We start from the raw sequence: 144,179 nt of genomic DNA, 5'->3' as shown, positions 1-144,179 counted from the left end.
ATGTGACTCACTTTTATAATTCAACGTCTTTACAAGTAAAGTATATGAAATTTATTTGATATGTTTATTAAATTAAAAGGTATGTATAAAGTTTGGCCACATTCATATTAATAGTGCCCTTTCCACCACCTAATGCAACAGGAGTAGTTGATATCTTAAAATCCTACAATGGAAAGTTTGCCCCATCAAATAGGGACCCTATCCACATAGTTGATAGATTGAGGGAATGATTTCTTTTTGGCCGTTATTTTAAGAACATGATAATAAATAGTTAAATTCGATAAATAGTAAAGTAAAAGAAAGAATAATGTAGAAGAGAACTTTATCTGCATTATTTCATCTCTTATTTTACTTTATCTCCACTTTAACTATTTATTACTGTATTATTTTTCTCAAATATGTGCTTAAAAACAGTCAATCATTTGATGAGAGTACAAAATATACTCATACCAGCTCTTAATATTATGGCTAGTACCTATTTTGTCACATATCATTTAATTAATAATCAATTATCTCTGCCTCGTATAATATATTGTAGGATCTTACATCATATCAAACGAAATAATATAAAGTGCAAAACTGTGCCTCAAATAATATATTGCAGGCTCCTACATAGTTTGAGGCATCTTTCTCATTATAGATAAACCATTATTTCCTACTTAAACTTATAACTAGAGAGTATATACAAAAGTAATTTTTGAGATCTTGTTCAATATGTATGGATCACATGTATATGAACAAAACCAAATAAGACAAGTACAAATTTTCAGCCTTGAATTAACTCTGCTACTTTGATTTTCTGCTTTGGCGCAATACAACATTGTTTTAACTCTCAACCTCATGCAGAAAGTGTCAATGGAACCCCTATCTTCAATATCTCCAACAAAGAAAAATACACAAATTGCTTACTCAGTTTGCTACTATTTGACTGCATCTCCAAGCTACAGCACTATATCATGTTTATCACAGTGATCACGACGACAACGACAACGACGACAACGTCAAATTGTTGACTACTATTTGATATAATTGCAACATCCACAATTTTTTGAAAAATAACATTAATTGATAGTAGTATGTGGATTTTCCTAGATATACTCCATTTATAATTTGCCAGTAATTTTTTTAAGTTACTTAATTTTAAGAAGGAAAAAAACACTAGAATTAACAATGTTAAATCTATTCCACAAGTGATGGCCTAAAAGAAACCATCATTTTCCATAATTTTAGTTTTCATTTACAAAAAGATGGGATCAAAAATCAAAATAGCTTCTGAGTTAACGAGAACTGAACTTTCCAAAGCGACAATTCAAGATGTAGTAGAAAATGAAGAAAATAAAATGATACTATTATGATTTATGATATGACTGTTTAATACCTAACTTAATATGGCCTGTGATACAAATAGTAAAGATTTATCTAAAATTGATAATGACCTTTGCCTTAGTGAAATGGAAATTCCAATTTCAACATATATAAACACGTCTAAAGAATAAGATAAGGAGTTAAGTTGAAATTACTCTTAGTTAATTTCTATGGAAAAAAGTTGAGTTACATATGCATGATATATAAAATTTTATTCCACTCGAATATACCTTTTCTAACATGTGTAAGTACCGCCCTAATATATACATAGTTTAGCTGGTAAATAATTTTTCTTTAATCAATAAATCAGATTTGAGTAAGTCATCATGGAAAAAAAATTCGCTAGTCCGGACATACCAAATGGCATAATGAGGTGGTATATCCAACAAATAGATATTTGACAAGTGGAAATCTAAATATGTTATCTACCAACTATACGTAACTCTACATAGAAACTAATGAATATAAATCATAAATTCAATTAGTACTTTAAATTATGTAAATCTATCCCAAAATTTGGACATTCCTCATATACATGTTCCCAATTATATATTGTATTTAATGGGAAAGTTATGACTTTTACATGTTATAAAAAAAGTACAAAAAAAATAGAAATAATTAATAATAATATAATACTACATCAACAAAATTTAAATTAATAGCCAAACTTTATTATTTATGTAGAATTTACGTAGTACAAAAAAAACTAGAAATAATTACTTTTACATGTTATAAAAAAGTACAAAAAAAACTAGAAATAATTAATAATAATATAATATAATACTACATCAACAAAATTTAAATTAATAGCCAAACTTTATTATTTATGTAGAATATACGTAGTACAAATAAAACTAGAAATAATTAATAATAGTATAATACTACTACATCAACAAAATTTAAATTAATAGCCAAACTTTATTATTTATGTAGAATATACGTTTTTATATATAATATCATGTGTATATGTATAGGAACTTCCTTCTACGCATTGTTTCATGTCAACACAAAAAAATTCATCCTATTTCATGTCACTAAATTGGAATTTCATGATATACCTATTTTTTTTATTAAGTTACTATATATATTTAAACGTAAATTATATAGTAAATAAATGTAAATTATAGTAGTATATAAATAAAGAAGTGTGGCCATTAACTTAAATTTTGTTAATATGATTAATTAATTTTAAACTTCTATATTTTTAGCATATAAATATTCAAAAAATATAAAAAGAAAATAGCATAGGCTTGTATAATGTACGTATATATTATTCCTATAAGATTCAATATCCACTTGCCAGTATGTAAGGAAGGTTCAAAATTTATTGAGAAATTTCCATATTTTAAATTAATGAATGAGTTTAGGATTTATATACATTAGTTTCCATATATAATTATATATACTTGGAATATGACTTTTTTTAGATTTCCATTTGTCAAATAACTATTTGATCATGTGATAAATGAGGAACTAGTATTAGTATTCTTTTTTTTATTTTAATTTTTAGTGTAACTAAAGTGAGTGTTAATTCCATATCAATGGGCTTAAACTGAGGCCCAGTCCAGCCTATCCTCATTGACTATCATATAGCTGGGCTAACTTTAAAGCCCAAAATGAAATCCCAATTTGAGATTCCAAATAAAAAAAAATACTTTCTTGGAGTATAGTATAAGACTAATTTTAGTGGAGGGATGAAAAGGAAAAATATATTTTTTTGGAACGACTTCAATCGCCTAGATCTACTTGTAATCCACGACCTTATTTTTTAAGCCCATTTCTTTATACTAATTGTATCATAAGTTATTTAAGAAATCGAATGTAGCACACATATAAACGAGATAAACAAATATACACACGGCCACTTGAAAAGGCATGCATCATGCCTTGCCCAACAGATTTGCCTTCAATATTTAGACTTGTTCAATTTCATTAGGTTCCCTTTTATTTTAAAACTATATTTTTAAATTTTATATTTTACTGTAATATATTTGCTGTCATTATTTTTTTCAAATATTGACACACATCTCTCTGACCTTTGCCCTAACCTCTCTCTCCTCTTTAATTGATTTTTCTCTTTTTATTCCATCTTTCAAGTAGGAAGATGAGAATTAATAGAGAGAAAAAAAAAACTAAAGAGGAGAAAGACGTAGAAAAAAGAAATGGACAAAAGTAAATTAAAATAGCCTTTAACGGTTGAAAGACATTTTAGACAAAAAACCAAGAAATTTAAAAGTCATTAGTTCCAACTATAGTATTATCAAAATTCAGATATGTGTCGATATTTTTAAAGAATGAAGGCAACAAAAGATACTATAGCAGAGTATAAGGACTACAATCTTAATTCTCTTAAATATATTTGAATGTTATTTATATAAACAATTTGAAGTATAAAATATTAATTCTATGATCAATTTGAAAATAAAAAATATATATCAGGCTACCAAGATCAATATTCCACTGTGATTAAATAAATAAGTCAACCCCTTTACCCCCACCTCAAATGTCGTTAAACAAATAATTGCAATCAGATAACCATTTGGGACTCAACATGTCATGTGTATAATTTAATTTTATATAAGTACATAAAAAGAAAATAGTACTATCACAATAAATTAACCTATGAGATAAAGTGAGTGAGTACAAGATCGAAAGATAACGAGTTTAAATTTTACTATAACATGGCATGTATATTCAATACACATAAAAAAAAAATGTTGGATATTTTAGTGTAATTGGATTAACTTGATTGATCAACGTGATTATAATGAGACATCAAATAAGTTGGAAGTGCGGAGTGCACACTTATTTGAATTCGTTATGATTAGACGGGGGTTCGGGAGCAGCGCCCCCAAGCAGCGGGGTCCAAGGGGCGGCAGCCCCTGGCTGGGGTCGAGCTGTACAGAAAATTTTTATTTCCATTAAAGTTGCAGTACAGAAAATTCATCCGGAAACGTAATTTCCGAAAGTTGAAGGACTATTTTGCAATTTCCTTTTCCCGCCAAAAGCTGTTAAAAACAGTTAAGAAACGAAGAGACACGACTCTTCGTTTTCAGCCTCTTCTTATGATCAATTTATGGGTTCAAAGAGACATGACAGAATCTACATACGAATATCTTCGAAACCTGAATTATATCCGATCAAATATTGGTAGAACCGCCAAATTGATTTGATCTGAAAGTGTTGTTCACGCCTTTCAGTATATCCGATTGTTCATATTTCAGTAAATCTTCCTAACAAAAAATCCAAATTTCAACTATACAAAAAATCTAAAAAACAGCCATAATTTTGCATCCCTTTGACTTAGAACATACACTTAATAATAAAAATCTGAAGTAAACTGGAGGAGGGTGATAGTACAATGTACAGCTTCATATTTCGTTAGTACACTTCACACATCAATAAATAGATTCCAATGCAACACTATTGTTGCAAGTCAAGAACTCTTGAATAAGTGAAAACTAATCATCTATGGCTTTCCGATTCATCGTATTTTTGGCTTGCTTTGTTGCCGTGGTCACGGCCCATGAAGGCCATGACCACGCCATGTCACCGGGCATGTCTATGACACCGGATATGTCGCATACACCAAGCGCTGCCACCTTCACTTCTTTACCATCTGTGGCGGTAGCAACGTTGGCCGTCGTCATTTCTTTCATGGCAATCATGGAGAGGAAGGTTTGAGATTTTTTTTTTACTTTTTACAGTTTCACTCCAGTTTCTGTATTTACTTGATCATGTTTTTATGCCTTTTTTTTTCAATTTCTGCGACGTGTGTATAATATTTCAAGTGGGAAGAGTTCATGACTTTCGAGTTTTTGAGTCTTCATCACTAAAATAAATACTCTCTCCTTTGTATTCTTGTTTTTCAACATCTTATTATTTCTAAAGAGTGTAATTTTTAAAGATTTTTGCAATTGTTATGATTGGCATAAGTATTAACAAAAATAAAACTTCCCCACACACTGAAATAATGAAACAAAATGCAATAAATACGAGGTCAAGTTTTGAGAGGGTGAAATCATGTCTCCGGCCGTACAGTTGAAGGCAAAAATGTGAAACCAATGCCTCACACAAGCTCAGACGACGACATCGATCCGTTCGAACTCGATCAGCGACAGGTTGTTGCTCTCATCCACAGAGAAGCTGGCAGCCTCCACAACTTCAGCACGACCAGTACGGTCCACGGCCAGCCTCATCGATCCCTTGAACATGTCGACCTTTGCATTCGAGAGGACGAGAGTGTTGCCCTCTTTTGCCATATCCACTAACACAAACCAATGCATCAATGTAAGAACAAGAATAGAAGAATTAATCAGTGTCCAAATTAAAAATTAAAATTTTAAAAAAATGTTTAAAGTGAAATGCATAATAAAAACACAGTAGCATTCAAGTTAGAATTTCATTAGCAAACACAAGAATAACGCACAAGAACAAAACATCGTGTGATGTCAACTCAAAATTTCATTAGCATTCTTAGAGGGCGGAAAGATTAGGGCTCAACATCAATGAATACGAGCAGAATCCCTGGTGGACCTTATAATGATCATTAACACACATTTGCTACGAGAAAAGCACTGTCGAACAAGGTTGAGAGTGGTGAATATAAATCTGCATCCCAGCCACGACAATGTTTCTTGCATATGCATATATCTACTCATAAATGCAGCATTAAATTTACCCCTAAAGCCAAGATAGCACGTGTTTATAACATTAGGCGATTAACGAGCAATGCATTGCTAAAACCTAGACTTCAAATTAATGCAATTGGTACATGCTCCACTACTACAAAATCATGTCAAGAGAGAGCACTGTCTGCTTCCCAAATTCTGATTTCAGACCCACAAAGTTTACAGCCAAATCAAGAAAATGGGGAAAAGGTAATGGTTGCATTTCAAAGAAAACCTCATTTTTTGTAGAACATAATATGAATGCAAAGTCTAGGGCATTTTAAACTATACCTCACCCCTAATCTATGGCATTTTGAACAACATACTCTGCAAATCCACAACTTAAGATAGTGAAAGAGATGTTCACCTTGATCATTTCTCGCAGAAAAAATTATGATTCCTGATTCATCCCCTACCAAGCACTCGGAAAAACGCCCTTGAGACCGACCTCTCTGTGCTATCATCTTTGCACTGATAACCTTTATGGTAAGATTGAGGCCAGTATCCAACGGGCGCAGCTGGTTGACCTTGGTGAATTGCTTCTTCTGATCGGCCATTTCAAATTCTGTTCTTATAATTTCTTGATATTTTACTCTGAACAATATTCAATCAAGCTCACAATGAAACTTTCAACAAAACTCTATCCAAAGATGATCTAAAATAACAACAGATTTCAAGATAACAAATAAAAAACTAACAAGATTCGATTCCTCTGCAAAGAGGTAAAAGATCTCCAATTTCACTTAACAAAAACGTAAAACAACATAAAAATCCAGATTTAATTTATCTCGACCTAATTCCTAAAATCATCTGAATCTCTCCAATTTCACTTCACAAATTCAAAACATCATAAAAGTCCAGAATTAATTCATCTCGACCTAATTCCTAAAATCTCTGAATCACAAATCCTCAATAACTGACAGTTCATGCAGATAAACATCAGATTAAAATGGCGCAACCATAAACTTCAGAGATGAAATCTAATGAACGAAATAAACAAGTTAAGACGCACGAGCCTCCACAAAACCCGATCTTTGGCCTAAATTCAGTAAGACGGAAAACAGCTAGCAAATCTATGCACAAAACAAGTGATCCAATTCACTCAGATGAAGACATTAAACCTTAAGAAATCGCGGAAATTTGAAAATCAAAGTGCGGAAAACCTGAATTCAGGCAGATTTTGAGTTGGGGAGGAATCAGTTGGAGGACCGTGTGTTTAACTTCTAAATTAGTCTTCAAGCTGCGCCGTTAATGCCTAGTTAATTCTTCACTGTAATCCGTCTCCTTTTCCGATCTCAAATTATTTGTTTAATTTTTACTTTTATTCATTAAACTTTTAATTTTTTATGATTATAATTTATATCACGAACTTAAATTGAAGAATTACAATCTCATCCATTCTATTAGGTTGAATATTATGTCCTACATAGCTGGTCGAAATTCGATTTCTATTAGGTGTATTTTAAAAACAACTCCCTCGTTGCATAGTAGCAGAGTCATTTTGTCATTTTGGTACGTTCCATAATAGTGGAGTTATTTTCCTTTTTAGTAAAAGTAAACACATTTCTTTTCACTTATTTTTTTCTCTCTCTTAGTACTTTCTTCTCTCTACTTTTTCCTCTCTTATACTTTATTTTTATTTAATACATTACACATTTTTTTCTTAATCCCTATATGATAAGAAATGCCTCCACTACTATGAAATGGAGGGAATATGTGTTAGGGCTTATAAATGTACTACTTGCTTTTAATACTAATAGAAATGTCGACGTTTACTTCTAGGGTATTTCTTTCAAATAAATCGATTGCTCTATTTTTGTCCTCAAGGGTTGTTTTGCCAAAATCTGAGAGATAGGCTTCATGGAGGCACCTCATTCAGGCTCTTCGGGAACATCAGATGAAATTGGAACGATACAGATAAGATTAGTATGACCCATGCGCAAGGATGACATGCATAAATCGATGTGCCTCATTCACTGTTTTACCAAGGTCAGCGGTTTTCGACACGATACAAAATTAATGGATTTATGTAAAGCTTGGGTGTCCTTATCAGACCGATCCAATGCGGATACAATAATTTCAGATTAGATTCGGGTGAGATCCGGGTAACTCGTCAGTAATTATTATTTCAATTACTATTTTAAATATTTTGAATCTTTATTTTTTTATTACTTTATTAGTGTTAAATTAGGTTATCATTTTCTCACTTTTCATATATCGCATTAGATCGTCGTGTCGGTATCATGTTTGTTATCATGTTGTTATTGTTTCGTGCAAACATGAATTAGATCGTGTCACTAACAAATTCATGATGTGTGATAGGTTCTTGACCTATCGAGCCTGAGCACCACGGATTGAACGAACAAATAGAAAAGATAAACCCTAGTTGAGGTGCTAGGGGGTAATTTCTGCCAGAACCGGGAATGAGAATAAGTTTGTACTACTTTATTTCTCAAAGAATTAAAATACTATAGAATTCTACTCCCTCCGTCCCTAATGAAAATGCACTTTGGGTTCGGCACGGGTTTTAGTTTTTTTGGGATGGACTAAAAAGAAAAGAGTGCATATTCTTGTGGGACAAATAGAGTATTATTTATAGAATTCTAACCCTTAAACGTATCTTGCTAATCAAGCAAGGTAATTAAATAACAAAACACTGTTTGGTAGCTATGTTACAGCTAGATAATAGTATGACTTATCCGGGTTTAGCTGTATGTTTGGTAGCTATGTTACAAATCTGCATGATCCGATTTTTGTATTCGGTCCAAACAAAGCCCACTTAAAAGCCTATGTTTCAAGCAACAGTGTAACTATCCATTTACCTAAGTTACATATCTAGTCTACCTAGTTACTTTTAGGAAAATACAATTTTACCCACCAATTTTATCTATAGCCATATTTATATATACATTATGGGTCTGTTCACTTTAAAAAAATTCCAATTCTAAAATTTCTAAGATTAAAATCTTTCAAGAATTGAGGCATAATTAGACACATATATAATTATATGCTCCATTGTTTAGTATACAAGATTTGAATTTAGATAAGAGCCAAATAGTAACCCAAAATGTTGACTTTTTTTGGGTGCTAAAGAGGGTTGTAGCCCTTTAAATTAAATTACGATTGTCTAACAAATCTTGAAAAAGAAACACCAATAACATCTGCTAAAAGCAGTTTAACTATCTCTCTAGGTGGAAATTGAAATAAAAGAAAATCTTCATGCAAGCTAAGACTATCTTTAGCAAACCAGTCAGCTACCTAATTCTTTTCCATTGGTATTTATTTGATGTTGCATTCCCAGTCTAATTGCATCATCCGATGTATCACATGAATTAAGTCTCTCAGAGGATGTTGCGCATTAACTCCCTTTCTAATCATATCAGCTGAAGACATGGGGTTCGACTCAAGCTCCAAGTGGATTATGGATTGACAAATTTATCCCTCCAAGTGGAAAGGTGGAAAGGTGGGACAAATGTGTAAAACCAAGTCCATTTCTTGGTGCATTTTTCAATGCACAAACAAATCTTACCTACAAGGCAGGATTTCAATTCTTCCTCAATTGACATGAATAGTGCGGACCCCACCACAATTGTAGGACCCCCAACAATTAATTAGTGGAAGGTGAACAACCATAATTCTTCCAATTGGACCAAGAATTGCCCAATTCTTACATAGTGAGCAATCCCTATATTTTATACACACATATACTTTTAATTATATTTCAATATAACAAATAATAATTAATGTAATTAATCATTTGCAATAATATAATAAATCAAGAATTAAACTATATAATTATTCTTATAATTATGTACGATGAGAAATGCCAAGTTATGGTATGCTTGTGTATTTTTAATATACATAAAATATGTAATAAAAATAAAAGTAACAAATATAGTTATGATCATATTTATTTTATTTCTCATTTTTATCATTTTTATATAATAAGAAATGGTATGTTTGGATATTTTTCATATAAATAAATATATAATTAAAAATAAATTTAACAAATTTAAGTTATGATTAATTTATTATGTACTCCATTTGTAGCATTTTATATAATAAAAAATGGTATGCTTTGATATTTTTTATCGTCAACAAATTGCCAAACCCACCCAAAATTAAGGCAACATGAGGATAGTTTAATCATTAAGTTAATTAATGAGGATAATTTTGACAATCCTAATTTTTATCTTTAGTTATAACTTGTTGCACCAAACATCTAAATAGGATAACTCACAATTATCCTTAGCTACCAAACACTAGATAAATTAACTAATCGAAACTATGATAACTATCACTATTTGTATCATGTCTAGTAGAAACATAACATAGCTACCAAACAATGCCTAAGCATACAAAAGATATGGAAAATAAATAAAGATAACTAACTAAAATAAAAGATACTCCCACCGTCCCAAGATAAGCGAGTCGTATTCCTTTTTGGAATGTCCCATTATAAGTGAGCCAATTCCATTTTAACACAAAATCATCTCTTACTTTATTCCCCGCCTACTTTATTCTCTCTTCATTCCTCTACTTTTTCCTCTCTCATACTTTACTCTCTCCACTTTAACTTATTTAAATACCAATTCCTTAAATATCATGCCCAAAAGAAGTGTTTTGCTTATCTTGGGACGGAGGAAGTATAATATTGGAGATGGTCTTAGGCGAGATTTGCTAAATCGAGTACCCTATCAACTCCTATACTGTTGATCCTCAAGATGGAAGGCAAAATAAGAATAGCCGAACTCGGATCCTGTCATCGGTGCCAATACTTGTAGTTCCGCCCTATTCTTCTCCTTGTACCATTTTCTGCACAGACTGGGGAAGACTTCCTTCTCTGACCTATCTACGCCTGCAACACGAGGGAAAGAAGAGCTTCCATGAAACGACAGGGACATCACACCATATGTGGCGCCAGGTTCCGTCTGGTTCTATAGTAGAATTGGCGTCAGAGAGATCGACAACAGGGAAAAGAGCGGCATACATGGCATCTTCAGAAATCTTGTTAGGTTTAGCTTGAATGAATTCGACCCCCTCAAAAGCTCCTGGATCAAATATGTGAATTGGCACACAATTGACGAGATGCACAACTCCACTCAGCATCTTCACAATATGTAAGCAAGGAATGATCATGTTGTGCAGTAGCCGGGCTTTCTGGCAAGGTAGTGGTTTTTCTGTCCAGCGTAGCAGTGGTCTTGCTGTCTGGCAACTTCATGGCCTTGCTGTCATAAACAATAGCATGTGGTTAGGGTTAGACCTCCTTGCTGGAACTGGCGGCAGGTGGTTTGGGTTGGACCTCCGTGTTGGAACTGACGGCTAGCAATGTTGCTACTGGTTGAACAACAACGGGCGACAACATGGGTGGACCCAAGTGTATTGGGGGAGGGACTTAAGCCCTCAATGATTTTTTAAAAACTTTTTTCTATTAATTATTTTTAAAATTATTTGAATTTAGTGTAAATTATAATGTAAAAGCCCCTATAAATTATCTAAATTACTCATAAATCTACTTTAAAACAAAATTTAGAAATCTCAGCCCCCATAGATAAATATTTATACGAACACATTATCTTGGGCGCAACTGATCAGCGCACCAGCTACTGTCTCGTCCTTGGGAGTAGGGGGCGGTTAGTGTGGGACTCGACATGTGAAGCAACGAACTGCATCCTCCGAAAATTGGTCTACACCATCCTCATAGAAATCTAGTTCAAAATGATGACGAAGGGCCAATAGAAACTCCTGGCAAGATGCCTCCATGTTGTTCTTTTGAAAGAAAGAGAACCATTCGGATGCTGGAGAATCGATTAACAGAGGTACCAATTCCAGGCGATTCGATTTTGTAGTTAAGGATAAAAATGAGGTGCCACAACGCCAAACAATAAGCACTGACGATCAATGGCCTCGCTCAACTGCCTCCTCAGGATGTCGAGTTCTTGCAGGATAAACTCATGTACGTTGTCGGGCAAATCCTTCGCATGTGGGGTTGATAGTCATGTTGAACAATAGAGAAGTTGAACAATAGTCATGTTGAACAATGGAGAAGTTGAAAGCTTAATTCTTCGAGAGGAAGAATAGAAACCGCCTTGAACTGGTATAAAGGAAAGAATAATTCTTCAAAGGGGAGAATAGAGAGATGGGCGTGGGATTTTATATAGAAAAAATGAGAAAAATATTGGCTTGAGGTTTTGAGAATTTTGAGAGAATGATTGAGATGGAAGAAGAGTAAATCAATGGAATCACCAGTTGATAGTTTCTTGACCTATCGAGCCTGAGCACCACGGATTGAACGAATAATGAAAAGATAAATCCTAGTTGAGGCTACAGGGTGATTTCCACCATAACCGGAAATGAAAACAAGTTTATACTTTATTTCTCAATGAATCAAAATATTATAGAATTCTATTGTTTATAGAATTCTAAACCCAAAAACCTATCTTGCTAATCAATCAAGATAATTAAATAAAAATCATACAAAAAATATGGAAAATAAATAAAGATAACTAACTAAAATAAATGATACGTATGTCATTAGAGATGATCTTCAGCGAGATTTGCTAAATCGAGGACCCTATCAGTGTGCATAGGTCATGTTCAGGTTTGAATGTAGTATATCGGTTTGTGTTCGTAATCTAGACACAATTTCCTGATAAATTCATGTGTTTTCTAGTATGGAGTAATAAATAAAGGACACACATGACACATTTGATGTTCTTGATTAACATCACATTTTTTTTCAGGTTTAAATATACTCCTTCTGTCCGTGAATAGCAGTCCTGTTTTTCTATTTTGGTCTGTCCACACTCGGTTCTTTTTTACTTTAAGTGGTAATAGGATCTCACATTCCACTAACCCATTTCACTCACATTTTATACAAGTGACCCATAATCCACCAACTTTTTTCCACCCACTTTTTCTCAACATTTCTTAAAATTCATTCCGCCAAGAAATTAGAATCTTAATAGTTGCCGGAGGGAGGAGTAGCGTTCTAGTTTGTGTTTGTGTTTGTGTTTGTGTTAGTGTTAATCGAGACACGATTTTTGATGAAATCATATGTGATATTTAGTAGGAGTAAAGGATAAAATTGGTCCTGAATATATGACCATTTTATGATTTTGGTCTCAGCCATTAAGTTTTGAATTTTTGCATCCCAAAAATTTCAACTCGGATCACAATCAGTCCAAAACTGACAATACTGTCAAATTGTAACAGTCAACGTCTTTAAATTGGATTTTGACTAAATAAGCATTTTGATTATATTTTTTTTATTATTCCTCAAAAAATAATTATATTTAGTCAAACTAATTATTTTAAAAATATTATATATTATAATTTATTCAATTAAAGTGAAACAAATTCGGTCAGACTATCTCCTTACTTGAAGCAATTTAGAAATCTTCCACCGTCGTTCCACGCCTGAGAACTCCAGCTCCACCACCACCAATAATTCCAGCAGCACCACCACCCCAACCCGGACGACAACAACCCCTAACCCTAAAGCGCGACTGTGACGAGAGCTACGGTGGCGACGGGAGAGGAGGGCGCCCTCGTCGCCTCCGGCCCCGTCGTCATCATGGCCGCCTCCTTCTGCCACGCCTCCTACGAGCGCCTCCCCCTCGAGGAAGAAGAAGTGTCGCGCCCAGATGATGAGCTATCCTAATGCGGTGGAAAACCAACTTTTCCGATGACGAGCGTCGAGGCGGGCGCCGACCACCATGCCCCTCCATCAACTACCACCTGCCAAATCTCTTCAACTTTCTAAACCAAAACCAATTGAAATTTTCAATTAGGGGGTGTTCCTTTCAGTGAGAGAGAAGTAAAAATTCCATAGTCTATCTATACTAAGTTGGCATAGTGAGTTAGTGTACCTCACTAATAACTCATTGACAAATGAAAGTAAAAAATGGTCCACATGCCACTTCACATGAATATCAATTCAATAAATCTAATTGCACAAAATAGACATGTATTATTCATGGAAAGTGGCATTATATTACTACTATTAAATTGGAAAATATCATCATAAAATAGGCGTACAATATAATTACAATATATATGTATATTGACATATTAATGTAAATACTTAATATTTTAAACATAAAAAGTAATCACATTACATTATTTTTCATGCCACGAAAAATATTACAACTCTCTGATAGTAGTTCTATTTTGATGTAACCAAACTTTTCGGTAATCATAATAATATTTTCCAGTTTGATTTTTTATTTTCTTATTTTAAAAATTTCTTGATATTTTGTACATGATAATAAGAAAATATTGAAAATTATAATTGATTTATTAATATACTACCAAATTATAAGTTATAGTCATAATTTTTATTTGTGTAAAGTTTTTGTTTATATATAAATACAAAACAAGAAAAAAGGTCTTATTCATAAAATCTCAAAATAGTACTAACAAGGAGTTTTAATATAATTTTTTTTTTACACGAAAAGTAATGTAATGCAGTATAATCAAATTTTTATGTGTAAAATATTAAGTATTACTACATTAAAAGGGATCTATTAATGTAGTAATACTTAATATTTACACATAAAAATTTGATTATACTGCATTACATTACTTTTCATGCAAAAGAAAAAAAATTATATTAAAACTCTTTTTAGTACTATTTTGAGATTTTATGAATAAGACCTTTTTTTTTCTTGTTTTGTATTTATATATAAACAAAAACTTTACACAAATAAATTGACTGTAACTTATAATTTGGTAGTATATTAATAAATCAATTATAATTTTCAATATTTTCTTATTATCATGTAAAAAAATTCAAGAAATTTTTAAAATAAGAAAATAAAAAATCAAACTGGAAAATATTATTATGATTACCGAAAAGTTTGGTTACATCAAAATAGAACTACTATCAGAGAGTTGTAATATTTTCCAATTTAATAGTAGTAATATAATGCCAGTTTCCATGAATAATATTCCTTCCGTTCCATGGAAGATGACTCATTCCTTGAGTGTCACGAAGTTTTATACAGTTTTATTTTGTGTGTTAAGTGGAGAGAGTAAAGTAAGAGAGAGAGAATCAAATAGAGATAGATGTGTTTCCATTTATAGTAATGGGTCATCTTGGATGAGACAAACCAAAAAGAGAAGTGGGTCATCTTTAGTGGGACGGAGGGAGTACATGTCCATTTTGTGCAATTAGATTTATTGAATTGATATTCATGTGATGTGGCATGTGGCCCTTTTTTACTTCCATTTGTCAATGAGTTATTGGTGAGGTACACCAACTCACTATGCCAACTTGGTATGGATGTACCATGTAATTTTTACTCGTAAAGAGAGAATCAATTGAGGAAGAAATGGGAGAGAGAAGAGAGAATACGATTTAAATGATAAAATACTTATAATAATTAAGGATATAATTTGGGAGTAAATAATCACATTTAAAGATTGTAATTAGGTCAAAATCCAATTTAAAGACGTTGACTGTTACAATTTGACGGAACCGTTAATTTTTGACCGATTATGATCCGAGTTAAAATGTTTGGGATGCAACAATTCAAAACCTAATGTTGGGACAAAAATCATAAAATGACCATATGTTCAGAACCAATTTTGACTTTTACTATATTTAGTAGTAATATTAAAAAGAGGGGCACATATTAGATGTTCTTTATTTTCATCACAGATTTCTCTTTATATTAATTTTGAGGATCTAGTTAAATAATTGTATTTAAATCTATAAATATATAAAGGGAATGTTTAAGACAAATGCAGAAATGCCATTACGAATGTTATGATAAAATAAAATAATTTTTTTTATAAGAATAGAATTAACGTTTCACTTAGTCTTCTCTTTTATTCTAAAATCAATGCTAATTATCACAAGAATATTAAAAATTAATTGAATTTAAGATACTCTTAAAATTTATAGAGGAATAAGAAGGATCTCTTGAAATGAAAGACTCTTAAAAAAAATCTTTGTAAAAACAAACAATAAAAAAAATCCTCCAAACAAACAATGAATCAACGCACCAAATATTGTTTGAAATTGGTGAGTATTTTCTGAATTTTCACTCCACTCAGTTTAACTCCTTTGCTGTCAATTATCCTAATTTTATCTCCAGAATTGCTAATGGAAAGAAGAAAGTGCATGATCCACAAAGTAATTGGTAGGAGGAAATCCGACTGACTGTTCATCAGAATGTTATGAAATTTGGATTGTAACAATATGTAATAGTATTTGATGGAGTTTGTGAAATGCTTTTGTTTAATAATTTGAGATTTCATTTTGCATAATAATTTGAGATTCCATCTCGAATATAGCTAGAGAAAATCTATGGTGTTGGGTGCAGAAGTGTAACAAATTAGAATTCTGGGTTAAAATTGATTTTTCTTTGTTTTGCTCCTGTTTCTGGTCTATTGAGGTAGATGAGCACTTTTTTGTTTTGTTCCTTCTCATGAATTGTTAATAATATGGGTAATTTTTTGTTTTGTTCCTGCTGTTGAAATGTTCTGAAAATGAAAGGGATGAGAATTGAGGTCATCGTTCCAAAGAGATGAGGTAGAACAAATTGATGAAATATTAACAATAAATAAAGGGTAAAAATGTAATTTAGTGTCACTATTAAACAATCCATCACGTTTTTTTTGAGTGAACTGCATGAAATATCCCTAATTGCACTTGTTGCACCCGTGATCCCTAATAAAAAAAATTAGCGCCCGATGATCCAAACAAAATATATAATCACGAATGAGGTTTTTCAGCCACTTTTCGGACGAAAATATCCAAATGGCTTGAAGGACAATATTGTCTAATAACCGCCTACCTGCTCACCTACTCTACATTCATACGCAGAGTTTTGTCAAATCATGCAGGTGTAAGGGTCATATATCCTATGATGTGCATTTGAAGAGTTAATTTATCTCTCTCTCTAAAAATGTAATGCGTTCAAATTTAAATTTTCATTTAGGGAATGTACAAAATTTTGAATGAGATTTCAAGTTAGTACTACTCCCTCCGTCCCACATAATTCGTCCCAATTTTCCATTTCGGTTTGTCCCACATAATTTGTCCCACTTCAAATTATCCATTTATGACAAAAAATTATACCCTTCCTAATTACAATCGCCTACCCAAAACACACAATTAATTCATTCAAGGCCCCAATTTACTCCTCCCAGACGTCTCCCCCATTCAATTCGACTCTCATTCCAATTCGCCTTCCCTCCCCCTGAAAACCCTAGATCTATACTCATTCCTCCACAATTCCCACCGCCTCCACACAACTCGACTCCCCTTCCACTCCTAGTACTCCCTCTGAAAACCCTAGATCTACACCGATTCCTCCACCATTTCCACCACCTCCGCACAAATCGACTCCCCTTCCACTATATCTACCGCCTCGAGAGCTCCTACTGCGATGGATGTTTATCCCGACTCTCCTACTGGTTTTTTTATCGGTCGATCTGGACGATCTCGCCGTCCCAGACACGCCGGAGCATCTATGGGATTCTGACTCCGCCTTTGACGCCGGATCCCCAATTGACATCGTTGTCCCCAAAACCCCACTTGATTTCGTCATAACCGTAGATGTGTGGCCTTCTCACTCCGCCATCAAGTACGATGACTGTGGTTGCCCCTACTATGGGCCACCACCACCAGCCACCCCCTACAACGAGCCACCACCACCAGCCACCCCCTACAACGGGCAACTAGCCTCCCCACGGTTCCAGCTCAAGCCGCCCCATCGTGTATTCTGACTTCGAGGCAGATTCTTGCTATTTTGCTGCATGGGATTTTAGATTTAATCTAAGTACGTTGTCCCTCAATTTGGTTGTTTTCTTAATTGGGTAGTAGGCTGTGGTTTTTACTTAGGTTGGAGGCTGTGGTTTTTTGTTGGGTTGGAGGCTATGGTTGTTGGTGTGTTTCTTTGGGTTGGAGGCTGTTATTTGGTGTGTGGGGTGGAGTATGTGGTTGTTGGTGGGTGTGTTTGGGTTGGAGGCTGTTATTTTTTATGGGTGTTGGAGGCTGTGGCTATTGGTGTGTTTGTGTGGAGTTGGGGCTGTGGTTGTTTATGTGGGGTGGAGTCTGTGGTTGTTGGTGTGTTTGTGGGGATTGGAGGCTGGGGGGATGGAGTCTGTGGTTGTTGGAGTGTTTGTGTGGGATTGGAGGTTGTGGTTCCTTGTGATGTGTTGTATGCTGATATTGAGATGATGCTAATTGTGTTGCTTATAACTGATCTGTTCCATGTACACTCCATAGCCCTGTGATGATTTGTTGTTTGTTGCTATTACTGATAGTGGTTGATTATTAAGCCACCCCTCTTATTAGGTTAGGATGCTCAGTTGTGAGTTGATATAAACACCAATATCTGAAGGAAAATGTTTCAAAAACACCATACACTGACATTACAAAATCCACCCCTTTACATGGTTATGAGGCTGTTTTGTTAGTAAGGCAGCCTTAGAAGCCACCCCTTACACATGTATGGTTTGGAGGCTGCCCTATGATGACAGTTTTCTGAGGGATTAGGATTTTAGAAGCCACCCCTACACATGTAGGTTTGGAGGCTTTATAAAAGATGTCAAAAACAGTTGATAGCATAAGCCACACCTAATCTTGAGGCTTCCACTCCCAACTGTCAAAAAATGCTTCCTACTTACTGAAATTAGAAGCCTACAGCTCTACAGATAGCTGAGATGTCATATGATGTGACGGCATCATTTTCTGTCTGTTTGAGGTATGCCACTGCAGCCTTGACATCATGGTCTTCAACCTCCAATGTGTGTGGAATTATCCCCAGCCTTGACAACCTGTCTTTGTTTATGTGTGGAGTTTTGTAGCCATTTCCCCCTTCCACTTTCAAAATATCTATTAAGCAAGCTTGAAGAGTCAGAAAAACTTTGTTGAGTGTTTGTGCACTAAGTTCTTCAAAAGAGCTTTGCACATTACTCAACAAGTCATCCACTCCCCTAGCCAGTTTGTCATCTTGTATAGACTGGATTGCTCTGAAAAAACCTAAATCCAACACATTACAATCTGGGGAATTCGCTGGTTGGCAAATGATATGGAATTTGAACCCATCTGTGTTTGCAACTGACTGAAATTCTGCATCATCATGCTTTATGTGGGGTCTTGCATTATCTTGTTGTATGAATATCTCCTTTCTTATGTTATCTGGCCATTTAGCCTTGATTGTTGGTATGATCTGCATAAGTGTTGCTTATGTGAAGTCTGGATTATGATTTGTTATATTTGGATAAAAAAAGGAACAAAAAACAGTGTACCTTTTGAATAAGGCAATATCTCATGACTGCATTGTTCACTGATGGAATTGGCTTTGTCTCCAAGGTGCCTTTTGCTCTGTTCTTGGATTTTCTCTGTGCTTGTTCTTTTGTTGTGAATGAAAAGATGCTTATTTTTCCATCAAATATGACATCTCCATCTTCTCCAAAGTATGGTCTGCACACAACACACATAAACATCACCTTTGTGATAAACCGCTTTGACTTACATGACCTATATGGTTCTTCCTCATCTGGCAGCAGGTAGTATCTATCCGTAGTCTTAGTGATGAAAAACCATTTTTCATCAATGTGCACTACATTGTGCATTGTGTGGTATTTGAGCATACCATTGTGCACCACATGCTGCACATGAATGAGACCCCATTTCATTCTTGCTAACTTGTTTGCGGTTGTAAGTAGGGGATTCATAGCATTTATGTGTGGCCTCAGTTCCCCTGCTTTCACCTTCCTGCCCACTGCACTTTTACTTAAATCTAGTTTGACAGTCAGCTTGCGGATGGTAGATCTTTCAAGGAATGAAAGAGCTCTTACATTGTTTGAATCAAGTTGAACTCTATCTTTGCGCTTGAATCCTTTAACACGATCTTTTATGCTCACAGGTACTCCACGCTGGATTTGGTTGCTGGCCTCTGCCCAGATTCTATGCACTGTCTTCCTACTCACTCCAAAGTCATTTGCTGTCTTTGTAAAAAAATCATGGATTAAAATATGCCCGGTCAATGGATTTTGACCAAATAATAAATGTGAGGAGACATTTAATTTTGTGAAATTAAATGACATATCGTCGATCTACATTTTACGTGGATAAATGTAGTATATTCACTTTCTCAAATCCGATTTCCGGTGAGTGAGAAATAGTGGATTAAAGTTGGGCATAATTAGCTTTTAATTAAAGCTTGGAGTTGGAGCTTAGGGAATAATTAACTAGTGTTAATTATCCCACATTGGAGGATTAACACATCTTTTAATGTGTATAAATTAAGTGACTTTATGTTACTTAATAATTATAGTGGACCAAGATGGGTGAAAGAGCCCACACGCGCGCACACGTGCGCGCCGCTGCCGCCGCCCGCCCCAGCCTGAGCCCATGCCCGTGCTCGTGCTCGTGGTCGTGGTCGCGTTCGCGGGCCTCGGGCCTCGAGCCCGGGCCCGATCTTGATCTTGATCTTGGACTTGGACTTGGACTTGGACTTGGATCTTGGCAATTGGTCTTTGGGTGGTCTTTGGGCTTGGTGCTTGGCCCAAACTATTCTTTTTAGACCACCGCCGAGTCAGCAATCCAAGTGGCTTGACACGTCGTCAAGCGAGGCACAGTCACGGCTGCCACGTGAGAAATCCACACGCTCCACACACGGATGGCACACTCCTGCCACACGCTCGTAACCGTCGGCGGTTACGGATCTTCCATGATGAGTCTTCATGGCTTGGTTGACCCTGCATGGTGGCTCGGCCTATAAATAGGCTAGCCATTCCACTGCATTAGCTACTACATCATTCACAAGCATTACAACATAAGCTCTCTCCCTCTCTGCATTGTCTTTCTGTTGAAGCTCTGCCCTCTCCTCCATCCAGTTCGCCGGAGCTCTGCTGATTACGGTGCTGCAACAATAGAGACGTATCCGTTTTACCTTTGGGGACGACACGCCAAACCGAAGAGCACTACCGGGGCGTATCTCGTCGTGCGGGAAAAGGCCTCCTCGACTCGGCTTAAACATTATTCACGGTTACGGTTTCGTTTTTGCATTTGTAATCTCATTCTAGTTCAGTTTCCTCTTTTGTATTCCTTCTTTTGGGTTGTATTACGCCCGGCTTTTATCTCTTGTAATCCCCAGAAACCAACAATCGCAAGACGAGATAACTTGCCTTGAAGGGATTTGGACCTTTTAAACTGAACTTAATAATTTCGAAACTTAAAACACCTTTGCTGGAGATGTCGACGGAATCTAACACCACTGCTGTCGCCACCACCGCCGCCATTCCTTCCACCATGGCGACCACTGGACCGGTTAATACGTCGTCAATTCCGACGATGATGCCCACTCCTGGGCGCTATCCCTCTTCATCAACAACCCCTTGGGAGTTCGTTAACCCCTTGGTTCCACTTTTAGTGGTTCCTTCGGATCCTTTAATGGATCGAGTGTTGGGGCCTTCGGGCCTCACACGAATGCTGGGGCCTTCGGGTCTCATGCGAGTGCTAGTCCCTTCGGGGATAGTACGTTTATGGTGGGCTCTATGCCTAACATGAATGGTGGGGGCCCTATGCCCAACCATGTTGTTGGCTCCTTCGGGGGCAACGGAATTGGTTCCTTCCAAGGACCAACTGCGGCACCTTTGGCACCAAGAATGATGCTACCTGCCGAGAAACCACCCAAGTTTGGAGGATCAGACTTCAAGAGGTGGTATCAAAAGATGTTGTTCTACTTGACAACATTGGGCGTCGCCAACTTTCTCACTGAAAACGAGCCGCCCGCACCAAGCGACCAAGAGACTAGGCTCGAAGTCATGGCAGATTATGAAGCTTGGAGGAAAGGAGATTACCTTTGTAAAAATTTCATTCTAAGTGCTTTAGATGATAGTTTGTACAATGTATACTCCAATGTAACCACATCTAAACAAATGTGGGAAAGCCTAGAAAAGAAATATAGCATAGATAATGCTGCAGGGACTGAACAGGTTGTAGCGTCCAAGTTTATGGACTAAAAGATGGTCGACTCTCGACCCATCATGGAGCAAGTCCAAGAGCTCCAAATGATCATCCACTGCTTAGTGGCTGAAGGGATGACCTTGCCCGATAAATTCCTAAGGTGCACGATCATTGACAAGCTCCCTCCAAGTTGGAAGGACTTCAAGAGTTATCTCAAGCACAAGCGAAAGCAGATGACCCTTGAAGACTTGATCGTGAAGTTGCGCATTGAGGCAGATATGCGCAAGAGCGATCAAAAGGCTAAGGGATTCACCCCAAATGAAGCCAAAGCCAATCTGTTGGAGCGGGGCGGTCCCTCCAACAAACGCCCTCGCCCAAACCGTCCAAGTGACAAAGGGAAGGGAAAGCAGCCTTCAAAGAAGTTTGAAGGCGACTGCTACAAATGTGGCAAACAAGGCCACTTTGCAAAAGACTGTCGCAGCAAGAAGAAGAAGCCGGCTGCCCACGTCGTTGAGAAGGAGTTCAAGGACTGGGATGAAAACGACCTCATTGCTGTGGTCACTGAAGAGGTCAACCTTGTTAACAACAACAAGGGTGGCTGGTATATTGATACCGGCGCTACTGCACATGTTTGCGCAGATAGGAGTATGTTCTCCACCTACAACAACGTTGAAGGGAGAAAGATAAACATGGGGAATCAAGCCTCGTCTGAAGTCCTCGGAGTTGGTGATGTAATCCTCAAGATGACGTCTGGCGTCTCAATCACCTTGAAGGATGCGCTGCACGTTCCGGACATCCGGAAGAACCTAGTTTCAGGATCAATACTAGTGAATAAGGGTTTTAAACTTGTATTTGAATCCGATAGGTTTGCATTGTATAAGTTTGGGAAGTCCCTCGGAAAAGGTTATGTAACCGACGGACTTTTCAAGCTTAGTGTAGCAACACTGCGTGTTCCAAAGCCATTGGCTAATAATAATAAAGCATCTACTTCCTCTTATTTGACCGAGTCTTCAAATTTGTGGCATTGTAGATTGGGACATGTAAATTCAAAAGCCATTAAAAGATTAGTGAATTTAGATTTACTAAAGGCTAATGAAGTAGATAATCAAGATAAATGTGAAATTTGTCTTGAAGCAAAAATGTCTAAGTTGCCGTTTCATTCGGTTGAACGAAGCACAAAACCCCTTGAATTAATTCACACGGATGTATGTGATTTAAAGATGGTGCAAACTAGAGGTGGTAAAAAGTACTTTATCACTTTCATAGATGATTGCACAAGGTATTGCTACATTTATCTTTTAAGAAGTAAAGATGAAGCAATAGAAGCGTTCAAAAATTATAAGAACGAGGTTGAGAATCAACTTGGTTGTAAAATCAAAATGATTCGAAGCGATAGAGGAGGCGAATATGTAGCCCCGTTTGAGGAGTTATGCAACGCAAGTGGTATAATTCATCAAACAACTGCTCCATATTCACCACAATCTAATGGTGTTGCAGAACGCAAAAATCGAACTCTAAAAGAGATGATGAATGCACTGCTTCTGACTTCAGGATTACCACATAACATGTGGGGGGAAGCTGTTTTGACAGCCAACTATATCTTGAATAAGATCCTCTCAAAGGAAAGGATGTTACTCCTTATGAGTTGTGGAAGGGAAGGAAACCATCCTACAAATACCTCAAGGGGTGGGGGTGTTTGGCGAAGGTGATGGTTCCTCTGCCCAAAGAAGTTACAATCGGACCTAAGACGGTTGATTGCATCTTCATTGGATATGCACTTAATAGTAGTGCATATCGATTTGTTGTTCACAAGTCCGAAATATCGACTATAACAGTAGGGACAACAACTGAGTCAAGGAATGCCGTATTTCTCGAAAATACATTTCCTTGCAAAGACAAAGAAAAGGTCGTAACCAATTCTGAGACAAGAATTGAAGAAGAAGCCACTAGTTCTAAACCAGTGGAAGAAGAAGCCATTAGTTCTAAATCAGCGGATACGGAACCTGAATCGCACAAGCGTGCAAGGCCCGATCCAAAAGATACAGTACTAAGACGTGGTAATAGAGTCAAAACACCAAAAACTTTTGGTCCTGACTACATTGCTTTCATGTTGGATGAAGAACCAACATCGATAAAAGTAGCCTTTTCTGGCCCAGACGGGCTGCATTGGAGAGAAGCTGTTCAAAGCGAAATTGATTCAATTTTGCTAAACCACACTTGGGTGTTGGTAGATCTACCTGAAGGTGCGAAACCTCTAGGTTGCAAATGGGTACTTAAAAGGAAATTTAAGGCCGATGGAACAGTGGATAAATTTAAAGCCCGACTAGTAGTAAAGGGTTTTAAACAAAAGGAAGGACATGACTTCTTCGATACCTATTCACCTGTAACAAGGATTACATCTATACGAGTGCTTCTCGCTATTGCTGCATTGCACAATCTTGAGATTCATCAAATGGATGTAAAGACCGCGTTTCTAAATGGTGAATTAGAAGATGAAATATATATGGAGCAACCCGAAGGGTTTGTAGTACCTGGACAAGAGAAAAAGGTATGCAAGCTCGTAAAGTCCTTATATGGATTAAAACAAGCGCCATTGCAATGGCACTTGAAGTTTGATAATGTAATGTTATCAAACGGGTTTAAAATCAACGAGTGCGACAAATGTGTCTACATCAAGAGCACTAATAACGGTCATGTTATAGTGTGTCTATACGTTGATGATATGTTAATCTTGGGTAGCAACACTCAAGTAATTAACGGTACAAAGGCCATGTTAAAGAGAAACTTTGACATGAAAGACATGGGTCTAGCCGATGTAATTCTTGGAATGAAGATTCTAAGGACGACTGATGGAATCATCTTAACACAATCACATTATGTTGAGAAGATATTGAATAAATTCAAAGCCTATGATGGCGCGCCGGTTAAGACTCCAATTGAACTCGACGTTCACTTGAGCAAAAACAAAGGCGAGCCCGTTGCACAAGAAGAGTATGCACGGGTCATCGGGTGCATTATGTATTTAACTAATTGCACTCGACCCGACATTGCTTGTGCCGTGAACAAGTTGAGTCGTTACACGAGCAATCCAAGCAAAGAGCATTGGAGAGCTCTTGTGAGGGTTTTGAGATATTTAAAACATACTCAAAATCTTGGGCTACACTTCTCGAGATACCCCCGGTACTTGAAGGGTACTGTGATGCCAATTGGATATCCGATAATAGAGACTCACTTTCAACAAGTGGATACGTCTTTACTATTGGGGGTGGTGCTGTATCGTGGAAATCCACAAAACAGACATGTATAGCCCGATCAACAATGGAATCAGAGTTCATTGCCTTAGATAAGGCGGGTGAGGAAGCCGAGTGGCTTAAGAACTTCCTTGAAGATATTCCATGTTGGTCTAAGCCAGTGCCACCAGTGCTAATCCACTGCGATAGCCAAGCGGCTATTGGAAGGGCAAACAATGGTTTCTATAACGGTAAGTCTCGACATATACGTCGAAGACATAACACCGTGAGACATTTGATCACAACTGGCGTGATTACAATTGACTATGTGAAGTCAATAGATAATCTAGCTGATCCGCTAACCAAAGGGTTAAACCGTGATCAAATGAATAAGTTGCTAGAGGGAATGGGTTTGAAATCCACAAACTAAAGAATTATCATAGTGGTAACCCAACCATGATGACTGGAGATCCCAAGAACTTGGTTCAAAGGGACAACTAAGCTATGAGAGTTCATGAGAAACACTCAACTATATCTATTCTCTAGAGAGCAATAGAGTGTTGGAGAACTTGCCTAGTGGTAAAGGCCAAGTCTCTGACTTCTAATGGTTCTTAAGAATCTCAAAGAGATGGAGTTCTCAAAGAGACCAAGTATGGCAAGGTACTTGAGTAAGAGTCACCTATATAAGTGCGAAGTGTGGTCGCTTCATAAAACGCACTTATGAATCCAAAGTGGTGTCCAAGACCGCAATGGACACAAAACATGAGAACGGATGAGGTTGAGGTGTTTAAGCGTTAACACCATTGTCTCGGTGCATGCCGTGGGGGATTAGTTCAAAGCATCGCGCTACTAAGCCGCCTGTGTATCCGATGGTGTCGACTATGGAGGGTTCAAAGCCAACGACTACCTATCCTTATGCTTATATACCTCGTGAGGGTTGAGCTTGTGTCTGCATGCATATGCATTCGGCTATTTTCACTCATGTGGGGGATTGTAAAAAAAATCATGGATTAACATATGCCCGGTCAATGGATTTTGACCAAATAATAAATGTGACGAGACATTTAATTTTGTGAAATTAAATGACATATCGTCGATCTACATTTTACGTAGATAAATGTAGTAATTCACTTTCTCAAATCCGATTTCCGGTGACTGAGAAATAGTGGATTAAAGTTGGGCATAATTAGCTTTTAATTAAAGCTTGGAGTTGGAGCTTAGGGAATAATTAACTAGTGTTAATTATCCCACATTGGAGGATTAACACATCTTTTAATGTGTATAAATTAAGTGACTTTATGTTACTTAATAATTATAGTGGACCAAGATGGGTGAAAGAGCCCACACGCGCGCACACGCGCGCCGCCGCCGCCCGCCCGAGCCCGAGCCCGTGCTCGTGCTCGTGGTCATGGTCGCGGTCGCTGGCCGCGGGCCTCGGGCCTTGGGCCCGGGCCCGATCTTGATCTTGATCTTGGACTTGGACTTGGATCTTGGCAATTGGTCTTTGGGTGGTCTTTGGGCTTGGTGCTTGGCCCAAACTATTCTTTTTAGACCACCGCTCCACACACGGATGGCACACTTCTGCCACACGCTCGTAACCGTCGGCGGTTACGGATCTGCCATGATGAGCCTTCATGGCTTGGTTGACCCTGCATGGTGGCTCGGCCTATAAATAGGCTAACCATTCCACTGTATTAGCTACTACATCATTCACAAGCATTACACCATAAGCTCTCTCCCTCTCTGCATTGTCTTTCTGTCGAAGCTCTGCCCTCTCCTCCATCCAGTTCGCCGGAGCTCTGCTGATTGCGGTGCTGCATCAATAGAGACGTAGCCGTTTTACCTTTGGGGACCACACGCCAAACCGAAGAGCACTAACGGGGCGTATCTCGTCTTGCGGGAAGAGGCCTCCTCGACTCGGCTTAAACATTATTCACGGTTACTGTTTCGTTTTTCCATTTGTAATCTCATTCTAGTTCAGTTTCCTCTTTTGTATTCCTTCTTTTGGGTTGTATTACGCCCGACTTTTATCTCTTGTTATCCCCAGAAACCAACAGTCTTCACAAAACCTCCATATGCTACTTTACCTTCATGGCTCAATTATAGCAGCCTTTGAGCTATCAGATTTTTGGTGTCCACTCCTACGATGCGCGAGTCTTTGTCGCCGGCGATATCTCCGACACTGTCTCCAGCAGCAGAATCCATAGCCATATGATGAAAATTTTCTGAGGGCAATACTTCTACAAATCCCCTTTTGTTGAGTAGGTAGGCCTTTTTAGGTAGTGGTAGTTGGCCATTCCCTACTGTTGGAGTAAGTTCCCTCCAAAAAAATTGGTTTAAGTTTAGTGGGATTTGGGATTTCCCTCCCAGAAATCCCCAACTGTAAATTGATTATACTCTCATTGAGAATTTGTAGTGTGTGGAGTTGTATGGAAGAGGCATTTCGGTTTAAAAAATCTGTGCATGTGTGTAATCTGGAGCTGCCGAATTGAGCACCTGGGATTTAATTTTATGCACATTAAAACACTAATTACAATTAGGGGTTTAATTTTGTGCACAGTAAAACACAAATTACAATTAAACAATTGAACATTCTAATTTTAATTATCATCAAATCATCACTAATGCAAGATTTCCATAAAAATAGAAGAAAAAGAAACAAAGTGGGACCCCTTTTTCACCACCTACATTCATTTAAATCAAAGTCAAACAACATTTCTTAAAATCCGTGTCAGGTCAAACTGACCCGAATTATGTGGGACCAAGGGAGTATTATTTAATAGTCTTTCTGAAATATATATTTATATTGTACCATATTTTAAATTAGTAGGTACGTATTAATTAGATTTTTGTTACCCGTATGAATTCATGTGCTAGCTTCATTATTTATTTTCACAATATTTTCAATTATTTACAAAAAAAAATTGATAAGTCTATTTGTAATAATATATTAAATGTTTTATTTTCTTTAGATAAATTGGTCGACTATTTATCTACTAATTTGATTTGAGTTTAAGATGTTAAAATTTAGAATTGAGAATTTTTTGGATATTCAAATATTAACTACTTTAAAAAAATTACAAAATGGTAATTTTTTGATTCATGTATGTGAATAAAATATTTATTTATTTTTGTAGTATCTTCTTGATTATTTGATACAAGTATTAATTTGCTGCATTGTACACCAAATGAGGAAAAAAGCAGATTTAAGTCAAATCCCTAGTAGTTGTGTGAGGAACAGAAATTGCAGCAGGTTGCATGCAGGCCGGCGGTGTATCATTGAGGGGGATTTGACAAGAATGCCCTTTAAGGGCCTCTGGGTGTTATCGTCTAAAAAAACCTCATTTGTGATTGTATATTTTGTTAGGATCCTTTGGTACTATTTTTTTTGTTATGGTCACAGGTGCAACAAGTGCAAAATTTAGGGATATTTCATGCAGTTCACTCTTTTTTTTTGTAATAAAAGCGGCAAATGCCGGTAAACAAAACAAACTAACGAGGGTATGAAATATCTAATCTATCATGAAGCAATCAATTATTGAGACCTAAAGGTTGCGTCTCAAGAACATGAACACCTCTATGAAAACTATAAGCAAAATGTGATAAAAAAATCGGCAACAAAATTCCTTTCTCCATGCACATGATGAATTGTTACTGCATCAAACTCTTGGAATAACCCACAAATCTTCTGCACTACATGCTTTATCTTTTGTAACAAATCTTTTGTAACCCACAAGTCGTGGTTCATTTTGGTATGCGAGAGAGGTAGAAATGTGAGAGATGAGCGAAATGAGAGAGGCGAGATGTTCGTATGAACAAGTGAATGGGAAACGAGGTAAATAGACAAAATTCAGAAAAAAAAAAAAAAAAATGTGTCATCGTCCGCCTAGCCCACAATGGGGCGCCCGATGGTGCAGACGATAGGCCATCGTCCGCGCTTCTTCCGCGGACGATGTATCGGGCGTGGGCGTAGGGCGCAGACGATGGCGGGCACTCACAATGGAGGCATCGTCCGCGCCCGAGGACGATGGCCGCCTTCGGGTGCCCCATTGTGTGTGCCCTTAGTAAGAAAATTGTTTCTGCCCATGTCCGGTCAATATTCTTGATTTTGCTATTTATATGCCTATGAACATCTTAATTATGGATAAGATGTATAAGATTGTATTAAAATGATAATTATATTTAAAATGACAACATGTCATCAATGGGGATTTTCAGATATAGGAGCAGATTCAATCTTAGCCTGTTACGTGGCAGACTTGCTTGCTTATGTATAGTAATTTGTTTGATTATCTCTAATTTTGTATCACAGATTTCTTAGAACCATATGTCGAGTTGTTTGCATATGTATCACAGATTGCTTGCCTATGTATAGCAGATTGTTTGCCTAGATTGTCATTTTAATTATGGTGTCACCATAGTCCTCTGATTTCGTATTGCAGATTGTTGGGAACCATATACTGAGTTGTTTGCCTATGTATCGAAGATTGCATGCTACGTTGTGTGTCACTTTAAAACCGGTGTCACAATACCCCTGGATGTATATACACATATATAAGGAGTTTTGGAAGACATAACATGAACTCATTATATTACATCCTTTCCACAATTGGAGTTATATTTAGTGTGGGCACGGATTTTAAAAATATAGAAAATAGGGGTAGAAAAGTTAGTGGAATATTGAGCCAATTTTTTTATATTAATTTTATAATAAAATGTGAGTGGAGTGAGTTAGTGGAATGTGAGACCTACTTACTATTTATGTAAAAAGTGAAATGTGACTCTTATGCAGGATGGACCGAAATGGCATAATGTGATTTATTGTGGAACGAAGGGAGTAATAATTTTAAAATTATGCCAAAAATTTTGTTTCGATTTTTTATGCATAAAGTTAAAAAAAATCAATTTATCTCATCTTAATCATAAATTAGATGTACATATAAAATTCTAATAAATGTTAGGTATAACGATATGTATAAAGTATAAGCAGATATTGTTTCACTTATGATTGAAAATCTAAGTCATTTTAGAATTCATTAATTATACTATTAATTATTATGTTAAATGCATGTATAAGGTTATTTGTTGAAATAAACTAACTTTCATCTTAATTAATACTTATTATGTCCCATTATAATTGATGTGTATTTTTTTAGATCATCCCATTATAAGTGAGAAATTTTCTTTTATGGAAAAAAAATACTCTATCTCTCTCTTGCTTTATCTTCTCTCTTACTTTTTCTCTCTACTTTTATTTCACTCCTAATAACTTGCGCCCAAAAAAATGTTTCACATGTAATAGGACGAAGGGATTAAAAGTTAAATGCACATATAAGTTTCTATGAATAAAATATAAATAATTAATTTGAATTGTGATAATATTTATTAAAAATATAAATATGTACATTGAAATTAAACTTTCTATAGCTATAATTTTTGTTCTATTTTTATGCACATTTATTAATATTATCCTTATATGATAAAATTATTTTATCTCAAACTTTTTACACAAATTATACTAAACTCATAATTTTGTATATCACACCTCTGTTTTAATAAAATTAACTACTTTTATCAAATGAATTATTGTACACGTTTATTATTAAATATGTTTATAATTTTAGACCAATATAATGATATTGTAAATTGTTCTAAATAAATCATAATTTGATATAAATAAAATGATTCAGGCATAGCACGGATGTGATACTAGTTCTTTCTAAAATGAAGTAAAACAATATAAAAATAAGCTAAAATAATCTAAAAATATTCTAAAATAAACTAAAACAAACTACATATGAAGGGTTCGACAATCGCTATAAATTAGTTCTACATTGATTATAATTCTATATATATTACACCAATTTCATGATTTTACACTCTAATTTACATAAAATTATTTATTATATCTTAATTGAAATAAAATACATATAGGTTTATATAATATCACTAATTAGAGTACTAGACCACGCCAAATCTAAGAATCCAACTAAATAGAAAAAAATTAGATATTAACTTCAAAAGACATTATTTATGACTAAATATGTTGCAAGTCAATTGTGTCATCCAAGATTATATCACTCATTTTCATGATTTTAATTACAATTTATGTAAAAAAATATTACAACTTGATTTGAATAAACAATATATAGTTGTCTATATTTACTATTCAACTTGATATATTTGTATAGGGGTTTAATGAAAGAGGTATTGGTGTTGTTTCAAGGCGATGATCGAGGAGAGTGGAAAGGAATTTGCATGTGTGGACCGAAATCATCTCGACACACCAGTCACGTGGGCTTTCTCCCATACCACCTCCATGATAGGACCTGATGTATTGCAAATCAATTAAACAAAATTAGAATCGATATTGTTATATTAAATATGTAAATAAAAAATATAGTACTATTTAATAATAATGAACAAAGATGAGTAACAAAATTTTAGTTAATATGAGAGTTAAAAATATATACAAATCAACAGTGAAACATCGTGAAACATCTCAAACGTTAAATATTGGAGAGAACATAAAACCTATTACAATAAAGAATTAAACAATGCTGTGATTACTCCTAATTATTAAAAAACCTCTTTATACACTACATTATCTTAAAATAAAAAATCCATCAATTTCATCATTATAAACTAAAACTTTCAATTCTTCACCACTTGTCACTCTCCAACAAAATTCAAGGTAAAATAACTCGTTTGCCTTGTGTAAAGTTATTCGTCTCACCTAAAACTACAATAAAAATATGTCTTAACATAACTTTAAAAAGGAACAAAATTAATTTGCAAATATGAAATCAATAATTAATATTTAGAATAAAATACTTAAACAATAATCATAGCTATCAAAGGTGATCAAATTTAGTTTCTTACTCCATTTGTTATCGTAAAATATTAATTTAATTCTCAAATAAACATATTGGAATAATTAAAAATACTATAATCAATCGAAACTAAAAATCTCTTGCAGTACTACATTTTCAAAATCCTATAGTACTAGATTAAATTACTTATATTTTGTTATTGCATGTGACTTTGCTCACGATATACTCGTCAACTTTGACAGCATTCTCCCACCGTTAAAGCCACAATCCAGATTTCAAATTATTAACCTTTAGAATTAAATACAATCCAAAAAACAAAAATTAGAAGTCAATAGTACTATTAATCTAAAGAAAACCATGGGCTCAAGATCAATTAATATTGGGTCGAATCTATCATCGACTGACTCTCCAAACTCAAAAGGACCTAATTATATTGGCTTCAAAAATAAGGTATTAGTGTTTTATAGCTTATGGGCAATAAAAGGAAGTCAACTTTATGTCTAAACCACCTAATAAAATTGGGAAACATGACATTTCTAATATGAAACCATATATTCTCTTGCAAAGTTTGATTGTGGAAAGTGAAAAGCAAATAGGCGTACATGTATCAATCCAACAACGGTTACATCAAGTTCAATTCATTTTATTTTATTATATTTGTTTTCAGTTGTTTATTACAGATAAGACTTATTTCATGCATCGGTTTAAAGGGTAAAAAGTATGCTACTTGATCAGTTTCACGCGGAAGGCGAGTGTTAATTGTGCAGAAATGCCGCTTGACCAAGGGCAGCAAGGCCAAACTGATCAAGCTGGCGCAAACGGCGAAAAAGGCCAAAACCGTGTGGGTTGATCAAGGTGGTGATCAAGCAGTTAGGCGGGGGACCACTACATTCCAGAAGGAGGACACGTATGGCCGATGAGCTGGAAGACGATCCTCAATCAGTTATCAAGGACAACAGCTGTGAAACAGAAAAGGGGACATGTATCGATGGATAAGACGCGTAAGGACGAAGGCGAATCCTCACTCGGTTATCGAAGGACCACTACATTCTAGAAGGATGACACGTATCAACGGATGAGGCTCGCAATCCCAGCAAGGACGAATATTCGTTGCCAAAGTTGTTATCATAGCTGGAGGTTGTTGTGAAGAGCATATAGATAGAGGACGCAACACCATAGGAGTGAGCTTCTTCTTCCTTCAGTTCCTTTTCCGCCTGTTCCTGGTTCCGAGTCCTTTTCTACCAGTTCCAAAATAGCTTAGATTAGAGAGTAGTAATGGTTAGCTAGAAGGAGAGCGACCAAAGGGAGCGCGACAGAGAAATCCAGATCTGTTCGACGCCGTCTCAAGTTTCCAACCGAGGATCTCTCGGCTTTATTCGCTTTCTTACACTCTAGATCTAGTTGACTAGTTTGATTTCGTGTTTGTTGCGTAGTTAAAGAATCGTTTCTTGTTTTGTATTCCGCATCTTCAAAATTCTGTTTTGAGTTAAAAATCAAAGTTATTTGTTTTCGGAATTTTCGTCTACTGTTCTATCTTTAAAAAAATCCCAGATCCAGAGTTGAACTTCCATTATGTTGAATGGCAAAGTGTTTCATAGATTCGTAGCATGTTTAGGTAGTTAAATCTTTTATTCCAGTTTGTCGCTTACTTGATCGGTTCGCTATTCTCCAGCATGATGAGTCACTTGATCCAGTAGTTAGCTTGCATTCCGCCTAGTTTAATCCAATAGTCTAAAACTCCCAACTTAAAGCGTGGCAGCAGCCGAACCCTGTTCACTAAACACACACTCAACGCACCAGTTTCTCTGTGGGATCGACCCCGTACTTGCCGTTTGCTGTTTAAAGTATTATGCATGTTAGGGAGTTATAAATATTTTTGTGAGAAAGAGAAGCGCATTGATCAAGTCGCAACGACATTTGCAAACTGATCCACTCGGTCGATTATTTTTCCAAATAACTTGATCACGCGTAATCTCCCATCCACCAATTACAGAGAATTTATGTTTTCTTTGACAACAAAAATGTACTCCCTATGTAGTTGAGTCGTATTCCTTTTTGGGTTGTCCTACTGTAGTTGAGTCGTTTCCTTTTTTGACAAAAAGCAATAACTTTTCTTCTCTTTTACTTTACTCTCTCTTACTTTATTCTCTCTTCATCTCTCTACCTTTTTTCCTTTTGTACTTTATTATTTATTTACTTAATTTGCTTAACACAACATTTCTTAAATCCCGTGCAGAAAAGAAATGTCTATACTACAGAGGGACGAAGGGAGTACTACTTATGTATGCAGATAAAATTACATCTATAAATATACTTATATAAAAGAGAAGTTTTGGAAAATTAACAAGATCCCTGTGAAATCGTAGTTGTAAAAGCACATCCCCTGGAATTCCTTCTCTCATATATTCATTTATGTGATTTTATTGCATCTGTTTATTTGTTTTCTTTATTTTTATAAATTTTATTTTTCAAAACCCAAAAAACCTTTGTTTTTCCAAATAGTAAGTAGAAGATAGACAGTCTGTGATAGTTTTCCCCGTGATCGTATCTGGTACTAGCCTTTAGCTATACTATGTATACTCTGTATACTTGCAGGTTTATTTAGTGCTAATAAAAAGTGTCTTCTCCTCCCCTTCCACCCGGTAAAAAAGCATTGAAATCTGATATTTTTGTTAAAACATCACAAAAAGGTCCTAGTGGTAGTTCCAAGTCATGATGATCCTCTTTCTCGAAAAGAGACTATCACGCCCGTATTTTCTAAGGATAGAAAACACGGTCGATCGCGACTAGGGGAGGATTAAAGAAGCGGGGAAGAAAGGGGAAAACAACACAACTTGACCATAGCTCGAAACAAATGGGAATAGCTCGAATAAAATCAGAGTATCTCAACAATCAACAACTCAAAAATGAATATTATCTCAGCGATACAAGAACTCAAAAGAAGGACAACTACTCAGCGGAAGCATTTGAGAGAAGGAATATGCCACGTGTGAAGACATGACACATTCTACACACTCAAATTTCTTCAACGGTCTTGCTCAACATCCACCGCACCCGTCACGCTCAACCTGCACATTTTTTAAAAGAAGAAATGCAGGGCTGAGTACTTGATGCACTTAGTGGACTCATGCCGAAAACATTTTATAAAAAGTATTTATCAGCCACCATTGAGTGACCTCGGGGTTTTAACTTTGAAAATACTCGAGACACTAAAATCATTTCCATCGTAAAATTCAGTTGATCAACCATTTTCCCATAGATGTCTACCATATCTGATCCATTGATGACAAAGAATGTGGCCACATTCCAAGTCACTAGACCGGCCAACTCGAAAGATGGCGCACGATCTTCATAGGTGTACACTAGCCTGAATAGGGACTCACTCCCTAGTCAGACCCGAATTCGATTATCCATTGATGGCAAAAGTCACATCAGATAGGTTCCATAGAATAAAACAAAGCACGACATGACAAATATTCACATCATTTTCACATAAAAATATACTTAGGGCATGGCCCTTTTAAAAAGAAAGCCCACGTCGTTCGTTTAAAACCTTAATTTGTCTTGTTGTTCCATTCTCGAATAGAGTGCGTGAAAAGCCTTCGTCACCGTGAGTGTTCCACTTAGCCCATCTCTTTTTAATTTGTAATCTGGCCCATGAATTCATAAATTCTAACCCATAAATCCTTATTAATTTGTTGACCCAAAGCTTTAACTAAAGACAAGGCCCAACAATTTAAAAAACACACCGCACTTATTCTCACCTCCCCATCATGTTTCTCCCTCACGTACTTCATCTCTGCCAGAGAACTTTAACATTTAGTTTCTTCTCTCCCCATCTTTTATTTTTCCTCTTCCACGATTCATTCTCGGAGACCTATGCCTGCTTTCCTCACCGTTGTTGCTTTCCTCCCGCCGTGGCTGTTCGTGATCCAGCCCAGAGCCGAGGTCGCGTCGCCGCTGCTGCTCGGTCGTGATGCAAGACTGAAGCCGCCGCCGTCGTCGCGGTCAGCCCCTGCTCCTCGCCCTCCCTGCCACTGATGTCGCCAACTTGCGAACTCCGCTGTCACTACAGTCCAGCGACGGTGAGCTCGCCGTCGAGTAGCTCCTTCAAACGGGCTGCTGCCACCGTTGTCCTTGCCGGAACTCGGCCGCCTGAACCCTCATTCAAACTCTCTCCGTCTTCCTCATCCGTTGTATCGCGCTCCACCTCGAGCCCTCCCTCTTTGATCCGCCAACCCCTCGCTGCGACACCGCCGCCACAGCTGCCTCCACGGAGTTTCGTCAGCGCGCTGCTACTGTCCGTTGGTTGCGAGGCTATTGATCGGAGTAGGAGTCGTCGCCGTCCAGCCCCATTGTTTTGCCCATAGCCACTGCTGCCTTACTCCACTCGAAACCATGCCGTCGTCCTCGCTACTGGAGTTTGCGCAACTTTCTTCTCAACATAGCACCACTGCCGCCCCCTTCTCTATTTTCCAACTCTCTCCGTTTTATTTGGTATTCAAATTATGGAATCGATGGGATATATATCTCCATGTGAAAAGATTTGACTAATTATATTCCTCTTTTTCAGGGTGGTGAAGAGATTTGAGATAACTACTGTGGATTGAAAATTGAAGAGTGATAGATATCCTTAGATTAAAACAATAAGAGGACTAATTTTGGGCTCAAAGAAGGAAGAATTAAAAAGGTTTTGGGCTCATAACAAGCGGATTCCTAATTGATAGTAAAAGAATAATTGTTTGGCCCAAAAAGTGAAAATACTTCTCTCGACAAATAAATAAAGGCGAAAAATTTTCAGATGCACAAACGATGTCACTACGAGAACAAATAAAAAGGTTAGAAAAAGTCGGGGTGTTACAGAGACTTCGGCGTTTTATGCATATTGTAACTATTGTGTCAAAGTCTACCAATTTGCGATTGGTGGGAGATATGGCACTCTCCATCATCATTTGAAGACAAAGCATCCAGTCGAATATGACCAAACCTCTACCCAAACTCAACTAAACTTCCCTCCTGGTGGCTCAGGTTCGTCTCGATCAGGTGCGCCTCTTTTTAAATATGATCCTAAAAATGTGACTGAAACTATGACTAGATGAGCTACAATGAAGCATTTTCCTTTTAATACTTTTGATGACAAAAAAATATGAGGTATGCAAAGTGCTTTTAATGTTTCTGCACAAAAAAAATAGTAGATTTATCGCTCAACAATGTTCGGAGAAAAAAGTTGAATTATCACGTTATTTACTCAACTTATGACATAAAGTGAACAATTGTTATGATTTATGGACTGATTATTTATATAAACATTCATACATTGACATTACGTTTCATTTTGTGGACAATAGTTGGACTTTGAACAAACGTTTAATTGGTTTTAGAGCACCACACACTGCACCCGGAATTGTTTATTTAATTATTCAAGTTTTGAATGAATTTCAATTATGCAATAAGATATTATCTGTTGGTTTTCATAATGTAATTGCTAACACTGCAAGTATTAGTGACTTGATTGTGGCTTGTTATCCGGTTATAGATGGTAAGTATTTTCATCAAAGATGCATATGTCATATTTTGAATTTATATGTAATAGATGCGTTTGAATTATGACAAAAGCATGTTAGTGTTATTAGAACTGCCTTTAGACTGATCCATCAAAAGCCACCTATTGGCATAGCTTGGAAAAAATATTGCCATCAAAAGAAGGTAAAATACACAAATTTTATTATGGATGTGTCTTATAGATAGAACTCGACATATGATTGTCTGGATTCTACTTTGGGGCATAAAGAGATTATTTGTGTGATTTTTTTTTGAATGGGTTTATTTAAATTGTTCAAAATTTTCAAAAATGAAACCATCGAATTATTAGGTGTTTATTATTGCACATTTGTTCATGTTTTAGAGCATTGCATGTATATATCACGCTTTTAAGACATCGATGAAAAATGTTTCATCTTCTCCTGAATTAATGTGTGTTTTATATTACTACAATATATGATTGGCAAATGGCTTAAGTATTTCAGTGAGATTTCAGGGTGTTTTTTATTGCAAAGGTCTTGGATCCGAAATGGAAATTAGTCTGGTACCTCCATTTTAGATTTTTATTATAATAATTTGAGTACTATTAATCTTGGTCCACTTCGAGCATTGCAAACGGAAACCAATGACGAATTAGGAGTAAACCTATCCGAAACATTTAAATAAACCTCCTGAACCAGTCAAGTGTCCAACACACCTTCGAGTATAAATTGAATGCTCTCTATACCAAATATGAAACCAAGTATAACAATACCCACCAAGTCATATCTAGACCTACCTCTCAACAATTATGTCTCAAACTTTATTTTTACTTTATATTTCTAGAATCCAATAATTAACATGGTATAAATATTGAGCAGGAAGATATCTAATAAAGTGACGACTTAATTTTATGGAAGATCAAATACAATTAGGTAATTAATTAGACAGTAAATTAGGTTAGACGAAGTAAGTAGTACCCAGTCATTTTCTAAACTATCTATCTAAACACCATGAAGATGCATAGAAAGGTTCTATTGAGATAATACACTAATGTTCCCTACCAGGCGCAATATACTAAAAATAACAAATGGATAAAAATTTAGCAGTTATTAGTTACTTTAATTGATTTGTAAAACCAAATAAAAAGGAAAAAAATAATGAAATAAAATTAAATAATTGTAACTATTCCCAATCAGTGGCACCATTATAATTTCATGCTCTTCAAAACTGTAAAATCAAACTACGAATCCGAGTTACTACTATATTACTACTATTTCAGAGCACGATTGGATATCTCTAACACATATACATGGATAAATAGTAGCAAAACTAAGATAGATATATATATAGCTATATATCCACACGAAATTGCAGAAAAGTCTACAATCTGCTTTGATTTATTTGTATGGGGCAAAACACACATACTTGATTTATTTGGCTCATGGAAGTACAGCTCTCAACTCTTTCCTGTCTGCTCCAAATGCCTGCAAACACACACGCGCGCAGAGTTATGATCATAGCCTAGATCGGGCCGACAAAGGGGATGAACAAGATTGTGCAATTCACAAGATTTCATGAGTTTGAAAGCAATCATACCTCGACTCCCAAGCCTTTCACGTATACATTAGTAAACAGCTCGGAAGGATCGGGTGAGGGCATCTCCTGCAAAAACAAAGTGCACGATAATTCAAAGTTCGATTTATTATATTGTAGATTCATCTGAAACCAAGATATCATGCTGAAAAAGTTCTAACCTTAGCTTTTGCAATGGCTTCATCCACCTCCTTCCTAACTTCTTTCTCAGTGTCCTAAGATGGAGAACGAAAACAATCATCACATGATCGAATTCTCGAGCAGAAAATGAAAAACAACACATTGTTCACCATATTTAATACCTTCATTTCCTTCTCGGTTGCTAGATCATGAGCTAGTATAAGCTTTCTGACTCTTTCAACAGGATCACGCTCCTGCAACACAACACTCAAATTGGATATCCGAACAAGAAATACCAACTTCACAACAAAGAGGGAACATTCGACCATATTCACCTGTCTGATGCCAGAAATCTCATCACGTGTGCGATAGGTGCTTCCAGGATCAGACATGGAGTGCCCGTGGTACCTATAGGTGTCCATTTCAAGAATCTGGATATACATACAAGCAAGCCGGACTAATCAATGTCGAAAACCAGCATAAAAGCATCACATTTTTTGCAAGGAAATACTCAAATGTTTACTCACAATAGGTCCATTCTTTAGAGCATGCTCCTTTGCAAATTTGCAAGCTTGTTTAACTGCAAGAGCATCCATCCCATCAACCTATTTTCATGAAAAAAAAATAAACAATCAACACCACATGACATAGACACAGACGCTTGGGGAATCAAAGGTAGCTCTCATCTCAAACACTCCCTCTACCAAACAATTGTTCCTACCAATGATACTACTTCCTCCGTTCCATGTTAATAAGCAAGTTTCATTTTCTGCACTCGTTTTGGAAAAATAATAAATAGTTAAAGTGGAGAAAAAGTAAAGTTTGAGAGAGAATAATGCAAAGACCACTCTCTCTTACTTTACTTTTTCTACATTTTAAGTAGTATTATTTTTCCAAAACGAGTACAGAAAATGAAATGTCTCTATTAAGGCAGAACGGAGGGAGTACTAAATAAGTTCTCACCTTCAATCCCGGAACATAATCTCCTCTCTTGAAGTAAGCTGGACTCTTCGCCGCCCTCCATTCTGCTGTGCCCATTCCATCTATGCATCATCCAAAATGATCAAATCAAATGTCTTGTGTATAATCACTAACAAATCCAACAGTTCAGCAACACAGACTCAAAACACAAAAAATTTTAAAAATAATATCCAAGTTTACAATTGATCAATAACAAGCTTAATTTTGTGAACAAGTATAGTTAAGCTTAATTTTGTGAACAAGTATAGTTAATTAATTTAAAAAAACATACAGTGATTGTTCTCGCAAACCAAAATCGCAGGCAGATCCCAAAGCGCGGCCATATTTAGGGCTTCAAACAATTGGCCCTGATTAGCGGCGCCGTCGCCGTACATCATGAAGGAGACACTGTCATCCTTGCTATACTTCTGCGCAAAGGCCAATCCACAGCCTAAGGGGATCTGAGCGCCGACGATTCCATGGCCGCCGTAGAAACCGGCGTCCTTCTTATAGAAGTGCATCGATCCGCCTTTCCCCTTGGAGCAGCCGCCGTTGCGGCCCATGAGCTCGGCGAAGGCCTCGACGAGGGTTCCGCCGCGGCCGAGGTAGAGGCAGTGGTCGCGGTAGGCGGTGATGATGCAGTCCTTGCGGGTGATGGCGGCCTCCATGCCGATGGCGACGGCCTCCTGGCCGTCGTAGAGGTGGCAGAAGCCGCGGATGAGCTTGGCCTTGTACAGAGAGTCGGAGGCGATCTCCATCCGGCGCATGAGAACCATGTCGCGGAAGAAGGAAAGGAGCTCGTGCGGGGAGGTCTGGACGGAGCGGGAGGGGGGGTCGATGTTGTGGGCGGTGAAGGGGAGAGAGGTCTCGATCGAGATCGGTGAGGTGGAGGCGGTGGTGAGGAGGCGCGCGGAGAAGATTGGGCGGATGAGGTGGAGGTGGAGGCTACGCCGGGTTAGCGCCATGGCTACTCTGACTCACTTCAATCGGAAACACACACACACACACACACACAACAAACTGATTCAATACGTATTACAGTACAAAACACCCAATGTTATGGAGTACCACTTCCTATAGTTTCCTAACTTTTTATATTTACTCTTTTCATCTTCTCTTTTAACATTATACTAGTCTACATATGAAAACAATTTAACTAATTACACAATTTTAATAAAACAATTTTAATAAAGTGAATTTCGCAATCTATTAATATTACTAATTTACTAATTTCACATTGAAACTCTATTCTATGGTACAAGTTTATTTATATTTTAAGGATTGATGGAGTATTACATATAAATATAGTACTTCACCTTTTAATTTTTTTCTCCTTTTCTTTTACTTTTTGTCGTTTCAATCTATTTTACTTTATCAATTTTTCATTAAAACGCAGGTCATCCAATAATGGGTTTATTTTTCACAAACAAAGGGAGTATGTTTTTCTTTTGAATAACAACTAAATCTTACATATATGGTAATAAAAATATGTGAAATTGAAAGTAGGAAATAGGTAGAAAAAGAGAGAAAAGACCTGAAAAAAATATTTTAAAAATGGTTAATTTTTATAGATGGGCCAAAATAGGAAAAAAAGATTATTTTTATGGGAGGAAAATAGTATTCCTCTGTTCCATGGTAGTGGACTGGAAACGTTTATTTTTTAAGCGCGATTTAATAAAAATTGTGTACATTGAATTATGGAAAATAAGAATAAAGTAATAAATGAAAAAGGTTGAGAGACGAAGAAAGAATAAAATAAGAACAAAGTAAGAAAGAGAAAAGCAAGAAAAAATAAATATATTAACTTTTGCTATAAACAAATAAATTCACTATTATAAAACGTACTGAAATGGCAAAATGATTTCATTAACACAGATCGAAGGGATTAGTACATGACAAATCTTTATATACATTAAACAATGAATATGTATACTTTGTATTGCAGGTTTTGTATAAAACAAATATGTATATATCCAAAATATGCGTTATGTATACAAAATACATGATTTACTGTTTACTTTAAAAAATAAGAAATAATTTTTTATTGGACAGATCAAGCCAGTAACAAAACCAAGAGAGCCAAGAGGTGGGTAAGATTTAGATAGACAGTTGAAAGTAACCTTGTAGAAAGAGAGAGAAACAAAATTGACAAGGCACTGGAAATGTGGGATGAAAAAAGTGCCTTATATAAGACCATTTGTGTCAGCTTGAATGTAAGAATACTACAACATGTAAATATCTACAAACATATCCAAGTCCTCCCTTCCATCAACACCAAGCACGGTGCTCGTCATGTGACAGTTGAAACGAGATTCAGCCGCCGCCTCAGCTCACTTTTAGCACTTAATTGTTATCAGTTACCGCATTATGATTTTGTCGATGAGTCTAACCTTCAATTACTGATGCAGAAAAGCTTTTGCTATTCAACCAACCATCAATCTGCCGCTTCTTCTAACTCTTTGAGAACAACCATTGGAAGCGCTACTGCTCGAACGGCTGTGAAACTGAGTTTTCCTCCTTTTGCTCAGGCGATACAAGAAGTCTTCCGAATTTATAACATAAGAAGCCTATGGCATACAAAACCATATAAATTTAGTATAATGTTAATGCCTAAGGGTATTTAGGTTTCCTAAATCAGCTTTTCTCATCATCGTCATACCTTCAGTGTATTGGAAGCAACCTTGATTTCAAGACCATTATGAGTTACAAGTTGTTCCGTGGCTTTGGAGGTGTCGGAGATCTTGTCTTGAGTCTGAAATTTTCTTTTGTTTCTGCAGATGTTTTTCAGATCAACATATATACAAAAAAAAGTGTAGATGTTCGATGGAAATTTCTTGTGTGTTTTAGTTTAGCATTACCTCTTCAAGAATATCTTATGTTTTCCTTTCCGTTCCGGAGAAACTGCTAGTAGTTCATCATTCAAATAAGCTGCAAACGCAGGGTCCATGTAGATAGCTGTCTCTTCAGGTTTGTCCTGCTCGTTTTTCATGAGCTGAACCGTTAAACATGTTGGGGAAGGCACCTGCAGCAGAAGATCATGCTCAGTAAGGGGTGTAACCTGAAAGATATACGAACGTTCTGGATAAAAACGAGAATAAATCAGGACACGTACACATTCTATACGATACAAGTTGTCTTCGGGGAGAAGAAAACGTGCATTTTCATGATAAATAGCATCAGTAAATTTTCGAGGACTTCTTGATCTTTCGTATGAATATAGCTGAATGAGTTTGTTCTCCATCTCCTCACTTGCAATTGTTTGCAGCTGTAGAATATCAGGGGTAAACCATTGAATCACAAACAGCAGAAATGGTGGAAACATGTTGCTACAGCTGTAAACCATTGAATCACAAACAGCAGAAATGGTGGAAACATGTTGTATGTAAATGTTTGAAATAAATCCCAAGTTGTCACCTGTTTGACGAGTTTATGTATCAGTTTGTCTAGTGAAAAGAGGATGTAGGATTGAGCACCAATAATAGTTCGACAATCATCTTCGAACTTTGCATTATCAGATGATCCATCCAGCAAACTGTGTAGTGCATCCTTAAATCTGCTTACGTGCAACAAGTGCAACTTTATTAGTAGAGCTTCTTAGCTTTATCCCAAGAAAATGATAACTGAAAAATCAAGAAAGATACCTGGCATATGAATCCGCTGTATTAGAATCGTTCAAGATCCTCCATTTATTTTCTGGTGATGACGAATGTAACTTAGCACTATGCATTCTTTCATATAAAATCTGTAGAAGCAAGAAAAGGGATATTATTGTGATGGGCAAAGCAAAACAGTTTGTGAGATGTATGATAAAAACTATAAATATTAGTAATAAATATAGATGAACTTTACTTGATGAAGCCTGAAAAGCAAATAGAAGGAATCGTTTCCGTAGAAAATCTCTGAGTTCCTCTCTTTCACAGGTAAGGCAGCAGGCAATGTCGTCGTAAGAGGCTTCACAGTGTGTAGAACATGACCCGAAAATGCCACCATTCCCTCATTCTCATGGATGTCTGCCACGCCTTCCGCCTCAGGTTCACTCGCATCCTTGTTGTCATTCTCATCATGGTCCTCGTCTTCATCATGATCTCCGGGAGAGCGCTCTTCTCTGTCGGCTGAATCAGTTGCTGAAACTTCAGCAATTTTATAGCCATTCTCGCTGTCTGAGGAGCCCTTGGCACTTTCCTCACCTTCATCGTCAGCGTTAACATCATTTTCTCTGCCCACCTCCACAACACAAAGTTCTTCTCCTCCAGTCTGTCTACTATTACAAGAACCGTACGCAACTTCTCCAAATGCACCCAAAATGCCGCCTTCAGGATTCTTACTAGGGGATAACTCACCTTCTTCTCGTTCATCTTTATCGAAACCTATAATTTCATTCTGACATCTCTGAGCTTGGATCCCCTCAACTGAAGAGGAAGTAACTTTCATATAAAGACCACCCTGCAACAACAGTCCTAAATTAACTCTTTTCTGGCTAACTAGTTTTACCAAAAATCAGGACCATATCTGAAAGCATGACAATTTTTGACCCGTTCTTCCATTTCATTGCGATGTCTTGTTTATATACTTTCTATAAGATTCTCAATATACCCAATGACTCTAGTATACCTGTGGTTTGTTGTTCAGCACTACAGTAGTCCCATGATCACCAATAGCACTGCTTGATCCTGCAGAGTAGCATGTAACAATTTCTTTAAAAGTTAGCCATAGAAGTAGATATTAACTAATGACAGATTGTAGATTAAATATGCACCATTTTCCAGATTTATGTTCTTTTCTCCTGTAGAGTTTGGAGTAACTTGCTCAAAGAAACCAGCTTGTTTGCTGGTCCCTGAAATTGCAGGCATGATGCTGGAATCTGTGCGCATTACTCCATTTTGGGTTGCATTGCGTGATATATCAATCTCACACGCAGCATTATCTGCATTAGGAGAACCACAATTCTTGACCCCATTATCACCATGTCCCATTAGTATCCCGCTGCAGCGGGGTTCTTCAGTTGGAATATTATCACCTCCAGTTTTGGACATATTTGAAGCAGCCTCACCAACAGGGATGCCATTCCCTTCACCCAAATTGGCCAATGTTTTAGCCGAATCATTGTTTACAGTTTCTTTCATGTCCTCCACACTAAGACGGGAAGGAATGCTGAACACTGGTTCAATGAATGTTGTCCAAATCTTCATGACTTTGTCATGCTGTTCAGGTGTACACACTTCTCCACAAGCATATTTCATGAGCTGATATAGATCTTCTTGAATGTCGGGATCAGGATATTCAAATTTCATATGAGGTTTGATGGGTTGTTTATATCCACCACTGATCGAAAGAATCTTCTCATCTTCATTCTGATCCTTTTCACTCATTTCTCTGATTTCAGCTAAAAATGCTGATGGAGAGAAACCATCAACCAAATTATATTGTCAGTATATAGAGGATGAGAAGAAAGCATAACATCAGATATTGTAGTAAGGAACCTAGTCAATACAGTGCAAATCCGAATCACCTTTAGCACTCAAGTTCTTTGTATCTTGTTGCTTAAAATAGAAGCTCCGATGATCGAGTGACTTGTGGTAGTTTTTAGCATAAATTTCAGCCCAAATCTTATTGAAATCGGAGCGGCACCTTTCCCATTCTTCCTGCTTCTGCTTCAGCCTGGTTAAAATAACTGGCAGTGCAAGGGGCGCGTTCTTCCTAAGCACATCCCTTACGTCAAGCCCATGATCACCATATAAACGCTCAATACACCGAAGGTTAACAGCTGAAAAACAGATTGAAGTGGACTTTCAAGTAAACTATCAACAGCATAAATTTGTTCAAAAGAGAAATTAGGTAATCATTGGTGCATACCTGTCAGATGATCACCTATATGAGATGAACTCCCAATCTTGTCAGTATGATAGTTCATACTATCTAACAATTCTTCAACACGCTTTGTTGTTGCATTCACAGATTCCAACAGCATGTCAAGTTCAAACCTGGAATCATAATAGATACAGAAATTCACATCTTCTAGCAGACAAGATGGCAGGTTTATTACACCACGAGTTCAAGGAATCTCCGGAAAGAACTCTCACCTATCGTCCTCACAACGGAACAGGCTTTCTTCATATTGGTTTTTGCGCATATGTTTGAATGAATAGTCCTCACTTCCTGAAGTGACAGACACCCAATGATCATTCAGCACTTCAGAACCAATCTTGGTTCTACAGCTCACTGATGGAATCGGATACTGCATTGGGGAACACTGAAGGATGAGCAAAAAGATACAGAAAATTTGGATATGTATTACAAAACTATATACTAACATTGTCAGGAAGAAGTCGGTAACTTGGAGTGCAGCTTTCGCAGTTAGAGAGATCAAGTTCATGGATGGGTTTCGCCATAAACTTCTCCCTTGTAATGGACAGTTTCTGTCCTTGGACATCTTTGCTAAAAGCAAGAGCCTTGTCGGATCTATCCCTTTCAGTATTGTCATGATCTATATTTTTATCACTGTCTTCCTTATTATTCACATCTGCTTCACGGTCATCTACCTTTAGAGATCTGAAATGTTGTTTGCTGCCTAGAAAATATGTAAAACATCCAGTTCAGAGCAACTTAACAAATACATATAGTTTCCACAAAACACGTAAAAAGCATCAATGTTTTCTCACCTGTCTTCTCAACATAAATTATGAAATCTTCGCACTGTTCCCTGAGGTCTGGATGTGAACCCAGTATACTAGCTACCTGATACAGCATACAGTTTATCTTGAATAACAAAATCCTACCAGAGATACAAGAGTGAAATATATGACATGTTGCCAGCAATTCTCTTTTCTAGTAAATAAAATGTTAAATGGTTGATATCTATATTTTCAGGCTTTATCATCACTTCATCAATTCAATTAACTTGAGATGTATTAGCATGATAGGAGGATGTAGCTTGCTATTTTTTCATTACTAAAAATGGCATGATATACAGAGAAGGGTATATAGAGAAACTTTGGGGCAGTATACAATTTTAGCTAAAACTGCTTTTGTCTATGCCATAATTCAACATTACTAGAGGACAGATGTAAATTGGAGCTAACTGGAAGGATAAGTATCGCAGGGAAAAAATTACCAGCTTTTGAAATTGAGGCAGTGTGACAAACTTGCTGCTATAGGAACGAACACAGTCCAAAAACTTCTTGTAGCTTTCGGAATCATTCAATCTTTCCTTCACTTTTCCGCAGAAAATTGATACTGGGTTATCTGTTCATGAGAAAATGAATTGATTATACTAGATACAAGCGAACACTCCAACTGAATGCAGATAGATACACAAAAAGTTTGGCAATGATTCTCAACATAAAAATTGCAATAACAAAATCAATAATATTCTGTAACAAAATGCTAAAATATAAATCTCATGATCACAGATACAATAGTGTTACTGCATGCTCAAAAAATTGGATGTACACTGGGAATCAAGAGTGGTTATAACACTGAACTCATATTACAATTTAATGAGATTAATTTGATGAAACACAATCTGATTCTTACTGTACCAACCTTTATGTAACTGGTCGTTAGCAGAATCATCTCCGCCGGCAAATTTTCTTACACTGTCCAAGTTATCGTCATAATGAAGCTCAGTTTTGCTATCTTCTTTACTAACTTTCCATTGCTCTGAATCAGGGCAAATAACAAATGAATTGCCTGCAGCAGGCTTCTGGAACAAATGTTCCAAGAGAGATGTTTATTCATTTTGTATTACAGAGTCAACCACAAAACAATAATTCACAAAAGTGAAATTGACCTGCTCAATGGACCGAATCATTGTCATGGGAGAGCCTCCACTGTTCTGCAGCGAGATATGATTTTTATTGGGTTGAGCACGGTGGACGGGGGCGGCAGCAGTAGTATAAGGTAAAAAATGAGTAAACTCTACAAGGAGGTCAGCATGATCCTGAAAAAGACCTGAAACCTGCAAACATAAATCAAGAAATCACTACTCAAGAACATTATATCTGTTTTTATCACACATATTAATAACATGGATTCTGAGTGGAGTACCTCCTGATAGACTTCTGTTATTGACATATTATTTTTTCTGTATATATTCAAGATGTCAAGAAATGCATTGTATACATGATGATCACCCTGAAATCTGGTCTGCGATTAATTTGAAATTGGTCAGACCACAAATTCTAATGGAGAAACAGGAAACAGAAGACTATAGGCGCACCTTTATTTTGTTTACAAAACCAATTGCTTCTTCAAAATCTACGGGCTTCTTTTTTAGAAGTGGTTCATCATCCTCGGCTGGGAGGGTAATTTCATATCCCTTTGGTAAAAAGGCATTGAAACCCAGAATTAGGTCCCGTTCCCCTCTAAATAGTTCCTTCACTTTTACTATAACACCAGATGTATCAATCCTACATCCAGACCAGCAAAACACATATAAACACATTAGCATAATGAAATCCGGACTAAATCCCAAAATAGGAAAAGCACAGGTATACCTTTGAGCCTTGAACTCTTTCATGACATCAAGAAACTCATTATACAAGTCCCCTTTGTCCTGAAACTTTTCCTTCACAACTTTGAGATATGACAAGGCATCAGTCGTCTGGAGCTTCTGCGCACTCCTTGCCGTTGACACCTGGGCTTTTCCAGAACTTCATCGTCCCCCAAATATGCAAATTTGAAACCCTTATCAACACACACTTTCATAATAAAAGAAGGCAACCTTCCTTGCATTGAATGAGAAATTTTCATATCAACAACGGTGCACACGACATGACCATTATACTGTCTTCCGAACAAAGGAGCAGACGAAAGACAATCTTCTGAAGCATACATATCAGCACAAAGTTTCCCCAAACAACTCATAAAAACATCACTTTCCAAGACAATCAAACACCTACGCAACCATTCGAGATTCAGTTCACCGAGCACAATCCGCAACACGAAATACAACAAAAGCTCAAAAATTTGACATAAATTGCAAACACAATACACAACAGCAAAAAAACTGGAGCACCTCAACAGCAAGATCAATCTCACGGCTAAAAATCAAAACTAATCAATCACAAAAACCTCAACCAACTCATCCCCAAACAGCAAAAAAAATCAACGCTTAAAAAGGGAAAAACTCACGGCTCAGTTGGAGAAGGAATGGCAGTCGCAAAAACATCATCTCTAGACCTCTTCATGGCTTTGTATCGAAAAATCAGAGATTATAAATAGCACGTTGTATTTAGTTGGAGTAGAGAAAATCCTGATCCAGAGAGAAATTAGGAAACAATTAAGTTTGCAGCAATTGAAAGGATTAGAATTAGATCCAAAAATCGAAGAGTAATCGTGCATACCTGGAGGAAGATCGCCTATCATGGAAGAGGAGAAGACAATTGGAATTACTTGAGATATAGGGAAAGGATAATCGAAGAAATGGCATTAAAAAGGTTGGAGCTTTTTGCAGCAATGGATCTTAATGAGGGAGCAAGAAATACTTCGTTTTAGCAGCAATGGTGTGAGCGTGTGGTGGTATATATATATACAGAGTTTGTCTACGAAAATATATAAATTTAACGCTGCATAAATATTTATATATTCACAATTTATTAATACTCCTATAAAGATTTGGAATTGGAGCACCTATCCTAGTAGAATTAGGGATGACAATCCGAATTTACGAAGTGTTATTTCGACATGAACTTATACTCACTCCGTTGCATTTAAATAAATATATTTCATAGTACTTAAATGTATGAGATTTCATATCTTTCATAGTGTATGAGATTTTATATATTTTTCATAAATTAAGTATAAGGATCTTGTTAGATTTGAAAATTACCTTAAAATTAATAACTGACAATTATATTAACAACTTACATTATAGGTGTCAACAAGAAGACATTTATATGACACTAAATGCACAACGCTGTTGACATGGTTGTCAGTTACCAGTTAAAGATAGTTATCAACTGATCATATTATTTAAATATAAAGTATAGGAAAAAGTAATTTTTCAATTTTTCAAGATGTGATAAAGTATAGAGAACAATTATGTTGCTTCGAGGTAGATGTCACATTTGAATAATGACACGTAATTTTAGAAAATATTCTTTTGCTTATTAAGTGGAAAAATAAAATAGTATTTTCATATATTAATTTAAGAGAAAAAAAATAAACATGGATATGATATATTTTGTAGGGTAAATTAAAATAGAAAGGGTAACTTGTACTATGACATGGGAGGAGTAATAACTAAGTACCACTAGTAGTTATAAGAATTGGACACATGTTTTTTTCTTAAAAGAATTTAACTTCATGAGATTTAGCATTGAAGGTTGAAGTTCAAGTATATAGAAATGAGATAAAGAGTGCATATTTAATGAAGAGTAAAAACACATTATATAAGCATTTCAAAAAAAAAATCAAAGTGAGGGACTAGTATAAAACCTCAGGTAAATATAGGCACATCCCCTTTTAACTTTTAAACTCTATCATTCGCTAAAAATCAAAACACAGACAAGTTTTTATTTTAAGCCGAAAATAGAGATAAGTATTATTGCAATAAAAGTTAGAGTGAACTACGCAAATGGTATCTAAATTATGCGTTTTACACGGCAATGGTCCCTAAACTTTAAAAATATTATGGGTAGTCATAGACTAAGGTGTAATACGTTTTTGGTACTTTTTCACTATTCATCACAATTTTGTACCTTAAATACCCCTAAGGCATGCACTGGATATGATATTTTCTATATCTCTTTCTAGTATTGAATATGATATTTTCTTATAATTTAAGTGTATGAAATCATATTTTTATCTTTACTTTTTCAATCACTTTATGTCAAATCCTTTTTATCTTAAACTAATATAAAGTAAAAAATTATAACAAAAAAGTACAATGAAATTCTGAAATATATCATTATAAAAATTAAAATTACAAATTTAATTATCAAAATAATTTTTAGCTAAATTTAATTTTGATTGTGATTTGAGTATTTATTAATATTAAAAATTAAAATTTTATAAATTAATCATAAATTTTTAATTATAAATATTAAAAATAATTGAATCGCAATCATAATTAAACTTATAATTCTAATTTCATAATTAATATATTTAAGAATTTCATATTTATTTTTAATTTTAATTTTTTACTTTCTAAAGTTTTAGAGAAAGAGAGAGAAAGAGGACGGTGATTTAAAAAGTGTAGTGAAAAATATCATTTTAGGCACTCAAACTATGAGAAAGTATCATATCCAAAATAATAGAGAGAGAGAGTAGCATATCCAGTATTTATATATGAAAGACCAAAAATGCCCTCCATACCTTGGGAACATTTTTGGCACAAAATTGTGATGAATAGTGAAAAAGTACTAAAAATGTGATTACACCTTAGTCTAAGGACCACCCATTATAATTTTTAAGTTTAGGATCAATAGCGTACAAATAACATAGTTTGGATACCATTTGCGTAGTTCACTCTAAAATTTAAATATCTGTTTTCAATATAAAAAAATCCATATATGCGACATTTACTTTTAGAGTGAACTACCGCAAAAGTCCATAACTTTTCGGGTTGTGACACCACAGGTCCCTAACAAAAAAAATTAGCGTCAGAGGACCCTAATGTCAAATATAATCACGAATCATGTTTTTTCGGACCAAAACACCCTCAGGCCCTAAAGGGGCATTTTTGTCACTCCATTATATTGTTGACACGTGATTTCTGCCACATTTTTGTCAACAACTTCTTATATAATTTTCTAATAAGTTCTGGTACTTCATACGTAATTAAAATTTTGTCATTATTTACACTTTCTAATTTTTTTACAATATACTTCATATTTATCATTATCTGCATTAATTAATTTGAAAATAATAAAATGAGACCTTTCTTCCTTATAAAAATCATTTTCTGGTATTTTTTATGTTTTCTATTTTCCTTAATTTTTATTTTTTTTACCTTGAAGTATCCCACTTTTGCAGTATTAATTTATAAATTTACATTGTCTTAATTTCAGATACTATTATTAATTAAAAAAATTTCCATGAATTAAATAGCTAATGTCACATGCTTGAATATTTTCAAATTATTACTCATGTTTCAATTTTATCATGAATGACAAGAAACTATGTAAATTTATATATAAAGATTGAATATTCATATGATGTTAAAAATTTTAGTTTGAGCTAAATTAAAATTCTTAATAAAATGTCAATAAATATAAAATCTTATTAAAGTGAGGCTTAGATTAACAAATTAGTTCGATGATATATAATGAAATAATATTTTAAATGTCAGTGTTTTCAAGAAAATAATTAGTGTATCATTTAATTAAAAATAAAATATATTTTTATTCTATGTATTATTGATTCAGATTTTATTCCATAAATAACTTCACTTTTTCATATTTTTTGTTGTTTCTCAATGAATTTTCTACATGATAGTATATTGTTACACTAACTAGAAATATATGAATATAAGAAGTTTTTTTTGTGTACAAATATTGACAAAACATTAATTATGTATGAAGTACCAGAACTTATTAGGATATCACATAAGAAGTTGCTGACAGAAATGTGACAAAATATGTTAGCGAATTTAGGGATTGCCAATAATACCTTCAAGCCATTTGGGCATTTTCGTCCGAAAAGTGACTAAAAAAACATGATTTGTAATTATGTTTAACGTTAGGATCATCTGACAATATTTTTTTTGTTAGAGACCGGTGGTATCACAACCCAATAAGTTAAGGACTTTTATGGCAGTTCACTCTTACTTTTATTACTTCTGTCTCATAAAAATAACATAATTTAAGTATCTCCATGTTTCACAGTCATCTTTTTAGTTATGGTTAGTCAATAAAATTAGTTCATTTTATTATTTAGTGGTAAGTTTTTATTTTTGCTAAGGTCGACCTTGTTACTAATAATAATTTAATTAACTTTTTCTCCCCATATCCTTTATCAATTCTATTAAAATTTGTATCATTACCGAAGGTTTACAAAGGTTTTATTTTTATGAAAAAAAGTATATATCAAACTAAATATTTAACTAGGGCTGGGAAAAATATCGAAATGTCGAAATATCGGCCTTATCATATCAAAAAAATACCGAAAATACTGATTTTTTGGTATACCGTGATTTTCGGTACGGTATGATACCTTACTGAAATATTTCGGTAAGGTAAAGGTATGAATTTTTATATACCGCGGCATACCGAAATTCGGTATATACCGTAATTTAAGGTATATACCGTAAAATATGAATATAATAATATATAAAGTATTTTATATATTTTTAAATTATAAAGTTTATTGTGAAATATGATATAATATGAATAAAATATACTAGTATTTAATACCCCGTATATTATTTAAATTACTATAAAATATAAATAGTATTCTAAAAACTCAAATATTCAATTTTCATTGATATTGAAAGTAAGGTATACCACAAAAATATGGTATACCGAACTTTGATACGGCATACCGAAAATAAGGTACGATATCGGTATGAAAATTCTCTATACCGAAAATAAGGTATACCGAAAATTTTGGTAAGATAAATGTATGATTTTTTCGCATACCGAATTTACGGTAAGATATACGGTATGGTGGTTTCAGTAAGGTATACCGTACCTACCCACCCCTAATTTTAACTACATAAATCATCAGATTGAACTTCAAATTTAATATGGGTGACAAATTGTGCGGGTTGGGTCCTTATCAGGTCAACTTAATAACAACCCAATTCAATAAAGTCTAATCCGGATCGTTAAGAAAATTCTCAATCCGAACACGAACTTGACATGCTACCTTCAAATCTAAACACAGCAAGAATATGTTAATGACATGGTCTAATATTGGTAACAACTGAACCTTATTTACACGAGTAAAACATGCTATTGTATGATTAAACCTGATTTAAACGATTTAAACTTGATTTACACGAACTTAGAGAATAAAACTAAATTATAATTGTTTTATAAAATAATTAAAGAAATAATATTATTCCTTACGGCCGCCATTAAGAGTCTCATTTGAGTTTGATACGTGTTTTAAGAAACATAGGAAAGTGGATGGAGAAATGTAATGGAATGTGTGACTCATATTTATATATTATTTTTATGATAAAATGTGAGCAGAATAAGTTAGTGGAATGAGTGGTCTAACTAACTATTATAGTAAAAGTGAACCTGAACTCCTAATGATAGACAAACAGACTAAAACGGTAAATTGAGACTCCTAATAGCAAACGGAACACAGAGGAAGTAATTTTTAATGGGTTACTCGAACCTAGTCCATAATTAAATACAAATGCAAAGTGTATTTTTTATAAATTAAATTTAAAGTACACTCTATAGTAAATAAGAATACAAAATTTTATCTAGTTTAGTGGAAAAAATGTAGTACTAGTATACTGATATTACCTACTTCGTTTGATTAAGTTGGTAAGGAAACATATTAGTGCAACCAGCTCAATGGATCAGAATCACTTTAGAATGTGTCAAGTAGGAGGTGTCATGTTTGACCATATATCAAATTTTATCTTCAAGAAAAGGTGGACGGAAGACTAAGAATCGATCATATGATACTAATATAACAATAACACTTTATTCATCTACTATTTTTGATACAGAGAAATTCAAACGAAAGAATGAGTTATTATAACGTGATGATTGAAATTAGAATTAAGACGAGTTATTGAAATGTATATAATGACCGTGACTGAATTTTCGAAATATAACACTCCTGTCTCATACAAATAGCATAATTTTAAACAATATACAAATTTTATTGAGCAATTTGTAAATAAAACAGAGAAGGAAAAAAGATAATGAAAGTTATATATACATAAATGCATGGTGGGGTCTATTTAAATTATTCTTATTTTAAAGAAAAGACTAAAATGATAAAATTGAAAATTTTTTATTGAAAGGATAGAGTATATTGTCTAGGGGTGGCGAAACGGGTCACCCGCGGATACATGCACCCGACAAGTCGGGTATCCGTATATGATTTTAGCCAAATTTGTTGTCTTAATACCCGCCTGGCAACATATCAGGATTACCTCATATCCCGTACCCGACAATGCATGTACCCGTAGACGATCCGAAGCCCTGATAGAATATTTGAAAACCCTAATAACCGACAATGTTCTTAATTGTAATACCCGCTTATCTTATTATCTTTTTCCGTTGATGTTTAATGTCGAACTAGAGAATTTTTCGCTCTCTTGATTCGTGTTTTGAATGAAATTCATTACCTCTCTATTGATGTTCAATGTTGTAAGTTCCCAAAAACAAAAGTTAAAGTATTAATCGAACAAACTAAAACAATCTAACGTATAGTTATGGAATACAATGAACGTCGTACAAGGAGTTAAAGTCGTTCTTCTCGAACTAAAGTGTTCGTATATATCTCAAATAATACATTAACCTATATGATCATCTCATGTGTGATTTATGAACGGAAAGAAAAGAAACTATACTTTTACAAAATATTCATGAATGAGCCACGAAGACTAAGAAACTAAAAAGAAACTATACTTTTACAAAATATTCATGAATGAGCCAAGAAGACTAAGAAACTAAAAGTTCCTATTATCTACACTTTGGGCTTCTTTTCCCAAGCCTAAATCTCACCCCACCACGGCCCATATCCGAGCAGCCGTCGGGCCCGGGCTAGCAGGCCCATGTCTCGGGTAGCCAGGAGGCAGCTGAGCCTTTCCCAACCTGCAAGATACAAACAAGAATTTATGAGTAAAGACACAAGAAATTAAGAAAAAAAGTCTAAACTAAGAGGAGGACAAACCCCTTTAGTAAAAGAGGACCAAGAACTTACCCAAAAAGGGCAAGTCAATGCCTGCAAATCCACCCCTCAAGGCAGCCCCTGCATCCTCTCCTTGTACAGCAAGACCAAAAAAAGCAAATTAATACAAGGATACTTGGGCCCAGGCAAAAAATCAAAAGTTCTTAATTAAAAGTGGTGAGAATCAAGGAGAAATTGATATGCTGCAGCAAATGAAAACAAAACTGCTGCAAGAGCCATTTAATCCTCTTAAGTACACTACAATGTGCCTATAAGAACCCCTCCTTAGGGCACCCGCAACGCGTGCCGCCGGCGTTCCGCGTGCCGTTCCGCCGGAACGGTTTCGCCGCGGAACGCGTTGCGGCGCACCATTCCGCTCCCATTCCGTTCCCATTCCGTGCCGGGTGCCGACGGCACGGAACGCGGCACGGCTTGTGCCGCCACGCGCTGGGGCGACGTGGCGCTCCCCGCTTCGTGCGTGCTTCCCACTCGCCGGCCCGCGAGTGGGACACGTCAGCGATGACGCAATAATTAATATTTTTTTAAAAAAAATTGATTTAAAATTTTTTTTTAACGGTAATATTATCGTTTTTTAACTTTTTTTAATTTTTTAAATTTTTATTTTTATTTTCTTATTCTATAAATACACCTAATTTATTACATTTCACACACAACTACACATCTACTCTTCTTAAACCAACATCAATTCCTCTCCAATTTTCTATTTCAATCTCCTTCACAAAATGTCCGGCGACGGGAATTACGGCGGTGGCGGCTCGGGTGGGTGGGATCTCAACGCGTTCGGCGATTGGGAGACGGAGGGTTGCAGGTTGGAAATAAAAAAAAATATGTTTATTTAAATTGAATTGGGTTGGAAATAAAAAAAAAATGAAATTGAATGAATAGTAATTTAAGGAACGGTTAAGGAACGGAGGGTTGCGGAGAGACCGCCGTCGTGCATGCCCGGCGGTAGCGGCGCTGCGGGTTGTCGGAGTAGAGGGAGGAGGGCGGTCACAGGGGCAGCGGCCCAGAGTTTTGGCCGAGAGGAAGAAAGGGGTAGAGGATCTCAGATGACGCGAGACGCCGAGGAGGGAACGCCGGCGACGCGAGGTCGCTGCCCGGAGTGATGCGCCGGACGGAGGAGAGGAGGGGAGCGGCGATTTTCTTTTAGGGATTTGATTTTCCCCCAATTTTGGAATGTTGAAATGAGGGAGAAGACCGATGGAGTTTATGAGTAAAATTGGGCCGCTTAATTTCTTTTAATTGGGCCAGTCCTTTTGGGTCAAGGACATAATTTGTTGGGCTAATGTTTTACTTAAAATGGAAGCTTGAGCCTGAAAATATTAAATGAAGGAATGGATTAATTGCTTTAAGTTGGGCCTGCTGTGTCAAATTAATTCGCGGGATCTCCTAATGTTTTTCCTAATCAAATAATTGATGGTCCGCTAATTAATCCCGCGATGATGAATTTAATTCCCGGACTTTAGTTTAATGCTCGAATAATTGATGTAGGAAATGGTACGCTAATTAATTCCGCAATGATTAATAGACCTCAGATTTATTTTAGTGCAAGAATAAGTTGCGTTGAAGATAACACTCTCTTTGTTAAACGAATAATTGATAGACCTCCGCATAAAATTAAATAGCACGATTTAATTAACGCTCAAAGACTTTTCTATAAAATAAGGAAAGAGAATAAAATGATCGTGCACTTAGGATGCATTCACGTAAAGTTTATTTGGTTTCTTAAGTCTAATTAAGTATTATCTTTATTTTCTAAAGGGACGTCTTCTGATGTGTAATTTTAGAGCTTAGATATTATATGCGAGATCAATCAAGTTTAATTAATTAACTCTAATATTACAGCAATACTGCAAGGATACAATGTCGATTGTAATACTTCGAGTGTCGATCCACAGGGAAGGAATTGATTATTTAATTCTAAAACAAAGAAAAGACATACAAAAAGATGATTTGTTTTGAAGATTTTGATTTCCAAAAGTTGAAGACAAAAAACAATTACAAGTTAACTAGGAAAACTTTTCAAATAGGAAAAAGACGTCACTCCAAGTTGCTCACGAGGCTTGTATTATTCTACACCTTTAACAATGAAACATACGAAGGGATTAAAACATCAACCTAATCACGTACACTGAACATGTTTGTGACGTATAATTCACAGTCAGCTGAACACTTGTTCCATGAATTAATTTTCAAAGATATTAAATTCCTGCGGAAGCGCGGGAATATAAGATCCTCTACTATAATCTCCTACTTAATCCACTATCAAATTATCCTCTGAACAATTCTAATTCGATAGCAATCCAACAATTAATCATTCCTAAACTATGTTAAAGAGACAATAGCATAAGAAATAACATCACTATATTATTAGCCAAAGACATAGTGAATAGATATTGAGCACATTGTTGGACACAAACATATGAAATCAATGGTGTAAAAACATCCATACAAGCCTAGATTACAACTTGGAGCAACATAGGGAGCTTAGCCTAAACACATGGTAATATTTGCAATAAAAACCATAGGAAGCATGCTCTCGTTGAGTGGAATTGGAGTATGGAGACGGATCGTCGGAATGTTGGACGGAGTTTCTTTGAATTCGTCGCCACCAAAAGTCCACCTTTTCGTCTCCTTTCTACTCTCTATTTTCTTTTCAATAATTAATGCTCTCCACCCTTCACGTCACCTTTCTACTCTCTCTCCCCACCTTTTTTCTTTTTCTAATCCTCCTGCCAACCTTCTGACACCCCTTTTTTCCTTTCCCTGACACCTCTTTTCTCCTTTTTCCTTTTTTCCTCGACAAAACTGCCGAAAAACTGCTATTCAGCAGTTGAGACACGAAACGCCCGACCGGGCGAAAATCAAAGGGTATAAACGCCCGACCGGGCGAAGTGCTACTGGAGGTATCGTGGGAAACGCCCGACCGGGCGTTTTTGTGATGTCATAACGCCCGACCGGGCGAACTTTCTGGACTCCTCATGCATCAAACATTTCACCCGACCGGGTGTTTCTTCTGCCTGCTATTCTGACGCATTTCCAGCTTCCAACACCCAAAACTACACTCAAAACACACTTTGGTGAGTTACAATTAACATAGAAATGTTTAGTCTACGGGGGGAAAGTATAGGAAATATGCTTCGCATCAAATACCCCCAAACTTAAGCTCTTGCTCGCCCCGAGCAAGATACATTTTAAGCACAAAAACTCAACCAAGTCTAACCCGCAAAGAGATTTTCATCAAAAAGAATCATGTAGGGACGTGAGTGACAAGATCTAAACCCCCGACATTTCCAATCGAGATTTCCCACTCTCAAGAACAATCACTCATCCCCCTAGAACTTCAAGTCAAGATGCACTTCAAAGTAAGTCCGAGCATACGATCAAACAACTCAAACCGTCATCATTGACTCATCAAGCACTACTAATCACATAGACTCGCAGATTTCAAACCGAACTTCTTTAACTCTACCAAGCTATTTACACACATCCACAAACATCAACGATTAGGTCCAAGGTCTTATTTCAAGGTTGTAATGGTGCTAGGGACGAGGTAGGATAAGTATGGATAGTGAGCTCAAAGGCTACACATTTGAGTGCCAAAATCTTCCCTCCTACAACATCCTTCCAAAGATCGAACAACCAAAATTTTACAACCCAACTCACACTCCCCCAAACTTGAGATCTATTCTAGACAAGATTACATCAAACAATTGTCGAAGCTCTATCTTTATTTCATCAACTTATTATTTCTTTTTCTTTTTCTGTTTTTGTAAAGACCTCGACTTTTGCGAATTTGGAGGTCGTCTTTTTTTTTCTTTTTTTTTCTAAGAACTTCATTCTTTTCACGTTACATCAAGTCTAGAGAAGTCTACTCTTTACAGTCCACCACCCCCACACTCACAACTCAAAACACCAAGCTCAACTTGTATTTAGCACCCAAATAGTAGCAAGGTCTATTGATGAGGCTAACATTAGGCTTTTTTCAGTGGCTAAGGCTAAGTGTTTACACAAAGAATAAGGAAGTAAGCTCAAGGTGGCTTCTAGGGGATCATGTGATGGACTAGGCATGTGATCATTTGGCCATAGAGTTCATCCTAGTGCCTTATCCTCCCAAATCGTTAACACAAACGAACGCAAGCACTTCACTCGATAAAGCAAATCAATCCAGAATAATTTCCACAAGTCATGCGATTTTCATACTCTCCTCAACTCAAGAAATCGGATGTAATCACGACATGCTTTTCAAATAGATTCATGCACCCATTCCATTCATCTTAGGCTTCAAAGTTCAAGTAAAATTAAGCAAAATTTCCCAACCAGAAAGCCGAAGATCTAACATGCACCCGTCAAATACATAGATTCAAAACATTTTAGCATATAATACACCTAAAAAAACATGCATCATGCATCACAAATCATTCACAACCCCCCCAAACTTGAATGCTTCATTGTCCTCAATGCATGCAAAGAAGACATAAAGATTAAAGGGTAAGAAGACTCCCCCAAAATTGGCATGAAATCTATAGTGCATTCGGGTGGGCGGGTGGGTGTAAAAAAAAATCCTTTGCAAGTTTGCTTTCTCCTAAGCTCCAATCTATCTCCATGATGCTCCTACAAAAAGAACCAAAAACTACAAAAAGAAACACTCAATTCAAAATAAATGTTAGAGGAAAGAATTGAGCAAACAAAACCTCCAACATACGAAAACAAAAATAAAAGGAGAATAAAAAAAAAACCTGGGGTTGCCTCCCAATCAGCGCCTTTGTTTATAGTCGTTGGCTCGACCTTCTTCATTCTTGATCTACACTCTTGAGTCCACTAGTGTAGTCACTTCCTCTGTCTCCATGCCTCCTTCAACTCCAACATAGGCCTTCAAACGTTGGCCATTCACCTTCCAAATGCTACCATTCTTCTGATCCCGAACATCCACAGCACCATAGGGGTATACCTTGTGCACCACATAAGGATCCCACCATCTAGACTTGAGCTTGCCCGGAAACAGTTTAAGCCGAGAGTTGTACAAAAGGACCAGTTGTCCCTCATGGAATTGACGAGGCTTAATGGCTGCATCGTGAATCTTCTTAGCCCGCTCCTTATAGAGGTCAACGCTCTCATATGCACGGAGCCTAAACTCATCCATCTCGTTCATGTCGCACATCCTCTTCTCGGCTGCAGCATCATAATCCAAATTGAGCTTTTGCAAAGCCCAAAAAGCTTTATGCTCAAGCTCTACCGGCAAATGGCAAGCCTTCCCAAAGACCAATTTGTATGGCGAAGTTCCAATCGGGGTCTTGTACGCCGTTCGATATGCCCACAAAGCATCATCTAACTTTTGAGCCCAATCCTTCCGAGACGGCCTTACAACTTTCTCAAGCACCCGCTTTATCTCACGATTGGAGACTTCAACTTGACCACTCGTTTGGGGATGATAAGGGGTAGCAACCTTGTGTTGGACACCATACTTTCCTAGGAGGTTTTCAAACAATTTGTTGCAAAAATGAGTTCCTCCATCACTGATAATGGCTCGTGGTGTCCCAAAGCGGTTAAAGATGTGATTCTTGATAAATTTCAACACCACTTTGGCATCATTGGTTGCCGAGGCCACTGCCTCTACCCACTTAGATACGTAGTCGACAGCAACGAGAATGTATTGCTGCCCATTAGACTTGGGAAACGGTCCCATGAAGTCTATTCCCCAAACATCGAAAAGTTCTACCTCGTGAATATTATTCATCGGCATTTCATTCCTCCACGAGATATTGCCGGCTCTTTGGGAACTGTCACATCGTTCTACATAGGCTTTTGCATCCTTGAAGATCGATGGCCAAAAGAATCCGGACTGAAGCACTTTAAAAGCAGTTCGTCGTGCTCCAAAGTGGCCGCCATACAACGAATCATGGCATGCAGACAAAATCTGAAGGTGCTCATGCTCTCCAACGCACCTTCGAATCACTCCATCACTACAAATCCGAAAGAGAAACGGATCTTCCCAAACATATGTGCGGGTGTCACTCAAAAACTTCTTCTTTTGGTTAGATGACAACCCTTCTGGTATAATGCCCGTAACAAGGTAGTTTGCCAAATTGGCAAACCACGACACATATGTTTCCCGAGCCTCCACTTGCAACACTTGCTCGTCGGGAAATTTCTCATTTATCCTTTTCTTTCTTTCATCTTCCGTCTCTTCCAATCCCTCTAGTCTAGAGAGATGATCAGCTACCAAGTTCTCGGTCCCCTTTTTGTCTTTAATCTCCACATCAAACTCTTGTAGTAAGAGGATCCACCTTACCAACCGAGGCTTTGCATCTTTCTTATTCATCAAATATTTGATAGCTGAATGGTCCGTGAACACTACCACTTTCGTGCCAAGTAAGTAAGCACGAAACTTCTCGAAAGCATACACAACTGCTAACATTTCCTTCTATGTCGTGGTGTAATTCAGTTGAGCTTCATTGAGTACTTTGCTAGCATAGTAGACGGCGTGTAGGACCTTGTCTCTCCTTTGGCCTAGAACGGCCCCCACAGCATAGTCTGAAGCATCACACATCAACTCAAACGGCTTTGACCAATCGGGTGTGATAATAATAGGAGCTTCGACTAGCTTTTTCTTCAACAATTCAAATGCCTCAAGGCATTTCCCATCAAAGACGAACTTGGCATCCTTTTCAAGCAAGTTGCAAAGTGGCTTTGCAATCTTTGAAAAATCTTTTATAAACCGTCGGTAGAATCCTGCATGACCAAGGAAACTACGGATGCCCTTCACATTCGTTGGGGGAGGTAACTTCGAGATCACATCAATCTTCGCCTTATCCATCTCCAACCCCAACTCCGACACCTTGTGTCCCAACACTATGCCCTCTTTGACCATAAATTGACACTTTTCCCAATTTAGCACGAGATTTGACTCCTCACATCTTTGTAGGACCCGTCTCAAGTTTTCTAAGCAAAAGTCAAATGAGGATCCAAAGACGGAGAAATCATCCATGAAGATCTCCATGATATCTTCATTCATATCGGAAAAAATTGCCATCATGCAACGTTGGAATGTAGCCGGTGCATTACACAAACCAAAAGGCATCCGGCGGAAGGCATAAGTTCCAATAGGACATGTGAATGTCGTCTTTTCCTGATCTTCAGGGGCAATTGCAATCTGATTGTACCCCGAATATCCATCTAGAAAACAATAATGGGAATAACCCGCGATCCTATCGAGCAACTGATCCAGAAATGGCAACGGGAAGTGATCTTTTCTCGTCGCCGTGTTCAACTTTCTATAATCCATGCACACTCTCCATGAGTTCACCAATCGAGTTGCCAAAACTTCATTCTTCTCATTGACAGTCACGGTTATTCCCCCTTTCTTTGGTACACATTGCACCGGGCTAACCCACTCACTATCGGAAATGGGATAGATCATCCCATATTTCAACAATTTCTTCACTTCTTTTTCAACCACTTCTTGCATAAGTGGGTTCAACCTCCTTTGTCTCTCTCTTACCGGCTTAGCTCAATCTTCCATCAAGATTTTATGCATGCATATTGCGGGGCTAATTCCTTTGATGTCGGCAATGGACCAACCTAGAGCTTTCTTGTGTGACTTCAGTAGCTCTATCAACTTCAATTCTTCTTCATCATTCAACATCGCCGATATCACAACCGGTAAAGATTCATTCTCACCAAGGAATGCGTATTTCAGATTTGTCGGGAGTGGCTTCAATTCTAGCTTTGGTGGTACTTCAATTGAAGGCTGCACATCCGCCACGAAAGTATCCACCACACATTCATTCTCGAGACTTGGTTGATCAATTTGAGCATCCTCACTTTCATCAAAATCAAAATCAACTTTAATTGTCGAACCAAAGTCTCTTTCCAAGCTCCCCTTATCATAAACGCTTCCTTCTATACTTGCCGAGCAACGCATCTTGTCAAAGATACACTTGTCGAGGACATCAACTCTAAAGCACGCTTTTGCATCACTAGGATGCTTCATCGCTTTCTCCACATTAATGGTCACTTGCTCACCATTAATTCTAAACGTGACTGAGTTGTCCTTTGCTCCTAGCAACACGTCCCCTGTGGCAAGAAACGGTCTGCCAAACAGAATTGGCACCTCTTTGTCCTCAGGCATATCCAATACTATGAAATCAACGGGGATGACGAACTTATCTACCTTGACCAAGACATGCTCTACTATTCCTGTGGGCTTCACAATGGAGTGATCAGCCAATTGTAGAGCAATGTCGATGGGCTCCATTCTGTTCTCCAGTCCAATGGCACGTGCTGTTTTCAACGCCATCAGTGAGATCCCCGATCCTTGATCCAATAGACATTTGGTGAAAATTGTGTTGCCTATCTCACAAGGAATCACACAACTTCCCGGATCCCTCTTCTTCATGGGCATCATTCCCGAAATCAGTTGTGAGCAATTCATGCTCAATGCCACTATTCCCTCGTCCTGAAGTTTCTCCTTGTTTGCCATCATGTCCTTGAAGAACTTGGAGAACTTGGGGAAATTAGTGAAGAGGTCCACCAACGATACATCCACATTCACTTTTCGAATCACGTTCATCATCCACTCGAAGCTTTTCTCCTTTGGAGCTCTCTTCTTCCTCTTCGGTGGATATGGTGGAGGAGGAATGTGATCAGGGAAGTTGAACTTGCTTTTCGGGTCTAATGCCGGACATGTCATCAGCTGTCCCTTTGATCCCATCTCTACTTTCTGCTTTCCCTTCTTTTCTGCCAAAAACTTCTCGCTTAACTCGGATTCTACACCATTTTCCTTGCTGCCGGATGCAGCCTGTTCTTGACCATGTTGGGCACCCTGCACCAACGCGGGACTTCCCTTACATGCCTCGTCCGCCCCTACGTGCGAGGAATGCAAGCCTAACATCTCATCCGCCCCTGCGTGTGAGATGCCGGAAGTACCTTGGCCGTCCATTGATGGTGTCGAATCCAACTCACGACCACTTCTCAAGACCACTGCCTTACACTGTTCATTGCCTCTCGGATTAGGTACGGTATTGCTCGGGATGGTGTTAGGAATCCTCGTGTGTGATGCCGTGGCAAGCTGCCCTATCTGCGTCTCAAGATTCCTCATTGTCGCATCCATCTGCCCAAACTTTTCCACCGTCCTTTCCTTGAAATTTTCGTTCTCCTTTTGACTCTTAGTCATGAAAGAGAGAATCTGCCCCAACTGATCCTCGACGGTTGGCTTCTTCTCATAACCCGGCGGTTGAGTGTTGTTCCTCCATTGATTTCCCGAGTTGTTGCTAGGACCAGCCTGATTCCATCCTGTTTGTTGAGGCCTCCAATTTTGCTGATTGTTGTATTGGTTGCCCTGATTGAACCCTTGGCGATTGTTGCCAATATAGTTCACATCTTCCACAGGTGGTCCTTGAAGACTTGGGCACTGATCAGTATGATGCCCGCCTTGGCACAACCCACATCTCATCACCGTCACAGCTTGGGGTTGAGGAGTCAGTTGAAGAGATTTAACTGCCTTTGTCATCGACGACATTTGAGTGCTAATGTCCGCCAGTTGAGCCTCAATTGCGGTCACTCTTTCCGCATCCTTTGTAGCACCAAATGTATCTCCTGCTCTATCAGCCCCTCGCCTTGGATTGTGCCAATTCCGTTGATTGTTGGCCAGCCTTTGAAACAAAGCCCTCACCTCATCGTGAGTTAGATCATCTAGGTTCCCATTCGAACCTGCAGTCACCAATCCCGTGCCTTCACTGTTGAGTCCCTTGTAGAATTTCAAAAGGTCATGCCCCGGAGCTAGTCCGTGACTTGGGCATTTCCTTATCAATTCCGTGAATCTCTTCCATGCTTCCGCGAAGGACTCGTCATACTTCTGTCGGAAAGAGGTGATCTCCTCTCTCAACTTCTCAATCTTCATAGGAGAATTGTATTCGAAGAGGAACAACGTCTTCAACTCTTGGAACGTTGCTATGTTGTAGCCCGGGAGTGAGTCATACCACGCTCTTGCCTTCTCCCTCAATGAGAATGGAAATAAGGCCCTCTTAATCCGATGATGCTCCACATTTGGAGGTCTATGAGAATTTGTCAGCTCGTAGAAGGCATTCAAATGACTCACCGGATCTTCATCATCCCGTCCATGGAAAAGATTTCCTCCATTCACCAAACTGATGTAGTGAGGTGGAATGTTGACGTTGTCATTTGCGTAGGCACACTCCCCTGGGTACTCAATTCCCGATCTCAGAGTGTCGCCAAACCTCACCACGGGTGGTGGAATCTCATTGTTATCTGCCATTGATTCACCGTCTGAATCCTGATCCCTTTCTTCACCAAAGAGTCGGTTACTCCTGAATGGACTCGAATAGTCCGGGAAGATCTCAAACTCTGACCCTCTAACCTTACTTCTTCTTTGATAACAGAGTAGTCCAAACGGTGGTGTACCCTGTGATCGCGTGTGCATTCACTTTTTTTTTTTTTTTTTAAACCTACACAACAGAAAATACACCAAACACAAGCACAATATATTTCCTATTACCGAAAGCGAGACCTCTCGACAACTTCGGGGTAAGTACTATGAAATGTGTGTGCTTAAGTGAAAAACTAGACTACCTAAACTAAGAGTTAAAAGATGTCACCTAGAAAATATACTCCTTCGTCTTCAAGTCCAGACGCGGTAGATGGCTATCACCTCCAAGAACACGAAATGAGTACCTACAAAAATAAGAGAAAGATCAAAATAAAAATAAAACAAAACACAAACTAGAAGTTAAACAATCTATTGCCTTCCCCGGCAACGGCGCCAAAACTTGATGTGTAATTTTAGAGCTTAGATATTATATGCGAGATCAATCAAGTTTAATTAATTAACTCTAATATTACAGCAATACTGCAAGGATACAGTGTCAATTGTAATACTTCGAGTGTCGATCCACATGGAATGAATTGATTATTTAATTCTAAAACAAAGAAAAGACATACAAAAAGATGATTTGTTTTGAAGATTTTGATTTCCAAAAGTTGAAGACAAAAAACAATTACAAGTTAACTAGGAAAACTTTTCAAATAGGAAAAAGACGTCACTCCAAGTTGCTCACGAGGCTTGTATTATTCTACACCTTTAACAATGAAACATACGAAGGGATTAAAACATCTACCTAATCACGTACACTGAACATGTTTGCGACGTATAATTCACAGTCAGCTGAACACTTGTTCCATGAATTAATTTTCAAAGATATTAAATTCCTGCGGAAGCGCGGGAATATAAGATCCTCTACTATAATCTCCTACTTAATCCACTATCAAATTATCCTCTGAACAATTCTAATTCGATAGCAATCCAACAATTAATCATTCCTAAACTATGTTAAAGAGACAATAGCATAAGAAATAACATCACTATATTATTAGCCAAAGACATAGTGAATAGATATTGAGCACATTCCTAAACTATGTTAAAGAGACAATAGCATAGAAATGTTTAGTCTACGGGGGGAAGGTATAGGAAATATGCTTCGCATCATCTTCGCACGTCGTTTAAGACCAAATCAAGGAACTTTTCGGCTAAGGAAATAGCTTTTGAGGTGGGCATTCTTTTGAATGTGTCTTTTAGCATGAAAATGTGGAAATTTATATACTTGTTTGTCATGCCATGTTTTGCTTTTATAAATACCTATCTGTTTGGCTATGCCAATTATGTTAAATCGAATTCGGGTCCCAGTAGGGCCGCAAACCCTACTCGGACTAGTGTACACATATGGGATCGTGAGCTAGCTTTCGAGTTGTCGATCCAGTGACCGTCATGGAATGTGGCCACATTCCCGGTTCACATACGTTCAGATATGGTGTCTAGTCATGTGATTGCGCAATCAATTTTATGAAATTAAAGGAATTTTAGTGGCTCGGGCCTTTTAAATAAAACCTCGTGTTCACTCAACTGTGGCTGACAAAACTTAAATGGAACTTATATTTTTGGCACTATGTCCACTGTGTATATTAAATACTCAGCCCTGCATGTTTCCTTTCTAACGTGCAGGTTGAATGCGAACGAGGAGGCGAAGGTGTTGAGAAATGGTATTAATAAGTAGCAATATGTATCCCAAAGAAGTGTGTCTTCACACATACTTCTTTGTCTTGGTCTCTTCCGATGCATTAGGAATTTTGTACTAGGAGCTTATAAACCTAGATAACTTACTCTGATTTTTATCATGCCACGTATCACTTTCGTTTTTCAAAAACTAATGTTTGAACTTGACTTTCCACTTATGCTTACCCTTTTATCTTCACGTTTTTTTAGTCACGATATGTCCACACTCACTATCACTAGTAAAATGTGGTCGTGACATTAATTTACTGTATAATATTGATGGTAAGTTTTGTATAGATTGAGAATAAAAATGAGGGGACACTCTATAGCTAGTTTCGGTGAGTTTTCAATTATAAGTTTTTTGGAATATAAAAATGTTTCAAAAGAACTCTTTGACTCTATAAAGTATTAAAATGTGGTATATGTCTAATACTAATAATATCAGATATTATCTGGATTAACGGGTATACCCGCTTCCCGCAAGACTCTAAACCACACTACCTAATCCCGCCCCATTTCCCGTTATCATCGGATAACGGATACCCGATACTCGTAGAGTAGCAGGTTGAGATGGAAATTATCTATTACCCCTCTACCCAATTTGCCTCAGCTAATTGTCACAAGTGTTCTTAAATTTAGAGAGTATTAGTAAGTTATTAGAGTCATTTTCCTTTCAAGCGATTGATTTGTTCTGAATAGCACTAAGTAAGTCGGGTTACAAACATTTTTTTATGTGATTAACGACAAAGGGGCCCAATTTGCAGCGTTATTTAATTTTGTTTTCTATGTATTGTGTAGAAATTTCAAAACCCACTAATAATGACCACATTTTTTTGCTCAAATTATACTCAAAACAGCAAAGCTCTAAACTTTTTTATATAAACGGTCAAAATTGAATCGTAGCTTATTGCATAACCAAGGCTAAATATACACCTTAAGATATGTCAATCCATTATACAAGTAATTTTAAAATAATCAACAATTGCCAAATGATCATAGAGTTATTGATAAGTCATATTGACATGTAAACGGTCAAAATTGAATCGTAGCTTATTGCATAACCAAGGCTAAATATACACCTTAAGATATGTCAATCCATTATACAAGTAATTTTAAAATAATCAACAATAGCCAAATGATCATAGAGTTATTGATAAGTCATATGGACATGTATTTTAAATTGATAACCGACAAATATGTCTAATACCCTACATTATAGAAGTTAATACAAAACATTATGCAAAGATGAAGCGGAAACCATTGAGCACCTTTTCTTCTATTGTAAGCTCAATAGCATCTTTTGGTGTTTTTGCTGTGAAAGGTGGAATCTATCCACCTGTCTACCTAAGGAACCAAGAATGTGCTATCTTTCTTAGATGGGGGCTCCATTCCGGTAGTTTGATAAGAAAATATGGATGTCAATGTTCTATGTTGTCTCGTGGTCAATTTGGGATATAAGAAACAAGGTCGTGTTTCATGGGTTCAAGCCTAATTGGGAATTCGAGAAGAAGAGGCTCTTATGGCTGCTTGGTCTGTGGATACGTGGATGGTGTTGGGACTTTCTATTCTCTCCAGAACAAGTGATGGATAACCTACACAACATTAGAGGATGGTTGGAACCAAAGCGTGCACGGAAGAAGAATCTCATTTTCTCAAAGTAAGTGGCACGGAGTGGAACACACAGAGAGCGAGACTACGATGTCCATGTGGGATTAGCTTTCTTCCTTTTCCTTTTTTACAGGAGGTACACGACTGTTGTGGGTATGTTGGCTTTATAGCTTCTTGTGGTTGTGATGTGTGTGCTAGTGTAAGGTTAGGCTAAAAGCATTTTCTTTGTCTTCGTCGTCTTGGCTTAGTATGTGTAATGCTCCAAGTGACTTTGATATGCTGTTTTGTTTTCTTTGTTTTTGGTTTTGTAACTTTCTGCTCACCTCTCGTTGGAGGTTTAAACATTTTGGTGCATCTGATGCACATATCGAAAAAAACACAAAACATTATGGATGTCAACCAAATGTAGTTGATACATATATGTCTTCTATTGACATGTAAACATAGATGTCAACAGAAGATATACAAATGTGTTTGTGTTGATATCCATAATAGTATAAGTTATTGACATTTAAGATAATTATCAACTAATAATGAGCTCTGTGAACGAATTACATACATGAATATGAATATAAATAAGATAATATCAATAATAAACCTATTACCTAAAACTAATCTGGAACAATAGGGTTTCAAAATCCGATGGCTGCAAATGCCAAATGTCATATGCTTTACCAAAAATAAGAAGATAGGGGATATTAATCATTTTGTCACAAATTTGGAAATAAATTTACTATCTTAAAATGCTTCAAAATATTAAATTTTTTATAACTTATTCAATGTAAACATAGTTAGAAGTATATTATAAGGATTCTACTAAAAATCTATTTGTATATGTTTAGATGATTTCTTTTATAAAACAATCAAAGTAATTTTAATACGGAAAATCTATACATGTACATACACAATTTGTATATAACTAACTATAGGGTATATGTAATATGAAAAATCAGTACATATGATAACATAGGAGCATTAGGGTGTCACCATAGTTAGAGTGACAACGTACTACCAACCTCGGGTTGACACGTGGCACGCTATCCATCAATATCATAGTAAGCGTTTTAGATGGATTTCTACAGATTGCATGATAGTATTACGTGGATTGCAGTGTAGAGTGTTGAGTATTGCATTATTGTCTATAATGTAAAATAAAGGTATAAAAAAGCAATATATACTGCAACTGAGACATTCTATGCCTATACTGCAATACTCAAAATAATCTACATTGCAATCCACCTATTACTATCATACAATCTACGCATACTAAATAAATATTGCTGGATACGCCTCTAGTATTGCTGGATAACGTGCCATGTGGCAGCATGAGATTGGTGGTACGTTGTCACTTTAAGAAGTGTTGTCATCTTAACATAATCATATGACAACATGTCCAATCTATACATAATTAACTTGTACTCCATCCCATAAGAATATGCAGCCTCTTTCCTTTTTAGTCCGTCCTACAAAAATATGCACTTTCTAATTTTGGAATTTTTTTTCTCTCTAAAGATGCGGGACTCATTCTCCACTAACAATACTTTAATTACTTTTTCTCTCTACCTCTCTCTTATTTTACCAATTTTACATTAAAATCCGTACTGAATCCAAAGTGCATATTCTTTGGAGACGGATGGAGTATAAAACAATCATCCAAAAGAATGTCAAAATCGGAAACCGATCTCAAAATGACTTGAAACTTATACGGTAGTTGAGAAACAGATTGTGGAGTAAAAATCTTCACCGCGATGAAATTTGGTCATCAAAGATCATTTTAATGTGCGAAATCATCGTTTTTTGGAAATTATTTTAATTTATTTTTATTGAGTTTGTAATACTTATTAGTTTTTACAATGTGTTATAATATACTAATTCGACTCGTACATATTTTCATATATTTTTTAACGTATACTGAAAAATCAATTTCATATATTTTTTAACGTATACTGAAAAATCAAATTGCTATTCCAGAAATGGAAAATTATGACTTTTAGTTATAGAGTGAACTGCACCAAATATCTCTAACTTTTTTACTTCTTGCACCAGTGAATCCTAACAAAAAAAAAGCTCCGGAAGACACTAACGTTAAATATAATCACGAATGCAGTTTTTTTAGCCACTTTTCGGACGAAAATGTCCAAATAGCTTGAAGGCCATTTTGACAATCCCTAAATTCGCTGACATGTGAATTTTGTCAGCAACTTCTTATGTGATTTCTTAATAAGTTATGATATATCATACGTAATTAAAGTTTTGTCAATATTTGTACCCAAAAAAAAAATTCTTATATCACTCTATTTCTAGTTAGTGGTAACAATATAGTACTCCTAGTTATATCATGTAGGAAATTCATTGAGAAACAAAAATAGGGAAAAGTGAAGTTATTTATGCAATAAAATCCAAATCAATAATACACAGAATAAAAAATATTTCACATTTAATTAAATGATACAAATTATTTTATTGAAAACACTGACGTTTAAAATATTAGTATTTCATTATATATCATCGAACTAATTTGTTACTCTAAGCCTAACTTTAAGACGATTTTTATGATTGATATTTTATTGAGAATTTTATTTTAGCTCAAAACTGAAATTTTTAACATCATATGAACATTCAATCTTTAGATATAAATTTGCATAGTTTCCTGCCATTCGTGATAAAATTGAAACGTGAGTCATATTTTGAAAATTTCAAGCATGTGATATTAGCTATTTAATCCTTAGAGATTTTTTTTATTAATAATAGTATTTGAAATTAAAACAATGTAAATTTATAAATTAATACCCCAAAATTAGGGTATTTTTTATAATAAATAAAATTGATCCATAAATTAATGTAAATAAAATAAATTAGGGGAAATAAAAATACGAAAAATACCAAAAAATGAGTTTTATTAGGAAGAAAGAGTCTCATTTTATTATGTTCATATTAATTAATGCAGATAATGATAAATATGTATATTATAAAAATATTAGAAAGTGTAAATAATGATAAAATTTTAATTACGGATGAAGTACCAAAACATATTAGAAAATTACATAAGAAGTTGCTGACAAAAATGTGACAGAAATCACGTGTCATCAATATAATAGAGTGACAAAAATGCCCTTTTATGGCCTGAGGGTGTTTTGGTCCGAAAAAACCATGATTCATGATTATATTTAATATTAGAGTCTTCTGGCTCAATTTATTTTTTGTTAGAGCTCACTGACTCAAAAAGTCAAAACAATTAGAGATATTTGGGGCAATTCACTCTTAGTTATAAAAGTCAATCACAACCACCAATTCCGTATTAAACAAGTGCCTAATTTGGTGGATGAGATCTTCTCCTGTCCAACAAAACGCTATAAAAGTTCCGTTTGAAACACAGAAAACAAGGAACGAACGACAAATCTGATTAGGCCATGAGTTCCCATTTAAACAATAAAAGATAGTACTATAAAAATCAATTAGATTCACATTCTCACGAATGATTATCATAGCAAAATTATGCGTTATCAATATACTTTCTATAATAAAATAAAAATATAAATTAAATATACACATCATATTTGAAATGATAATTACTACTTCCTTCGTCCTATAACAATTGTCACTTTTATTGTTTGCACGAGTTTTAAGAAATGCAAAGAAAAATTGGTTGAAAAAGTTAGTAGAATGTGAAATCCACTTTTTTATATTAATTTTATAATAAAACGTGAGTGAAATGAGTTAGTGAAATGTGAGACTTACTTACCATTTATGGTAAAAATGAAGTGTGACAATTATTGTGGGACGGATCGAAAAGGAAAAGAGCAATTATTGTGGAACGAAAGGAATATATAATTTATGAGTATGCTAGTAATTGACTTTTATAGTACTCCATATTTCAGTGTTTAATGGAAAATCATAGCTAACAAAAATAAAAATAGCATATCAGATTTTCCGTTTCATTTTTGCGGTTTGAACACAACTCCATTTGCTAAACAAAAATGTTACTATCACCTAACAAAAGACACACAGCAGGAGCATCTCTCAACTCAGCTACTAGCCTACTATATGTATATTCACAACTCCCAAGAAAGCTACACAACATATACTGTCTATATGTATCTCTCCCACACCATCATCACATCATTAGAGCATTCACAATAGCGGCGAGCGGACCGGCTAGCCGATTCCCGGCGCTGGCCGGTCCGCTCGCCGAACCATTGCAGCAGGCGAGCGCCAAATCGGAGAGAAAAACGGCGAGCACACGCCGATTCCCGGGCGCTGGCCGATGCGCTCGCCGATCGGTTGGCCGCCATTGCAGGCTCCCGATCGGCGAGCGATCGGCCAGTCGATTTTTTTATTTTTTTTATTTAATTTTCGAAAACTATATATACGCGATTTGCACGTCATTTTCATTCACACCACTTGTTTTAACGAGTTTTCTCTCTATCTTAATTTCTGTACAAGATCAACAACGCGAAATGAGTAACGCGGGTGGTAGTAGTGGTGGTAGTGGTGGGGATGCTGAGGAGTACGAACGGCGAATGAACGAAGAGTTGGAAGCCTATACGTCCCATGAGATAAACCGGCTGATACAAAGGGCCTTGCAGCCGGCGGTACCTCGACCTCGACCCGTTGTCCACCGTCGAGCAGTGATTGAGCGGGATCACGTAGCTGCACATCAGTGGCGATATGAAGACTACTTCGCAGCGGAGCCGCGGTTTAACGCCAACCTTTTCAGGCGGCATTTTAGGATGAGCAGGGCCTTATTTATGCGTATTGTTGACGGTTTTGAGCGTCGATATATGTGTTTCCGCTTCAGGCACGATGCAGCTGGCAGACCCGACCACACACCTATTCAAAAGTGCACTGCGGCAATCAGGCAGTTAGCCTACGGAGGCTAGGCTATGGCTGGCCTATTGCCATTGTGGATGCTCTTAACTCAAATATCCAAAAAAAAAATCAATCTATATGCATGTAAAGGGGAGTTTTGGGGGTATTTATGGAATTACCAGTTAAACTTAAATATATAATTTAGATACTATAATCTAGACATTTAAGAATAAACCCTATAATATAAACGTTGCCTTCCGTTGAACAGTTCTTTTATTTTCATAAACATACATGGTAATAAATTCTGGCGGTTACAATTATAATATATTTATATACATTGTGGCGTTTCATCATTAGGATAATTTTATTAGTTTCATTTTCTTAATCAATTATTAATTGATTGGCTTTAATTTCATTATTATATAAGTTAGCTAAGTTAGATTAGTCGGCCATTTTTTTAAAAACGCTTGGAATATTGATATCTAGCCATACCATTTAATTTGGAGTATTTGAATTGTCGTTAATTTTTTTAAATAATAACTATGGCTCTTTTATGTGTAAATCATCCCAAAAGTCAATTAAAAAAACAGCAGCACGACTAATAATTAGAAATTTGTGGTTGCCACATTAATTCTCACAATTATATATTATGTGTTTAAATGAACAATGCTCATCCCTATAAATCTTTTCTCTTGAATCTCAACACTCACAATGTCTGATGTTTATTTTTTAATAAATATACACTATAATCAAGATATGAAAAAAAGAAAAGAAAAAAAAATTGCAAGTCAATGCAGTTTTATAACTTTTGTCCGTAATGGCATCGATTAAATTAAAAGTGTATTTCTTTAATAAATGGACATTAGAAAAATATAATCTACATAGATGATATTGGCATATCAAATCTTAAACATTAAAATTGATGAGGGTCAATTTATTTAAGACAATTCTTCAGTTACAGATTTACAACCAAGCTTCAGGTAAAAAAACCTCTACTATCAGTAAGGATTATCAAGTAGGCCGACCCAGTGTAAGATATTAAATACAAATCCAAAACCCTCCACAATAGAATAAGTGATCAACAAAGTAAAATTAAACTAGGAAGAAGGGAGAATTTTATTGATATTTGGCTCATTTGTTGGTCATGATGAGTATATTTTAAAGTTTAAAAAAAAATTAAATCCTATATAAGAGAGTGGGTTGAAAAAATTTAGTGGAATGTGAGTGCTACTTTTATGTATTAGTTTTATAATAAAATGTGAGTGTGAACGAGTTAGTGAAATGTAGGGTCCACTACCAAAAATGGTAAAAGTGAAATGTGACAAATTTTTAGGAAGGGATGGAAATGGAAATAGCTGACAAATTTTCAGGGAATGAGGGAGTAGTAAAATGAGTGTTAATGAATTGTGGGGTCCACATTCTATAAGTAGACTTGATATAGCGGGACGATCCAAAATGGTAAAACTATTCTATTTTTTTAAGGACGGAGGGAGTATCATGTTTTAACAATATACATAAGATTAAATCATTATATCATGTTCTTAACGAGTTTGAGTTGTTTGCGGGCCGTGTTCGGATTTGAAGATAGTAGGTCAGGTTTGTGTTCGGATTGAAAATTTATTTAATAGGTTGGATTCAAGTTAGACCTTAGTGGATTAGGTTGTTATCGGTAATAAATAGAAATAATGTTATAATTATATATTCCTCAATATTATCGGATAGATTAGAATCCAAAGTGAAAATTAAAACAGAAATTTGGGATCATGGGCGTGCGCTGCGATTGCGACCTTATTGTTATGCGCGATTCGGGTGATCGTTATTCCAGGCTCAATGTAGGCTGCATGTCTGGCTTTTCGGCCATATTGCATGTCGATCGATGGCCAAAAAGCCAGACATGCAGTCGAACGAAAGTATGAAAGCTGGTTTGTTATTAGTTGAATAGTAAAATTAATAAAAATTAAGACCTTCATTTATAATACTAAAACCCTAGGATTGGTTCGACTTTCCTTTGCGATACGAGAAAGAACCAACAAAGAAAATTCGAAATTGAGCTTATAATTTATTACATTAATTATTAATTAAAGCCAACTTAAATAAAATGGTTGATGGTTGTTCCATTGTTCGCAATTTTCTTCTATATTACGGGTCAAATAGTATTTTTTAAAAAATAATTAACTCTATATAAGGGAGGAAATTACAAATAAACTCATATACTATAGATAAGAGGAAATTACAACTGATGTCGAGAGGGCTCAAACTCGGCACCTCATGCAATAATGTCTAAGCTCTTTGCCGCTAGGACAAAGGCTCTGGACGGGTCAAATAGTGTATTTTTTTTATTTTTTTTTCCTCCGGACATACATATTTTTTAGGAGTTCGAGATACAGCCCTTCCCCAGCCCCTTGTGGTTCGTAGACAGGCCGCCAACCAGCCAGGCACCTCCGGCGGGTCTACGCCCGTGAACAACCACCATCTGAGACGGCGCCACCCGAGACAGGTCTACGCCCGTGAACAGCCGCCACCCGAGACAGGTTCCAGGCCCATCAGCTTGCCAAGCCCCAAGGCAACCAGCCTTGTAAAAGCCCACAGGGGAAATTAATCCCAAGTTGCGCCATCCAGGATTCGAACTCAAGACCTCCTGGATGGTGCGGTATCCTTGCCACCCTCCTCAACCACTTGAACTAGGGGGCTTGGATGAGTCAAATAGTGTATTTTAAGGGTTTAGGATTTAGGTTTCAAGGTTTGGGTTTTTAGTGTATAGGGTCACTATATTGCAATGAAATGAAGCTCTAATAGGAAGTGTCTCACCAGTGCAATCTTAAATTATAGCTTTTGATAAACAATATCTTAAATTAATTTTACATTTCATATGCTACAAAGTTGGGGATTTTCAGTATTTTGGTATTTTTAGTAATTTACAAAAAAATGTTCTTACGTTTCAAATAATTTTATAAAATAATTATTGTTGTTGGATATTTAAAATATATCTATAAATACATATATAAAATGGTAGTTTTGGAAAAATTTAAAATAATGTTGTTTTAATTAAACATTATCTATCAATTAAAATTATTTTTATTATTTGAAAGATCAAATAATTATAACTCCATATATAAACGGGGAGTTTTTAAATAATTTAAAATATTGTCATTTTAATTAAAAATTTATATATCAATTAAAATTATTTTTATTATTTGAAAGGTCAAATAATTCTAACTCATTTACATAAATGTTTAAAACTAAAATACCAGTAACTAATACCCTAAATAGTAAGCTCATTAACACTCCATATTCCTCAATTTTAGTTTTACTCCTATTGTCATCACACTTCATCAAATGGCGTGAGTAATGGAATGTGATCATGGGAGCCCTTTGGCTTTTCACTTCTTATAACATTCATTACCTTAATTTTATTGTTTATAGTGTTTTAATTTCATGTCTTTCTATATTCTATATTCTTATTTTCGAAGAATTTGTCTGACATCAATTTAATTTACTTGCAAAAATGTTTAATTGTGAATATGTGCTATACTATTGGAAAAATAAATTGTTTCTACTCAATGTTCAACAATAAAGTAGTTTATTTAAATAAAATATTCATTTAGTAAATTATCATAATTTTACTACAAACAATATACTAGAATGATTCCATAATTTCATTGTAAATCCACCACATATTTTAATCTTTTTTTCGGATACAACAAATATTTTGTGGATCTACTAAAAGTATTTTATGTACCCAAACTTGCAAAGTATAGTTTTATATGCCATATCGCCATATGTATTTAATACTTGCAATGTTATGTACCCAAACTTGCAAAAACGTTGTACATCTAAGACCATTTTAAGGTTAAAGTCTGTGAGAAATAATTTGGTGATGTTAGAACTATTTTAAAATTATATCATAATTATTTTTGTTTTGATTTTGAATGTCATTGGAACCATTTTATGTAATAATTAATATATGGAAGACTCTTAAATTTTGTGACAATAATGAAAAATAGACATTTTGCATAGTCAAGATCAATAAAAGTAAAACATTAAATGATAAGTTATAGGTATTTTTGTGTAAATAGACTGATTTGTATTTAATAAAATTGTACAAATAAATATTATTTCAGAAAAAAATAAAATAAAATGACACAACTAGAATTTAGAATCATTAAACTATTTAATATTATTTTTTATAAAATAGATATATAAAGAATAAGTAATGTTTATACACCAATAAATTTACTACTTTTATCAAATGTAGTATTGTATACATGTATAATAATTTATGATTTTAACCCATATAATAATATTATTTTTTTATTCATATTTTGAAGAATTTTGGAGCATGGGCTTAGGCCGAAATTTCATATAAAATTTCATATAAACATACAACCGATAGGCCGAAGTTTCATATAAAATTTTGGTATGCTTTTCATAGTTCGTATATCCCATGGATTAAGATCTAATCTTGACATTGAATTTGAATCAGTGCCGCAAACAAGAGATGAAAGAAATCACTTTCACTTTTTCCGCCATGTTCAATTTCTTCTTTGGGTTTCAGACTGAAACACAATTTTATGGGAGTCTTATTACATGTACAACAATATTTTATACTGTAACGTGAAAATAATTGTTTTTATTAATATCTCCTTTTTCCGTGACATTAATTTGTTTTTCAATGAACTTTTTTTAAATATAATCTGCGTGATATCAATTGTTAAATTCCTCGTGAAATCACATGTATTTCAGAAATCGAATCTTTGGGTAGCTAGATGATAGTGATATGCAACATATTTTTTAGATTTCGAAAAGGTCAATTAAGTTGGGTACTAAATTGTTAATTTCCTAGAAGTTCATATAAATAGATGGATGCCATATTTTGATACGATGCAAAAATCCGACACGAACATATGAAATTGATGGATTTCGGTCAACACGACTTCTTAGGTTTGTGTCCTTATCGGGTTGACTCATTACAATTAAGTCCGTGTATATTAGGTTTGAATCGTATAGATTGAGTATTTATAGTATAATACTTCATCCGTCTTAAAAAAATATACAAACTTGTAAATATCGACACGAGTTTTAATGTGCAATTGATAAACTAAGAGAGAAGCGAGAAAAAAGTATTCCCTCCGTCCTCCAAAATTCGTCATCATTTGACCCGGCACGGGTTTTAAGAAATGTAATAGAAAGTGGGTTGAAAAAAGTTAGTGGAATGTGGGTGCTACTTTTATATATTAGTTTTATAATAAAATGTGAGTGTGAATGAGTTAGTGAAATGTAGGGTCCATTACCAAAAATGGTAAAAGTGAAAGGTGACAAATTTTAGGGACGGGTGAAAATGGAAATATGAGACAAATTTTCAGGGACAGAGGGAGTAGTAAAATGAGTGTTAGTGAATTGTGGGGTCTACATTCTATAAGTAGACTTGATATAGCGGGACTATCTGAAATGGTAAAACTAGTCTATTTTTTTAAGGACGAAGGGAGTATCATGTTTTAACGTACATAAGATTTAATCATTATATCATGTTCTTAACGGGTTTGAGTTGTGTGCGGGTCGTGTTCGGATTTGAAGATAGTAGGTCAGGTTTGTGTTCGGATTGAAAATTTATTTAATAGATTGGATTCAAGTTAGACCTTATTGAGTTAGGTTATTATCGGTAATAAATAGAAATAATGTTATAATTATATATTCCTCAAAATTATCGGATAGATTAGAATCCAAAGTGAAAATTAAGACAGAAATTTGGGATCATGGGCGTGCGCTGCGATTGCGACCTTATTGTTATGCGCAATTCGGGTGATCGTTATTCCAGACGCAATGTAGGCTGCATGTCTGGCTTTTCGGCCATATTGCATGTCGATCGATGACTGTAAGGTAAATTTTGCACATGCAATAGGGCCAAAAAGCCAGACATGCAGTCGAACGAAAATATGAAAGCTGGTTTGTTATTAGTTGAATGGTAAAATTAATAAAAATTAAGACCTTCATTTATAATACTAAAACCCTAGGATTGGTTCGACTTTCCTTTGCGATATGAGAAAGAACCAATAAAGAAAATTCGAAATTGAGCTTATAATTTATTACATTAATTATTAATTAAAGCTAACTTAAATAAAATGGTTGATGGTTGTTCCGTTGTTCGCAATTTTCTTCTATACTACGGAGTTAGAAGAAGCACGAAGTTTTCGTGTGTTCAATATAGTTCATATCATATACTCCCTCCGTCCCTCTGACTAAGTCGCATTCCTTTTTGGGTTGTCCCACTGTAGCTAAGTCGTTTCTTTTTTGACAAAAAACAACTTTTCTTCTCTTTTAATTTACTCTCTCTTACTTTATTATCTCTACCTTTTTCCTTTCTACTTTATTATTTATTTACTTACCTCAATTAACACAACTTTTCTTAAATCCTGTTCCTAAAAGAAATGTCTCTACTACATATGGACGGATGGAGTAGTATTCTGTTTGTTTGTCCACAAACTAGATAGAGTAAGAAATGTGTGAAATGATCATTAACTAAAACAAAGTCTTATTTGATTGCATACTCAAAATAAATCAGCCAACATTGCAACATACGAATAACACACACAAAAAAAGTAATCGTAATACATAGATGATAAAGAAAATGTTCATTATGCGGTGGACTTGAAAAACTGAATCAATCGGTTCAAATTGATGTGTGAAGATCCTTCTCTAACAACTCATCTCTCTTAACTTCCATCACCTCTCTAACCATCCTCTCAATCAACAGCCTATCACAAGTATCTTTCACATCCAATCCAATCTTCCACACCTCACTCACAAACCTACTATTCACCATCTGATCCGCGAAATTAGGCCAGCACAACATCGGGACCCCAATCACTATACTTTCAATAGTCGAGTTCCATCCACTGTGCGTGAAAAACGCCCCAACCGACTTATGCCTTAGAACTAGTTCTTGTGGCGCCCATTCCACCATCAACCCTCTCAATTTCGTACCTTCCTCAAGTTCGACTGGGATCTCATTTCCAATCGTTGTTGTCTTCGCTACAAACTAATTCCAGGCAAGCAATGAGTTTATTTTCAATGCTATTTGTGATCTTTCTAAAAATGTGGATCCTATCAAAGCCTTTTTAAATTACATAACACCATATAAATTGCTTTTCAGCTTTGAGTTGGATTTGGGGCAAAATATACAAAACATTCTCCCTGCCATGGTTAGTTACGGAGAGAACGAAACGGGAATTCGGGAGCAGGTCCTAACTCCAAACAAAGAATGCCGTCGACAGTAATCCTCGAATAACAATACTTTTCTTTTTCCTCTTAAGACACATCCACCGTAATATTGACTGACCTCGGAGCTCACAGGAAGTAGTCTGGAGTTTTGCGGGTTGTGTCAGGCTCAATCTGCCGGGGAGCTGGATCAAACTGAAGGAAGTTCTGCTCCATGTTCTCCCCGATTTCTAGTATTGCAGCCATGTTTCCACAACGGTAGCAGTAGTTTGGGGCGCTAAACACTGTCACCACATTCTTTTCCTACGACATGGAAAGGAATCAAATAAGTTCAGGCTTATGATTTGCATGAGAGATTGATCATTCTGACCCGAGTCCAACCTGGCACCAATTGAAACCCTCCATCACAAGCTGGTGGGCCCTTGAAATTAGGGTGAGGCCATTCGTGTGGTTGAACTGAGCAGCTATATCCTGTCCAAAGGTGTAGCCAGCCCCACGTGGTGATATGCCCCATCCGCAGCGATCATCTGGATCAGACCATAAAAGGTCGCACATTGGTCCTTCATGTGGAACCTAGGAAGGACATTGATGAAATACATTTAGCTAGATAACAAAATAATAATAGTTTAATACGAAGATAAAAAATTTAGGAAGGCTACCACCTTTTGTTCATTGCAAGAAAAGAAGCAAAAATTCCATTTTGCTAAGTTTTGAAATATTTTTACCAATCATCAGCCTCATAATAAATTTGGAGACTAGCACACAAATCAGATTATGGGAGCTGTTGCACTCAAATGATTATGAAATTGGAGAATAGTACCCACATTGAAAAAAAAATAGTAATAAAACAAAAAGAGCAAGGTCAAAAAAGGAGACATTTGAAAGCTTTTGCATTCGTTGATTTAGAAAACAAAAAAAGGAAGGAAAAAAAACTCATTTGTACCTCCTGTATGCGGTCTAAAGCTCGAATGTTATCCAAGGTATCCAGTGATGGTGAAAGACCTCCATGCAAACAAAAGACCTACAATAAGACCAAAAAGCATCAGATACAAACTTACAGTAAACACTATATAGTCAATACAGAGGTGTGTTTTTTTGGTTGGCCAAACCTGACTTTCGATAAGTGCTGTCAACGGCAAATAATCAAATAGATCAGTGAAAGACTTCCATACATTGGCATTGCCGTACTTTCTCAAGCACTCATCATAGAACCCATACCTGGCACAAGAAAAAAGTATGTAATGTTCCAAGAACATTCCAAATCTAAAAAAGTCACAAATGTATAGCTTGAATTCTGAATTATTGCTAATTCCGTCACATATAATTATTTTATACTATCAGATTTTTTTTCACATACTTCATCCACTCACATATCTAACAATTAGTAGAGTCCTTCACAATTTTCTACACTTGGAAAAGAATTATTGCTAATTCTGTCATTTATATACTATCAGACTTTTTTCACAGGCTTCATCCACTCACATATCTTACAATCAGTAGAATCCTTCACAATTTCTACAGTTGGAAAAGATGGCCATCACAAATCCTACAATGACTTAAATCAAATATCCTTCCTTTTTTTGAATTTTTAGGCCAGAAATCTGTATACTAAGTATTTTATACAGCAAATCACGACAATATTCTAAGAGAGTTATACATCAGATCTTAGAGCATCTTATTCACGTAGAATCTACAATAACACACAGATATAAATAGAATCACCCTGGCACTGTCCCTTTGGAGCAAGAACATCACTAGGGACTAACTATACTGATCTAAGACGCATATAAAATCAATGTTATCAAATAGCGGATATGGCGGCGCCATGGCGCTATGGCATGACGTTCGGTGGTGGAAACGTCATAGCACCATGGCGCAGCCATAGCACCGTCATATCTGCCATTTGATAACATTGTGTGTGTACTGCATTTAGGAATGGGGCATTATGCAAGAAACATGGAGGTTAGAGTTGGATTTTATGTATTATTAATTTTTTAAAGAGTTTTAGATGTTACTCCCTCCGTCCCACAAAGTTTGTCCCATTATACCATTTTCGTCCGTCCCACAAAGTTTGTCTCACTTAGAATCTATCAAAAAATAGACATGAAATACACCCCCACTCTCCTCAATGTGGGACCCTTATTCCACTACACACCTCCATTTAATACAAAGTCAAACAATTTCTTAAAATCCCTGCCGAGTCAAACTGGGACAAACTTAGTGGTACGGAGGGAGTATATTTTTATTATTTTCTAACTTTTGAATTATATATAAATATATAAGTATTATTTTATTTATTTAATTATTGACCGCCATATCCGCTATATCCATGTAGCGGTTTTTAGGCGAACCGCCATAAGCCACCATACGAGATTGATAACATTGTATAAAATTGAACAGCGGTGTAACCATATCTTGCCAAATGGAGGATTCATACCAAGCATGGTTAGAAAGGTTCACTAAACAAAAAATTATGATCCTATTCGTACACCTGTAAACATCATTATTTTAAACAAAATCATCCAAGGGCATTCTTATTTTTTGAAGTTCACATTTGGATGTCATTTACCGCTTTATACTACAAAGTCCCAGATAGGAGGATACGGAAATATAATATTCTTCATGAGCTGTAAAATTTGCATATATTAATTTGGAACTGGAGATCAATTAAAAGAAATTTAATCAGAAGTTCATAAAGGAATAAGATAGATGCAGTACACTTGAGTGATTTGCCGACTTTCATGGTTTCCTCTGAGGATTGTGATTCGATCTCTATAACGAACTTTCAAGGCTACTAAGAGTGTGACCGTCTCCACAGAATAGTACCCACGGTCTGCAGTATGCACATTTTGTTAATCAAATGCTATCACAGTGAAGATCACATAAAGCATACCATTTAGTAAGGCAGGTGCATACATAGAGAGTATAACAAAAAAAATCACAAGTAACAAACTTCAAAAAAGAAAACAAAAATAAAAGGCAAAGAAGAAATCCTCCGCTATATGTAAGAAAAACTATCCCATCTCCACAAATACGCAACATGTCTATTCATGTTATATTCATGTAATGTAAACGTCATCAGGAATAAATACTCTATAAACATTTCTGAAAATAAACTTTCTCAATTACAGGTCAACTTTCCAATGCAAGCCTTTGCCTTACATTACAAAAACCACAACAAAATCAATACAATTAGGTATAGTGACACCAGCCATAATTGAAACAGTGCATAATGGAATTGGCTTGGAAGTTGGAACAAAAACACAACCCTGCCATTTCCGCAAATTGACTGCAATGAAACAATTCCACCGCATCAGAAATAGTTTGCTCCAAGATATCAAACGTCATGCTTAGTACTAGTAATTTACTATATCTATAATCTACGTAGTAAATCCCAGGGATCAATTCAGAGAAAAATACAGCTCGCCAGCACATCAGAAAGCTCAATAAGTAATCTCCAATCTTCACAAGCTATGACAACAGAATATTTAGCTAGGAATCAGCTCCATATAATTACATTTTGCATCAAGCTACACAAGATGAATATAGTATAGGATCATCTTCTACTGGAAATTTCCTATAGATTAAACGAGACGTATACACAAATTCAGCTATGAACCAATTCAGACATCCTCGCCTTACAATTCAATAATTAAAACGAGCAACAGCAAAAGATGACTCGAAACAGCTACTTTAAATTAAGAAACACGCCTCAATAAATTCGACAAAAAACTCACCTACGTAGTCCCCCATAAAGAGATAATTCGTATCAGGAGCATCGCCGCCAATCCGGAACAGCTCGATCAGATCGTAAAATTGTCCGTGGATATCGCCGCACACAGTGACGGGGCATTTCACTGGCTGCACATTCCACTCCTCCACCAGAATCGCCCGCGCCTGATCGCACAAAATCTTCACCTCCGCCTCCGATAGCGGCTTGCACTCCATCAATTGCTCTATTTGCCTATCCAGATTCCCATGCCCCGGCATTTTTGCCTCAAAAAAAATCTATTAGCTGCCTAAATACCGATCTAAAAGTCCTTGAATCCAAGAACGCAACAGAAAATTATTTCCGCCGACGAATCGACGGAGATCTAGAATCGGAGATTGCTAAGAAAAACAATCACAAGCTCCTTCCCCTCATGATTTTTTCCAGCTGAAATTCACCGCCATTCTGTGATTACAGAAAAGCTGATAAATTAATTGGAATTTTTTTTCTACAAATAGGAACTGTAAATATACATTTGAATGGAGATCTCCGTGTGTTGTGTGTTTGTGTGTGAAGACAGAGACGAAATGTTGGAATGCGAAATGAAAGGAAATTAGAAATTTCTCGCTTCCGTTCCAAAACGATTGGGCTGGACATTCGGCATATGATCGAAGCTAGTGAGCTCGATATAATGGGCCGGGCTATTTATTTTATTGAGCTTATGAACAAATTAGGCCTATTCAATAGTAGGAAAATTTTATATTTGCCACCTTAGTAATTCCAAGAAAAGATAATTTTAATATAGAGAGAACTAAATTTAATTTTTCAAGAAGGTGAATATACTTTTTTTTTAAAATAAAGAATTTCAAGGAAAAGAGGTAAATTTAAAATATATATATATATATATATATATATATATATAAATAAAATTATCATGTTAATCTTTTGTCTAGAAAAAAATGTATAATACATTCTCAAATATTTATTACCATTAGTTATTTCCTCTCTATTTCTCTTTACCTATCTATTTATTTCCTCTCTTAGAAATGCTCTTAGTCCCTAAACATTGCACTAATATTATCCACAGTCTTTGAATGTGATTAAAGGAGTATTACTTTCTTAATAACATGTTTTACTCTCGTGACAGTATATTACTCCATCCGTCTCACAATAAGATTCATATTTTATTAGTCCGTTCCAAGAGTTAAATTTTATTTTTACTATAAATGGTAAGTAGGTATCACATTCCACTAACCACTTCACTCATATTTTATTATAAAATTAATATAAAAAAGTGGACCACATATTCCAGTAGTTTTTTCAATCCACTATTTTTTATATTCCCTCCGTCACGATTAAGATGATACATTTCTTAGTCGGTACGAGATGTTTTAGGAGTTATTATTTAGTGTATTTAACTGGAGACATACAATGTGAATGTAAGAATGAAAGGGGAGCATTTACTCATAGAGGAGGGAAGAAGGAAGGATGTGCCGCTCTCCTTTGTGCAATTATGGTTTATATAATTGATATTGGGCTCTTTTTGGGCCACCTGTAATTAAATTATTTGGGCCACTTTTTATGGATGAAAAAGAGGATGCTCGGGCCTCCTATTTGATGGCATGGGCTCCTTTTATTAATGAAGAATGGATTTGATTAGTTGAGTTGGGCTAACTCTAAGTTACTTAGTTGTCTGATAGTAATAGTTGAAAAGAAAAATCAGACCAAGAGGTTAATTATATCTAAAAATTTAATCAAGAGAATTAGTCTCCCTAATCATAGTGAAATACAATGTATCGTGTATAGCACAGATGAGACACTAGCAGCTAGAAACTAAAATGAGAGTTATGCATAGAATCGATTATTATTTCAAATGATTAACTTTTCATGTCTACTGTAACTTTTCTTACACAGGTACTAAATGCATAGAATCGATTATTATTTCAAATGATTAACTTTTCATGTCTACTGTAACTTTTCTTACACAGGTACTAACTCCCAGCATATTAGTTTTTGATGTCATGTTAGGTTCAGATTTTTTAGCTTAATTGAGAATTGAGATACATTTTTAACCACTCATTCACAACATTTTTGAAATATCAACTGCAAGTAGATTATGTCAACTCATGGGTATTATCGTTAATAGCCTGCACATCAAATGTTAACAACTTATAGTTGACATTATATGTGTGTAGCTGACATGAATTGTATATCTAGTTGACATTATATGTTTGTAGTTGACATGAATTGTATATCTAGTTGACATTATATGTGTGTAGTTGACATGAATTGTATATGTAGATGACAAAAAAAATTAAAAATAAAATAAAATAAAATAATTTTTTTTAAATTAAAATTAAAAAAAATATTTATTGAATAAAATGTACCATGAAATTACCTTTCTGCCCTTTCATAATTAATTATTCTAAAACTATTTTCCATGTGACAAATTTTGGACCATTCATTTAATAAAAATGAGTGGCTAATAATGCATCGCAATTCTCAATTAGGCTAAAAAATCTCAATTGATCACAACCCTACGTGCATATTAGTTTCACTTCTACAGTGTGAACACTAATATTTCTCTAACAAAAAAAATTGCAACAAAAGTGCTGTAACAACCAGAGTAGTTGGCTATCAAAAAACAAAAAAAATCCAGGTACAAATCTAATGATAATCTATTATGACTTCGATGTTTGTAATAATAATAGTCAATTAAATTTTTAATTATCAAGTTGTGTAGAATGCATACATATATATACTGTTCTGTGTTTACATGTCTTATGGCGTAACCTAATTTTAAATACTTGATTAGAATAAATTGACCTGTATCCTGTCTTGTAACGTTTATATGTAAACTTCAAAAGGCATGACATTTTCAAAACACGCCTTTATTAGAATAAATTAACCATGTATACTGTCTTGTAATGTTGATATGTAAACTTCAAAAGGCATGACATTTTCGAAACATGGCCACCTGTAGCGGACGCAGAAATAAAATTTGGCAAGGGATTCACTAAAATTTTTCATACTCCCTTTCGTCCATGAAAAATAATCTCATTTATTCATTTTTGGATATCCACTAGTCCCATTTCTAAAAATGGAAAGTTTCTTTCTTATATTTTTATCTACTTTTTTTTCTATCTTTTTTACTTTACCTACTTTTTCTCTCTCTCTATTACTTTATTAATTTTTCATTAAAACCCGTCATCTCTCATACTTTATTCTCTTCATCTATCTTACTTTATTCCCTATTTTATTTTACTCTCTCAACTTTTATCTTTAATACATCAATTTCTTAAATCTCGTGCTCAAAAAAATGGTCAACTGCCTTGAGACAAATGGAGTAAAAATTATAAAAATGCATAAATATCTAATATATAAAATTAATCCAACACATGTTTAACAAAAAGAATAATACAATTCATGTTCTAGTTGTGTTTATTTTGCTAAAGCAATAAATATTTAATACATAAAAATGCATGATTATCTAATACACCGTGATTTTGTAAACTACTCCCTTCATTTCCTAAAAAAAAATTCTTTCTTTTAGTTTGTTTCCTAAAAATATAAACTCTCTATTCAGGAAATAGACCCCACAATCTCTTAATATTAATTTTATTATTTTTTAACTTCCTCTTTTTTTAGACTAGTTGTGTATTAAAATTCATATTATTTTTAAAAATTTTATTTTTAAAAAAATGGAGAAAATGACAAAAGAAAAGGAAATAATTGACATCACCTCACTAATTACAAGTTGTAATTCTCGTTTCAATAAAAACTTTAATGTCAAATTTAGAAACAATTTAAGTAGGGAGTAGGAATTGACTTTTTCAACTATTATTATTATATTTATTTAAGTTTAAAAGGTTTTATTATTTCATCTTCTTCATCATCCCAATTAAGCCTATGTGGCGGCCATTGTTCCAATATGTTTTCTCAGTAATTTTATTTTTCAACCCCTCATTTCCACTAAATCTCTTTTCCATTAAACCCCAAAGATATTAATTTGGGAAGAACCGAAGATACTTTTTTAAAATTTTAAAAATTTTATATTTATTAAAAAAAGGTTTGGGAAGGGCTTAAGCCCCTCGCCTCCTCGTCCTGTGTCTGCCACTATGTACATATGTGTGTGAATGCAGAATTTATATATAAATATCGGGAGGTGATCCAAATAAAAATTCGTATAAATCCAGAAATGCAATCTAATGACTAATAGAAAACATGATTAATCAGTTTAAGATTATTTTATAAAATTTGGATTTGATATCGTTGTTAGATCATTTTAGGTCATCTTTTATTAAAATAATTTAAAATAAATTAACAATAACCTGAAAATGCCCTCTGTATGACTTTCTTATGTGTTTCTATATTTAAATCTAGTTTTGCATAGATCAATATATATATCTATATACCTAGCTATGATTAGGGATGCCAATTCAACCCGAAACCCGTGGGTCGGCCCGAATAGCATGGTAAAATGAGCAGGTTAGAGCTGTAATTTTATTATCAGAATACAAAACTGGCTAAACAGGTTGACCTGAATGGGTTGGCGGGTTAAACGGGTCGGCCCGAATGGGTTGCAACTTTTTATTAAAAAATTAAGTTTTAGGGGTATTTTATATTTTTGAATCCTCAATCTTCATTCTACACAATCATTAGTCTTATTTAATCTTCATTCTACACTTTTCCACTCGATCCCACAATATCAGCTTTCAAGTTCCACCTCAACTCATTCCCATCATCTGGCACTAGTGTCTTACCATAACCAAAGCCAATCAAGACAAAATTAAGAAATAACCCATCAAAATCTCAATATATTTATCATTTTAATAATGATTCATGTAAGATATGATTTTTAATTTTCATAAAGAATTAGTTACGAACCATGCCAAAATAATGACACGAACACAAGCTTTAATTTATGTTGTAGTTGATCGAGATGAAAGGCTTCTTTACAAGTATTATTGAAGAAAACTAAGAAAATTTGAAGATGTTATATGATTCTAAATTAAAAGGAAAAAAGTATCTAAAATTTAAAATCATTTTATAGATGAAAATTTTGATACAAGAGATTATTTTCGAAAGCTTTTAGGTCCGAATAGCCAGATGGGTTAGCCCAAAATCCGACGGGCTAAGGTTTAGGGCCGAAAATTTATGGCCCGAAAAATTCATAACCCGAATAGCCCGGCAACCCGAGTGGGTTGGCCCGAACCCGAACGGGCTCGATTGACATCCCTAGCTATAATATGTCATGATCATGTGAACTATTTAACTATATTGTATTATGGCTTAAAATATTTCCGGATTTCATGGATCAGGTTAGGTGTAATGTTAACGAGGTCAACCTTGTTTATGTAAATTTTTTAGAAAACAATTAGTCTATAATTAACAAGTTTGTGAGTACAAAATTCACAACTTTGTATGTAAAAAGAAAAATTGAAAAAGGATGGGTGGAGAAAAGCAACTGTACGATGCTGCAAGAATTGGAGAATTAAGAACATTCCGACAACTGCTCCACACAAATCAACACCTTCTTGATGTAGTTTCATTTTCTTGTCTCGGAAATGTGTTGCACATAGCAATAAAGCATGGACAAGAAATCATCGTGGAAGAGGTGTTGATTATCAACCAAGAGCTTCCCCTCGATCGCGACTCCAAGAACTCTTCATCTCTCCACATTGCAGCTGCAAAGGGGAACGTCGAGATCACAAAAAGGTTGCTAGAAATAGCCCCGGAAACGTGCTAGTGGAGAGAGACTGCCATGACATGAATTCAATCCATTTGGCTGCGATGAAAGGGAACGATGAGGTTTTGAAGGAGATGCTTCAACTGGACTGCTCTCCTGCTAGGGAGAGAGTGCTTCGCGGGAAGACCGCGTTGAACTTGTGTGTGCAATATCGCCAGCTCGGGACGTTGAAGGTTTTGGTGGATGAGTTGAGGAAAGAGCATGCGTGTGCAAAGGATGATGATGGCGAGACGGCCTTGCATTTGATGAATTTGTATTTTGTTTGTATAGGTAATTAAACCAACCTCTTTTGTTTGTATTTTGAATTTGATGAATTTGTATGTATACAATATCCCCATTTTTTATATTCAAAACATGTAGGAGTATTACTCTCGTCTCAATATAATTCACAAATTAAATGACTCAATTTCTCTTTTGGCCAAAAATCAATCTTTTTACTTTATTATTTTTGGGATATCACAAATAAATGAGGCAATTTCTCTTTTTGACCAAAAATCAATCCTTTTATTTTATTATCTCTTAATTTATCTATTGTATAGACATTCTCTTGTGTGCACCACCGCAGGTATACCGTATATGCACATAGGTGTCCATATAGATAATATTTAATCTCCTTAATTATTAACATAGTCATTGCAATTAATTCTCTCATTCATACATGAGAATTATATATGGTAACAAGTAATTCTCTTAATTGTGCGTGAGTCGTGCACTTATCCAAGGATTTGTCTTTATTTATTTTTATTTAACTCATCTAACATTATATTTTTATCTTTTTTAAAGCTCATGCTTAAACGAAGCGTTTTGATTTACCGTGCATACTCCCTAAGCTGAGACATTTTTTTGGGAACGTGATTTAAGAAAATGATGTTTAAAAAATTAAGTGCATAGAGAATAAGGATTGAGAGAATAATTGTACTCTCTCCGTCCATAAAAAATAATCCCATTTGTGGACGACGCAAGTTTTAATTAGAAATTTGTAAAGTAAGAGAGATGAGGAGAAAAAGTAGGAAAAATATAAGAGAGAAACTTTCCATTTTAAGAAATGAACTATTTTAGGTGGACATCTCAAAATGATAAAATAAGATGAGTTTTTGTGGAGGGAGAAAGTATTATATTTGATCAAAAGAGAAATGAATATACAAGTAGCTTATGGTGCGACAAAAGGAATAGTAGTATAGTACTATTTTTTCTTAGGGATAACTGCCTTAAAAGGCTCCAACTTTGCCCAAATTCTGGTTTTTCCCACGACCTATAAAATTGATGTATAAAGTCACCAACTTTGCATTTAGTCGCCGATTTCCCATGATGATTTTTTCGGCGAAAGAGTGAGCTGACGTGTCGTATTTAATTGAAGTGGCGTCTCGTGGCGGCTAACATGGGCAACAATTATTGACTGTGCAATATAAAAAAACAAACTTAAAAAACAAAATTTAAAAAATGAAATAACGCGTAATTAGGGTTTAGTTCCCCCAATTCTCCCCAAATTGAGTTAACATACATCGACGAGCTTGCGACGACGCGCGAGACGACGACGAGCAAACGACGACGAGTCCATAGGATTAATTGCAAAGGCGACGGACGGGCGACGAGCTGTGCGTAAGGTTTATTCGACATGGAGATGTGGCCGGGCTTCTTCCCAGACAAGCCGAATCCGAACCTGTAAGCATATGTTTGCCCTTTTTACTGCAAAAGTGTTGGGTTTAGGGTTTCAGTTTGCATCAATTTAGTTTACATTATCTTGAACATGCTTTGGTTGTGTTTTTTGATTTTTTCAGTAAGCCTTTTCTGCTTCGGATTTACCATGGGGGGAATTTCATTCCAGATGGGAAGATATGCGAGAAATACATAGGTGGGGGAATGTGGGAAGGCAGTGGGGGTTTGATCCAGATAGATTTGGTTACTTCGACTTAGTGGATGAACTGAACAAACTAGGGTTAGATAGCTGGGATAGACTTAGCTTCAAGAGAAAATGGGGAATGGAGTTTATTAACATCAAAGGTGATGCAGAGGTGATGTTAATGCTGAAGTTTCTAATCACAGTTAAGGAACAAGTTTGTGATATGTATGTTGTTGGTGGGAAGAAGGATGGCCTTGAGCACATTGATGAAGATAAATCAGTGGGTGGGGGAGACACTATGGGTGATGAAGCTGTCATGCATAGAGTGGAAGAGTTTGAGTCAGTGAGAATGAGTAATATTGAGTCTGTGAATAAGAGTAAGTATACTACAAGGAGTAGAAAGGAAACAACTTCAAAGGCTGGCAAGTTAAAATCACTTTCTAGCCAACATATTGTGGAGAAGAGTGTTGAAAGTAGTGTGAAGAAGAGTTTGTTCCAGTCTTCCCAGAAGTCAGTGGTTGAAAGCGTGGGTAAGAGTGTGGGTGAGGATGTGGGAGGTAGGAATAATGATGCTGAGGATTTGGATGCTGAGGTGGGAGCTCCAAATGTATCTGAGGGAGACAAGGCTGATCATAGTACGGGAGTGGGTATGCGATAGGAAAGTGAGGATGATGGGAGTTATATACCATCTTCTGAAGATGAGGAAACTGATGATGACATGGATGCTAAGGAGTTAGTGTCTGAGGATGAGGAATGCACACAGGGAAGGAAGAAAGCAAAAGACAGCAAAAAGAAAGAGTTTGTTGTTACTGATGACATCTTCTATGGCCTAGTCAGTGGAGGGAAGAAAAGTGACTATGTGTCTGAGGATGAGAATTCTGAAGAAGGTGATATCTACTCTAGCTCAACTGACTCCCAGGATGAAGGGAGAAGAAGGATGGAAAGGCATGCTAAAGTGATGTATGATCCACGGTGTGATCATAAGAATTTGAAACTGTGTATTGGAATTTATTGATGGTTTTCAAGCAAGGGATGCTCTGACAGACCATGCAGTTGAGAATGGTTGGGAGATACACTTTAAAAGGGCAAGTAGGAAGGCATTTGAGGTAGGAGTCCTTGCAAATGGTTCTGTTCTGGGAGTATAGTGAAGATGAATGGTACTGTTGTGATAAAGAAACTTGAATCGGATCACACATGTCCAAGGGCTATGAGAAACAAGATTGTGACCTCTAATTGGATTGCCAGAAAATATTTGCATGTGTTTAGAATTAGATCAGAGTTCAGTTGCAAGGAATTGGGTAAGGATTTGATGCAGCGGTTTGCATTTGATGCAACCAAGTGGAGGTTATACCATTCTAAGAGAAAGGTAATTGAGATGCTGGGGGGAACAGTGGAAGCTCACTACGCAAAGCTGAGGAGCTATATGCTTGAGTTGGGTAAGGCTGACAGAGAAGGAAGGTTTGAACTACATGTAGATGTAGGTGTTATATTCAAGGCTTTGTACATTGGTTTCAGTGGTCTAAGGAAGGGTTTCAAGGAGGGTTGTAGGCCGGTGATTGGTCTAGATGGTGCTTTCCTTAAGATATATCTAGGTGGCATATTGCTAACAGCTGTAGGGATTGATGGACACAGCCAAATGTATCCCATTGCTTGGGCAGTGGTGGAAGCTGAGAATGAGGTTTGCTGGACTTGGTTCATAAAAATACTTGTTGAAGAGTTAACCTTGGGTGAGGGAGTAGGAATTACCATAATCAGTGATCAACAAAAGGTATATACTATGCTAACTTATTTGCTATGTTGTCTAATTTGTTATTTGTTGTCTATTTTCTCATGTTGACACTTAAAATGGTGTTTACTAGGGACTTGAAAATGCAGTTCAGAGTCTACTTCCATTTGCTGAGCAAAGAAACTGTGCAAGGCATATATATGCAAACTGGAAAAAAACACACAAAGGTCCACTTTTGAGCTTTTCTAGAAGCTGGTTAGAAGTACTTACATGGAAGAGTATGAGATTGCATGCAGAAAGCTGGAGAAGGAAGATGGACAGGCTTATGCAGACTTAATGGACAAGAACCCCTGCAGATTTTGTAAGGCTTTTCTAACACCTGGCAATTGCTCTGATGCCATTTTAAACAATGTTTGTGAATGTTTCAATGCTTATATTCTGGAGGCAAGGAGTAAGCATGTGTTAGACATGCTAGATGAAATGAGAACCACACTCATGGAGAGACTGTATAGAAACAGTGTAGAAATGGAGAGTGGTGGTATCAATTCAACTGTGTGTCCAAAAGTGAGGAAAAAAATTGAGGCCATGGTTTATGAAAGTAGAAACTGTACTACTATTCCTGCAGTTGGGGGAAAATTAGAAGTTAGTCACTTTGAGGATAAGTTTGTAGTGACTCCTTCCTTAAGGCAATGTGGGTGTAGGAAATGGGATTTAACTGGCATCCCTTGTCTTCATGCATGCGCTGCTATTCATTTCCTCAAACATAATGTTGATGGTTATGTCCATGAATACTTCTCCTTGAGCAAGTACAAGTTGGCATATGGATATGGGTTGCCAGCATTGAATGGAGAGAAGCTCTGGCCTCAGGCGGAGGGGTACCCGGTTGTACCTCCACCTGTGAAGAAGATGCCCGGCAGGCCGAAGGAGGTTAGAAGGAGGGATCCATTAGAGAAGGATCCAGCCAGACCCAACAGAATGAAGAAGATATGTGTGATGACATGCCGGAAGTGTTTCCAAGAAGGCCACAACTCCAGAACTTGCAAAAACGAGCCAGTCGAAGTGCAACCTAAGCCAAAGGTATTAAACTCTAGTTTTAATCAACATTTAGCTCTATTTTGTTACTAGTTATTTCTAACATTGCAAGTTCTCAACTTATAGGCCAAGATGGGAAGGCCTCGCAAGACACCATCCATTGCAGAAAGTGGTACCACCGCAATAACGGGGAGAGGTGGAAGAATGGGAGGCTGTGGTGGAGGCCGTACTGGAGGATGTGGTGGAGGCCGTGGAGCAGGTGATGGCTCAATCCCCACGCAGCAAAGCAACAACAACAATGGTTGAAGAACCCTGAAGACCCCTTATGTGTATTTGGAATTTGGAACAAATGTACTTGGAAGAAAACAATGTTTTTTTAGTGAGCACCAAATTATGTCTTAAACCATGTGTTTTGGGAGCACAAAACTATATGTGATTGGGTGCTAAATTATGTGTAAACCATGTTTTTTGTGGCACCACACTATTATGTGCAATTTTAGGTTTGATTTAACCAACAATTGTCTTTGCAAACTTACATCATACTTACATATACCAACAATTGTCTTTGCAAACTTACACCATACTTACATATACCAACAATTCCTTTCAATTTCCATCATTACAAAGTTACTACACCAAAAGCTTCAAATGGTATGCACATTTAGAGTTACAGGTATATGTTGGTATAACATCTTCCATTGAAATCTGGTGTGAGTAAATAAGTTATATTTGAACTCATAACTCAATGCATTCATAGGGGAAAAATTACTACAAGGATGTGGTTCCGTAGTGCATTACATTGGAGTTCAACTTGCATAGTCTATTACATTGGAGTTCTATTAGATAACCTACGACAGTATCCAAATGACGATACATAAAATGCAAATGACAACCTTTAAGTTCCGGTTTTGACGATGCAAATATGCAACAACACCTTGGAGTGCTTCAACTTCAGCGGTTTTGGAACGGACGCTCTCGTCAAGCGCATCATGCTTAGCAACTCTATCTCTCAATGCTCTTTGCACGTTGTCCCTATCCATCTTCAATATTTTAAAGAAGTACTCTTGATTCGGTGACAACGATGGATCAATCCAACGAAAGAACTTGCAATCGTCCTCTTTCCAGACTTGGTAACGATAGAAGCGTCGTCCGGGATTGGCATCTGTATTTGATGTCACCACATCAGCTTCAAGGCCGTGCTCACAGACTACTGCCTCAAACCTCGGCCAAGTCATTCTGCTCGAATTCTGGGAAGTCGTGGACATCCTACACCAAAACCACAATCATCCTGAACTATTAACACAATTGAACATTCAAACCACAGTCATGAACCCTAAATACCAATTGCCAATTGCACATTCAAAATCGCCCAATCCAACCACAATTCGGGAACCACAAATTCGCATATTCAAAATTGAAACCTAAATCTGGATTGAACATTAAACTCAACCCTAAAACCAACACAACCCTAAATTGCAAATTCAAAAATCGGGATTTCAAAAACACAATTATAAACCCTAAATACCAATTGCCAATTGCACAAGTTAGCATATTCAAAATTGAACCCTAAATCGGGATTACAAGCAAGCCCTAAACCCTCAATCAAACCCTAACTCGAACCCAAACACCAACAGAATCAATCGCATATTCAAAATCTGGGATTTCAAATGTGATGTCTCAAAAATCGGGATTCCAATCCCTAAAATTGATGCTATGATCTTACCTTGTTACGGGTGAATCGTTCGCCACAGATGGAAGGAAATTCGATATTGTCGCAGATTTGTAGGCTGAATCGCGATTTGAATGATGGCCTTTGATTTTGGGTGCGTTTGAAATCGGGATCGATTTTAGGTTTGATTTAAACCTAATTGCAGGTTGGAGGGGTGAAACAACGTCGTTTTAGGTGTTAGAAACGACGTCGTTTCACCCCTTTTCCGATGACATCCACGTCAACTTTCAGGCATGCCACATGAGACACTTACTTACCGGAAAACACAGGGTCGGGTCAATTTGGGAGATACCAGCAACCCGACAAAAGTTGGTGACTTTATACGCCAATTTTATAGGTTGTGGGAAAAATCGAAATTTGGGCAAAGTTGGTGTCTTTTAAGGCAGTTATCCCATACAAAGTTTGTGGGACAAAGGATGTGCAATTTACTTTATAATTTTGAATATCACCCTATAGAATTGAATGCATAGTTTCGTCATTCGTGTTTATATTATTACTGTGTATATATTATAATATTGCCCCCAACTAACGACATTAGTGCATGAATATCTCAGATGATACTATACTTGGTGAAAAGCAATAAAATAAAGGATATCTTCGATGGGCAATACAGAGAAGGATATCTTGAATGAGAGCTCCCGAGACAAAATTACTCGAAGAATAATTGTAAGAATGTTACGTACTTTGTGAAGCCGGTCAGTATTGCAGAAATGGATCCCCCATTTCAATGACACGACAATGGTGGTGGTGGTGCTGATAGCAACCATGGCGTTCCAAGCAGTCGTCTGCCCACCGGGCGGCGTGTGGCAAGAGGACACATCATCAAACATTGCCGGAAAATCAGTGATGGCATCTACTCATCCCAAAACATACACATACTTTGTTCGTGCTAATGCTGCTGCCTTCGCTTCATCCCTCGTCACAATCTTTATCATTAGCACTGGAATAACTAGTAAACTCTTCGGTTTCTTGTTTGTAGCCATGTATACTATGTTTCTGTCGATGGTATGTATGCATTGCAGTGAGTTATGGACTCTCCTTGAGCATGACCTATCCCAAGGAAATACTATCACTTGGTGATCTTGTTGGGTTAGTTTTCCTTATCGTCTTCTTGTTTCTTGTATTAATAATCTTCTTCGGTGTTATGGAGGTTGTAAGCACGAAAAGACGGATCCGGATGGATCTTACAACCTTACATCAAGCTATAATGAATAGGAGTACGTAGTCAAGAACCATTATGAGTGAAGTATCGTATATGATGTCTCAGCTTCACAATTATATCTAATGGTATTCACCAGAAATTCAAACTCTCCCGCCCTCATAAATCTATATTTGTGTGGTATAAAGTACTATTATACGGAGTATATTTATTTCTTCCAACTTTAATTCTTAATTATACTCGTGCCCCAAAATATATGATGTCTTGCTCGGAGTAGGAAGCCAGTTAACCCTAATTTGTAAGTATGAATGAGAGAGGGGTTTAAAGATATAGAGTATTTTTTGGTGTTAATGTCGCTGAAAATAGTTGTGATATGAGCAGAGGTTACAAAAGAAATATGAATAATGATAGCAATAGAGAGTAGAGATACATATTGTTCGAAATAACTGAAGAATTATAAAAAACATCATTTAACATTAAATTTACCGGTATTAGTAATTTTTTATATATTTTTTTATGTTCAATAATTATTTTTTATTCTTATATTGTAAAAATCTTAGATTAAAAACACATATATGTATATGTGAATGAAATTCATTACTACTTTATGTGATAAATTGTGATCATAAAATTAAAATTTTACATAATTAGATATAAATAGGGAATCAAAATCCAAATTAAATATTTACATAAACTGACTAGTTTAAATATATTTTTTTACATAAAAGTAAACATAAATGGAGAATTAAACTGCAATTTAATAATTTACGTATTAAAAATTAAAAAAGAAACATGTAAGTAACCCTTGGACCCAGCATGGCTTTGCCACTAAGTCTAGACCTTCAATTGCTCTCGAGAATGACTAAATCCATGGAAAAGTGAAATCAATTGATATAAAAATGGGCATTATGCGTCGTATTTCCTACTTCAAGGTCATTCTACACAAGAGGTCCCCAAAATGGGACTTTTTTTAGTTTGCAGCGTATTCAAATTGCGTTTTTAAAATGGATTTCGCGTACATACACACATACTCAACTCAAAATTAATCGAGCTTTGAAATTAGATTGAGTTAGTTGCATAGTTGCTCATGTGGATAACTTAAATATTCACCATATCAAAATATGTTTAATAATTTTAATTTCTTTTAAGCAATTAGGTTCTTTTACAACTCTTTAATTTAATACAAATAATATAACCTATAAATGAAAATTTGTTACTTTTATTTATTACTATACCTTTAAGAAAATAAGTTTCGATATTTCTACAAAATAAAAATCATTCATAATATTTAAAATTAAATATTTCAATCAGTATTTTTCAAAAACCCATTTTTACCCTTTAAATTATTTCTTTCATAACAATATACGTAATGACAAAGTATAAAATGAGAATTTTATTATTATTATTAATAAACTTAGATATTGCTATAAATGAAATCATTCAATAAAAAATATTATAATATTTTTTCAAACACACATTACCCTTTAAATTATTTTAATTTTACATTAATAATATAACTAATCACATGAGTATAAATAAAAAATTGTTAGTTTTATACATTAAGTACTATTAATCTATTATGCAGTAGAAAATAAATTTAGATATTTTTAGAAAATAAAATTCATTTTAAATATTTAAAATAAAAGATTATTATTTTTGGTAGGAAAAATGAGCGTGTTAACTGCTAAGTCTGTCCGGATAACCAATCAATTATTTTTGTTTTGGGTAGATATAATTTGAAGTATGAATGCGTACGCAAAATGCATTTTTAAAACACATACGTGAAACGCGGTTTGCGTAACAATGCTGCAAACAAAAAAAAATCTCATTTTCAAAGCCTGAGTGTAGAATGAAACCATTTTGGATCTATGGTGTTCACTGAAACACGAATTCAAATAAGACAAAGGAAGATATTTGTAAAACCTCAGAAAGATGAATGTATATATATTCTGGCAATTCCCAAAGATGGTGGGGAATAAATATGAAACAAAAATTTATAGCATGAGAAATTGCTATAGTTGTTGTGATATGATACATTCGAATTTAAAATTTGCTATATATAGAAACTGAGGGTGGGGAATAAATATGAAAAAGCGGGTGGGTGCAATATTGAGGATGATTAATTCCTCTGTGGCGTTCTAGGAGTTCTCGGCGTCTTCGGCTTGCTCCTCATGCTAGCTCTCCGAGCCACATCCCACGCCTTTTGTGGAACGTACACTCCAGCTTGAGACGCGAAGAACGACTCATAACCAGGGGAGTCGAAGGCGAAACCTGTGTGCCTTGATTTCTGTCCTGGGAGTTGCATTACAGCGTAGCTGTGAGCCTCGTCTGGGGAGAGTTGGCTCTGTCCGACCTCGAGTAAACCAATCCTGCTTGTGTCAGCCTCGTGCCTGTGGATTTCTTGAATGATCTGGTAGTCGTACGGGTAGAACCAGCGCTGCACCCTGAAATTGCATTGAACAAGGAGATGAAACACCATATACGTCGACGGGGGATAATGGTCCTAAGTCTTACCCCATGTAGACGAAGTCGCCGAAAAGTGCAGCGACTGGGACGAGAATGAGAGTGAGGTAGAAATAGAAGGTGCTCATCAGGACAAATATGACAAAATAGATGTTCTCCTGCGCAATATGTAGCCGAACGCAGATGGTTAGCGTCTGATTGAATGAGAGGTGTTGGAATTAATGGTCAAGAAATGTTACCTGCTCCTTGTAAGGTAGGGGCACGCCTGAGTAGATGAAGACAAATATGAACCAAAACAGTATGCTTCCTCCAACACTAATGTGATGCCATCTCGTGATTGTGTTGCACATCATGAGGAGACGCAGATTGACAGTCACGATAACGCAGGTGAAGGCCATTGTACTAACGTCCCACAGGCCAAATAACTTCCCGGATGAATTGATGGCTCGTTTACTTGAAGCAACGACAAAGTAGTAGAGAATCAGTGATTGATAAACTGCAAAGAAAGCCCATGTTAACACAATCCTCCATTTGAAAAAGGCATTCCTTATTCCTTCCTTGTACAGCTCGGGATATTTCTTTGAAAGGGCAGCACTCACGTCCTACAGAAAATGCGTGCAAAAATCAAGAATATTTTCCACATACAAAGTCGAAGAATAAGTTTCAGGATAAAACAAACATTCAAAAAACCTTGTCGAAAAGTCCAATAATGATCACAGGCAGTGCTGTGAAGATGACATTGTAGAGAGACTGGGTCCAATCATCATAGAACCTTTGGCCAGAAAACCCAGTTTCGAAGGTGAACCAAAATTGAGTGAGCGTAAACGTTAAGTTCTTGTAGAAGAAGTACGTAACGACCTACACAAAATTTCGATGCTGGTAATTTTCTGTAATGAAAATATGTTATCCGGTAGGTATAAAACTCTAGAAGAACAAACCTTGCATATTCTACTATATGACCATCGACCATGCACCAGAAGTAAATCCGTCAAAAAGCGGAACTGTGCAATGGAAAAATCACTGGCCATCACTGCTTGCATACCTTCCTGCCCACTTATTCCTACACCAACATGAGCAGCCTGAATCATGCTAACGTCATTAGCACCATCACCTATACCAAGAGTAATCCTGTTCGCCCCCTTTTTAACAAGGCTTGTAACCTGAAAGCAGAAAAAATGATGAAGTCAGCTTCCAAGTTCGTATAACAGATGGATGAGGACAACCGATGATCATGATGGCTGATGGGCTAATCAACTCCGAATTAACGTTATGTCATCTGTTGTGAGGGTTGTTATCAACAGATGATGATAATAGGAACTTTAAGAGTTGTTGGCAAAATAACAAGAATAAACAAGTGGTGACTAAAGAGGCATATCCATGTCATGATGGCAAGCTATCTGAAGCAATTAATGGCATACTTTGATTCAGTTACGCATATACCTCAACTATATGTCCAGCCGCTATTTATCAAAGTGATAAAAAATGTGAAACACGCAGATGCCACCTTAGGAACCTTACTTGTGCCTTCTGTAGTGGAGAAACTCTGCAGCAAACTACGGCTGTGCAATTCAAGCTAAAATTTAGGAGCATTCCACGTAAACTGGGGTCCAATGCGTACATCAAACACTTCCCATCAATTAGAAGTGCCAATTTTGGTCCTGACTCCATATGAAGATACTTTTGTGCTTCATCATGACAACTTTGAAGCTCATTCTTCACCATCTCCTTCATATAGCGAGCTAGCTCTATTTGATCACCCTATCATCAATTTACAATAGGTTTAAGAGGTGGGATACAAAACACCACATATAGATGGCAAATGCATGAGTCGGAAGTATGGCTCTTGCCTTATCTTCAACTTCTCTGACAGCCTCAGTTTCTGAACTGATTACAAATTGCTTCATGCCATTATTTATTAACCTGCATGCTGTAGTAAAGATATAGTAGAATACATCAGCTAACAATTACTAGGTAGTCAAACCAGGAAAAAAAGAATGAAACCACCAACTTCACTACCATAGGCAATGTTTATTGCTGTTTCCATCTTGTCTCCTGTTAGAACCCAAATTTTAATTCCAGCTCGAGAGAGCGTCTCTATACACGCTGGTACTCCCTCCTGGAGCTTGTCTTCAATGGCAGTGCATCCAATCAAAATAAGATCCTTTTCTATTAGTTCTGCAACCTGAAAATTTTTATATGCTGGCTGTGAATACTGATGACCGGCTATTGAATCTAAGAATTATTTAAGTAGAATGCAATTAGTAACACAAAATAAAACTGCACCAGCCATATATGAAAACACTTTCTACACATACTTCATCCAATTTCTTCTCTCTATCCCGCAGAGCAGATTTTGCATGAATATACTTCTCATTCCAACTTTCATATACATCAGGCTTCAAGTTTTTATAAGCCAAACAAAGAGTACGTAACCCAGAGGCTCCAAATTGCTCTAAGTGCTCCCTACTTATTCTTTTCAAATCAGGGTCACCATCCGCCAATCTTTCATATATCACAGTATCTGCACCCTGTAAATCCATCATAAAGAAAGAAAGTTGTCAATTGATTGTTTTAACTTAATTCCTAACCAAAATATAAAAAAGGCTAAAAAAGTAACCTTGCAGTAAAGTACAAGTCTACCATCAGGATAGCGGCAAACAACAGACTGGCGCTTCCGTGTACTAAACTATGCCAAAAGAGTTCGTTATTCAAAAACAGTAATGATTGCGTGCTAAAAAAGAAATTCAGAAGCAGATTATAAAAGTGAGACTACCTGTTAAACTCAAGAACATTTAAAATTTCATAAGGAACATCCTGAACTTTTCCCATCTTGTCAACATGTGATTCCCGCACGAAAATCCTTGTGGGGGTACGTCTGCAGGTAAGCCATGACCCGTTCAAGCGATAATGTACTCAAATATGTAAAACAGCCACAATACTCACATACCTAAAGAAAAAAAAGCCAAAATTCTTTGCAGCTACGACCAAAGCAGCCTCATCAGGTGATGCAGCTTGATATCGAATCCTTTCAGGGGATTCATCACCTTCTGGAAGCACAGTATGGCATATTGCTAGGCACCTGAAGAATTCCTATACATAAATAAAAATAAAAACTTTTTTAGACAATGAAAACTCATCAAGTAGAGGACTCTGCAGTGGAAGTAGATGAGTAAATGCATTGTTGTTTCATCCTGCAAAGTTCTCCCCGATAAATAATGTTCCTACCAGTAACCCTCTGAAAGAAGCATAAATAAGTCAACATAATAACAGAATTGTTCATTAGTGTTACCATAATACTAAAGATTGAGGATAAAGGAGATCACAAAAATAGATTTATCATTTCACACTTGAACTTTGATCATGAGAGAAATGAAAATGTTGGATATTTCATTTTATGCAAGTGGACAAGGGCAGGAAGAAAGTAAATTCCAAGAACAGAGGCCACAAAAGAGCTTCAGTAAATTTTTAGTAGATTTAGGTAGATGTCAACATCTTTCCTAAACAACTCGCTAATTGATAACATTGGTAAATTTTTAGTAGATTTAGAACTCAACCTACTTTGCAACAATCAGGATTAGGTTCATTCCTCCAAGCTCCTCTGATTAGTCGTGCATCATCAAAGTTGAAACCCTTTTCATGTGTTGCACTTGATTGCGTCTCAGCCTGAAATCAAAGGCATAAAATTAAGACATATAACACCTCATGTTTTGACACTTTACTGGAAACTAAACATACTTCAACACCAGTCCTTTGAGCTATTCCAGTCTCTATTTCACTGACACCTGTACCATATACCTCTCCCCCAATTGAACATTTGAAAAACTCCATCAAGTTACGAGTCAAGGTCCCAGTTTTATCAGAGAAGATGTACTCTACCTATCAACAAAACATATTAAAATGAGGTGAAACAGTTGTGCTCAATCCCTTTAATGCTGGTGGAAAGAAACAAGAAATCCCTTGAAAGATCAGCAAGGCAAAATTTCCACCTGCCCAAGTTCCTCATTTAAGTTAGATGTCCGTGCCAATGCAGGGGTATTTTTCTCCGCATGGTACATGCGCAAGTCATTGTTGATGAACTGGGTAGATTGGATAAATTTAATCATCTGAAATAAACAAGAAAATCTGTTCATATTTTAATAACAGTGGCCTCAAGAAGCAGAAACACAAATAACCAGGAAATTACCTCCACCGAAACATAGAGAGAGATTGGAATGATTGGCGAATACAGAGTTATAAGGGTAAAAAATGTCAAGATAGCAACCTATAGAAAACAAAAGAAAAAACTAGAAAACTGAGATGGAAAACACACAAGGTGAGAACAGACAAGCAAATAAAGGCAATAAGTACGTACCACAAATCTGCTATCTGGATCGAACTGTGCCTGTGATCTGTCAAATCTCAGATAGTAATACTTGCGGTTTATGAATATACCACTGAAAACATCAAGAAAATGTGGCATTACTTCTTTTAAAAAATGTGAACAATATACTGCAGCAACCTTTTAAACTTAATAATGATAGGCAAACCTGCCAATTGATCCCAAAAGACACATGCAGAAAAGAACAGTAAACAGTGCAAGTATCAGCTTGTCAAGTTTCTTTTCTAAGGTGCTTCTTTTGGAAGGGATTTTCATGGAGTTCATCATAACCTGAAATTAGACAATAGCAGTCACTCATATACATATTATACAGAGTAAGAGATGACTACTTCTTCAATGATATAGACAGAGTAAAGTGGTCTCCAAAGTCTGAGACTGTCAAAAATCATTTGACAATCTCCCAACAGCCATAGAAACACCGGAGCATTACTCAATGAAATAATTTTCCACCACTGGGGAAGTCAACAAAAATATCAACTACAAGTAGGAAAAATAAGACAAAAAAATTATAAGTAGATGAACGAAGATACCTTCGTCTCATGCCCAGTAAAAACGACAGCACCTACAATGCACTCAGTGTTTCTTAGACTACACCCCTAGAAACAAGTAAAACACTCATTAAGAAATAATCAATTTGAATCATCAGTTGATATAATAGCAGAATTATAAACCATAGATCAGAAATTTCATAACAAGATTCTTAGGGCATACAGATACTAAGCAAATACAAGCACAGTTTGTGCAGATGATGGCAATAGAAAACTAAAAATTGAGAGAACAAGTAATAGTCTCATCCAGTAAGAAAGGTTAGTCCAATCTAGCAACTACAAATGAAAAAAAATTGAATCTGATACACTGAAGGAAGAGCGCCAGAGATACGAGTTCATACACGTAAAAGAAGTTGGTTCGGACTGAGAGGCAAGATCTGTTTATCAATGATCAAGTTTCCGTTGAAGGTATATAGAGAATTATTTGGTTGCTCACAATTGATCTCACCTGCATTTAAAAAAAAATTATGTACATCAAACATACGGCCTTTTTAGTTTTTATTTCCACAATAAATCCTGCCAACTGTCTAATACATTCAAAGACGTTTCTAGTTATTTTCACTCAAAACACCCAAAATAAAACCCCGTTTTCAATCTCAGATCATCACTTGCTGAGGGAGCCACCACTTAATTATTCTCCACCACATGAACTAAAAATGTAAGGTCAAAATTAACAAGACATATAAACTATACAATAGAGCGAACATACTTTTGTTTTCATACCTACAACTAATACTATTAAAGTCAAAATTATTCATCCAAACATATCTTTAACTTACGTACAAATATGAATATACACTTCTACAAAAACCATGATACTCCAATAAACTGGGAGTATAGGAAGTCGAATTTGGAAAGGAGAACGAAATCAAACTACCCTAAATCTCTCACAAGTGGGTGTATCAGGTAAGATATCATGTATTTTGATCAATGGAACAATCTGAATTTTGGGTGGATCATAAAATACTACAAATATATTTCTTCAGCAATTCATTCAACCAATAACCTGGCTTATGACTCAAATCTCAAAGTTCACAATCTAAAAATTTGATCCTCCCAAAATAAAAACTTATAAGTGGTACAAATATAACCTCAAGTAGCAACATCACCATCTACTTTGTAGTGGACCCAATAAATACAGACAAATAATCAAACTTAGTGTTGTTACATGTTACTGCTAGGGGCCCTATCTTTTGGTTATTTTACTGACTTCAGTTCAACTGGGAAAGACTCTAGAACATGATCATGGAACAGGTTCAAGTGACTTCTATTCAGGCAATGCTATACTCAAAACTAGGGGGGTCGGGGAGGTAAATCTATAGCTCAGATAATGAATGAGCCAAGCAACAAAGAGTCAACAGAACCTTTGAATTCAGAAACTTTGTTTGGTGATACAATGTCCCAAGTCCTTTCCGGTGCCTTCCGTATCTTCAAGTTAGTTTCTCCATCAAGATTTGCAGTCTGCAAAACAACTACAAATGGAAATGAAACTGAAAAATAGAATGTGAGAAAAAAAAACATACAGACCAGATTCATAAAATGCACATAAACACAGGGAACAAGAAATACAGAAATGACAGATGGACCAGATCTTCAAGTATATATTATTTACCACTTCTAAAGATCAAAAAGATGATTTCCTTAAAGCAAAGAGTGCTAACCTCAACATAGCATACGCCATCAGGGTTTGTGCTGGCCAAGAATATTAAATCGGCAGGAAAGAATCCATCCTGGTTCACCTGTTATTGGGCAAACAATCATTTAATTGGCAAAACAATCAAAAGAGTTACTATATAGTACTACGAATTAAAATAAAAAATACTTCATAAATTAGTCTTAGAAAAATGAACATCTATAGATTTCTGCCATTTCCCCAAAGAGTGCCAGATACACAAAAAGTATCATCTACCGACTATTACCAGAAAAAAGGAGGCTGATTAGAGGTACAAAGTGCTACTCAGCTGTCAAAATAGACTTGCTTTCAAGTGCACAAACATATAATTATTCCCAGCGACTAAATGCATCTATAGCTTCTTTAAGACTCCTTCCGTCCCATTCAAGATGGCCACCTTCCTTTTGTTTGTCCCAATCAAGATGGTCATTTCTAATTTTGGAAATGACTCTCCCTCTCTCCTCTCTCTACATTAAAATATTTAAATGCCTTTCTCTCTACCTTATTCCATCCAACAACTCCTTCTAAAATCCCATGCCACTCAAGAATGTGGCCATCTTGAGTGGGATGGAGGGAGTATATTATTGAACATTCAAATCTCTCCATAGGTAACATGTTATCTGTTTCAAAACCACAGATAATCTTAATAATCAAGTTAACAAAAATAGGAAGGTTTTATACATGCAGACATCATAAGTTTAAGGTCTAGCCTTAACAGATAGAGAAAGCTACTATTTGACAATTGACTGACAGTGACAGGGAAAAAACAAAAGAACAGCTGACTTACTCTAATAATATCTCCAACTTGCAGCTGCTTCCAAGAGGTAGGTACCCAACTCCAGTCATGCAACACTTCTACGGTGGAATTATTGATTGACAAGTCATTTTGGAAACGTTTCTTCATGTAATAACAAGGAAAAAACAACGTGAGAAGCGATTGGCCTTGGGTTCTTCTCTGGCAGATGACTGAAGAGAGAAAATGATTGGGTACTCACCCAATCCTCCCATGCTTCCTTTATGAGGGAGACAAGAAGTACCAGTGTCAGTGGAATCACACTTGTAATTGGACTTACAGGACTGCAAGGAAACAAAACTTCATAAGGTGCAGATGCATTCAACATTAAGTGCAGCTCTTCAGGGAGCAGAATTAAATAGTTAGTTAACTCCCAAAACTCTCTCCAAATATATCACTTGGTAATTTCAACAAACAAGAATAGTAATGCACACAGCCAAATTAAAGAATATCAAGTGGATTCAGCTAGTTAATTGAAAGGTGTCTTGAATGGGCTATGACACATATCAAATATGGAAAAATGCTCAAACTGTTTCCCCACTGTAATAAATAAAAGAAAAAAGTAGGGAAAATAAGTGCCACCAAGAAAAACCCAGTTTGCTAGCTTCGATAACTCAGGCTCATAAATTGGCTTCTTAATGATATCTACTTTCAACTTTTCAAGCATATGATTACGACATTATGCAATTGGGATTCTGTAACTTACTATATGCTAGAGAGTGTAACTTTGGCCTGCACTGAAGGAATCAATAAAAATATTAGTTTGCAATGTAATTCTTACTTAATAAGTGTTTCCTTGGATACGTGTTCAGTCAACTAGGATGATGATTTTTGAGTCTACAATCACACTTAATTTGAAAATCCACTCAGTCAGTAGGATAAGGATTTCTAAGTCTACAGTTGTAATGCAAAGTTACTTGATTTTGAAAGTTAATGGAGGGCACAACTGTATGGCTGGAGCATACCTCACAGGAGTGCATGACAAGATTGAGATCATGAGAAAATAGAGGTTAGCAATCCTTCTGAACTGTCAACGCAAATTAAACAAGAAGGAATCAGGTCAACCACAAAAGCTGGATCTTAGAATCTCATTCAAAAGACCCTATCAAGTTGAACTAAATACTCACACACGACTTTGCATTCAGTTTCATGATTGGAACTTGTTTTTGTCATGCAATAGTGGAAATTTTCCCCAAGGATGTAAACTGTTAATATTTTCTTCCTCGAAAAGAAAATGAAATTTATTTGTCTTGATATCAAGCTATCGGATGTAATATAATTTGAAACAAATTTCATAGAGCAAGCAAGTAAGCTCTTCCATCTGCATTTATGGAGTACAAAAGAACAATTTGATAGTCCAAAACTTGTCTCTATGGAGCTAAGTATCTCTTGTTGCAAACCATATTTGGAGTACCACCACAGGTCAAAGAAATTCCCTTACAACATTAAAAAAAATCCAATACTCATCCCTTATTGCTGATAAATTCCATGCAATCATGCATATTCGAACATGTTTTAACTAGATCTTCATAATTTGGTGAGTCAAAGATATACAAATTGTCATATTCTAATGAAGGTTTCCATAGACATTGGGTTCAACAATAATATTTTTAGTTTAATACAGAGTATAAGATTATCTAATCTTGAAAATAGAGCAACGAAAACTTACCTGCTCAAATAGCCCCTTGGGTAAAAATGTAAATATATCATACTTTGTTGTTGATACAGAATTAGCCTGAAAATCAACAGAATTAATCAGGTTACCAGCAAGAGACGTAATTCACACTGCTTGAGCCTTAATAATAAATTCAGATTCTCAATATTGTCAAGGTTAATCAGAATACTGCTACTGAAAAGTTTCCTACCTATTTGAAAATGCAACTAAGGCAATCATTCATTTGACGCTCATAAGACTATTTTGAGTCAGTTAGTTTCTACAATAACCATGCATCCTCCTACAGTTCTCCTGAATACTCTGTGACTCAGTCAAATTTTTCTGATTGTAATTTCCACAAGATATAACACAGCCCAATTGGAGGTAGAAGGTGTTACAAATATAAACGAATAACACTGAAAGGGCACAAGAACGCTCAGGAGGCCAACATAGTGAGACATTTAATATACTTTGAGCTAGGCACTGGAATGACTGGATAAAAATGATATACAGCATCATGTCATAATAGTTTTCAACTTTCAAACCCAAAAGGAGAGATAAACAGTAAAACATAAGGAGGGCACATCCATCCTGCTTGCCCACATGCTTTTTCTACATCACTTCTTTTATATACTCAATCATTGCAAATCAACATAGCCATTAATTATTTTACAGAAGGAAGTTCAAGGGTATCTAGTAAATACCTGAGCTAAAAAGAGAAAACCTAAAAGTGTACCATTCAAGCCAAATGGTCCAAAAGAGAAGCCATTGCAGACAATCACCTGACCATCTATTTAACAACTAATAATGAACAACCCACAATACCTTGAAGCCATGCAGGGACGGATCTAGTTTAATATTAAATGGGGCAAATGTCCTTGCTCATATATAACTACATTTAAATATTTTTAACTTGCTATAGAATTTTTTATATTAATCTTCCACTAATTGCCCCTTATTGAATGTTTAAATTATCTTTATGTATATTTTTTCCCCTCTTATTAAGAATTTCTAGCTCCGTCCCTGAAGCCATGCAATCATCTGAAATTCAGTACTTGTATTTACCACACATCGTGTATGTGTCATGTTTACTGATCAGCTATAGTCAAATAAAGGATTATCTCTGCCACCACACAGATGATCTTTTGCATGTAGAGTTGATTGAGAAAGAAAGAAATAGAACTTAACTGCTCCAAACTAGAGCAAATCGTTAGGTACCAAAATCTTCAGATAACTCAAATAAGGTACCTCCTCCTCTTCCCCAAAACAAGCTCATCACTCCCATCATCCATGACCAAAACTTTCAAACAGACAGTTATGCACTTAGATAGTTTGTACTACTACTTAAAAACAATGGACCATTCCTCATTTTCCTAAATTCAGAGCCCGATATACCTCAAAAGATCACATATCCAGCCCGCTCACAAACACCTTGAAATTGACAATGTCATAAACCAAGGATTGCATTTTTCTAAACCACACACTCCAAAAACACAACCAGCACAAAAACGATAAGAAAAAAAAAATAAAAAAATCAATCAACCTTAAATTTGGTGTGCGAATTCGCGTCGCGATCATTGCAGAAGATGGTCCTGTAACCCAGCGACTGCGGCTGAAATTTCCCCAGACGGACAGTTTGAGACGAGGCAATGCGGTCCTCAGAGGACGCGGCGTCACCTCTGCCTCTAGAACCTCTCCACCCTGCCATTGTTTTCCCACGATCGCAGAAAAACTTATGATATTGCCTGAATGTGCAGAGAGACTGTGTCTAATCCCTATCAAATGGAGAAAAGGAGGGGGGCGATCGGGAATTGAAGAGTTGAATGAAAATGTGGAATAGTAAAATTTAAGAAAAAGACAGTAGAAATTGGGGGAACTGATGGTGTGATTGCAATCACGATGGAGAGGGGAAGAGTCAATTTGTGTCAATCGCGCGTGGAAATTGGGTGATTGACCGCCACGTGTTGCTCAGCGTGGAGGAGAGAAGTCGAATATCCGGCTGCTTTGGATGCATCCGCGGCGTGGAGCAACGGCGCCGTTCTCGCGCAGTTGTGGTTGAGACGGTTGCGATTTCAAAAAATAGGAGGGGATTTTGAATCAGTCACATTTAATTTTTTTTTATATTTTGTTTCTAATTTCTTTTTTTCGAATATTTTAGGAATGTGATTGTAACAGGTTAATTATATGGAGTAGTATCTTTTATTTTTCCAATATTTTCTGTTATCATTCTTGTTCTTTATATCAACCAAGTCTACAAATTGCTCTTTCAAAAATTATTTAAATTATCATCAACTTTGTTGAGGAGAAACCATGGATTAATTAGAAACTGTGTAAGCATCAAGATTATGATGGATGAATGCATTTTTTTTACATGGAATGTGACATTTTCCCATTATCTGAGTAATGAGTTTGAACTAAGATGCTAAATGTTGAAGGAAAAAAATGTTAGCCCTCAAGGCTGACAGGGTTCGAGCGGCGCGCCACACAGATCTTTGTTTCCCAAGTACGAGCCTCTCGGGAAGCCGATCAGAGGCTCCCCGTACGGAATTCTTCCCTCGAGAGAATTGCTCGAAAGGTCCAAGTCCTTGAGGTTCTTGAACTTGAGAAACTCATCTGGTATTCTCCCGGTGAAGTGATTTCTCTGCGGCTTCAGGTTTTCCATGGAGCTCGCGTTTCCTAGTGTCGCGGGTATCTCAGAGTCGAGGCGGTTGTAGCTCAAGTCCAGGCTCTTCAGTGACTCCAATCTCCCTATGGAATCAGGCAATCTACCTTTGATCATGTTGTGTGATAGATTGATGTACTGTATGTCGAGTTGTGTCTCCATGCCTATTTGCTCGATGCCACCCGTGAAGCTATTGTCGGAAAGATCAAGAAACGTCAGGGATCTCACTCTATATCTCCATTCTAGAGAGACTGCTAGCTTGTTGGAGTGAAGATCTAGCAACCCGAGGCTTGTTAAGTCCATGATCGAGGTAGGGATCGTGTCTACAAGGTCGTTGAGTGATAAGTTCAACGAGTATAGCTCTGTTAGCTTACCAATCCATCCCGGGATGCTTCCTGTCAGGCGGTTCACTGATAAGTCGAGCTTTTGCAGTGGACTTGGAGTGGTGAGTACATCCTCCGATAGTCCGCCTTGGATATTGCAGCCGGCCAAGAAAATTCTCGACAGGGAAGGCAGCTTCAGCAGCCACTTTAGGATGTAATTCAAGTTCAGCTGGTTGAATGAGAGCTCGAGCGTTTGGAGATTCGCGAGGGCTGTCCTTTGGTGTGGCAACGGCCCTTCGATCAAGTTGTACGAGACGCTGAAAATGAGTAGATTCGCAAGCTGGCTTATCGAGGCTGGTAGTTGTCCTGATAGCCTGTTGCTGTTCAGGTACAGCTCTGTCAATGATCTCAGATTGCCTATGCTCGAAGGGATCAATCCGAAGGGACGACAGGAACCCGAAGGAGTATGGGATCTTTCCTGTCAGGTTGTTGTTATTGAGTCTGAGGAAGGCCAGGGAAGGCATCTGGCCGTGGCTTGGAAGCCGCGGAATCCCCCCCAACGAGGTGATTGTTGTCGAGGCAGATAACTGATACAGCCTTCAACCTAGTTATCGAAGATGGGATTCGCCCGGATAGCGAGTTGTTAGACAGATCAAGCTCCTTCAGACACTGCAATTCACCCATGCTGCCAGGTATGCTTCCTGTCAGGAAATTGTTCTGTAGTTCGAGATGTTCTAGATTCGATAACTTTGTTATCGATATTCTAGATTCGATAACTTTGTTATCAAATCTGGAACAGCACCCGATAATCGGTTGGAATGCAAATCCAGCATCCTCAGCCCTTGGAGATTTCCTATGCTTCCAGGTATGGAGCCAGTGAAGCTGTTTTCAGACAGGTACAATTCTTGGAGTTCAGACAGCTTACCAATGCTCTCAGGCAATGTGCCTTTGAATTGGTTGCCAGAGAGGGCAAGCTTCCGTAGCCTGGGGAGACGGGAGCCGATCGTTGGAGGGATCTCCCCGGTTAAGTCGATGAAGCTGGATAGGTCAATGGCTTGAAGAGATGTGAGAAGTGTAATTGGAGATAAAACACAAGACATGGAAGTTTGGACAGGAACATCATCTAAGTGAATAAGCCCGGGAGATTGATCTCGGTCACTCTCCCGATTGCGTTATCGCACGTTACGCCTTCCCAGCTGCAGCAGCCACGACCGGTCCATGTCTCGGTCCGACCGGATCCCCACCTGGAAACCTTCTAGCCCTTTCAGGTCATTGGAGTGGCAAATCTCTCCAGCACCAACAAGAGTTATTACAACAGCTAAAAGCCACACAATCTTGAAGTTGAAGAACCACATTTTCTTCATTGAAAAAGGTAATGTGTGAAATGAAGAGAGGTCTTAAATTGGTAAAAAAAAGTTGGAAAGGAAAGTTTTCTAGTTGTGGTTTAGCCTTTACAGATTGTGATGGTGGGAAAGAATGAATGTGTCTGAATTATTATGCCTCGTCACATTTTTGTGATATATACTATACTGTAACAGAATCCCATAAAATTACTATGCTCATAAGAGCATCCACAACGCGTGCCTTCACGGTGCCGCGTTCCGTGTCTGCGGAACGAAACCGCGGAGACACGCGTTGAAGCCACCCGTGTCGTCCACATGCCGTGCCCATGCCGTGCCGTGAGTCGTAGCAACGAGACGCGGCACGACACGTCTCGCCACGCGCCGAGGCGACGTGGCGAGCTTCCAGCGCATGCGTGACGCCCACTTGTTGCCCCGCGAGTGGGTTTCGTCACGGTGACGCAATAATTCATTTTTTTAAAATCGAATTTAATTAAAAAAATTTTTTTGCAACGGTAATGTTATTTTATCCATTTTTTTATTTTTTAAATTTCTTTACTCTATAAATACTCCTATTTCATACTCATTTCACTCACAAACACACATCTATTCCTCTCAAATCCTCTCTATTTCCACCACAATTTTCATCTCAAATCAACTCTGTTTTTCTTCTCCCAAATTTAATCAAACTAATGGATCCTTTTGAACAAATGCGTCAAATAATGGAACAATCATTTGAAGAAGATCGATGACGGGAGGCGGAAGAAGCCGCGCCGCCCCAACGACGCTCCCGTACGTACATCCATCGTAACCGGGAGGAAGCCGCCGCAAGGTTAGTACGCGACTACTTCTGCGATAACCCGGTTTGGGGAGATACCTACTTCCGTCGCCGTTTCCGCATGGGGAAACCGCTATTTCTCCACATCGCGGATACTTTGGCAGCCCGAGAAGAGTTCTTCCAGGAAGGGTTCGACGCGATCGGTCGTCCCAGCCACATGATGCTGCAGAAATGTACTGCAGCAATCCGCCAGCTTACGACTGGACAAACGGCCGACATGTTCGACGAATACCTCCACATCGGAGACACCACTGGGCGAATGTGCTTGCTCAAATTCTGCAAAGGCGTCCGGGCAGCCTTCACCGATGAATTTCTCCGGAGGCCAAGCACGGCCGATTGTCAGTTCCTGCTCGACCTTCATGAAACAGTGCACGGATTCCCCGGGATGCTCGGCAGCGTCGATTGCATGCACTGGCAATGGAAGAATTGTCCTGTGGCGTGGAGGGGGTCTTACACGAGCGGCCACAAAGGCACCCACCCAACCGTTATACTCGAGGCCGTTGCCGACTACCGGCTTTGGATCTGGCACGCGTACTTCGAGGTCCCCGGGTCGAACAACGATGTAAACGTGCTCCACCAATCCGACCTCTTAACTGAAGTTTTGGATGGTAAAGCGTCGGTCATCAACTTCGTCGCCAACAACCGGCTTTATAAAATGGGGTACTATCTCGCCGACGGCATCTACCCGAAGTGGCCTACCTTCGTGAAGACGTGCAGCAGGCCTGCGAACCCAAAGCAGGGTCTTTTTGCGCAGAAGCAGGAGGCTGCTCGCATGGATGTGGAGAGGGCGTTCGGGGTTCTCCAAGCGCGCTTCAACATCATCAAAGCCCCGTCTCGTACGTGGTTCATGGAGAGCATGGTCGACATCATGTATACATGCATAATCTTGCACAACATGATTGTCCAAGACGAAGGACCCGAGACGGGAAATTGGTTCGACCCCGAATCCCCCGGAAGCTCAACCACAAGTAGTCCGCCTCGAAGTGGAGCGCATCCGTCTATACAAGAACGGTTATCTATTCGTGCAAGGACACGCGACTCTAGCGCCTACACCCAACTCCAAGAGGATCTAATTGAGCACATTTGGGAAAACTTAGGGGATGAAATTATTAAATTGTGTACTTTTATTTTTTAGGAAATTATTAAATTATGTTTTTTTTACGAATTTTATGTTGTAAGTTTATTTTATGTAATGAAGTGTGTTTGTTTTAATTGAATTGAGTTGGAAATAAAAATAAAAAATGAAATTGAAATTATTAAATTACTTCATCTCTTAACCATCTCATAAATTACTATTCATTCATTTTCATTTTTTATTTTAATTTCCAACAAATTCAGTTAATAAAAAAGACACTTCATTAAATAAAATAAAATTACTACATAAAATAAAAATACAACTTAAAATTCAAAAAAATAAAAAAAACACATAATTAAAATCCTAAAAAAATAAAAAATACATAATTTAAAATACAATTTTATAGAAAATATAAAAAACTACTCCGCCGGCGAATCATCCCCCGAAGGCGGTGGAGGTGCACTGAAGCCACCTGGAGGGAGAATACCAAGTTGCCTTGCCATAAACTCAATTCCGGCAAGATAGGCTTGGTATTGGGGAGGCGTCATGCGGGAAGTGTCCGCCATTGTGGCGGTCATGTACATGGACATTAGGGAGTTCGAGGGTGCCCCCGAGTCCGCCTGGCTTGATTCGGCCCCTCCTCCCTCTAGCTGCCTTCGCTGCATTTCTCCCTTGCAGCCGACGGTGCCCACGGGAGGACCCCTTGGCATCGTTTTCCGTGCCCTCAACCTCCTACGAGGCAAACTCTTATGCGGCGCTGCCCGAACCGCCCTCACTAGACGAGTATTGGCCACCCGTCGTGTGCTTCGTGCGCTTTGAGGTCGAGCCCGAGCTGGACCGGACACCGTCGGCCCACCTTTGCTCGTCTTTGATGACCTCCCAAACATTGACATGTTTGAATTGTTTGGCGGTGTCGTCGAAGTAGACTCGCAAAGCCGACCTCAGAATGTCGGCTCCGCTTTGGTAATGAGCCGCTTCACTCTTGTAGATGGCGCAGAATTTTTTGACCTCTCTGTTGACTAGGTCAAAGTGAGCGCGGAGCATCTTAAATGTCACGACCGCCCTTTAGGGTTAATAAATACGAGCGATCGGGATTAAAAGAACTTAATAAACAGACGAAGAAAACTAGGGTTTCAATAAAGAGTTTGACCAATAATTAATATAAGGGGTTGACATTATCCAGATAATTAGGTTCAAAGCTAAAAGGTTGATGAATAAAAACAATGTCTCAGCGGAAGCGTTCAAGAGAAAGAGTGACGTCATGTGTGGAGACACAACGACACCCGTAGTTCACAACTAACCAAACCATGCTTCAATTTTAAATTGCTCAACACCACCAACTGCTCGTCGCCGCTCAACCTGCACATAGGGAAAACACATGCAGGGCTGAGTACTTAATATACTCAGTGGGCTTATGCCGAAAACATTTGATGAAAGTTATGTCATCCATACCATAGTGAACTCGAGTTTTACATTTAGAAAATAAATATCATCGAGTATCACAAAACAATTTCATAGACTGGCCAGTCAAAACAATCTCCCCACTTTCTCATCAATCATTCAATCACATCCTCTTTCCATGGTGCGACGAAAGTGTGGCCACACTATTCGCCCACGAGACCGGCCGACTAGTAAGGACGACTCACGATCCCACCTGTGTACACTAGCCTGATAGGGTCTGCGGCCCTACTCAGACCCGAATTCGCTTAACATAGCCCTATAGCCTAATGGAGCGAACTCACAAACTAGGCATCAGGCAACAATCACAACATAGCCCTATAGCCTAATGGAGCGAACTCACAAACTAGGCATCAGGCAACAATCTCATCATCAAAACAAACATGGCATGACATAACAGTTTAAACCACCCTTATTACACCATAAATCATACTTTTGAAAACGTTAAAGAGTTTCAGTAAAAGAAAGCCCACCTCGACTGCTTAAATCTCAAGTACTCTCTTCCCTTTGGTATCACGATTCACTTGCAATGATTCACCTTTAACATTTAGATTATATATATATCAACACACTCTTCAAATAAATAAATAAAAATGCATGCATCGTAAGTAAAGTCTTTTATCTCGTTTCTTGATTTTCGCATATTTTTTTATTATTCGGCGGCCGCTTGTGCCCATAATCCCTCCGTTGACTCCTCGTACTTCCCTCCAAAATGTAGAAATTAATCCCAATATTTATTTAAGAGAGTAATTAAATTCCCGCAATTATTTCTCTTCAAATTAATTATTTCCGACATAAGATAACATTATTCACTCTTTAAATTATTCCGGAGATTAATTAAATATTCGTCACGATTAATTGTCGGCCCAAAATTTAATTAATTCCCTACCTTATATCTCCAATTTAATTAAGAGGCCCCAAATAAAAATAAAAGAGGGCCCAAACTTTAAATAAATCCTCCCATTTAATTATAAGGCCCAAAGATAATTATTTACTTAGCCCAATTATTTCTTCATTTCAAATTGTGAGGCCCAAACCAAAAAGGTAGCCCAAAAATTATTTCTCACCATCGTCTTTCCCATCCCTTCTCCTTCATTTAATTCAGTCCCAAAATTAGAGAGTTTCTCCCAAATTCCCGTCGCCTTCCCGATTCACTCCACGCCGCAGACCACTGCTCACCGGGAAGAAACGATGTTGCTATCACGGTGTAGTCGCCGGGTCAGCCTTCGCCAGCCTCCGTCGCTGCAGCGAGAGGAATGGTCGGCGTTCAGCCGCTGCTGTCGTCGCCGTGTCTGTTCGCCCCTCCGTCGCACGCCGCTGTACCATCGGCGGTAGCGCTGGTTCGCCGCCGTGGAGTCACCGCAGCCGAGCAGCAGCGTTGAGTCAGGCGCCTGCTGTCGCTGCTCCGTATTGTCGCTGTCTGGTTGCTGACAATGCTCGAACGGTCCCCGAACAGCTCCGAAACAGGATGAAGTTCGTCTTTTGACTTGCTTCTCGGATCGATTATTTCCCTGATTCGGAACAGCCCCTAACCAGTCCCGATTACCCCGAAAGATGAGTCTATTACAAAGTTATATTCCTTTCGTATTTTCCGATTAATCCTCGCGGTATTCGATTATAAAGTTCGCTTGATGTTGGTTTCAGTTTCTTTCAGTTTGGTTCGATTCCTAATTGATGTGTTCTAGCAGTATTTGAGTTCTAATTGTATGGTATGCTCCAGTAGGAATTGGAATTGGGAGGGAGTATACCTTGAACAGAGCTTGAGAAAACAACTGATAGCTCCGTCTTTTCGAGTTTGGTTCACGGTTTCTGCCGGAAGAAAATTGAATGAGTTGATTTCCAAAAGAAACGTGCAAAATCGAGGGAAATTTCTGCAGAATTACCTTGAATTAAAGTTGAGAGGAAAAGTCTTGTCTTCTTGATTGCAGAGATAGGAGAGAACGGTTTTGGGAAGGAAATAATATAGAGGGAGGGATGGTTTAGATGTGAGAGAGATTTAGGGGAGAGAGGGAACGTTTTTTTCTCAACGTGGGTTGAGGGGGAGGATTCAAATTCCTCATATTTTTTTTTATATATATTTTTGATTAATTTGGATTTGTTTGGTATTTATTTGCAGATTACGGAGGAGGATAATCTCATCACGGAAGAGGATAATCTTTACAGAATCTTTAAGAAAAAAATTTAATCAGTGTTGACTGAGGACCAAATCAACAGGGAAAATATTTAATTAGATTAGTTTAATTCACAGTCCATTGTATTTTATTTTAAATTGTGCAGCCCACAATTTATTTATCACGGACTGGATTATTTATCCCATTTATTCGATCTAGCTCACGAATTGAGTCCAATATATTTATTCCTCACGGAAAGGAATTATTTTAACTTCACGCAGTAATTTATTTCACAATTTCTAGTCCAGCTACAAATTCCACTCAACAATTAATTCACGGGCCTTCACAAAATTAATCGCATTAAATGCAAGTACTTTGTGGTTCAAAAAAAAAATTGGGTTTAGAAAAACGGGGCGTTACATCCTACCAACCTTAACAGAAATTTCGTCCCGAAATTTGCTACCCTCAAGTGAAGAGTTCTGGGTACAATTCCATCATCTTGTCCTTATTCTCCCACGTGGCTTCTTCATGCCCATGATTTTCCCATAGTACTTTCACACAAGGAACAGGTTTATTTCTCACATTCTGAATCTTTCGGTCCAAAATAGATTGAGGTCTCTCTTCGTAGCTCAAGTCTGGATTCAATGCGACTTCTTCGAAACGGATCACGTGCTTTGGGTCGAACACGTATTTTCGTAACTACGACACATGAAAAAAACGTTGTGCACATTACTGAGGTTTGGTGGTAGCGCCGGTCGATATGCAACGGGGCCCACTCATTCACGAATTTCGTAAGGCCCAATAAATCGCGGCTTCAATTTGCCCTTGACGCCAAATCGTGCTATCCCTTTTGACGGGGATACCTTCAGGAAAACTTTGTCGTCAGGTTGGAATTGTAAGTCAGTTCGTCGGACATCGGCGCATGATTTCTGTCTGTCTTGAGCTTCTTTTATCCTTTCACGAATTTTCCGAACGATTCCCACCATTTCTTCAACTGCATCGGGTCCAAGTATTCTTCTCTCGCCAACTTCGTCCCAGTAGAGTGACGATCTACACTTTATTCCGTATAATGCCTCATACGGCGCCATGTTTATCGTTGCCTGAAAACTGTTGTTGTAGGCGAACTCAATCAGTGGTAGTGCTGCCTCCCAACTTCCTCCTCGGTCGAGTACCACGGCTCTCAACATATCTTCGAGAGTTTGGATCGTTCTTTCGGACTGTCCATCGGTTTGCGAGTGAAACGTTGTGCTGAAGTTCAATTTAGTTCCAAGCTCTTTCTGTAGACTTATCCAAATCTTGAGGTAAATTTTAGGTCACGATCGGACGTGATAGTCGCTGGGACTCCATGCAATCGAACTATCTCCTTTATGTAAATTTGAACCAGTTCGTTGGATCCATAGCTTATGAGAATCGGTATGAAATGCGCACTCTTGATAAGTCGATCTATAATTACCCAAATAGCGGTGTTCCCTCTCAGAGTCCTCGGCAATCCCGTCACGAAATCCATGGCGATGTGCTCCCATTTCCACTCAAGAATCTCTAGTGGTTGTAACTTTCCACGGTCGTTGATGTAGAGTCTTCACTTGATGGCAGTCTAAACATCTCTCAACGAATGACGATATGTCCCTCTTCATACCATTCCACCAAAAGGACTTCTTCAGGTCTTGATACATTTTCGTACTTCCTGGGTGGGCGGTATAAGGAGTCTCATGTGCTTCACTCATAACCTCGTTTTTGAGCTCCTCGTTATCCGGCATGCATAGTCTTCCTTCGAAAGTAAGAGCATTGTCACATTCTTCACTAAAATTCACAGATTCGCCGGTTCGCACTTCTACATGAATTTCCTCCAATTTCGCATCCATCCGTTGTGCTTCAATGATTCTCGACCTTAGATCAGGTTCAACAGCTAAAGTGGCGATTCACGCTTCCACTGTTTCAGGTGCCCTCACCACTTCCAAACGCATCTTGCTAAACTCGCGAATTAGGCTTTCTTCTTTGGTGAGAAAAGTAGCCAGTTGGGAATGGTCCTTCCGGCTCAAAGCATCTGCCACTACATTTGCTTTGTTGGGGTGGTAATTGATGCTACAATCGTAGTCCTTCACCAACTCGAGCCATCTTCGTTGATGCATGTTCAAATCTTTCTGCTCGAAGAAATACTTTAGACTTTTGTGGTCTGTAAAGATATCACATCGAACTTCGTAGAGATGATGTCTCCAAATCTCTAAGGCGTGTACTACCGCTGCTAGCTCCAAGTCGTGGGTTGGATAGTTCAACTCGTGTAGCCTCAATTGTCGTGATGCATAAGCAATCACTTTGTTGTTCTGCATCAACACACATCCAAGTCCCACCTTCGAAGCGTCAGTGTACACCACGTAGTTCACTCCAGGCTCTGGCATCGCTAGAATCGGTGCACTAGTTAGCTTTTCCTTTAACAGTTGAAACTTGCCTCACACTCTGGGGTCCAATTGACTTTTACCCCCTTCTTGAGTTGTTGGGTCATGGGTCTCGCTATCTTGGAGAATCCCACTATAAACCTTCGGTAGTATCCTGCCAAGCCTAGGAGACTCCGAATCTCGTTCGGTGTTGAATGTGCTTTCCATTGTTGTACCGCCTCAACCTTGGCGGGATCCACTCGAATTCCTTCTGCCAACACAATGTGACCAAGGAAGTTTACTTACTTAAGCCAGAACTCGCACTTGCTAAATTTGGCATACAATTTCTCACTTCTCAACGTCTCCAAAGTGATTCGCAGGTGTTCCTCGTGTTCCTTCTCATCCTTCGAGTAGACGAGTACATCATCTATGAAGACCAAGACGAATTTATCAAAGTATGGATGAAGCACTCGATTCATCAAATCCATGGATACTGCAGGTGCATTCGTCAATCCAAACGGCATTACTACAAACTCATAGTGATCATATCTTGTGCGAAAAGCAGTCTTTGGTATGTCTTCTCTTCGGACTCTCAACTGATGGTATCCGGACCTTAAGTCCATCTTTGAGAACACACCGGCTCCTCGAAGTCGATCGAATAGGCCATCTACCCTCGGCAGTGGATATTTGTTCTTGAGAGTCATCTTGTTCAACTCTCTATAATCGATACACATTCTCAGCGTTCCGTCATTCTTCTTCAAAAATAGTATTGGTGCACCCCAACGTGGCACACTGAATTTGATGAAACCCAGGTTTTACAGTTCTTGCAGTTGCATCTTGAGTTCTTCCAACTCATTAGTCATCATTTTGTATGTTGTCCTAGATTTTTAGGGTTGATCATGGCTCCAAGTCAATTGTAAACTACGACTGTCTATTTGTCAGGAAAGGTAATCCAACATGACTTTTCTTAAAGATCCTAATCTCATGTCTATATTAAAGACAACTTATTTCGCCATTTTCACTTTCGGTCCTCTTCATCAGGATGTGAACATATCACTGAAAACTTCTTCCAACATTCCATCCATTTTCTTCCAATGCGAAAATTCTTATAATAATATTCCTAATTCTCTACTTTGGTTGAGGAGGTGGTGGGGATACCACGCGTTCTTTCTTTCAATCCCTTTCCTGCTCGACATATCTTGACTCGAACGTTTCCCTCTTTGTTGATGGTGTCACCTTGTTAACATACTCTTATTTTCTCGGCAATTGTCGTATTGTAGCAGTGATCTTTAAATACTCATTTCCTCGTTGCTCACTTAGTTTTATTCATCATCCTCGTATCGATCGATCAACTATTTTCACCTAGATCTCTACACCGTATAAGACGATCAAGCCCATGTGCGTAAAATTTTCTTAACATTTTTTTTTCAATCTCATTATCTATGTACATAACAAGACATTCAATTTCTAGTTCGTCACAAGCGGTTCATAAATGCGAAATATTCCTCGTCTCTTTCTATTGGTCGTGTCTACACTTCTGGTTGGTATATCATCTCAATGCGTGTCGGTCTATAAAACTTATTTCCCATGTGTATCTTAAAAGATCAAGCTTTTGCCTTTCCCAACAATGTTGCATCAAGAACTCCGAATATGTATCAAGAACTCAAAATTTAGTCAAACAGTCTTAACTTGGATATGGACTGATTTCAAATTATAACAACACTGCTAAAACGTCTTTAAATTGGAAGAGTTTAGAAATCACTCAAGGAAACAAGAATTACAATTTCAGCTCTTTTGCTTTGAATCTCCACACTAACTCGCAACAATTGGTTTGGATTATCCCAACAAAGCTTGAAAGAACATAAGGTAGGTCATGAAAATAGGATGAGATATAAATAGATCTCAATTCCAGTGGTAGGCTACCAAAAAGATAATCCAGTTGTCCGATCAATGTTGAAAGGTCCATACAGCAATGGATAATGTCCCAAACATGTCATGGCCAGAAATGATAAGTTGCATGAGGATTTAGAAATGTAGGCAGTTTCCACGAAGCAACACTAATCATGGTTCAATGAAGATCAAAATATGGAATAATGTAGCACATCAATGGATTCACAGGTTTGCAACCAACGTGAAGTGAACTTTTTAGGAAAATCAGCTAGATCAAATACGTTAAGGAAAAAGAGAACACGGTAGCCTTAACTTGGTGTTGCAGAAAGAAAAATCATTGAGCATGAAACAATATATGTAGTGAAACTGAGCTAAAAAGAATTTCACTTCTGCAAGAAAGAACTTGCCGCATGCATAGTTACGAAATAAAAAGGTGTACAAAAGTTCCAAGAAGAATATTCCACCCTTTGAAGATACATATATGGGAGATGTGATCATACTGAAGGTCCTAACTGCAAACAACTTTAGGAATGAAGTTCAATGAAGGAAGCTCATAAGGTCAAAATACTGTCCTTACGAAAGATGAATCAAAGAAGACTATTAATCAAGATGCCCAAAGTTACAAAGGCAAGCACTAATTTTCAAGAACTGAAAGTGAGTCATGACTCGATATAGAGGAAAAAAAATATATAATGGGCGTTACTTGCAAAGCATGAGTCAACCAAGGCGTTTAAATGGATAAGGGCTCAGGTTATTCAATATATATCGAAAAGAATTTAGAATCCAAGTACTGTTGATTTAAAATAATTCATTCTAGCTACGAAGGACGCACTCTCTAGTCCATTTTTCGCGAGCCTGAACATGGTAATAACATTCTAAGAAACCTTGGACTCCAAGTTGAGATTCATCGTGTCATTACAACTAATAATGGTAGTCGAAAGCCATATCTTCATAATATTCTTTGCACGTAATAACAGTCATTCTCTTGAAACGTTGTAGTTATACTCGCGCTCCTCAACCTGCTATAACGGTCGTTTCGTCGCATCGCCACTTTTGACATATGATTGGATTTATCTTATTAGATCGCAGGTATGATCTCTACCTTCGTTGCAGGATTACATCATTTCGCATCTCTTCTTGCCTCAAACATTTTCTCGTTTGGAACATCTCTTCAATTTGCACTTCTTCTTTTCTTAAACTCTTTATCATATACTACGTCTTTTCACATTCTCCTTGTTTTTGTCATTGAGGGAAAAACAATACTGAATTTGTAATCATTCAATAAAGTTCGAGTTCACACCACATATTTCCATTTGTCCTATCACTCGGAAAAGTGATATTGCAGTTGTCAACAACTAAATTCGATATCGTTCAATCTAACATACTTCTTAGGCACTCTATGTTCACATACAAAGTTCATATCGTCATATTTCGCTCCCACCAACTATTTCATAATATACTTCATACTTCAACGCCAATAGACCATCAATTAATACGTGTTTCACACATTAAGCTTGCTCCAACAGTTCGTGTCATTCCAAGAAATAGAAAAAAAAAATTCCATGGTCCACCGACCTCCATCCCCACTCTTGATCTACTTGCCTTGTATCTTGACCCCAACTTTCAGATTCTCGTTCCTTTTCATTGCTCAGAAAAGCAATAGGTAAGTTTTTAACTTAGAACTACAGTTCGCACAGTCAACTAGGCCTACATCTTAGGCACTCTAAGTACACAACACATTTCATCATTTCGTAGATAAAAACTATCACATTAAAAGTCATGCATACTCCAGATAAATAAGTATTATAACACACAACATTTTCACATCTCAAAGCAAAACACTTTCACACTTTACATTTACATTCAAAATTTTTGAAATAAAATTTTCTTCAAACTCTCATACTTTCCTCAAACTTTCACATCTCACTTTCAACTTTAGAGTAAAAGTTTTGACTCAAAACTCAAAACATCATTGAACATCCACTTTCATCTTTCATGTAAAACAAACAATCCATCGTTCCTCTTCACAACTTGCTCTTTTTTCAAACATCAGCAAATACTCTTCTCAACTTGAAATCGATCCCTCATGGAAAGATTCTACTTCCTCGTTCTTATTAAAATTTTCTCCTCTCTTTCTCAATTTTTTTTCTCATCTTCCTTTCTCCAAAACTTTCTCATAAAAGTTTTCTCACAAAAATATATATTACCTCTTTCTTCACGGTTGGACGTGACGAGTTGTGGTGTTGAGCCTTCGATGTTTAACGCTTTAGCCAATTAATACAAGTATAGTTTTTTTTTTTTTTTTACTCGAAAAGACTCTTGGGTCCAGAGCGGAAAGAAACTGAGGCTCTGATACCAAACTGTCACGACCGCCCTTTAGGGTTAATAAATACGAGCGATCGTGATTAAAAGAACTTAATAAACAGACGAAGAAAACTAGGGTTTCAATAAAGAGTTTGACCAATAATTAATATTTAATAAAAAGGGGCCAAGGGGTTGACATTATCCAGATAATTAGGTTCAAAGCTAAAAGGTTGATAAATAAAAACAATGTCTCAGCGGAAGCATTTAAGAGAAAGAGTGACGTCATGTGTGGAGACACAACGACACCCGTAGTTCACAACTAACCAAACCATGCTTCAATTTTAAATTGCTCAACGCCACCAACTGCTCGTCGCCGCTCAACCTGCACATAGGGAAAACACATGCAGGGCTGAGTACTTAATATACTCAGTGGGCTTATGCCGAAAACATTTGATGAAAGTTATGTCATCCATACCATAGTGAACTCGAGTTTTACATTTAGAAAATAAATATCATCGAGTATCACAAAACAATTTCATAGACTGGCCAGTCAAAACAATCTCCCCACTTTCTCATCAATCATTCAATCACATCCTCTTTCCATGGTGCGACGAAAGTGTGGCCACACTATTCGCCCACGAGACCGGCCGACTAGCAAGGACGACTCACGATCCCACCTGTGTACACTAGCCTGATAGGGTCTGCGGCCCTACTCAGACCCGAATTCGCTTAACATAGCCCTATAGCCTAATGGGGCGAACTCACAAACTAGGCATCAGGCAACAATCACAACATAGCCCTATAGCCTAATGGAGCGAACTCACAAACTAGGCATCAGGTAACAATCTCATCATCAAACAAACATGGCATGACATAACAGTTTAAACCACCCTTATTACACCATAATCATACTTTTGAAAACGTTAAAGAGTTTCAGTAAAAGAAAGCCCACCTCGACTGCTTAAATCTCAAGTACTCTCTTCCCTTTGGTATCACGATTCACTTGCAATGATTCACCTTTAACATTTAGATTATATATATCAACACACTCTTCAAATAAATAAATAAAAATGCATGCATCCTAAGTAAAGTCTTTTATCTCGTTTCTCGATTTTCGCATATTTTTTTATTATTCGGCGGCCGCTTGTGCCCATAATCCCTCCGTTGACTCCTCGTACTTCCCTCCAAAATGTAGAAATTAATCCCAATATTTATTTAAGAGAGTAATTAAATTCCCGCAATTATTTCTCTTCAAATTAATTATTTCCGACATAAGATAACATTATTCACTCTTTAAATTATTCCGGAGATTAATTAAATATTCGTCACGATTAATTGTCGGCCCAAAATTTAATTAATTCCCTACCTTATATCTCCAATTTAATTAAGAGGCCCCAAATAAAAATAAAAGAGGGCCCAAACTTTAAATAAATCCTCCCATTTAATTATAAGGCCCAAAGATAATTATTTACTTAGCCCAATTATTTCTTCATTTCAAATTGTGAGGCCCAAACCAAAAAGGTAGCCCAAAAATTATTTCTCACCATCGTCTTTCCCATCCCTTCTCCTTCATTTAATTCAGTCCCAAAATTAGAGAGTTTCTCCCAAATTCCCGCCGCCTTCCCGATTCACTCCACGCCGCAGACCACTGCTCACCGGGAAGAAACGATGTTGCTATCACGGTGTAGTCGCCGGGTCAGCCTTCGCCAGCCTCCGTCGCTGCAGCGAGAGGAATGGTCGGCGTTCAGCCGCTGCTGTCGTCGCCGTGTCTGTTCGCCCCTCCGTCGCACGCCGCTGTACCATCGGCGGTAGCGCTGGTTCGCCGCCGTGGAGTCACCGCAGCCGAGCAGCAGCGTTGAGTCAGGCGCCTGCTGTCGCTGCTCCGTATTGTCGCTGTCCGGTTGCTGACAATGCTCGAACGGTCCCCGAACAGCTCCGAAACAGGATGAAGTTCGTCTTTTGACTTGCTTCTCGGATCGATTATTTCCCTGATTCGGAACAGCCCCTAACCAGTCCCGATTACCCCGAAAGATGAGTCTATTACAAAGTTATATTCCTTTCGTATTTTCCGATTAATCCTCGCGGTATTCGATTATAAAGTTCGCTTGATGTTGGTTTCAGTTTCTTTCAGTTTGGTTCGATTCCTAATTGATGTGTTCTAGCAGTATTTGAGTTCTAATTGTATGGTATGCTCCAGTAGGAATTGGAATTGGGAGGGAGTATACCTTGAACAGAGCTTGAGAAAACAACTGATAGCTCCGTCTTTTCGAGTTTGGTTCACGGTTTCTGCCGGAAGAAAATTGAATGAGTTGATTTCCAAAAGAAACGTGCAAAATCGAGGGAAATTTTTGCAGAATTACCTTGAATTAAAGTTGAGAGGAAAAGTCTTGTCTTCTTGATTGCAGAGATAGGAGAGAACGGTTTTGGGAAGGAAATAATATAGAGGGAGGGATGGTTTAGATGTGAGAGAGATTTAGGGGAGAGAGGGAACGTTTTTTTCTCAACGTGGTTGAGGGGGAGGATTCAAATTCCTCATATTTTTTATATATATTTTTGATTAATTTGGATTTGTTTGGTATTTATTTGCAGATTACGGAGGAGGATAATCTTTAAAGAATCTTTAAGAAAAAAATTTAATCAGTGTTGACTGAGGACCAAATCAACAGGGAAAATATTTAATTAGATTAGTTTAATTCACAGTCCATTGTATTTTATTTTAAATTGTGCAGCCCACAATTTATTTATCGCGGACTGGATTATTTATCCCATTTATTCGATCTAGCTCACGAATTGAGTCCAATATATTTATTCCTCACGGAAAGGAATTATTTTAACTTCACGCAGTAATTTATTTCACAATTTCTAGTCCAGCTACAAATTCCACTCAACAATTAATTCACGGGCCCTCACAAAATTAATCGCATTAAATGCAAGTACTTTGTGGTTCAAAAAAAAAAGTTGGGTTTAGAAAAACGGGGCGTTACATCAAATGTGCGGCGGCGGGACCCCTTTGACTTAATCTCGTGCGCCTCCTCCACCGCCTCGGCCTCCTTCCGGAGTGGGTTCAACCGAATAATCTCTCAAATCTGGGATAATCCCTGTGAATACCTCGAGGCGGAAGGACGGGCATATCCATCCACATCAAAATGGGGTGGTTGGTACCCCCCGGCGTCGACGAACTGGAACCACCACCCAGGACATTGTACATGCCCCTTAATCGCCGAATGCATTGATGTCAAACCCGCCGGAGCCGCCACCACCAGAGTTTCTGTCGCCGGACATTTTGTGATGGGAGGTTAGATGAAAATTGGAGAGGAAATGGAGATGATTTGGGAAGAATAGATGTGTATTTGTGTGTGAAATGAGGATGAATTTGGAGTATTTATAGAGTAAAAAAATTTAAAAAAAACGGTCGAAAAAACAGTAATATTAGCATTTTTCGATTTTTTATTTTTTATTTTTTTAAATTTGAATTTTAAAAATAAATGATTTATTGCGCCAGCGTGACGATGCCCACTCGCGGGCCGGCGAGTGGGCGTCACGCATGGCACCGGGGCGTGTGGCGAGACGGCTCGACATTCTTCTCGACGGGCTGGGGACGAGACGGGACGCTGCAACGCGTCTCGCCGTCGTCTCGTCCCGACGTGACGGGTTACGAGCCACCCACGTGATGCGTTGCGGATGGCCTTAGAATCCCAATTAGGGTCTTCACTCTTCAACGATAACAAATTAAAATTGTCTCACTGAGGACTTGTCCTTGATTCGTGACAAATCAAGTATATAAAATATAGTGTGAAATGAATGGGGAAATGAATAGCGAACATTAGGTAATTGCTATGCTTGGTTCAATTCCTATCATTCCTAATTATTACTCCCTCCGTTCCACAAAAATAAATACTCGTTTTTTAGTTCATCTCATAAAAATCTGCATTTTCTAAATTTAGAAACGCTTTTCTTTCTAATGAGGTGGGACTCGTTCTCCATTAACAATATTTTAATTATTTTTTCTCCTTATATCTCTCTTACTTTACACCAATTGTGCATTAAAACTCATGCACAATCAATAGTGCATATTTTTTTGGGACGGAGTGAGTATAAATGAAGTCTCAGAGTATGATAAAATCATTTTGTATTATTAAATTAATCTTTAAAACATAGTACTAATATACAAAATTCTCACTCCCTCGGTTCTTTGTTAATTGTGGCATTTTTTTCTGCACGGGATTTAAGAATAGTGTGTTAAATAGATGGTGAAAAAAGTAAGAGAGATGAAGAAAGAACAAAGTAAAAAAATAGAATTATTTTTTGTCAAAAATAGAAATGCTTCAATTATCTTAAAACTTATCAAAATAGAAAAATGACTCAATTAACATGAAATGGAAGAAATATCTATTTTCTAGTATCTTTCTAATTATAAGAAATTTCTCATATTTTCATTTTGTCCGTCACATTAATCTTATTTTCAGCTTTGTCCCTCACAATATATTATATATTACTCCTTTTTTTTATCTAGTTCAATCTTATTTTATCCACATTTTCTATTTTTCTTCTACTCTATACACTTTACCTCTTTCTCTCTTATATTTTATCAATTGTTTTGTATTAAACTCGTGTCATCCACCAATGAAACTATTTTTTGTGGCCTAAACCCTAAACCCTAAACGACTTCCCCCTAGCATGTAAAAGCACTCTAAAAACCCGTTAGACATCGTCGAACTTGATGGAATTCTGAGAATCGAACTAGACAATGCTCCTAAGTTGCACACTAAGAGCATTTACAATGGGCGACGTAAAAATCGCCGATCAATCGACGATTTTTTCGTCCCCATTGCAGGTACATTGCCCATCGGCAGCTCCTCCTCGGCGAAACACCAAATGAAAGGTCTTTCAAGATACCTCATTAAGTATTTAGAGCTTACGATAGGTTAAAAGGCCAAAAGACTTGCCACATGAAAGGCCAAAATCCATCCACTAAGAGCATCCACAATAGTGGACGAGCCGGCGGACGAGCGACCGGCGAGCCCCTCGTCCGTCACGCTCGTCCACTATTGTGACCGGCGAGCGGTCGATGGACGACCCATCGTCCGTCGATGCACCACGCGTATTAACGAGATTCTCTTCTTTTTCTCTATATTTCTTGACATCCCGAAATGGCTAGTGGTAGTGGTGCAGGTGGCAGTAGTAGTGGTACAGGTGGCAGTGGCAGGGATGATGAAGTATCGCGGCGAATCCGCGAAGAGATACGGGCCTATACGTCCGCTGAGATAAATCGCCTGATGAGGGAGCAGCAGTAGCCGACGGTACCTCGCCCCATCCAGCATCAAGATGTAGTACACCGCGACCACGTCGCTGCACACCAACGGTTATTTGACGACTATTTCACTGAGCAGCCGCGGTTTGGGGACAACTTCTTCCGGCGGCGTTTTAGGATGCACCAGGGAGGATGCGAGTGGCAGACCCGGTGACTCGCCTATACAGAAGTGCACTGCTGCAATTAGGCAATTGGCCTACGGAGGAGGGCCGACATGTTCGACGAGTACCTCCACGTCGGTGAGACGACTGCCCGCGAATGTCTCAAGTATTTTTGCCAGGGCGTCATTCAAATATTCGGGGAGAGGTACTTGCGGAAGCCTACCCACCAAGACTGCCAGGATCTTATGGATATGCACGGGACAGTGCATGGATTTCCCAGGATGTTGGGCAGTATAGATTGCATGCATTGGGAGTGGAAGAACGCCCATCGCCTGTGGATTTGGCTTCAGAGGAAAAAATCCCACAATGATCCTCGAAGCCGTAGTTGTCTACCGGCTGTTGATTTGGCATACATATTTTGGGGTAGTTGGGTCGAACAACGACATCAACGTCCTACAGTCATCGCCCCATTTCAACGAGCTGTGCATGGGTGTCGGTCCGGCCATCAGTTTCGTCGCCAACGGCAACTAACATGATATGGGCTACTATTTGGCGGATGGGATATACCCTAGGTGGTCCGTCTTTGTGAAGACGATCAGATGTCCAATCGAAGAAAAGAAGGTCTACTTTGCGAGCCAACATGAGGCAGTGCGCAATGATGTGGAGCCGGCATTTGGTGTGCTTCAGGCTCGATGGGCGGCGGTGAGGGGTCCAACCTGTTTGTGGTATGACGACTGCATTGATGATATCATGTACGCGTGTATTATCATGCACAACATGATCATCGAACAAGAAGGTCCAGAACTGACTGATTGGACCAATGAAGATGACGTCGGGCCAAGCCACGACGTGGCCACCGCCAGTGTACGAATGGGGATACCTCATGATGACGCCGGACGGCTCCAAACACATGCCGACATGCGCCAACAAGAAGCCCATATTCGACTCCAGCAAGATATCATGGGCGCGGAGGAGTGCACGTTGATATTTATAATGTAATTTGTTGATTTTTTAATTGTACTTTTTTAATGTTTTTAATTTACTGAAATTATGATTGCAATTTCTCCGTATTCGTGTCGAAATTTTAGTTCTGTATTATTAAAATGTGAATTTGTTTGTTGGGATTTCCTAGTGCTTGTCCACTATTGTGCAGTGGAATGTCCTAGTGATGTGACAGTGGGGTGGGAAGTCCTAGTGACATGGCAGAAGGTGTTTTTGGGAAGTCTTAGTGCTAGCTAGCCCTTGGGGAAGTCCTTCATATTGTGAATGCTCTAATGGGACATTTGCTACAGCGACCCGCTGTGAAAAACATAAAAATGTCGTATATATACACGTAAATAAGCCGATATTTTATTATTGCTAACATATTCAACTCTACAATACAAGACAATCAACAATCAACATCCCATAATTTTACTCGGCTTCACGCTCGACTTCTCCGCTACCATTCCGTCGTTTCCAGCTAGCGCACGATACTTATCCTTCCTCGTGAAAGTGGTGCACTCATACGACAATGTAGCAGCGATCACCATCTGTATATAATTCGCCACGTCATGGCTCGTCCTCCCGCCACCACACGTCAGCTCGCGCGGCACCTTGCTGAGGAACGCAACCTCGTAGGCGGGGCTCGGGTTCATGAAGAAGTAGAACGGGTCAATCCCCTTCCACACCCGCGCCGTCGTGCCGTGGAACATGCTCATCCAGTTCACCATCGCCACAAGCACCAGCTCGTCGATCAGCTCCGCGAAGAGCGCGCTGAACCGGATGAGGAAGGGCTCGCGGCACGTGGTGCCCTCGGGGCAGATGGCGAGGTCTCCCTTTTGGAGAAGTTTTTTTATCATTGAGGCGTCGGTGGCGCGCTCGTGGGTGAGGCGGATGGTGGGGATGTGGGAGATGAGCTCGGAGAGGCGGGAGACGGAGTAGGTGACGGCGGGGATAGGGCGGCCGACGGTGGTGGAGAGGAAGATGAGGTCGAGGAGGGTGCGGTAGGAGCAGATGAAGAGGATGCCGGAGGTGGTGGTAGGAGAGGGCAGGGGGTTGCCCTTGATGGTGACGCGAATGCCGATGGCCCAGAATGCGTGGTAAACTAGCGGCATGGGGAGGAGGGCGCCCACGGCGATGCGGAGGCAGGGGCGGAGGAAGCCGGCGGGGATCCAGAGGATGAGGAGGAGCGCGGTGACATACTTGGATTTTACATGGTTTTAGAGGGTGGTTTTGTATGAATTTGATCATATATCATCTATCATTAGACGTGTTTATATCTACTTCTCTATTATGTTGGTATGTTGACCAGTTTGTTAAGAATGTGTAGAAATATGTGCAAAATAGGTGGATGTGCAGCAGCCCTGGTTTGAGATAATTTTACTAGAGATTTTGAATTCCAATCAACTCTCAATGCATATCATTCTCTTTGTCTTCGAAAGAGCTTCGCGTGGGTATCTTAAACACCTCAATCGGAGCACTGTAGAAGAAGTTATGGTCATTTTACAAGAACTGCGCTGTCCAGAAAATCTCACGCGGCCGGGTGAATTTTTACCCTTTATAATTCCACCCAGCCGGGTGACACTTTTATAACGTGAGGACTCCAGAGACTTCTATCCGACCGGGTGGATTTCATGTTGAATAATTCCACCAGGCCGGGTACGTTGTTTTGGCGTATTTTTATGCCAGAAATGCGATTTTTGATGGGGATTAAAAGGAGAAAAAGCCTAGGGTTCATTCTATTCTCTCTGAGCCGCAAAAACACACACTCTCTCTCTAGGAAGCACTCTTGGAAGAAGATTGGAGATTCAAGCTTCAATTCCTCCGCCAATTGTAATCCGTATCATGAATTCCGTTGTTTCCCTTGGTTTTTGTTTGTTTTCTACTTTGAACATGAGTAACTAAACCTTTCATGTAGAATTCTTGGTGAAGATGCATTAATTCATAGTTTTAATCCAGTTGATTTCGTTTTATCTTGCTCTTGCAATTGTTTGAATTATTCTTGTGCTTTTTCCTACCAATTGCTTGATCACCAATTGGGAGTGTAGGGTTTCTTAGAGTAATCGGGAGATGAAATAATTAATCTTGAAAGAGGAATAATTCACACCTTTATTCAATAAAACTCGGGAGAGTTGATATTCTGAGTGAGATCATTAATCTAATAAACCTGTTGGGAGTTAGGTCTAAGAAATAGAAGGGGACTTCAATTATTATACCTAATCTACGGATTTCTCACCTCGGGAGGGGGTTTAATCTACATGTGTGATTGATTCAACAATTCTGGAGACTTTAAATGGTAAATCGGTTTTAATTGGGTTAGGCTATGAGTTGTGCATCAGATCCTTGAATTTTGCATATTTCTCCATCATCTTACACAACTTGCTTAATTGTTTTCTTGTTTAAGTGTTCTATTTTAATCTCTGCATTTACATGTTTTCAGTAGTTGTTAGTTTTAAAACCAAAATTTCTGATCGTCTAGATAGTAGTTGAAATTAGTTTGTGGTACTTAGGTTGACACTTAATTGTCTCTGTGGGATACGATATACTCTTGCTTGCTATTTGCTACGATAACCCCGTACACTTGCGGGTAATATTTTGGTAAAATAAAGTTGAGTCAAGTTTTTGGCGTCGTTGCCGGGGAAAATTTTGTGTTATATAGCTTGATATCGTGATAATAATCAAGATTACTACTTCAGATTTTACTGCTTTATTTTTCTTTTAATTTTTCAAGTTTTACATTTATGTTTTGTGTTCAGGTGTATGCACACACGTTCTAAAGGCTTGCCTCTAGAACGTTTCGACTCTGAGATCGAAGCATCGAACCGTAAGAGGAACGCATATAGGAGGCTCACGCAAAAAATTCACACTTCTTCGCCTACCCGCGCAGGAGCATCTTCAGATCAGAGGGATCTTTCACCCATCCGATCACCATTTCAGGATCATATTCAGTTTGATCCCGTTTCTCATAGTCTGATGGAGAACGAAGAGGGTAACAACGACCCACCACCCCCTCCTCCCACTAATGCTGAGCTTCTACGACAGCTGGAGGAGTTGCACCAACAGGTCAATCGTGGATCACCTGTGCCTGTGCAAAATCAGTATGTATATCAAGGAGTGGCAAACCCAACTGTCCATAACAACATCGCGGCCAACACTTTTGAGCTGAAAAGAGGACTGATTCAAATGGCGGAGAACATTGCTTTTAGGGACAAATCCACAGATGACCCTAACAAGCATATCACCAAGTGCATTTAGATCTGCAACACAACGAAGTTGAATGGAGTGACAGATGAGCAGATTCGACTGAGGTTGTTTCCCTTCTCCCTGGAGGACTCAGCAAAGGACTGGTTAGAGAGTTTGGAGTCGGGTTCTATTAGAACATGGGATGCTATGGTGGAAAAGTTTTTGGAAAAGTTCTATCCCTCGAGTGAGGCTATTAAGAGGCAACATGAGATCATTGCCTTTCAGCTGAACCCTGCAGAGAATATTAGAGAAGCATGGGGGAGGTTCAAAGCCTTGATGAAGCGGTGTCCCAACCATGGGTTAACCCCGACAGTGCAAGTCATTACATTCTTTAAATGGTGCGTGCCTGAAGCACAACGGGAGTTGAATTTGAGCTCAGGTGGAAATCTTCTCAAGAAATGAGTGAATGAAGCTATGGAAGTGATTGAGGAGCTCGCTTATAATGATGAAGGATGGAGTAATGAGAGGAGTAAGGTGCATAGGGTGGCTTCCACTACAAATCATGATCCAATAAGCACCTTATCCGACAAGTTGGATGCTCTTACAATGAAATTTGACTGCATGGCGATGGGGCAGCCCTCTCAAGGACTCCAAAGAGGTGTGGAAGGCGTGAACTACGTGCAACAAGGGGGCAACAACAGGTACTATAATAACCAACGCCCTAACTATCAGGGTGGAGGTTATAATCAGTACGAGAACATGGGGCATCACAACCTCTCTTATGGGAACCCCAATAAGGCTCTGCAACCACCTCAGGGGTTCACAGTTACTCATGGAATGGTTAATGATCAAAAGAAGATGACCACAGAGGACATACTCAAGTCATTCATGATTCAGACAAACAAGGTCATGGAAAAGAACAACCAAAGGATGGAGAAAGTTGAATCAGGCGTGCAAGGAATGGCCACTCATCTGAAGAATATTGACATACAGATCAGCCACATTTCCCAAACTGTGAGTGCTAATACTCAACCGGGAAAGTTTCCATCAAATACTATCATCAATCCCAAGGACTGCAAAGCTATACATCTGAGGAGTGGAACAAGCTATGAGGGACCTCCAATGTCATCCGAAAATGAGGATAGAGTAGCAGAAGAGAGAGCTGAAGAGAAGGAATTGGTCGAAGAAAATGAGACTGTGCAGATTTCTACTCCACCTAAGGAGAACACGACTATACATTCACCTACACCACCTACAGCTCATAGTCCAGCTGAAGTGAGGATCCCTTATCCTCAACGTGTTCAGAAGAAGAAGACAGATGCTCAATTTTCAAGGTTCTTAGACATCTTTAGGAAGGTTAACTTGAATATCCCATTAGTGGAGGCACTTTAAGAAATGCCTACATATGCAAAGTTCCTAAAAGATGTGCTCTCCAAGAAGAAGAAGTAGACTGACTATGAGACGATGAACATATCTGAAAACTGTAGTGCCATAATTCAGAAAAAGCTACTGGCCAAGCTTAAAGATCCTGGCAGTTTCAACATCTCATGCGTCATTGGAAATGACAGACAGACAAAGGCACTTTGTGATCTAGGGGTGAGCATAAATTTGATGCCATTATCGTTTTTCAGAAAGATGAAGATCGGCACTCTCAAGCCGACAACAATCATACTGCAAATGGCAGATAGAACCGTCACCTATCCTAAAGGAATTGTTGAGGACGTTCTTGTGATGGTACATGACTTCATATTTCCCGTCGATTTTGTAGTGTTGGATATGGAAGAAGACGTGAATGTACCACTTATCCTGGGGCGTCCATTCTTTGCAACGGGAAAAGCATTGATAGATATAGCAAAGGGAGAGCTCACTCTTCATATGGGCAACAAACGCCACATCTTATCTATCTACAATGCTATGAAGAGTCGTGAGGAGGAGGAACTTGTTATGAAGAAGGAGTGCAAAGTTGTGCATGTTGTAGAGGTCCAAAAGGCACAAGAAATTGAGTCCATATTTGGGGATTTTTCTTTGCCGCAGTGGATGTTTGGTTCATGTGGTGGATCAAGTTCTAAAGAAGAGACTGCATTAAATCCTAAAGTGAAAGAGAAGAAAACAAAAACTGAAAATTCACCCAAAATGGAAACCAAAATTTCTGATGGAGCTCTGAAAAATACTTGGTGGAAGAAGAGATTGCCTAGATCATATGCTTCCAAGATTGACAGAAAGTCAAACACCACCAGTTATGGCGTGACATGATGCAGCTCATGGAGGACGTCGAGCCAACGACGATAACCAAAGGCACTGTAAGGGAGGTAACCCCTAGTAGGTAACTTTTTAATTTTATCATTTCAGTTTGTTTTTGGTGTGTTTTGTGATGCTTGCATACCATGTAAGTCTCCCTTCTCCACCAACTTTTCAAACTTATTCTTTGCAGAGCTTTAAATAAGTTTGGGGGATGATATGGTGGATAGGGACACTAATGAGGTACTTATCTTATTGCTTTATTTTTGCTTTAGATTGATTAGTTGTCTTTTGCTGTTTTTTTATTTTGTTTTAGGATAGAATTGCTTTGTCTTGAATTGAAATTTTTTTTGGTAGTAATTGGGGTGAAGACTAGTCGCCTATGATAAAAGAACCATCCATTTTGAGTTATCACTTGACCATTGACTTGGGAGTTTGAGTAATAGGGTGCATAAGCAACGAATTGCTTGTTTACCTTGATTCATGCTATTTACCCAAGTGAGATTTTTTAGCCTTCAATTCTTTCATGTGCGTTTTATCATCAATTGTGCATATGTTTCTAGAACTTGCTCCTGGTCTTCTTGAGTCTACATAGTGACCTTAAAGATAGGGGAAGATGTTAGGCCATCGTTGTTAGCCTCATTTTTACCTAAACACTAACCTTAATATATAACATCCTTGATAGCCAAGTTTGAGCCTTAAGCCTTTTCTTTTGTCAAGCTAATCAAGTGGGTTGGGAATCCTAGACTCTAAATTTATTGAGATATGAAAAGAAGAGTTGAGAGAGTATAATTGAAAAAAAGTTGGTTGAGTTTGTACTTAAAAAAAACATGAACGGAAAAAAAAAAGAAAAAAAAGAAGAAAGAAAAAAAATTGTATATAGAGAATATGTTGAGGTCTTTGGAAGTTGGGAAGAAATTAGACAAAGTCTAGTTATTATCGAGAAGTGTTTTGAGAATGGTTGAAGTTAAAAGTTGATTGTTGTGATTTCTTGGGATTTTACGTTTTGGGAATTTCAGTCACTTTAGCCAAATATTTCCTCACCTTACCAAAGAGCCTACATTATAACCTAAATAAAATACCTTTCAGACTCTTGATTTATTGTCACACGAGGTAGAGGAGAGGTTAGATATTGAGCAAGCTTATGGTAAACCATGCATTTTTGCTTGATTTGAGTGACTACTTGATATCTTATACACTTTTTAGTGAGGTGAATATACACACATATATACATCCTGAGTGATGTATGAATCCAAGGTGATATACGAGTTAGTAGTAAACGTGCATTTGACAGCTTAACTTGATGGAATTTGTATTGTGATATGTTTTTTTTATTCCGCATTCTTTGAGACGATGATGATGTCTAAAACCCCTTTAAATCCAAGTCTTCTTTTAGTTCTTTTTCTTCATTGCTCGAGGACTAGCAATTATGTAAGTTTGGGGGAGTTGACATACTTGGATTTTACATGGTTTTAGAGGGTGGTTTCGTATGAATTTGATCATATATCGTCTATCATTAGGCGTGTTTATATCTACTTCTCTATTATGTTGGTATGTTGACCAGTTTGTTAAGAATGTGTAGAAAATGTGCAAAATAGGTGGATGTGCAGCAGCCTTGGTTTGAGACAATTTTACTGAAGATTTTGAATTCCAATCAACCCCCAATGCATATCATTATCTTCGTCTTCAAAGAGCTTCGCGTGGGTATCTTAAACACCTCAATCGGAGCTCTATAGAAGAAGTTATGGCCATTTTACAAGCACTGCGCTGTCCAGAAAATCTCACGCGGCCAGGTGAATTTTTACCCTTTATAATTCCACCCGGCCGGGTGACACTTTTATAACGTGAGGACTCCAGAGACTTCTACCCGACCGGGTGGATTTCATGTTGAATAATTCCACCCGACCGGGTACGTTGTTTTGGCGTATTTTTATGCCAAAAATGCGATTTTTGATGAGGATTAAAAGGAGAAAAGGCCTAGGTTTAATTCTATTCTCTCCGAGCCGCAAAAACACACACTCTCTCTCTCTCTAGGAAGCACTCTTGGAAGAAGATTGGAGATTCAAGCTTCAATTTCTCCGCCAATTGTAATCTGTATCATGAATTCCGTTGTTTCCCTTGGTTTTTGTTTGTTTTCTACTTTGAACATGAGTAACTAAACCTTTCATGTAGAATTCTTGGTGAAGATGCATTGATTCATAGTTTTAATCCAATTGATTTCGTTTTATCTTGCTCTTGCAATTGTTTGAATTATTCTTGTGCTTTTTCTTACCAATTGCTTGATCACCAATTGGGAGTGTAGGGTTTCTTAGAGTAATCGGGAGATAAAATAATTAATCTTGAAAGTGGAATAATTCACACCTTTATTCAATAAAACTCGGGAGAGTTGAGGTTCTGAGTGGGATCATTAATCTAATAAAACTGTTGGGAGTTAGGTCTAAGAAATAGAATGGGACTTCAATTATTACACCTAATCTACGAATTTCTCACCTCGGGAGGGGGTTTAATCTAAAAGTGTGATTGATTCAACAATTCTGGAGACTTTAAATGGTAAATCGGTTTTAATTGAGTTTGGCTATGAGTTGTGCATCGGATCCTTGAATTCTGCATATTTCTCCATCATCTTACACAACTTGCTTAATTGCTTTCTTGTTTAAGTGTTCTATTTTAATCTCTGCATTTACATGTTTTCAGTAGTTGTTAGTTTTAAAACCAAAATTTCTGATCGTCTGGATAGTAGTTGAAATTAGTTCGTGGTACTTAGGTTGACACTTAATTGTCTCTGTGGGATACGATATACTCATGCTTGCTATTTGCTACGATAACCCCGTACACTTGCGGGTAATATTTGGGTAAAATAAAGTTGAGTCAAGTTCGGCCACGGGGTGAGGCTTTTGGACGAGGCGGCCGTCGTGGAATACGATCGGCTAGGGTAACTTGTCGTCTTCTACGGCCTTCACTTGGGGTTTCGATGAGACGATGTAGGCCTCCTACATGCATTGGATGAAAAAACATTTAGGGACTTTAAATTGAATGAATTAATATTATTTTCTCCATAAAAAATAGCATTGTTTTTTTATTTTCGCGTGTCAGCCAAAATTATGGTAAATTTCATTTCTAATGAGGCGATTCTCATTTTCAATTAATAATACTTTAACCACTTATAACAAATTTTAGTTACATGAAACTTGAATAACAGAATTAGTAATCTTAGTTAACTAACAACCGGTTCACTATAATGTTAGGATTATACTTCTTCCGTCCAAGATTAATTGAGTTTGTTCGACATGGATTGAAATTTAAGAACAATGGTAAAAAATGACTTGAAAAGGTTTAGTGAAATATGAGACCTCTTATTTTTATACTCCATTAGGAGTTCCATGTGAGTTTAACATGAGTATTAATAAATGTAAATGAAAGTGAGTGGAAAAAGATAATGGAATGTGTAACCCATTTTTATAATAAAATATGAGTGGAATGAGTTAGTGGAATGTGGGTTCTACCTACCATTTATAGTAAAAGTGAACTGCAACTCCTAAGGAGGGACGAACTCTATGGTAAGTTGGAACTCCAAAAGACGTATAGAGGTAATATAAGTGGGATAAGTTAGTGGAATGTGAGACCATTACCAAAAGTAATACTCCCCCCGTCTTACTTTAGGAGTCTCAGTTTACCATTTTTGGGTGTCCCACTTTAGTAGTACTCACGGTTGAATATTCCATAAATGGTAATAAGCCTCACATTCCACTAACATTTTTTCACTCACATTTTATTATAAAACTAAGGGTTGTGATCAATTGAGATTTTTTAGCCTGATTGAGAATTGAGATGCATTATCAGTCACTCATTTTAATGTCAACTACGCACATATAATGTCAACTACATATATAATCTATGTCAACTATATATACAATTCATGTCAACTACACACATATAATGTCAACTACATATACAATTCATGTCAACTACACACATATAATGTCAACTATGTGTACAATCCATGTCAACTACATATATCTACATATATTATATGTAAAACGTTGTTGTTGACATAAATAATATAGGTCGTTGACATGAAAATATTTATTGTTGACATTAATTATTTATAAAATGTTGTTGTTGACATAATAGTTGACATAAATAACGTTTGATGTTGACATCGTAGTTGACATAATGTCTTTGTAGTTGACATTGCGCGAAAATGACAATTATGCGCCCTAGTTTACATAATGTCTCTGTAGTTGACATTGCGCGAAAATTGTGAATGAGTGGCTGAAAATGCATCTTAGTTCTCAATTAGGCCCAAAAAGTTCAACCTAACAGGACCCATAAAACTAATATATAAATGTAAGAACCACATTTTACTATCTTTTTTCATTGACTTTTCTTTATATTTCTTAAAATCCGTGCCAAATTTAAGTGGGACTCCTAAAGTGGGACAAAGAAAGTAAAGAGTAAGGACCTCAATTAATTATAGATGGACTAATAAGGAAATTTGTGTTAATTAATAATGGACGAAGGAATTACTAACACTAATAAATCTAGGATTTGATATAGGCTTGTTGAATTCAAGTAAAACATTAGAAAAACAACAATATTACATAACAAATTGCAATAAAAAAAATACTCCACGATTATAGTACTAGTAAACACTACTATAAGCTAGCGTTACCACGATCCTTATCACTTAATCCTCATGTTACTATTAGTACCATCTAAAACCAAAACTACTAACCACACTAATCAGTTAGATTAAATATAATTACCTTGCACAAGCTCATGAAGGCAAAGTCCGTATGCCTATCCCCCAACCCAATCACCGGCGCCGCCCCACCGTACGCCGCCATAAGCGCGTCCGCCTTGTTCTTCCCGACCAACACCCCGGGCTCCACCACGAACCCCGTTGCCCGGCCGCGGAAGCTCAAAATCCCCGTGCCCAACACCAAATCCGCCCCCAAAAACTCCTTCAAAAACGGCTCCACCATAACCCTAGGGTTCGCCGTGAGCACGCACCGCCGCCCGCAAGCCGAGAAAACCCGCCACGTGTCCGGGTGGAGGTCACCCGCGTAGAACTTCGGCAGCACCGCCCTGGCCACCGACTCGATGTCCGAGACCCTCATCCCGGCGAACGCTGCGAAAACAAGCCCGCGGATCCCCGCCGACTCCGACACCAAGTAGTATAGCACGGCGGCCGCCGGCGAGAGGAGGAGGAGGAAGAGGAGGCGCAAAATGCAGCCGACTTCGAAAGCCACGAGAGCGAAGTAAGGGAAAGAGCTCCTCCCAATAAGAAGGGTTCCGTCCATGTCCGCCACCACCGTGTCCTTCTCACGCCCGATTGACGGGCAGTGTTCGACGCTCGGGAATGTCGCGGCGGCGGCCACAGGTTTTTTTTTTTACCAAAAAAATATTCCAATTTTTTTTAGAAGATTAATGAAATGCATGCATGACTTATGTTTGGGTATAAATACAACATAGGAATAAGAAAAGGGACAAAAATTAGGGATTTTTTTAGTGGATGGCGAAGAGATTTAGGGTTAGAGATTTTAGTACTAATTATAGAAGTTGACAGATTGATTAATTTAATGGAATTTTTGAGGGGGTGTGTTGCTTTTATTGGATGAAGGGTGCATTTCTTGACTTGGTTTGGCTTAGTTTTTATCGTCGCCTTTTTCAACTTTTGTCTTGTAAATAGGCCATAACAACAAATTTACTTTTTGAGCTTAGGTAGCTGACTCATGCTAATTTTGCATTAAAAAGCGTCACCCACAAGTGTACAGGCTAAATAGCATAT

At 37.3% G+C, this 144,179-nt stretch overlaps 9 protein-coding genes, 3 non-coding genes and 1 pseudogene across 15 annotated transcripts; 3 read left to right on the top strand and 10 right to left on the bottom strand.

Moving 5' to 3' along the window:
- Positions 1 to 5,260: 5,260 nt before the first annotated feature.
- LOC121753577 (uncharacterized protein At4g28440-like) lies at positions 5,261 to 7,346 on the bottom strand. Of its 2 annotated transcripts, none has more exons than XM_042148788.1 (3): positions 7,199 to 7,346; positions 6,403 to 6,629; positions 5,261 to 5,632 (listed from the first exon to the last, which is right to left on the bottom strand). In XM_042148788.1, exons 2-3 carry the CDS (start codon positions 6,590 to 6,592, stop codon positions 5,445 to 5,447), a joined length of 378 nt encoding a protein of 125 aa, XP_042004722.1. In that variant the 5' UTR covers positions 6,593 to 6,629; positions 7,199 to 7,346; the 3' UTR covers positions 5,261 to 5,444. The 2 variants fall into 2 exon arrangements, with proteins under 2 accessions (XP_042004722.1, XP_042004723.1); XM_042148789.1 differs by having other exon boundaries at positions 7,157 to 7,309.
- Positions 7,347 to 7,914: 568 nt separating this feature from the next.
- On the top strand, positions 7,915 to 8,017 carry LOC121756623. Its single transcript, XR_006041004.1, has one exon. It is a non-coding gene; the product is annotated as a U6 spliceosomal RNA (small nuclear RNA).
- Positions 8,018 to 18,682: 10,665 nt separating this feature from the next.
- Positions 18,683 to 19,691, bottom strand: LOC121754427. The gene is made up of 2 exons (XM_042149788.1): positions 19,302 to 19,691; positions 18,683 to 19,222 (listed from the first exon to the last, which is right to left on the bottom strand). Exons 1-2 carry the CDS (start codon positions 19,689 to 19,691, stop codon positions 18,683 to 18,685), a joined length of 930 nt encoding a protein of 309 aa, XP_042005722.1.
- Positions 19,692 to 38,692: 19,001 nt separating this feature from the next.
- LOC121756326 (pyruvate dehydrogenase E1 component subunit alpha, mitochondrial-like) lies at positions 38,693 to 41,268 on the bottom strand. Its single transcript, XM_042151835.1, has 8 exons — positions 40,518 to 41,268; positions 40,229 to 40,308; positions 39,793 to 39,870; positions 39,601 to 39,696; positions 39,448 to 39,519; positions 39,307 to 39,360; positions 39,149 to 39,214; positions 38,693 to 39,036 (listed from the first exon to the last, which is right to left on the bottom strand). The coding sequence occupies exons 1-8, from the start codon at positions 41,188 to 41,190 to the stop codon at positions 38,992 to 38,994; spliced, it is 1,164 nt and encodes a 387-aa protein (XP_042007769.1). The 5' UTR covers positions 41,191 to 41,268; the 3' UTR covers positions 38,693 to 38,991.
- A 975-nt stretch (positions 41,269 to 42,243) lies between these two features.
- LOC121755584 (paired amphipathic helix protein Sin3-like 3) lies at positions 42,244 to 49,727 on the bottom strand. 3 transcript variants are annotated; one of them, XM_042150904.1, is made up of 22 exons: positions 49,570 to 49,727; positions 49,358 to 49,478; positions 48,721 to 48,876; positions 48,444 to 48,633; positions 48,272 to 48,370; positions 48,015 to 48,182; positions 47,768 to 47,927; positions 47,337 to 47,467; positions 46,885 to 46,960; positions 46,537 to 46,793; positions 46,306 to 46,460; positions 46,079 to 46,206; positions 45,735 to 45,989; positions 44,982 to 45,617; positions 44,837 to 44,895; positions 44,075 to 44,668; positions 43,867 to 43,967; positions 43,640 to 43,778; positions 43,338 to 43,490; positions 43,084 to 43,247; positions 42,885 to 42,996; positions 42,244 to 42,792 (listed from the first exon to the last, which is right to left on the bottom strand). In XM_042150904.1, the coding sequence occupies exons 2-22, from the start codon at positions 49,411 to 49,413 to the stop codon at positions 42,649 to 42,651; spliced, it is 3,933 nt and encodes a 1,310-aa protein (XP_042006838.1). In that variant the 5' UTR covers positions 49,414 to 49,478; positions 49,570 to 49,727; the 3' UTR covers positions 42,244 to 42,648. The 3 variants fall into 3 exon arrangements, with proteins under 3 accessions (XP_042006838.1, XP_042006839.1, XP_042006840.1); XM_042150905.1 differs by having other exon boundaries at positions 47,768 to 47,924; XM_042150906.1 differs by lacking the exons at positions 48,721 to 48,876; positions 49,358 to 49,478; positions 49,570 to 49,727 and having other exon boundaries at positions 48,272 to 48,365; positions 48,444 to 48,581.
- Positions 49,728 to 63,560: 13,833 nt separating this feature from the next.
- On the bottom strand, positions 63,561 to 66,326 carry LOC121754425. The gene is made up of 2 exons (XM_042149787.1): positions 64,979 to 66,326; positions 63,561 to 64,789 (listed from the first exon to the last, which is right to left on the bottom strand). Exons 1-2 carry the CDS (start codon positions 66,324 to 66,326, stop codon positions 63,561 to 63,563), a joined length of 2,577 nt encoding a protein of 858 aa, XP_042005721.1.
- Positions 65,833 to 65,939, top strand: LOC121756637. Its single transcript, XR_006041017.1, has one exon. It is a non-coding gene; the product is annotated as a small nucleolar RNA R71 (small nucleolar RNA).
- A 15,266-nt stretch (positions 66,327 to 81,592) lies between the features above and the next one.
- On the bottom strand, positions 81,593 to 86,062 carry LOC121756462 (serine/threonine-protein phosphatase PP2A-2 catalytic subunit-like). Its single transcript, XM_042152012.1, has 6 exons — positions 85,487 to 86,062; positions 84,468 to 84,582; positions 82,859 to 82,967; positions 82,693 to 82,770; positions 82,131 to 82,322; positions 81,593 to 82,052 (listed from the first exon to the last, which is right to left on the bottom strand). Exons 1-6 carry the CDS (start codon positions 85,737 to 85,739, stop codon positions 81,879 to 81,881), a joined length of 921 nt encoding a protein of 306 aa, XP_042007946.1. The 5' UTR covers positions 85,740 to 86,062; the 3' UTR covers positions 81,593 to 81,878.
- Positions 86,063 to 94,197: 8,135 nt separating this feature from the next.
- On the top strand, positions 94,198 to 96,111 carry LOC121754424. The gene is made up of 4 exons (XM_042149786.1): positions 94,198 to 94,815; positions 94,907 to 94,965; positions 95,070 to 95,850; positions 95,932 to 96,111. Exons 1-4 carry the CDS (start codon positions 94,198 to 94,200, stop codon positions 96,109 to 96,111), a joined length of 1,638 nt encoding a protein of 545 aa, XP_042005720.1.
- Positions 96,112 to 100,606: 4,495 nt separating this feature from the next.
- LOC121754090 (phospholipid-transporting ATPase 3-like) lies at positions 100,607 to 112,264 on the bottom strand. The gene is made up of 27 exons (XM_042149435.1): positions 111,745 to 112,264; positions 110,217 to 110,282; positions 109,513 to 109,574; positions 108,750 to 108,831; positions 108,542 to 108,652; positions 107,744 to 107,821; positions 107,447 to 107,543; positions 106,424 to 106,530; positions 106,065 to 106,130; positions 105,683 to 105,804; positions 105,508 to 105,589; positions 105,340 to 105,417; positions 105,143 to 105,259; positions 104,892 to 105,032; positions 104,715 to 104,819; positions 104,104 to 104,246; positions 103,930 to 104,031; positions 103,774 to 103,837; positions 103,472 to 103,684; positions 103,173 to 103,338; positions 103,004 to 103,083; positions 102,675 to 102,914; positions 102,095 to 102,316; positions 101,847 to 102,014; positions 101,396 to 101,758; positions 101,208 to 101,314; positions 100,607 to 101,137 (listed from the first exon to the last, which is right to left on the bottom strand). The coding sequence occupies exons 1-27, from the start codon at positions 111,907 to 111,909 to the stop codon at positions 100,813 to 100,815; spliced, it is 3,672 nt and encodes a 1,223-aa protein (XP_042005369.1). The 5' UTR covers positions 111,910 to 112,264; the 3' UTR covers positions 100,607 to 100,812.
- A 389-nt stretch (positions 112,265 to 112,653) lies between these two features.
- Positions 112,654 to 114,541, bottom strand: LOC121754423 (receptor-like protein kinase). The gene is made up of 4 exons (XM_042149785.1): positions 114,373 to 114,541; positions 113,989 to 114,240; positions 113,748 to 113,887; positions 112,654 to 113,664 (listed from the first exon to the last, which is right to left on the bottom strand). Exons 1-4 carry the CDS (start codon positions 114,539 to 114,541, stop codon positions 112,654 to 112,656), a joined length of 1,572 nt encoding a protein of 523 aa, XP_042005719.1.
- An 18,842-nt stretch (positions 114,542 to 133,383) lies between these two features.
- Positions 133,384 to 143,775, bottom strand: LOC121754422 (annotated as a pseudogene).
- On the bottom strand, positions 136,407 to 136,512 carry LOC121756645. Its single transcript, XR_006041024.1, has one exon. It is a non-coding gene; the product is annotated as a small nucleolar RNA R71 (small nucleolar RNA).
- Positions 143,776 to 144,179: the final 404 nt, after the last annotated feature.

This window comes from Salvia splendens, chromosome 11 (genome assembly GCF_004379255.2).
Source record: "Salvia splendens isolate huo1 chromosome 11, SspV2, whole genome shotgun sequence".
Taxonomy (NCBI): Eukaryota; Viridiplantae; Streptophyta; class Magnoliopsida; order Lamiales; family Lamiaceae; genus Salvia; species Salvia splendens.
This window is presented reverse-complemented; position numbering and strand designations above follow the sequence as displayed.

What these genes read in the sequence shown, in the direction of transcription:
- LOC121756326 (XM_042151835.1), bottom strand. Translation starts at nt 41,190, where the DNA reads ATGGCGCTAACCCGGCGTAGCCTCCACCTCCACCTCATCCGCCCAATC. An exon ending in GGTTTGCGAGAACAATCACT is followed by an intron (nt 40,309 to 40,517) that starts GTATGTTTTTTT and finishes GATGATGCATAG; the next exon opens with ATGGAATGGGCACAGCAGAA. An exon ending in CTCTAAAGAATGGACCTATT is followed by an intron (nt 39,697 to 39,792) that starts GTGAGTAAACAT and finishes ATGTATATCCAG; the next exon opens with ATTCTTGAAATGGACACCTA.
- LOC121754423 (XM_042149785.1), bottom strand. Translation starts at nt 114,541, where the DNA reads ATGTGGTTCTTCAACTTCAAGATTGTGTGGCTTTTAGCTGTTGTAATA. An exon ending in GCTGCTGCAGCTGGGAAGGC is followed by an intron (nt 114,241 to 114,372) that starts GTAACGTGCGAT and finishes CATCTCTTCAAG; the next exon opens with CCATTGACCTATCCAGCTTC. An exon ending in GCCTCGACAACAATCACCTC is followed by an intron (nt 113,665 to 113,747) that starts GTTGGGGGGGAT and finishes ACAACCTGACAG; the next exon opens with GAAAGATCCCATACTCCTTC.
- LOC121755584 (XM_042150904.1), bottom strand. Translation starts at nt 49,413, where the DNA reads ATGAAGAGGTCTAGAGATGATGTTTTTGCGACTGCCATTCCTTCTCCA. An exon ending in GTTTTGTAAACAAAATAAAG is followed by an intron (nt 48,371 to 48,443) that starts GTGCGCCTATAG and finishes AATTAATCGCAG; the next exon opens with ACCAGATTTCAGGGTGATCA. An exon ending in TTCCGTTGTGAGGACGATAG is followed by an intron (nt 46,207 to 46,305) that starts GTGAGAGTTCTT and finishes TTATGATTCCAG; the next exon opens with GTTTGAACTTGACATGCTGT.
- LOC121754090 (XM_042149435.1), bottom strand. Translation starts at nt 111,909, where the DNA reads ATGGCAGGGTGGAGAGGTTCTAGAGGCAGAGGTGACGCCGCGTCCTCT. An exon ending in GACTTGTACTTTACTGCAAG is followed by an intron (nt 103,685 to 103,773) that starts GTTACTTTTTTA and finishes ATGGATTTACAG; the next exon opens with GGTGCAGATACTGTGATATA. An exon ending in AGCAATAAACATTGCCTATG is followed by an intron (nt 103,084 to 103,172) that starts GTAGTGAAGTTG and finishes TCTTTACTACAG; the next exon opens with CATGCAGGTTAATAAATAAT.
- LOC121754427 (XM_042149788.1), bottom strand. Translation starts at nt 19,691, where the DNA reads ATGAAATGGGGTCTCATTCATGTGCAGCATGTGGTGCACAATGGTATG. An exon ending in GATATTGCCTTATTCAAAAG is followed by an intron (nt 19,223 to 19,301) that starts GTACACTGTTTT and finishes ACACTTATGCAG; the next exon opens with ATCATACCAACAATCAAGGC.
- LOC121754425 (XM_042149787.1), bottom strand. Translation starts at nt 66,326, where the DNA reads ATGGCAGATAACAATGAGATTCCACCACCCGTGGTGAGGTTTGGCGAC. An exon ending in ACCATCAATGGACGGCCAAG is followed by an intron (nt 64,790 to 64,978) that starts GTACTTCCGGCA and finishes AGTTTTTGGCAG; the next exon opens with AAAAGAAGGGAAAGCAGAAA.
- LOC121754424 (XM_042149786.1), top strand. Translation starts at nt 94,198, where the DNA reads ATGAATGGTACTGTTGTGATAAAGAAACTTGAATCGGATCACACATGT. An exon ending in TAATCAGTGATCAACAAAAG is followed by an intron (nt 94,816 to 94,906) that starts GTATATACTATG and finishes GGTGTTTACTAG; the next exon opens with GGACTTGAAAATGCAGTTCA. An exon ending in GAGCAAAGAAACTGTGCAAG is followed by an intron (nt 94,966 to 95,069) that starts GCATATATATGC and finishes GATTGCATGCAG; the next exon opens with AAAGCTGGAGAAGGAAGATG.
- LOC121753577 (XM_042148788.1), bottom strand. Translation starts at nt 6,592, where the DNA reads ATGGCCGATCAGAAGAAGCAATTCACCAAGGTCAACCAGCTGCGCCCG. An exon ending in TTCTGCGAGAAATGATCAAG is followed by an intron (nt 5,633 to 6,402) that starts GTGAACATCTCT and finishes GGTTTGTGTTAG; the next exon opens with TGGATATGGCAAAAGAGGGC.
- LOC121756462 (XM_042152012.1), bottom strand. Translation starts at nt 85,739, where the DNA reads ATGCCGGGGCATGGGAATCTGGATAGGCAAATAGAGCAATTGATGGAG. An exon ending in CTTTATGGGGGACTACGTAG is followed by an intron (nt 84,583 to 85,486) that starts GTGAGTTTTTTG and finishes TGCATACTGCAG; the next exon opens with ACCGTGGGTACTATTCTGTG. An exon ending in AGTCGGCAAATCACTCAAGT is followed by an intron (nt 82,968 to 84,467) that starts GTACTGCATCTA and finishes TTCTTGTGCCAG; the next exon opens with GTATGGGTTCTATGATGAGT.